Source organism: Juglans microcarpa x Juglans regia, chromosome 8D, assembly GCF_004785595.1.
Source record: "Juglans microcarpa x Juglans regia isolate MS1-56 chromosome 8D, Jm3101_v1.0, whole genome shotgun sequence".
NCBI classification, from domain to species: domain Eukaryota; kingdom Viridiplantae; phylum Streptophyta; class Magnoliopsida; order Fagales; family Juglandaceae; genus Juglans; species Juglans microcarpa x Juglans regia.
The window spans coordinates 313,867-458,045 of NC_054608.1; the positions used below are offsets into that span (position 1 = coordinate 313,867).

The 144,179-nt window shown below is 36.5% G+C and overlaps 13 protein-coding genes across 18 annotated transcripts in view; 8 read left to right on the forward strand and 5 right to left on the reverse strand.

Annotated features, from left to right (window-relative positions):
* Positions 1–848, forward strand: part of LOC121242758 (GEM-like protein 4) — a 1,968-nt gene extending 1,120 nt beyond the window's left edge. The window contains exons 3-4 of the mRNA XM_041140707.1: positions 1–227; positions 325–848. The exon at positions 1–227 is cut by the window's left edge and continues 48 nt beyond it. Of these exons, the coding sequence (XP_040996641.1) occupies positions 1–227; positions 325–498 (401 nt within the window). The 3' untranslated portion in view covers positions 499–848. The remainder of the gene's footprint in view (positions 228–324) is intronic.
* Positions 849–28,617: 27,769 nt separating this feature from the next.
* On the reverse strand, positions 28,618–31,681 carry LOC121241855 (piriformospora indica-insensitive protein 2). Of its 3 annotated transcripts, none has more exons than XM_041139710.1 (3): positions 30,952–31,681; positions 29,179–30,019; positions 28,618–29,106 (listed from the first exon to the last, which is right to left on the reverse strand). In XM_041139710.1, the coding sequence occupies exons 1-3, from the start codon at positions 31,162–31,164 to the stop codon at positions 28,796–28,798; spliced, it is 1,365 nt and encodes a 454-aa protein (XP_040995644.1). In that variant the 5' UTR covers positions 31,165–31,681; the 3' UTR covers positions 28,618–28,795. The 3 variants fall into 3 exon arrangements, with proteins under 3 accessions (XP_040995644.1, XP_040995645.1, XP_040995642.1); XM_041139711.1 differs by adding an exon at positions 30,618–30,756 and having other exon boundaries at positions 28,618–30,019; positions 30,952–31,073; XM_041139708.1 differs by having other exon boundaries at positions 28,618–30,019; positions 30,952–31,673.
* A 2,432-nt stretch (positions 31,682–34,113) lies between these two features.
* Positions 34,114–41,553, reverse strand: LOC121241854 (nuclear matrix constituent protein 1-like). 3 transcript variants are annotated; one of them, XM_041139706.1, is made up of 8 exons: positions 40,970–41,551; positions 40,450–40,659; positions 39,534–39,787; positions 39,098–39,368; positions 38,926–39,006; positions 36,110–38,187; positions 34,769–34,982; positions 34,114–34,628 (listed from the first exon to the last, which is right to left on the reverse strand). In XM_041139706.1, the coding sequence occupies exons 1-8, from the start codon at positions 41,246–41,248 to the stop codon at positions 34,422–34,424; spliced, it is 3,594 nt and encodes a 1,197-aa protein (XP_040995640.1). In that variant the 5' UTR covers positions 41,249–41,551; the 3' UTR covers positions 34,114–34,421. The 3 variants fall into 3 exon arrangements, with proteins under 3 accessions (XP_040995640.1, XP_040995639.1, XP_040995641.1); XM_041139705.1 differs by having other exon boundaries at positions 38,926–39,009; positions 40,970–41,550; XM_041139707.1 differs by lacking the exon at positions 34,114–34,628 and having other exon boundaries at positions 34,799–34,977; positions 38,926–39,009; positions 40,970–41,553.
* Positions 41,554–52,819: 11,266 nt separating this feature from the next.
* On the forward strand, positions 52,820–57,250 carry LOC121242871 (protein decapping 5-like). Its single transcript, XM_041140867.1, is given in 9 exon segments — positions 52,820–53,152; positions 53,857–53,957; positions 54,519–54,590; positions 54,674–54,925; positions 54,928–55,608; positions 55,975–56,040; positions 56,434–56,631; positions 56,754–56,867; positions 56,942–57,250. Coding segments are annotated over 9 exon segments (1,779 nt in total). The 5' UTR covers positions 52,820–53,004; the 3' UTR covers positions 57,089–57,250.
* A 340-nt stretch (positions 57,251–57,590) lies between these two features.
* Positions 57,591–59,938, reverse strand: LOC121242872 (clavaminate synthase-like protein At3g21360). The gene is made up of 3 exons (XM_041140868.1): positions 59,285–59,938; positions 58,335–58,588; positions 57,591–58,106 (listed from the first exon to the last, which is right to left on the reverse strand). The coding sequence occupies exons 1-3, from the start codon at positions 59,714–59,716 to the stop codon at positions 57,761–57,763; spliced, it is 1,032 nt and encodes a 343-aa protein (XP_040996802.1). The 5' UTR covers positions 59,717–59,938; the 3' UTR covers positions 57,591–57,760.
* Positions 59,939–61,738: 1,800 nt separating this feature from the next.
* On the forward strand, positions 61,739–63,385 carry LOC121242911 (probable transmembrane ascorbate ferrireductase 4). Its single transcript, XM_041140915.1, is given in 6 exon segments — positions 61,739–62,066; positions 62,206–62,257; positions 62,365–62,478; positions 62,481–62,560; positions 63,004–63,037; positions 63,040–63,385. Coding segments are annotated over 6 exon segments (720 nt in total). The 5' UTR covers positions 61,739–61,913; the 3' UTR covers positions 63,327–63,385.
* A 585-nt stretch (positions 63,386–63,970) lies between these two features.
* On the forward strand, positions 63,971–68,765 carry LOC121242910. The gene is made up of 11 exons (XM_041140914.1): positions 63,971–64,405; positions 64,508–64,594; positions 64,898–65,074; positions 65,337–65,425; positions 66,396–66,484; positions 66,597–66,700; positions 66,781–66,877; positions 66,950–67,025; positions 67,209–67,323; positions 67,812–68,343; positions 68,514–68,765. The coding sequence occupies exons 1-11, from the start codon at positions 64,156–64,158 to the stop codon at positions 68,605–68,607; spliced, it is 1,710 nt and encodes a 569-aa protein (XP_040996848.1). The 5' UTR covers positions 63,971–64,155; the 3' UTR covers positions 68,608–68,765.
* A 651-nt stretch (positions 68,766–69,416) lies between these two features.
* LOC121242870 (protein CHUP1, chloroplastic-like) lies at positions 69,417–76,200 on the forward strand. Its single transcript, XM_041140866.1, has 9 exons — positions 69,417–70,686; positions 70,984–71,075; positions 71,173–71,922; positions 72,596–73,978; positions 74,084–74,215; positions 74,545–74,726; positions 74,999–75,110; positions 75,443–75,586; positions 75,889–76,200. Exons 1-9 carry the CDS (start codon positions 70,578–70,580, stop codon positions 75,970–75,972), a joined length of 2,988 nt encoding a protein of 995 aa, XP_040996800.1. The 5' UTR covers positions 69,417–70,577; the 3' UTR covers positions 75,973–76,200.
* A 3,923-nt stretch (positions 76,201–80,123) lies between these two features.
* On the reverse strand, positions 80,124–80,498 carry LOC121243058 (CLAVATA3/ESR (CLE)-related protein 12). The gene has a single exon (XM_041141120.1). The coding sequence runs from the start codon at positions 80,496–80,498 to the stop codon at positions 80,124–80,126; it is 375 nt and encodes a 124-aa protein (XP_040997054.1).
* Positions 80,499–86,560: 6,062 nt separating this feature from the next.
* Positions 86,561–90,448, forward strand: LOC121243200 (coiled-coil domain-containing protein 130-like). The gene is made up of 7 exons (XM_041141279.1): positions 86,561–86,652; positions 88,086–88,148; positions 88,241–88,320; positions 88,708–88,816; positions 89,138–89,297; positions 89,539–89,702; positions 89,823–90,448. The coding sequence occupies exons 1-7, from the start codon at positions 86,650–86,652 to the stop codon at positions 90,156–90,158; spliced, it is 915 nt and encodes a 304-aa protein (XP_040997213.1). The 5' UTR covers positions 86,561–86,649; the 3' UTR covers positions 90,159–90,448.
* A 15,881-nt stretch (positions 90,449–106,329) lies between these two features.
* On the reverse strand, positions 106,330–108,747 carry LOC121242125 (transcription factor TCP12). The gene has a single exon (XM_041140031.1). It carries the CDS (start codon positions 108,343–108,345, stop codon positions 107,395–107,397), a length of 951 nt encoding a protein of 316 aa, XP_040995965.1. The 5' UTR covers positions 108,346–108,747; the 3' UTR covers positions 106,330–107,394.
* An 8,320-nt stretch (positions 108,748–117,067) lies between these two features.
* LOC121243418 (aspartyl protease family protein 2) lies at positions 117,068–119,567 on the forward strand. 2 transcript variants are annotated; one of them, XR_005936132.1, is made up of 3 exons: positions 117,068–118,872; positions 119,221–119,322; positions 119,398–119,567. XR_005936132.1 is itself a non-coding variant. In XM_041141537.1 (2 exons), exon 1 carries the CDS (start codon positions 117,503–117,505, stop codon positions 118,850–118,852), a length of 1,350 nt encoding a protein of 449 aa, XP_040997471.1. In that variant the 5' UTR covers positions 117,068–117,502; the 3' UTR covers positions 118,853–118,872; positions 119,398–119,564. The 2 variants fall into 2 exon arrangements, 1 of the variants encoding a protein (XP_040997471.1); XM_041141537.1 differs by lacking the exon at positions 119,221–119,322 and having other exon boundaries at positions 119,398–119,564.
* Positions 119,568–135,077: 15,510 nt separating this feature from the next.
* On the forward strand, positions 135,078–137,649 carry LOC121243677 (transcription factor bHLH30). Its single transcript, XM_041141793.1, has 2 exons — positions 135,078–136,120; positions 137,026–137,649. The coding sequence occupies exons 1-2, from the start codon at positions 135,548–135,550 to the stop codon at positions 137,500–137,502; spliced, it is 1,050 nt and encodes a 349-aa protein (XP_040997727.1). The 5' UTR covers positions 135,078–135,547; the 3' UTR covers positions 137,503–137,649.
* Positions 137,650–144,179: the final 6,530 nt, after the last annotated feature.

Sequence of the window (144,179 nt, forward strand, 5' to 3'; positions counted from 1 at the left end):
TGGGGGCTAGAATTCTTAAAGTAGGTGGTATGGATAGAGTCTTTAAGCGGTTCTTCAGCGTTAAAGAAGGAGAGAAAATGTTGAAGGCTTCCCAATGCTATTTATCAACCACTGCTGGTCCTATTGCTGGCCTCCTCTTTATCTCCACGGAAAAGGTTGCATTCTGCAGTGAGAGATCAATGAAAATCTCTTCTCCAGATGGAAAGATGATAAGAATCCATTACAAGGTAATTAAGTTGCAAAAAATTATTCATTCCTCTGCCTCTCGCTCCCTCGCTTTCCGCTTGCTAATATTGACAAGTAAAATCCATATATATGATGCAGGTCTTGATTCCACTGAGGAAGATAGAGAAAGTTGATCAAAGTGAGAATGTCAAGAAGCCTTCAGAAAAGTACATGGAAATAGTTACAGTAGACAATTTTGACTTTTGGTTTATGGGTTTCTTAAATTATAAGAAAGCTTTCAGGCATCTGCAGGAAGCAATTTCACAAGCTTAGAGGAATTACTAATCACTCGAGAAGCAGAAATGGTCATTCCCATCTGCTTCAGAGATATATATTTTATGTACAGTTAGGAAAACTTCAAATGAAATTTCGGGCATTGTTTTAAATTTTGTGGTGACAAAATGCTGATCTCTGACTCTTCACAACCATCGGCTTAACAATTAAGAGACAAAAATCAGATTCTGCTGTGGTCACTGTCAATTTTGTGAAATATTAATCCTTTTGTTTTTCATTAATCCATGATGACAATGAAGGCTGAATCCGTTTTTGCCCCTTGGTTCAAATACTGGTAATCAATCTAGGCTCAACCTATGACAAGTGAAAAGGGCTAATACATAAACCCTAGCTATGAAGATCAACCGGATAGTCCACCAATCGCAAGCACCAGAAGAGTGTATGGATTTTTCCTGCATTACCAATTGCTCAATTCTTCTCTGTAGTCCTGCAATTCAATGCCGGTTTGAAGGCCTAGCTTCAAACTGGCAAATTATGGCACCAGCAAATTAATTTAAAGATCAGGGTCAGGGACCTAAATCATCATTATGAAAATCAAATATCTTCACATATATATATATATATAAGATAAATCTCTTCATATTATGAAAATTAAATCTAAGATAATAATCAAATCAAATTATTTCTTACGCAATGAAGTAAAGCAAGAAAAGAAACCCAAAGCAAACCACTATAAATAAAACCAGTAGATTAATATACAAGAACAGTATAATACCTCTACAGTATCTCTCATACAGTAGCATATCATATTTCGCATGTTTCCTCCTAGGCCTGTGCATAAAGGTCTTTGGCCTGATCAGTCCGAAACATCCGATCCGTCCAACCCGAATAAAGACAGGTTCATCAAGTCAAAGTTTAGTATTGGGTTTAGACATAAGCAACCTGTCGAAACCATGAAATCGAAATACCTTTGTGAATCTCTTCTCCCCACTGCGAAACCCTAGCCACTGTCGCCCTCTGCAGCTTCTCTCCACTTTATTTCAATCTATTATTCTTCACGCTGAGCACCACCAACGCCTTGCCACGGGTAATCTCTCTCTCTCTCTCTAAGATCTAACTTGTCTCCATGTTTCATTTTGAGTCATTGTCTCTCTCGAACGTTTCATTCTATTGATTTTTGCTATATTTCTATTTGATAATATTTGCTATTTGGGAGAGTTGCTATTTTTCTTTGGGGCCAATTGCTATTAAGACTAAAGGATACAACTGAGCATATAATGCCCACGGTTCCACCTGATAAAGATACAGCAATTACATGAGGCCATTCTGTTATGCATTCTGTTATGCGCTATCAATTATTTCTTATTTGTTATTATTATTTCATTCCTTTTTGTAATCTATAAATAGCAGCACACTGCTAGTACAGATAATGTGATTCTCCAGTACAATTCAATTATTCCTTCTCTGATATCTGTGGCCTTCATCTTCTTCTTCATTGTTTTCTCCCGTATTTTTGCATTCTTTGCATTGCTGTTAATATAGTATCAGAGAGCCATGACAGACCTACCTCCATCCAACGATAAAAATATGTCCTCCAATCCTGAGACTAATCCACACCACCCAGCTAGTCCCTATTATATCCAACCCGGTGAAGGAGCTTCTTCTCCACTGGTTCCTGATCTCCTAACTACTGAAAATTATGTCACCTGGGCAAGGACCATGCGCCGAGCCTTGAATATCAAAAACAAATTAGGATTCATTGATGGCAAGATTCTCAAACCATCCACTGATTCCGATCCTCTCTATACTGCTTGGGAACGTTGCAATGATATGGTGATAGCTTGGATCCAACACTCTGTTGGTCTTGAACATCGAGCAAGCATTGCACATGCAAACACTACCGCAGCTGTTTGGAATGATCTCCGCGAGCGATTTTCGATTCAAAACGCTCCACGGATTTTTCAACTTACTAAATCGATCTCAACACTCACTCAAGATGATGAATCGATTAGTCAATATTATAATAAACTCAAAGGACTCTGGGATGAGTTAGAGATATATGAACCCATGCCTTCCTGTACATGTGGAGCTGTGAAGATTCTGCTGGATTACACTCACCGAAGCAAAGTTATGAAGTTCCTCAATGGACTACATGAATCATTTGATGCCATTCGCGCACAAATATTACTCCATGATCCTCTTCCAGCATTAAATCGAGTTTTATCTCTTATACAACAAGAAGAAAGGCGCCGACAACTTAATTCCTCTCCTTCACCGATTGCAATGGCAGCACGAGGACCTGATCAACGCAACCATTCCTCCTCGCGGAAAGATCAACTGTTTTGTACTCATTGCAACATCCAGGGACACTCATTGGAACGGTGCTTCAAAGCCAATCCTAATCTCCCTGTGTGCTCTCACTGTCGCATACCAGGACACACCAGAGAGAAATGCTACAAGCTAAATGGATTTCCTCCAGGTCACAAAAATAATTTCAAGTTTAAATCACATGCTAATCAATCTTCACTTGACCAGGAACAAATCGGCAATGGCTCACCTATTACTCAAGAGTAGTACACTCGACTCCTTGCCTTACTCCAATCTCCTCAACTCCCAGTTACTACATCAGCAGCAAATCACACTTGTTCAAATTCATCTACTTCCGTAATTTCTCCTGTTTCTGGTACTCCTTGTTACATTTCCACAAACACATCACACAACATCACAAAAATTACTCACTCGTGGATAATCGACACTGGAGCTACAGATCACATGATTTGTAGCCCCAGACTTTTTACTCATAATATCACCCTTATCTCACACATAATCAAGTTACCAAACGGCACCACAACACCTGCCACACACATTGGTGACATTCACTTTTCTGATCAACTCATTCTCAAACGTGTGCTTTATGTATCTGCTTTTTCCTTCAATTTACTCTCTGCCAAATCTTTATCCACTCATTCCAATTGTTGTCTCGTTTTTTCTTCTAACTCTTGCTACATTCAGGACCTTTCATCATGGAAGACGATTGGAATGGGGACAATGCATAATGGACTCTATCATCTTCAGAATACCAAACCAGATCCCACAGCTTTACAATCTTTTTTTTCTACTTTTTGTTCCAGCTATGTTAACACTACCCATGCTTCAAAATTTGATGAGTTCACACTATGACATTACAGACTTGGACATAGTTCCATGACAAAGCATGTATTGAATGATATTCAAAAATCAAATTCAAAGTCCACAGTTTCATCCAACATTCCTTGTGAAATTTGTCCACTCGCAAAGCAACGCCAACTACCTTTTTCTCAATTAGACACCACGGCTTCAAGCCCATTTGACTTAATTTCTGTTGATATTTGGGGTCCCAATTCGATCCAAGCCTACAATAATGTCAAATATTTTCTTACAATAGTGGACCAATTTACTAGATGCACATGGATATATTTACTCCAAAATAAATCTGAAGCTCGCACATCCATTCAAAGTTTCTTTTCCCTTGTGACTACCCAATTCAACACACAGATCAAAACTATAAGATTTGATAATGGTGCCGAGTTTAATATGCCTTCATTTTATGCTTCCAAAGGGACATTGCACCAACTCACTTGTGTTGCCACTCCCCAACAAAACGCCTTTGCTGAGCGTAAACATCAGCACATATTGAACATTGCAAGAGTCTTGAAATTTCAATCAGGTCTACCTATGAGATACTGGACTGAATTCATCAACACTGCCATCTACTTAATCAATCGTACCCCTTCTCCAAACCTTCAAGGAAAGTCTCCTTTTGAAATGCTCTATAACAAGAAACCCTCATATTCCCACCTCAAAACATTTGGATGCCTCTGCTTTGCTTCAACATTAACCCATGGTCGTTCCAAGTTCGATGCTCGGGCCAAAAAATGCTTGTTTATTGGCTATCCTTATGGGGTTAAGGGATATAAGCTCCTCGACACCGCCACAAACCAGATATTCCTTTCCCTCAATGTCATATTTCATGAAGATATATTTCCTTTGAAACAAACCAACATCGAACCCCAAGATTTACAAGTCTCACTTCCTCCTCCCTCACCTACAACACTTATTGACACCAACCATCAAATACCTCTTGTGCAACTTAGTTCTACACCTCACATCAACAGCCATCAAACACCTCCTATGCAATTCAGTTCTGCACCCCACATCGACACTCATCAAACACCTTCTCTACTCCTAGCTGATAATCAAAAATTTACACCAACTGAATTGCCCTTACGGCGATCCACCCGAACTCGAACTACCCTTACTTACCTCAAAGAATTCCATTGTAATGCATTGTCTCCATCCCTGTTGTCTTCTGGATTGAAAGCTACTGAATCAAGCAAAAGACTAGGTTCGAACATTCTATTTCCCCTCTCTTCTGTGTTGTCTTACGATTATTTATCACCATCATTCAAAGCATTTACAGCTTCCATTTCTATTCACACCGAACCGACATCACACATTCACGCTCTCAAAGATCTCATCTGGTGTAAGGCAATGGATCAAGAGCTCATTGGTCTAGAGCTCAATGAGACATGGTCCATCGTTGATTTACCCCCAGGCAAGAAGCCGATTGATTGCAGGTGGGTGCATCGATACAAATTCAAAGCTGACGGCTCAATCGAACATGCAAAAGCAAGATTAGTTGCGAAGGGCTTCACTCAACGTGAAGGAATTGATTTCCATGATACATTTTCACCGGTTGCCAAGATGGTATCCATCCACACTCTTCTTGCTGTGGCTGCCATAAAGGGATGGGACTTACAGCAATTGGACGTGAACAACGCATTCTTGTATGGAGAACTTAACGAAGAATTGTATATGCGACCTCCACCTGGCCTTGCTTTGCCACATGCAAACAAAGTATGCAAACTACATAAGAGTATCTATGGTCTACGACAGGCATCTCGTCAATGGAACACAAAGATTTTATCCACCCTTGCTGAATTTGGCTTCGTGCAGTCCAAGTCTGACTATAGTCTATTCATCAAACACACGGCCTCATCTTTTACAGCTTTGTTGATCTACGTTGACGACATCATTTTGATGAGTTCAGACCAAAAATCAGCTGATGAAGTCAAGCAATTCTTATCCACCAAATTCAAAATCAAAAATCTGGGTTCACTCAAATACTTTCTCGGCATGGAAATTGCTCGATCACGAGCTGGAATTAAAATTTGTCAGCGTAAATACATTCTGGATATCTTATCCGAAACTGGTATGCTTACTGCCAAGCCCTCACCCATACCAATGGAACCAAATATCAAGCTTCAAAAGGAGGAAGGCGAAATATTTCACGATCCCACTTTGTATAGGAAACTGGTTGGTAAGTTACTTTATCTTACTAATACACAACCAGACATCAGTTACAGCATGAATCTTCTAAGTCAGGTCATGGAAGCCCCACGGATACCTCACTATGATGCTCTCATTAAAGTCATTCGGTATCTCAAAAATGCACCAGGCCAAGGACTTTTTTTTTCCACCAATTCACCATTAAAACTCACAACTTACTTAGATGCTAATTGGGCCAATTGTCCTGATACTCGACGTTCAACCACTGGTTTTTGCGTATTCCTTGGTCAATCTCTCATTGCATGGAAATCAAAGAAGCAGAACACGATATCACGATCATCAGCTGAATCAGAGTATAGAGCCATGGCTACCGTTGTTTATGAGCTCACATGGCTTCGATACTTTCTCAATGACCTCTGCATTACGATTGCTGGTCCAGCCACTCTGTATTGCGATAACTTAGCCGCATTGCACATAGCTGCCAACCCCATGTTCCATGAGCGCACCAAGCACATCGAACTAGATTGTAATCTAGTTCGCGACAAAATTTCAGCTGGCCAAATAGTTACTACACACGTCCCTTCCTCTAATCAGTTAGCTGATCTTCTCACCAAACCAGTACACTCTCCAGCACTCACTAGACGTTTGTCCAAGATGGGAGTTTTGAACATCTACTCTCTATCTTGCGGGGGGCTATTAAGACTAAAGGATACAACTGAGCATATAATGCCCACGGTTCCACCTGATAAAGATACAACAATTACATGAGGCCATTCTGTTATGCATTCTGTTATGCGATATCAATTATTTCTTATTTGTTATTATTATTTCATTCCTTTTTGTAATCTATAAATAGCAGCACACTGCTAGTACAGATAATGTGATTCTCCAGTACAATCAGTTATTCCTTCTCTGATATCTGTGGCCTTCATCTTCTTCTTCATTGTTTTCTCCTGTATTTTTGCGTTCTCTGCATTGCTGTTAATAATTGCATGCACAAAAATGGGAAAAAATGGGCCAGTTGCTATTTTTCTCTAGGCGGCTGGGGATGAAATGTCACCTTTATGCATCTTGTTGGAGAAATTCTTACTTTTTTTGTAGACTTGTTTCTTATGTACTGTTGATATCATGATTTCACGATTTTGTATTTTTTTTAATAAATTTACAGCCCGTATATATATTCGGTACTTGATTAAACCCATTACCCATTGTTCGGTACTCCGTTATCGAATCTCCCAATGCTAGGCTAAGTATAAACCTATCGTCTCTGTATTAGTTCCTAGTAAATATGTATAATTCATAGTAAAACAGAGGAAATCGAGCTAACAAGGATTTGAAGAACTCACCTCTATAGCCTGCATGTAAAATCATCAACTACTTTTGGAATCGATCTAATTAAAGTAATTATCTCTAGCTGTAATTATGATAATTGGGTAATCACAATAAGAGGGACTTCAACATATGAAATGAGTATTAATAAAACGTCATAATTGAAAATTAATTAAATTGATTATTTACAACCCGCTTTACATTCTTGTTTGTTTTATGTCTTTTCATTTGTTTCTCTTTAGTATTTAGAAAAAATTGAATTTCTATTGTTCAAAATAGTATGGTATTCTTATTTTTTTCATACTTTTATTATATGTCAGTTCATACCATGGATTCCTTCAGAAGTGACACTTATTTGAATATTTGCTACTACCACCAAGATCTACACCGATGGCCGCTCCGCCGCGCCCACCTACTCATCTGGGCTTGGCACGTGCCACGACGGCCGAGTATAGGTCAAGCGCTTCAACACCATCCATTTTCGGGACTAGTTGATTCGATAGGTGAGTTATTACACAGTCCTTAGGGATTTCGACTTCCATGACCACCGTCCTGCTATCTTAATCGACCAACACTCTTTGTGGGTTCTAGGTTAGCGCGCAGTTGGGCATCGCTACAAATTTAAGAGATGATGAGATTACTACTCCTTTAGCTTCAAACATTAACTTGTCTAGTAGTAGTAACACCATCCTCCCTCCCAAAAGGAAGGCAAGTAAGGACCCCTTAGCGGTGTGGAAACATTTCACAAAAATAGATGGATATTCATTAAGTGACCCAATAGTGGGGTGTAATTACTGCCACAAGACTTACGCTTGTCACTCCAAAAAATATGATACATCGAGTATGCTGCATCATGTTGGTGTTTGTAGAAAAAAACCTAATAGAATTAGACCCATGGATCAACAAACTACACATAAGTTTGATCCAGAAGATGTACAAATGGCAATTGTATAGATAAAAATTTGTGATGAGGTTCCGTTTAGGGTAGTGGAAGCACAATGATTTAGGAAGGTATGTAAATCACTAGAACTAAGATTCCAAGTACTATCTCGAACCATTGCAACGAGAGATTGTATTAAACTATTTAAAAAAAAAAAAGAATGAGAAGTTGAGGAAAAGTATTTAAGACAGTTGGGCGGGTTAGTTTAACTACTAACACTTGGATGTCCAATCAGAACTTCAATTAGATGTGTCTTACTACACACTTTATTGACTGTGAATGAAAATTACACAAAAAAATTATAAATTTTTGTTTGATTCCTAATCACAAAAGGGACACTATTGGAAAGCATGTAGAGTCGTGTCTACAGGATTGGAGAATTGACAAGATTTTTATTGTTGCAGTTGACAATGCTTCCTCAAACGATATTGCCATCAATTACTTAAAAATGTTTGTGGGAGGTCATTTGTTAGAGGAGAAATATATTCACATAAGGTGTTGCGCCCATATTATGAACCTTATTGTGAATGATGGATTAAAAAATTGTGATGATTCAATCACAAGGGTGCGCAATGCGGTTAAGTATGTTAGATCATCTTTTGCAAGAATAGAAAATTTCAAAAAGTGTATAGAGAAGGAGAAAATCAACTGTTCAAAATTAGTGTGCCTTGATGTTCCCACCAGATGAAACTCCACTTATCTCATGCTAGAAGTTGCAGAAACATTTTAAAAGCCAATTTTGTGATTGGAGAATGATGATGGTTTTTTTTTTTTTTCTTGCTATTGTCATAGTGTGAGCTTGAGCCCCTAAGCTCTAGTGATTGGATGAGAGTTAAAATAATGGCTAAATTTTTGAAGATTTTTTATGATGCTATTTTAGACTTCCCGACTTTTTGTATGTCACATGTAATGCATATTTCTAAAAGTTTTATGGCATCTAATCGCATTTATCACAATAGAGTCAAAGTAACGATATAGTGTTGAGAGGTATGGCTACGGGCATGAAAAGTAAGTATGACAAATATTGGGGATCAATTAAAAAAACTAACTTGATGATATTCATTGTTGTTGTTCTTGATCCAAGGTGCAAATTTAGTCTTTTGCATTTTTGGTTCAAAAAAATATATAGTGGTAATTTAGTTGAAGAAATTATTGTAAAAGTGAAACAATTGATGATTGACATGTACGGGGAGTATAGTATTATGTATAGGAGTTCAAGTGGAGTTTCATACTCTGAGCCTCTTTCCTCAGCTGATCCTAGGATGATTGATTCTAATTCTCAGCAAAGTTTTTGGGTTGAGTATGAGCAAGAAATTATTAAATGTAATTTGAGGAATAAATCAGAGATTGATCAATACTTGGAATATGGTTGTGAGGCACGAGTTCCAAATTTTGATATTTTGGATTGGTGGAAGATCAATGAAGTAAAGTATCATATTTTGGCAAGAATTGCACGAGATGTGATGACCATTCATGTTTCTACTATTTCTTTTGAGTCAGCTTTCAGTGCAGGGGTCATGTACTTGACCCATTTCGTTGTTCATTATCTCAAAAAACAGTTGAGGTACTCAGTTTGTACTTAGAATTGGTTAAAAGATCCAATACCTATTGATCTTTGTGCCTCCTTGGACAATATTAAAAGTTTTGAAGCAGAATCGGGTAATGAACATATTTCTTATTTACATACTTATTAAACTTTTTCATAATATTTATTTTTATATCACTTAATAATCTTTTTTTTAGAGTTTGATTTTTATTTATTTTGATGATGAGTGACTCAAGGCTTATGGTCTATATATTCTATATTTGTTGTTAAATATTCCTATATGAGAATTGTTTGTTGACATTGAAAAGCCATGTGAGATTCCTTTGATGGGTCCTAATATTTCTAACAATCATGAATGAATTTCTTATGTTATAGAGGTTTATTATTCAATCATTTGAGACCCATTTGTGTTAAATTATGAAGTTTTGTGAGATTGAATCTGTCACTTTTTTGAGTTGTACTCCTTTATTTGTTCAGTCGATATTTATTGTACTCCTTTATGCAACAAAAAGAAAAAAGTAATTTCTGCACAAAGCCTTGCAAAGTGATAAAAAAGGGCAGTTAAAAAAATTAATAATAATAATAATAATAATAAAAAACACGATAACTTTTTATATTTTTCTGGGTATGGCTGCGGGCCAAGTCGGGTTAGGTCAAAAAGTTCTTGGGCGGGCCAATATGCAGGCCTATTAAAATTCCTCCTGCTACTCTACAATCGAGTAATTAATTATATATATAACAGATTATGGACCTACCTCTACAAACTCTACTTGCAATTAATATCAGTACTCTTATTTGTGTTCAACTTACTTATATAGTGATCATGATACCATGAGACATGAGTTTAAGCCATATATATATATATATATATATATATATATATATACACACATAACTCAGCAAGGTTAATGAACCTAAACTTTCAAGTTTCAACCTTAATTAATATATGTACCTCCAAAGGATTTAACAACGTCTATGAATATAAACAAAATAATAAAACAATACCTAAAAAAAAATGAAATTCATCAGATATGTGAGATGCCTCTGATCAGTCTGAGAATGAGAATATATAATCATGATATAAGGGTGCGTACTATATATCGAATTGGACTGGACATAAATCATACAATATATACACACGCGCGCGCGCGAGGGTTATGATCAGTAATCTTGAAATATGGATTAGCCCTTCCAAACAATGTAATTATAGATTTTTTTTAAAAAAATATACTAAACCCGCATTAAGTTTTAATTAAAAGAAACTTTGAACATCATATGAATCATGATGCATTTACTACAATCACTAAGAGATCCCACAAAAATAAACATACAAACATTGATATGATTTCATATAATACGTTAAATCTACTTTATAATAAAAATAATTTTTCAATATAACGTACGCACCACAACAAACTATGTCAATTTATGAGTTTAATTTTGTGAAAATCTCTTTATGGCTAAAGCATTTTTGATAAAGTTTAAGTAGTAAATTTATAATACCTGATCTAATAGTACTTTTTATTTTCAACATTAGTGGGTACAATGATTTAATGCTGGGAAGATATCGAGTATCTAAGACAAGGAATCATCTTGACTAATTGCTCTTCTATATGAGAGAATATATAATCATGATATAAGGGTGCGTACTATATATCGAATTGGACTGGACATAAATCATACAATATATACACACGCGCGCGCGTGCAAGGGTTATGATCAGTAATCTTGAAATATGGATTAGCCCTTCCAAACAGTGTAATTATAGATTTTTTAAAAAAAAATATACTAAACCCGCATTAAGTTTTAATTAAAAGAAACTTTGAACGTCATATGAATCATGATGCATTTACTACAATCACAAAGAGATCCCACAAAAATAAACATTCAAACCTTGATATGATTTCATATAATACGTTAAATCTACTTTACAATAAAAATAATTTTTCAATATAACGTACGCACCACAACAAACTATGTCAATTTATGAGTTTAATTTTGTGAAAATCTCTTTATGGCTAAAACATTTTTGATAAAGTTTAAGTAGTAAATTTATAATACCTGATCTAATAGTACTTTTTATTTTCAACATTAGTGGGTACAATGATTTAATGCTGGAAAGATATCAAGTATCTAAGACAAGGAATCATCTTGACTAATTGCTCTTCTATATGAGAGAACTTGACAAGTAGTATGAATTATATATATTGGCAAGATCATCATATATGAATACCAACTTGATTGGATAATATATAAAAATTATATGCACAGATCCGTATTAAATTGTGAAGTTCGATCACCATTTAATTTGACAAGTTTATAATAGAGGAAAATAATGGAATGGATGGGCCACATTATTTAATGCATTATTCCCGTGAACAATCATGAAATATGGTTTCACTCATCCTTGGCAGCACCAATAATATTTTGATTTTTTAGTGGGTAATCTTCATATGAATTATCACAAAAGCAACACTTCATAAAAAATATGTTTCCTCTATAAATAAGAGTTGAATTATCATGCGAAGCCTTTTTTAATGTTGGTGGATGGCTTAAGTTGTGTTCTGTTCGATGGAGCACGCAGGATTAATCCATGACTCTGACCTCTAGTACTGTTAGTGTCAAGTTTGGAGTACTCCAACTCTTATTCCATTCTGCCTTCTTGATGTTGAAGTTGGAGTCGGAATTACATTCAGAGTCACCAAAAAGAAAAAATTCTGTATAAAAAAAAAAATGCTACGTACACGGATCAAAACTTGAACAGAGAATATTAGAATAAAACAACAACAAAATAGAATGGAAAATAACTATTCCAAGCATATACAAAATCAATTCCAAAAGTCACACTAATTATAGAGAGAGACAAACACTACCTCGATAGAATATAGCTAGGAAGATGGTGAGACAAAGTTCCGAATTCTAACTCAATCCCGATTGGAGATGAAATGGAATTGAAGTTGGAATCTTTGCATGCTAAAAATTACAATGAGCTTCATTCTTCTTCCATAATCTTATAAATGATTAGCTAAATGAAGCTTCCAAATAATTAACACATTGAATTTATCGTTATTAATTCCATGCACGGTGGCCGATGGGTAAGAAGATATATATATATATATATATATATATATATATATATATATATATATATATATATAAAGTCAGTAGCTTATTTGTTCGGAAAAAGTAAATACAAGGTTAGAAAGATAAAAAATAAAGATTAAAAAAAATCTAAACTTCAACAAAGTATAAGTATTGGTCTGCATCCATATTGGATTATCTATTTACTTTATATAATAATAAATATTATTAATTTTTTATTTAAAAAAATTGAAACAAAAAGAAAGGAAAATGAGTATACTATCGGAATAAAAAAGACATAAAAAAGAGACATCAATTCATGTATGCCGCGGGGCTATTAAGAGTTTTTTGGTAAAACATGATATTTCATTAAATTTTACAAGGGAGCTACACATCAAATGGTCAAGGGTCTTAAGGACATTTTGGTAAAACATGATCCTTCATTAAATTCTACAATGGAGCTACATGTCAAATGGTCAAATGTTTTAATAACCTTTTGAGAAAACAGAATAAAAATTAATGAAAAAATAATAAAAATTACTATTCACAGTTAGGTAGTCACTTATAATAAAATAGATATTTTATATACAATAATTCTATAGACAACCGCCCTGCATCCCCGCTGCGGCATCGCATCCGATGTGGCAAAAATAAAAACAGCAACGTTTCATTTCACTGCAGTAGAAGGGTCTCCTCTGGTCTCCACCCTCTTTCGCCCCACATTTTCTCTTTCTATTTTCTCTATCTTCTTCTTCTCCATCCCCAAACCTCTCTTCTTCTTCGACACATTCATCACTCTATCTCACAAAAACAGCCACAAACACTGCCAAACCCACGATGGGTCTCTTCTCTTCATCCTATCCACAAAGCCACAGAGCCACACCCACGAATCCACTGGTTTCTCTTCGTCGTCACCCCCCCTTCGAAGCCCCTTTTTTCTTCTTTTCCACCCAGATCTAAAATCTCCTTCCCACAGAGCCCACCATCTTAGACTATCTTTCATGTCAATCTCGTTTGTTAATGCAAGAATTTTCCAATTCATCAATGGGTTCTCTATGTTTCTCCTAACCAAAACCTCCCAAGCTTCCGAAAGATTAGACCTTGAAGTTGCAGTTTCATCAATAAGCTCTTCTTCCCCATCTTTCTTTTCGAATTTTTGCAACCCCGGAATGAGTGATGCCAAGCTCGAAGTCCTATCTTCTTCTGAGAAAACAAAACCCAGATCCATAAACCCTCTTCCTTCTACCACTACTTATGACCTTTTTCTTGGATGATATTTCGAATCTGCGGGTATGATTTCCTCTGGTTCCGTAACTTCTTTTTCTGAAAGGATGGTTTGGAGCTTTGACGTGAGGAGGACCGAATCTAGAGACAGAGAGCCATCGTCAAAGCTTGCTTTGGAGCTCAATTGATCACTCATGGACCTTTTATGGAGTGGGGATGCGCAAAAGCTCTTGCTTTTTTTTTTTCCCTAAATTTGATTTTCTGGGATTGCCTGATGAAAACTGGATGAATCCTGTTGATTTGGTTGTTTCTCAAAAATCTCGACCCCGAACCAGCATAAATCAAAGAGCTTCATGACCTCCTCTGCGTCCATAGATGGTTGACGACTATGAAGCAAAGATGAAGATTTTTGTGGTTGGTTATGCCGTGTGCAGAATTTAGGCTCCACTTATAATAATACCAGATCCATTAAAAATTTTAAAACGAAATCTGAATAATGTCTGAAGAACGACGGTGACCAAAGATGCATGATGGTGACGAAAGACGCAATGCTCAAATCTCCTTCTCTGGTTTCGCTCTATTGCATCCAACTCAAAGCACAACTCTTTTCATTCTATTTCCCTCCTTTCAAATTTTTTTTTTATTTAAATTTTACCGAATGACATGGTATATTGGTGTCGTGGCGGGGATGCAAGCCGGTTGTCCCTAGGATTATTGTGTTATATATAGCAACCAATGCATACATGCTAGCTGTACGTGTTGAATTTCACTAGTAGTAGTACTCATGATGACTCTGATCACGCAATTAGTTTAAAGTCTGAATTATTCATGTGAAGGAGATCGATCAAGTGTAGATATATCGTCCGTGCATTTTCTGTACGTCCACATTTGAACGTGTTTCCGTTCTTGGCCTGGCCTGCGTACGTACGATCGAATATTTAAGGAGAAAAAAGCTGCGCACGATGAACTGGAAGCTGCTGGCTTCATGTGGTTAGTTAAAGAATACATGACATGCATGCATTAATCATGTATTATTCTTGTTCTTCTCTAAACAAGAGGCTGTTTTCACGTACGGCCTGTTTTCCCAGGGATGATGGCTTTTTGTTCGGTGCAGGCAATTGTCAATTAATCTCCAGCATTCAGACTCCTCCATATATTGATCGAGTTTTTCTTTCACCTGGCAGCCGGAAAGTTTGAAAGAATATTATTTCATTAGGTTTGCAAATAAACGTGGCCGGTGCGTGCATACGTCTAAAATGTGGAAAGGCAGACTGGTAAACAACAAAATTATGAACGTCATTATTGTCCACGAATTAAATTTTCATTTTCATGTACATAAAATTCGTCAGTAGTAGTACTATTGAAAAGACATATTCACTAATTGGTTTTTTTTATTTATTAATTTAGCTACCGTGATTATGTAAATATATATATTGATATTATAAGAAAATTACTTATTTATTGTTAGTTATTTTTTATAAAAATAAGTCTGTTTTTATTCTAAATAGTCATTTTTACTGCAAATTAATAATCTGTCTCAAATATCTTTTTTTTTTTGCATGACATTGAGAATATATATATTAATGTGAGCTCTAATTAAAACCATATATATAGAAGATCGATGGACCGATCAATTATATTGATCTGGACCTAAACATTAATATTATGATGGGATGCATATATATCAGTAGGTAAGAACATGCATGCAATGAGCTGGAGTACTAAGACTTCCACATGATCAGGAAAACCCAATGCAATTTGTGAAAAAACTCAGCAATGGATACAGGATCGATCGGAGCTGTCATGATCTGGATCACTAGATTTAGGGTCTAGCTAGGGAACAACTTAGCCTATAGCTAAGAGTTAATTTTCCAAAGATCATGATTGTGTACTACTTATGGCCAAGACTACCAATTACTTTACTTTTTACTTTTTCTTTTTTCTCAACTCTTGATCATTTGATTCAAAAATTTTACAAAATATCGTACAACATGTACGCAACCCCACGTGATCAGGTGATCAGGTGTCTAAGATCGAATTCCAAAGACATGAGATCATTTTCAATCCAGCATTCAGCAATACGAAATTTCTAATAATTTATATATATCACTTAATTTCTTGAAATAATTAATGAAGGATTACCAAAAAAAAAAAAAAGTAGGTACCGCGTACAGCTCTATATAATATCAATTATTTAATTTCACTTTCCAGAGTTGGAGTTCTTGGGATTTCGATTTCCCATCAAAACTGACAATTTCCCACATTAATTAATTCAAGATAATGTTAGTAGTACTTTGCCCAGAGAATTTATCTGATGGTGTTTTTGTGGTCCATATATAGCAAAACTAGAGATCATGATCATGAGAATATCATACGTACGTGTTTTCATTTTGTTATAGCCTTGCATTTTTTTTCCCAGGCCTTCTAATTTTAGCGTTATTAATGTACGTAGTTGGTTAGCTGTAGCTGTGTGTGAAAAAAATGCTATAATTCCAAACCTAAAACTTGTCGATATTCTCACAATTCAAGCTAATTCCTCTTTCAGTATAATTTAGCAGCTCAAAACATATCGGCCTAGTCATCAATATATATAGGAAAGTAACAGCTAGCTGAAAATAATAGGCACGAAATGTACACTTGCCCACTCAATAATATTAATTCTGGGACCTAGCGGAGATCACATCTAACTAGCAATTACCACGAAACGTACAGGCAAAGATGATCGATCAGGGCATGCATGCATGCATATATTAATATAGCACAAGAAGGTAAGAAATCCCGACATTAATTAATGTACGTAAGAAAAACCGGGATGGTATGAATATGTGTCTCTCTTTAATTGGTTAGCTAATCAAAATTTCAAACTATTTTTGTTGAGCCGTCGGTATATATATATATATATATATATATATATATATATATGTTTAATTCGACCCACCATGCATGCAGCAGATTTTACATACAATTAAGAAAGTCAACAAAACGATATTGCAGAATCTTTTTCTGCCATTTTGGCCGACCGACATTATGGTACTATTTTTGCTAACAATTTCATACATCAGTGCAGCATTAATACAGGATCATAACCATTACATGAGTGAGAAGAAAGAACCAATTGTTCAGAATCCACTCTAACATCTAAATTAGCTTTTTTTAGCAAGAGAATTGGAAATATCTCTTTTTACCAGCATAATTACACAAGTCTCAAAAGTAGATAGCAGATTTCTAGTATCATGATCTAATACCAATCCCATGTACATAATCCCATCTGGCTTCTTGTCTATTAAGGCCTACATGATGACATTATGGTACTACTGCATCAATCGTATGACCTCGTATTTTTATTATGTCCCTAATTAATTGACAGATTATGGTTGAATTTATATACACCTCATGTGCGTGGAAGGGGTGCATATTGTGGGTCCCGTTTGCAAGTCCCTGGTTGGATACATGACAACATGATGGCATTATTGAGACACGTACGTACGTATATATACGTGACTTGTTCCTTTAAACTACTACCATAGAATATTTTCTGCAAAACTGGCAGCGGCCTTCACTTGAATTTATTAATTAATATTAATAGCTAATTAATCCTCTTTCTTTATTACATTAGTATTTTATTAGGTAATTGGAAATCTAAGGCGTCTGAGCGAGATGGTCAAAGGTGACAAATATGCGTGCATGAAATATTTAAAAAAGAAAAATCGATTTGAATATTACAGAAGTTGAAAGTTGGGGGACATAACTTGCACAAGATAAGTAATTAATTTTAAGTAATAGGGTAGTAACCCATCACTACCCTTAATTTAATTTGGAGACTTTTGGACGCATGAATTTCATATACCACTGTGCATGCGTTTACAAAATTCACTTTTATTATATATTTTATGTACGTAGTCGTCAACCTTTATACAGTTACAATATTAATGATATATGTACTTGTTCATGACAAAATTAGAAAAATATAGATCAGTCGATCCATTTACAGTTGGCATCCTAGCTAGCTATTAAATGCCATTAATTAAACTGGGGAATTGCAACATACATGCAGGCTCCAAATTAAGGATCAAAGAGAGATGATCAGCCAAATGTAGACTATTACTCATATATGGCTCACCGTACGTAATGATCTATCTGGGAAATATTAAATATACCAGTCCGATTAATTTACTCTAACCTTAAAGCTAAGGCCGGAGAACAAACGGAAGCTGAAAAAAAAAAAAAAAAAAAAAAAACAGATTTGGTGCGGAACATATATATTTATGAATAAATTAAGCAAAGAAGACTCAAAATGAGAGGGCCAATCCTCCCCAAATTCAGGCAGGCATGCATGTTGAACAATTAACATTAATTGTACTATATATATATATGGGATTTCTTATACATGAGTATGAAACGAGATTTTGATGCCGGCCTGCTGCTTTAATTAATTAGCCATGATCTCCAAAGTCAAAAGGAAGGAGAGAGAGAGAGAGAGAGAGAGAGTACTCCTTGAGATTTGCTCAAGATCTCCCTCTTGTTGCACATTGAACCGTAAATATATATGCAAAGAGATATATATCACATTGACATTAAATCAATTTGATCAGTACCATATATAAACCTAATGATACATCTTAATGGTAGAAGTATTAATCAAACCCATGATATGAAATAATGAATCTAACTTGTTCACAAAAGAAGAAGTTTCTCTATATACAGTATAACTTAACATCAGAGTCGAAACATGACTCCTTGAAGATCGTATGATGATCTCTACCGATCTGCTTCACATCGATCGGATACAAAACTTCGCGTCCTAATTTTAAACAGCTCCAAGAAAACCCAAAAAATAAAAAGACAAAAATATAAAACTATAGAATGGTGGAACACTAAATAATTAAAGAAAGAAGAATAACATGTTTTGATTTTCTCAATTCTGCGTAGAGTCCACCACCGAGTTGTGCCTCTTAGAGGGCCCGGAAGGAGACAGAGGCGTCCCTTTGGGGAAGAAGCTGAATACCTGGCCGTGGTATTGAAAACCGGTCCTGTGCTTTTCCTTGAGAGGCCTCGTACTGTCCACCGTTATTGTTACGCCAGGTCTTGTTGCAGTGCAGGATCCATTAATAACAAGGAAAACAAGGATGAGACAAAGAGTATTGCGCCGAAGATTTGAAGATTTAGAAGAAGAAGAAGAAGAAGAAGCCATTGGAGAGTCTGCTTGGTGAGTTAGCTAGAGATCAGAGAGGTTTAAGGAAAGAGATCTTCAAAAGTAGTGAAACAATAGGGCGTGGTCTAGCTTACATATACATATATATATATATATATATATATATTGTGTGTATGTGTGTATTTATGCATGGGGGAAATAGGAGAAGTTCGGTGTTTGGCATTGTAAAAGAGGAGGAAGGTGCTGGGAATTAGGAGAGTAAAATGCACGCTAAAGTAACGCCAGCGACTATTGAATTATCGAATGTCAACGCTTTGAAAAATAGATGATCTTTCAGTTGTACAAGAATTTGGTGCCGGCTCTTAGACTTAACTTGCCCGAATTTTTCTCTCTTATTCCATTTTTCTTTGCTTTTGGTCAAGTTTGGAACGATATTCCCTGAAAATATTTACCTGCCGCGTATACTACTACTTGTGAAATATTGAAAATATGGTGGCACATGTTGACTGCATGCATGGAAAATTATTAATTATAATTACTACATATAATATAATATATATATATATATATGTGTGTGTGTGTGTGATCATATATGCCTCCATGCATATTGATGATCTGCAGGCAGCCAGGAATAATTAAACCTGTAAGTACTGGTGATTTGAACCCTAAATTATTTGCAGACAATAATAACAATAATGGCGTATATCTATATATGCGGCATAAATATCACGCACGGGTTAACCTCTTCAAGAAAAAAAGAAGAAGAAGAAAGATATCGTTGTAATGATCTTTTGCGTGCGAAGCTAGCTAGCTCCTCTAAGAAAACAAGCTTCACGTACGTAGGTCGTACGGGGGTCCATCGAATTAAACTAGCTAGCAGCTTAATTAATTGTTTAACATGATCATGATCAAAGATCAAAAGCATGATCTGGATTATTGGTACAGAAGCCCAGTAAGTTTACACGTACGTAGTGACATACATGATGATCTTTTCTTTTTTCTTTTTTTTTTTTTAAGAAAACAAGGTCGAGATGATAAGAAAAATATTAAGTTATATAGCACAAGTCTTCATGCTATGCGTGCCGTATTGATATATATATCTATTAACTCACAAAAGGTCTTCTTCAATGTGGCCTAAACTGTGTTGCCGGTACCATCACGCATACCAAACAACGTCTGTAAATCCATATGTCTAAATAATAATTTAGGGGAATGATAAAAATATATAATAGAAGAAAAAAAAAAAAAAGTAGGCGGTCTAGCCACCGTCTTCGTCCTAGTGATCACTTTGAACGAGGTTTGAACATGTGGCACTTGTCCAGTGGTTTGGTACGCCATTTATTACGACCCATTCCATGTCAAATGTCAACGTAATTGGCATGATCTCAACCGTTAGATTAAGATTAATCAACCAAGAAGGAGAAAAAAAAAAAACAAATAGATAATTGTTAGGAAATAAAAGATGATCATGAGCGAGAATGAAAGAGGCCAACGTCATTGGGAGCAGGTATACGCGCGTACGTAAGTGTAGGCGGAGACCCGGATCTTATGGAATTGGCCATTGGGTAATGGCCGGTGCATATAATTTGGTTTGAAAGAGTTTTGTTAAGCAGAAGAAAGTTTGCGTATTAATCTGTATGTAATGTTATTGTTTTTCTATTTTAAATTTAAATTAGTACTGTTTTTAATAAAATCTACTTTCTGACCAATTATATTAAATGAGTATACATATTAGTGCGCAGAATCGCTTACAATTAAATTTTTCAAGTTTGAAACGATGGGAAAGTTCTTATATATACATATAACGTGTTTATAGTAAGGCTGTGTTTAGACGTTGAACTGAATTCAGCTGAATTGAGTTCTTTATAAATAATAATGAGTTGAGTAGTAAAGAAAATTATGTGAGACCCATCTAAACTAAGTTTAAAGTGTGTTTGGATGTTAAGATGAGTTTAATATTTTTTATAAGAAATTGAAAAAAGTTGTGGGTCCTACGTATAAAGATGTTTTAAGTTAAAAAAATATTTTCAATTCCATGTGTAAGAAGGTTTTGATTTGTGATGAATTTAGTAATTTGAGAGTTGAATGTTTGGATGTTAGACTCAACTTAAAATTAAGCTGAACTCAGTTGAGTTCAGTAACCAAACAAAGCCTAAGAATCTAATTCATAACTCATCTCAACTCATCTCACTAATATTCATTACTATTCATTATTATTCATCAACTTTAACTCATAAATTTTATTACTATTCATAACTCATCTCACTATTATTTACAACTCATTTTAACTCATTTTTAAATTCAAACAAAGCTTAAATGCTGGCATGTTACCTCGTTTTTTCTCTTTTTTCTTTTATGAATATTAATTAATGTATTGTAGGGTTTACTTGCAACTTGGATCTCGGACCAGAGAATTAAGTTCATAGGGTAAGCTAAGCGTGGAGCACAAGTTTTGTTCGGTTCTGCAATACGTGACATCTATATATAAATGTAGCGTACCTACGACTTGGTCGTGTTCAAGCTTCAAAGTGCGCGCGTTCAGACTTGTTCTGTGGGGCTGCCTCTTGATCCTGTCATGTGACATGTCGCATGTGGCAATATAGATGCCTAGCTATATATGATCTAAGTAGTACTCTCCTGGAAGTCATATGTTTATAAGTGAGAACCAGCTAACAGATCGATTGACGTACGTTGTTGTCTTTTTTCTAATTTTTTTTTTCTTTTTAGTTACCAAGATCCATATAGTTAATCTTTAAAAGGGTAGGTTTTTTTTTTTTTTTTGGATAAAATAAATGATTTGGCCAAACAGATTTATATATGATCATGCATGGATAAGTAAATCAATTTGACTTCATGAGCAAGACCCAGCGCCCAAGTATTTGTTGTTGCGATTGGAAAGTTCGAATAGACAGCTTGGAGCATGCATGCATGCCATTAATGCTTGAGTGGCAGGAATAATCACCATTCATGAGAGGTAGGTTTCGTGGGTCCGTATAAATGTTTTTATTTCTTTTCACAAATCTTTTTAATTTATTTTACTTAATTATTATAATTTTTTTAAATTTTTACATAAAATAAAATAAATAATTTAATTTTTTTTAAATCTTAAAATAGAATAAGAATTCGTTTATTTTTAAAGATGTGATAAGATGAGATGAGTTGAAATTAAAATTAAAAAATTAATTAAAATATTTTTAAAATATATTCTTTAATATTATTTTTATTTTGATATTTAAAAAAAATTAAATTTTTTATTTTATTTTATGTAAAATTTTAAAAAAATTATAATAATAATATAGAAGATTTTCAAAATTTTAAATTTTAATTTTAAAAACAAACCAGACTTTAACGTAGTCAGTAGGAGAGGGAATTTGATTCGCATGCATATATATGACTGTTGAGCTAATAAATAAATAAATATTTGTTATAGATAGATAGATAGATTGATAGCTCGCTCTCTCTCTCTCTCTCGGATGGAATTGGATCTCACGGACGTAGTAGTCTCTGATCATTCCGTAGCCTGTACGTACGTTGGAATTTGGTGCCTTTCTATATCAACAAAACAGGAGATGAAAATTCAACGACTTCCTAACTAGTCGGTGGCAGGCATCTCCTTGATCTGTAGATCAAGAGTTCACATCGTCACCCGGAAAAGCAGATGGAGATAGATAAACATATATATAGCTAATTCATCCCAAAGTATTCTGTCTCAAAAAAGTTAATTACCATTTGAGTATAATTTTTAACATAAAAGTAATCAAACATTATCTGCAAATGGTTTTTAAGACTTTGATAATTACGTACACTCGAACAATTTTTTAATCCTTCGAATTCTTGCCGTTTTTAACATCATCTTGATCAATCTCTATCAACTGCGCGCATGCGCTTCGTATATGGAAAGAAAAGAAAAACTAGGGGCTTCTTCCCTTCTCAAGATCCCAAGAAGATCAACTTCATCACGTCATGGTACGATGGAGAAGATCATTTTTCTTTTCTGTTGTAAGAAGTTTGGAAACGTAGTTTTGTTGTGACCGCGACTACTAAGGCAACCTCTTCGTCCATGCAGCTTGGACAAGGAACTCCTACTAGACAGCTAGATCGAGGACGGACATATTTCCGATCAAACAATTGGAGATCAAGCTCAAGCTCAAGCTCAACCTTAACCTCAACCTGCTTTGCACGCAAATATATTGCCCAAGAATCCTACCATTGATCATGTAATGCTTCTTCAAGATAGCTAGCTAGATTGAAAATTAATACCAACATTAGACTAGCCAAATGTCAGTGAAGTCTAAAATATAGCTAAGTTCTACTTAAATAAGCTACATTGGATTAGATAAAGTCTTTTAGGTGAAACTTTGAATTACGGTAAATGGAAATTGAAGTCTAAACTTGGTTACACTACAAAAAATTTTAGTTTTAGGGACAAACTAAATTTTGTCCCTAAAAGTAATTATTGGAGACAAAATTTAAATTCCGTCTGAAAATATAGATGACTTTATAAAAACGTTCGAACGGCTAAATTTATGTTCGAACTAGATCTTTTGTGACGAATTAAGTCATCTGAAAAAGTCAAAACTGTTCGAATGACAAAAAATTTATTCGAACAGGGAATTAATATCTGTTCGAATGGTTTATAATCTGTTCAAATAATAATCTTGGTGGAGAAATAATTTATTTTGCTGAGAAAAGTTCAAAACCGTTCGAATCGCAATTGGTTTGTTCGAATAGGAAAGATTTGGTGGGAAAATCTAGCGGGAAGGTTTCAAGATTGTTCGAACTACACATATTTCGTTCGAACACAATATTTATGCATTCAAATGGATAGTTTGGTGGGAAATTAAATTCAAATTAGCGGAAATTTTTTTAAACCTGTTTGAACGGAACATAAAATATTTACGAATTCATAAATTAATTTTATGTAATTAATATAAAAATATTTTAGCAATTTCTTTTATGTTAAATAAGATTTGTAGTTAAATAAATATTTAAAGATAGTGTCATTTTTTATATTATCGTGAGCGGTAAGTAAAATGAAAAAAAAAAACATAATTAATAATAAACAAGCTAGCAAACACTAAAAATAAAAATCATACATAAATTGCATCCAAAAAATATAATGTATGACTATTTTAATATTTAAATTAATTATACAAAATATAAATAGTCATGATTGTCCATACAAAAAGCCACATTTAATGCAAATAAAAGGTATACACTACTGAGCCAGATCGTGTAGCACCGCCTCGACTCCAGCAAGGCGTGTCTCAATATCTGTCACTCGAGACATGAGCTTTGGATCAATCTCTACGAGGGCGACCCGGACTGCATCAGTGATCTCTAATATCTACGCGCGCATCTCTTCACTCACGATATCTGTAATCTCCTCACGAGTAGCAATGTGTGATGCACCTTGTGTAGATGCCTTACCCAATAAACCCTATGCATCTCCCTAAGTGTCGACTGCCTCTGTAGTGGGCGCACGAATACGAAATCTAGAGTTTCTCGTAGTATGAGACAAGGCCGTGGAGTTGATCGGTCCAATCGGCTCCCATACACGCTCAAACGCATCTGGCTTGACTCCCTTCACTAAAAAAAATCTTGTGAGCAGGACTCCAAACGGCAATATATTTGCCGTAATATAGGTGGCCTCTGATCGAATCCTAGCGAATATATATCTCGCTAGGTCGATAGGCACCCCATAAGCGACCTATAACATAAATCATGTCCGGTCCATGCTAATCTCAATCTTGTGTAGTCGCGGATCGATATTGTTGGCTATTATAATGTTCATGATCTTGAAAAAACTAGATAAGTCCACCTGTTTGATGCTCTTGCTCCCATCATAGGAAGGATCATCTAGACCCACAACCAACTGATGAACCTCATGATCAGCGAGACCATTGATCTCACTTACTACAACAGTATCCTCTTTCTCAGCAGTCTCCTTATCGCCTGCAGGTGTAGACTCCCTAGGCACCACTCTAGGATATGCAATGGGCAGTCGAGGGATACCCAGAAAATCGGCAACTGCATCAACTGAAAATCGTACTGAGACGCCCCTGACGGAGAATGTGTATGCGTCATCATCCTGGCTGGCACAATCAAGTCTCTATAGAATTCAGATACAATATTGATGTAGGAAACGATCTTGTCCGTCCCTTCGTCCTTCTGGTTGATAATCGGTGTCTAACCATGATCGAGAAAGATAGATGCAAGAGAATGTCTCTCCCACAAAAGATCCTTAAAATCATCTATCTTCACCTACCGCTTCAACAAAACAGTCCTCTCTCAGACTTCTTCGCTAGAGGATTGCCTTGATGCGGCCCACTTCTTTCTCTGAAAATGAATTACGCTAAAGTTAATCCATAAAATTAAGGATAATGATTACAAAATATCATAATTATAATTAGATCAAAGTAATTATATCTAACAATATAATACAGTCACAAAACAGAGGTAAATTATGTAAGTTTAAGTTTCTTTAATTTCATTGTCTAATAGTATTTTTGTTATTTATACTAACTTTAATTTTCTTTTGGGACAAGATGATATCTATTAAGGAAACTACTGTGGATCCATTTGATGAATCATATGTCAACGATACTCAAATCCTTTCTCAGCTTCTTAGATCACATTCTGGATATTTGAGGGGTTTAGGATGTTGCGTGAAGCCATCATCAACATCCTCCTCTAAAGTCAGATATTATGACTTTAGAAGCAATTAGAGGAAGCAACACTTGAGATAGAACGATTGAGGTAAAAAAAAAAGAGTTGCTGAGCCGATTAGATCAAACAACAGATTTTGAGGTGAGATTAGAAGAGAACATGCAGAAGAGACTGGAGTTGAATAACCAAAAAATATTTAAACAGTGGCAGTCAATGATGTCCCAAAACTCTATGCCACCACCACAATCTTAAAATTTATTTTTTCTTTAATTGTATTTCTATTATGATGTTCTACAATATTTGAACAATTGTGATATTTGAATTACAATTTGTGTAATATTAGTATGGTATTTTTAATTAAATTCTATTTTGTATGATTAATACCGTTCAAACGGTAAATAATCAGTTCGAACGATAAATTATCATTTATAAATCTATTTGAACAAAAAAAGACTCATTTGAACAAAAACAAACACATCCAAACGACAACTGAGAAATACAATCCGTTTGGCAGTTCGAACAATAAAATATTTGTTCAAACAAAATTAATATGCAAAACCACATTTGAACGGACAGAAGTTCCGAAAATAAAAAGTTTGTTCGAACGGATAGAATTTATGTTCGAATACAAGTCATTTAAAAAATTTATTAGTTCGAACGCATAAAATCTGCTCGAACACTCCGTCCATTCGAACATGATTAAATATGGTCATTAGTTCGAATCAAAATTTCTTGTAGTTCGAACTGATAGGATTCCATTCGAACGTATTTTTGAGACGAAAATGGTTCGTCTAAAAAAAAAAAAACCTGCTCAAAAGCTTTCAAATGATTCTACCCAATTTCTTCTTTAAAAATTATTTTTTGAGACAGACTTTTCGAGACAAAATAGACACACAATTTTTTCATCTCTAAAAATATTTTGAGATGAAAATTGGATTTTTTGAAACAAAATGATTCGTCTCAAAAAACCAAATCTCTTATAGTGAGCTAGTCACTATTGACAGATCAAACCCATATTTAATTTCCAAACTTTTGATTGTTTGCATTCTAATATTAACACTAATCATATATTAATTAATAATTTAATAATTTCTAAATTATTAATTAACATATTTAATTTTCAAACTTTTGATTGTTTGCATTCTAATATTAACACTAACCATATGTTAATTAATAATTTAATAATTTCTAAATTATTAATTAACATATGCTTAGTATAGTGGCAAAATATTAAAAAAATTATTATTAAAAAAAATAATATTATATTATTATTTTGGCTTAGTTTTACCTAGACCAATATGAGATTATACTTGAATGATTTTGGTTTTTAGCCAAAACATCTAGTTTCAGCCAAATTTTAGCTTTGGCTTTACCTAGCTCTTACAATTTGTCTCTTCAATTGCTAAATGTTTTTAGTTGTAATATCATGTATAACTAAGGCCTCGTTTGGATACAAAAATTGTTTAATTTTATCTCATCTTATTATTACAACTTCTCAAATTTCTACACAAAATATAATAAATAATTTAATTTTTTCAAATCTTAAAATATTAATATTAAAAAATAATATTTTAATAATATTTTATTTAAATTTTATCTAAAACTATCTCTTCTTATCTGACCATCCAAATGGAGCTTAAGTGAAATCTAGCTGGGGCCAGCCAAGTATCAATTAGAGCAGGTCCTGGATTGTGGTTTGGAAGTTAGTGGACAAGGGAGAAGAAAATAAATAATTAAAGTTGTATTTAGGTAGTTGAGTATTTAATATTTTATTATTATTATTTATTATTTATTATTATTTAATAATTTATTATTTTCTTTTTATAATTTTTTTATTATTATTCATAAATCTTTTAAAATCACCTTACTATTCAAATATAGTCCTTTTCAATCCGTTTCATGGCTTAGTGGATGACATTAGAGGCTTTTTTTTCCCAGTTTTTTTTTTTTTCTTTTGAATATATGTGTAATGCTTTTTTTTTTCGTTTTTTTTTTATTTTATTTTTGCACCTTTTTGTGTATTGAATGCAATGCCATGAGGTGAAATTTGAAAGCCTGAGACTTCAATTTTTGCTCACAAATTGCCGCTGCTGTTAGCTTGTTAAAATAATTTTTTATTTGGTCAACTTTTCCTGACATATCTGCAGAGCAAAAATAATATCCAATCCCATTGAAGTGCAAAATGTGCAAAATGAGAAGGCAGGGCCATTTAATACCCATAGAACAATTCAAGAAGCCAACCTCTAGAACATAGGTAGCTGAGATCAGCTGACAGAGCTTTTAATTTTGTCTACATTTTAGATGAGAGCTCTAACAAAGCTTTTAACGTATCAATGTCATACAGGAGGAGTACTACATGAGTACACTGCCACGCCCACCTCGAAAAATCAACAAAGCAAAACCAAACATCATTGAATCAAAAATCCCATGTCAAGTCTTTCCATTTCCCAACTTATGTAGGTTGACTTGTCTGTCAGAAACCAAATTGGAATAGGTGGCATTTGAGAAGCAGATAAAACTAGAGTTACAGTACTTTAATTGTGCTCCTAATCATGTTTATCGGAGAGGTTCTTGCATGGTGTATCTGGCATCGACAAAAAGTTCACCAAAGTCAGTGAGTCACTTGAACATGGCTCCAAAATTCCAAGGCAATTTTGAGAAGGCAAGGGACAAAGCATCTAATAAAATGCAAGCTAGGAAATTTGGAATTACTTGCACATGATGGATCTTGTATCCACCACGGTCCACCTCGTTGTTGTAAATGATACTTTGGACGACTTTTAAAGGTGGTTCCATGAATCTAGCTAGCGTTTGCGTTCGCTTGAGAATTCAAATTTAGGGTAAAAATGTTTTCGACAGCCACTTTACACGCTGAATACATCTTAAGAGTTAAAAAGTAGAACTTTACATAAATGGTTGCTACTGCAGGAGAAAGAAAAAAGAAAAAACGACAACTTCATGTTTGGAGACTGGCCAAGATAAGGGAAAAAAAGAAAGAAAGATAAATGCGGTTTCATCTGCAAGGTAATCTGCTGGACTCTGAGACTTCTCAAATCAAGACACACAGCTATAGGAAACATCTTAAGAACTGACATATCAACATCTCCAACAGAGAGACCCACCAAAACCCATCAATGACATAGCGTGGAAATCCCAAAGAGGCCACAAGATGGGAGTTCTGATTCAGATTCTCACCAGCCAACTTGGTTCTTGAATTGGGTTCAAGCACTGTGACCTCTTCTTGCTGGCATGGTTTTACCCCATATGGGACATGTCTGGCTGACTTCAAACCAACCTGGTAGCAAAGATTCGGGTTGCTCCATGCCCCAAACCGCCTTCCCATTTTCCCGTAAAACCCTTCAGAGAAATTAAGCTCTCCTGTAAGATTGTTCCCGTTTAGGTAGAGAGAAGAAACGCACGGTAGAATAACTAGCTTTGTAGGGAGCTTGCCTGTGAGGTTGTTGTCACTCAGACCCAGATATCTTAATCTTTTTAATTTTGATATGGACTGGGGTATCTCTCCTTTCAAGCCAGTGTTAGAAAGATCCAAAATGACCAGGTTGTGTAGGTCATGCCACTCAAGGCACGTAAGGACTCCTCCAACGGGGTTGTTAGACAAGACCAACTGTTCCAAGGAATACATCCCTTGAAGTGACTTAGTTAAGCCACCTGAGAACTTGTTGTTTCTAAGGTCCAATAGGGTCAGATTCTTTAAATTACTAATCTCACTCGGAAGCATCCTTTCCAGTTGATTGTTGCTCAAATCAAGCTTCAAAAGTGAGGTCAGCCTTCCAAGAGTCGATGGCAAAGGCCCAGATAGTGTATTCCTACTTAAATCAAGTATAAGTAATTGACTCAACCCCCCAAAACTCTCAGGGATGGGACCAGTAAACCAGTTCCCAGCAAGAACTAGACGCTTCAAGTTGATCAAGTTGCCAATATTTGTAGGTAATTTCCCAGTTAATCCACTTTCTAATAGCACTAATGACTGGAGCTTCTCAAGCATTCCAAAGCTAGTAGGAACTTGTCCAATGAGAACGGGGTTTGATCGGAACTCTAATGATTCTAAGCTGCCAGCAAGCTTCTCCCAGTCATTGGAGGGAATGGCTATGGGATGTCGGCGGGTAGAGACGAAGCAATTGAAGAATGATAGAGTTTTGAGGTGCTTAAGCTCAAAAAGCTTTGGTCGGAAGTCAATATTTGTGGCACAATCAAGAGAGTTGTCATGAATGGGTCCAATATTTAACGCAGTGACATACCAAAGCCCATCAAACAGATCACAAGAGACACCCTGTAGAATAAAATAAGAAAACTATTAAACTTGTCGAGCAAGAGGCAACATTCGCACAGTTATGTCCATTAGATGTCTGAAACATATGCTCCTGTGAAAATTGAAGTCCATCGCTTGGTACGAAATAGTGGCTAAATAGAGTGACTTTTATATTGATGAAATGTGGGTAATGCACTGTACTCACCATGTGCAAGGAAATAATCTACCAAACGAGGCGGCTCAAAAGACATGTAAATTTACTGCAAAAGAAGGGGTATCTAGAGCTTGAAGATTTTGTGAGGGCAATTTCTCTAAAACGTTGGTTTGAGGATGCAAGTAGAGACCTGTCGCGCAAAAAAGTGATGTCTCGAGATTAAAGATATTTGTGAGCGGAATTTCACCAAAATGTTAAGATATAGGATGTAATTAGAAAACTAGAAGGCTCTAGACTCATGTTTCATTTTCGGCTTTCTTCAGAATATTATAAATCAGTTTTCAGTAACTTCGTGAGCTAGGGATTAATAACCGGCCAACAACCGGCTTTCTTCTTTGCGAGTGTTCCTGTGAGATGATTTTCAGAATTTAAATAACATAATTCCTTATCTGCGAACCTACTTACCATTCATGATGATGATGGATGATCATCGTGATGATTAGAATCTTCTAATCATCCATCAATTACATTCTATTTTGACACGAGAATGGCGAATATCCTCCCGTACTAGTTACACTTCAATGTCAAAGAAACTCATCCATCTCTATGACATAAAAAGGATATGATTGGAGTGTTCAGAGTACTGCTGTATAGATTAATATTCAATGGCTTTTAACGATGACCATGAGTGAAAAACTGAAGTGCTTGTATCAACGTACAAGGAAAAGGTAGTCACATGCCAGTTATGCAAATCCACACTCCACAGACCACAGTAGAGATAGGTGAGGGCAAGCAGTACCTGTATAGGAGTCCACCCACAGGGATCTGGATACAGAGCTGAGCCATTCCACCAATTGCCCACAAAGCCCTGTACAGTAGAGTACAGAGCTTCCTTCTCTGTTTTTTCCATTGGAGCTACTACATCCTCGTCCGCTTCTCCACAGCACCAAGCAGCCAAACAAAATATGAATACAGTAAAAATGACATTACTGATGGTAGTAAAGCTTTTCATGGATATTCAGAATCTTCCTAACCCAAAAAGAAAATGGATCACAGGAACGTTGATGCAGAGAAAAAATGGCAACCCAGAGGGAAGAAGCTAGTGTTGAAATTTAGCAAACATTTAGCGGTCCTATTACATGGACCTTTCACCTTTTATCCATAAAAATCAAAGCTTGGTATTTTTGGAGTAAGTAAAAAAGAGTTCTTGATAGGAGAGAGAGGAAGAAATAGACCCAGAAGAACCATGTACACGACACACAAATCAAACAACACAGATGTGAATATCAAAATAAACAAGTATACCATTCCCTTCAGAAAGTCATCTATATTCCAGACAGTTATAAATGAGTGATATCCCACGAAATGTTGAATGAAGAAGGTAAACGAAGGAAACACAGAACAATAGTAAAAAACCTGAGGTCTCTCGTGTTTATGGAATTGCTACGGAAGTGCCGTCATATATAGCAGAGAGGACCAGGTATCTAAGCCCAGTTGTCGAAGCTCAATGCAATAATGTAATGACAACAGTTATAAAACGGAACAGTAGTAACTGAAGACTTCATGGCGAAAGCGAAAGGTAGGGTTGCTCTTTATATGGCTCTGCTTTTGCACCATTATCAGGTTATGTTATGAATGCCGTTTAATCAATATTCGTCGTTAAATTTGGCTTTATCGATTAGGTTCCTAGAGATAACGTAAAAGGATTTGGAGATGGAGATATTGATAATTGCAATTGTGAGTGTGTAAATATCGTGTAATTATTTTAAAAAGTAAATAAATACGGGATACATATAAAAAGCAAATTAATATTTTAATAATAAACTTTACTTTTTTTCAAAATGACTATAATACGTTAGCGCATTACACGACTATATATAGTTAAGGTTGTGGGAGTAGTTTTAACTTTTGGTAAGGGTTTAGAAGTTTTTTTTTTTTACAACTTTTTGTTGGGGGGAGAGAGAGGAGGGGACCATTACCCATGGAAGATAGAGATGCATGTTGGTGCATTCGATACAAAGTTGGATTTACTCTATCTTTTCCTTCTTCTTCACCCTCTTTGTGCTGTTGGATTTTTATGTGTTTTCTGAAACACAGAATAAAAGAGTTGAAGAGACGAGGACAGCGAGGCAAAGTGGCTCAGCTGCAGTTGAATGGGCTGGTAGTGACTGATTTTTCGTTTGTGTTCTTTTTTTATTGATGGAATGTGAGTGTAAAAGGACGAGCAGACTCGTAGAAGCCGAAAAGAAAAAGGGTTTTGGAAGCTCAAAGTCTGTTCTCTTCTCCGTCCTACTTAAAAAGGTACATCAAGAAACTCAAAAGACAAAAGACTTGGTAACTTATTTTCTCCTTTTGGTTGGATAGATCATATGAATCGCATATCCAATCTAAAGTTCAAAGGCTAGAGCCGAGAGGGTGTAGGTGGTGCGTGAATATATGGAATATAGGACCTCACAATTTTACTTCACTCCGAACCTGAGCTGCATTTTTCCAACTGTAGACTCCCTCTCTCAAAGAGAACCAAAGGCAGAGGCCAGAGTACAAAGGACTGAGGAGAGTTATGGCTTTAAAAAGAAGAAAAAACAATAACTTTAGAACCGTGGACCACACTGTCTTGGGTTGTAGGGGTATACAAAACGAATAAGTAGGCACCCTCCACACAATGCTTAAGTTTTTTTCGACAGGTCTACCCTATACTGACAAGTCATTTTCCTCCTTTGCCTTTACGAGGTATCTCCACTTCCAGAGAGACGGAGAGAACAGGGAAATAATTGAGTTTGCTATCTCTTTCATGCAGAACAATTACATCTCCTTCGTTTTTTTAGGAAGAGGAATACCAAGTACCTACAGGACAAGAACTTGGGGTTTACAAAAATCCCAAACCAAGTCCTAATCAAACTAAAACTATATTAACTATCAATACAATATTAAAATGTAAACTACAGTAACCAATGTATGAAAACAGTACAAGAAAATCTATTTTAAGAGCTACAAAACAAGACACTAAAATGTAAATTACTGAAGTAACCACTCTCTAAAAGTAAAGCACATGGAAATTAGTAGCAACTACAATTTATGTCTCAATTTTGGCAAACCAGTTAGATCCAATTTTAATTACATCTCCTTCATTTAATTATTACTAATTTATTATCCCTCATTTGTTTCTATTCTTTTCTTAAATCAATTACCCATCTATATAGTTGGAATTATTAACCCTTCATTTACCCAGTTGTAGAATTTAAGAAATGAATTCTGGAAATCTTTCTCCACTACTTCATTGGTTTAGGAGACAACTTGATGATGGAGTTGGTTTAGAAGGAATCAAGACTTGCGAGTCGACTAGAAAGAATGGCATTGGGACCAACGCCAAGTGATGAGCAAACTGACCAACTTGCTATTATGAGAGCCAGTGACCAACCAAAACTGACCAACTTGGCTAGCTTTAAATTCTACAGTTTTGTCTCATTTCTAAACCTTTTTGTGAAAGGAAATAAGTACATGAAGATGTCAGTCCAATGGTCCAACAGACCTCAACTAACTTGTCCCACTTATTTTGGTTGTTTTCACAACAAAGTTGCTTAAAGAGTTGTGTAAACTGAACTGGCAATTGGCATGTTTGTTCCTTCTACCACACATCACTGCTGTAATAAACTAGACCATGAAGAGAGCCCACCATCAATCGGCCATATCCGGTTTATATAAGGTAAGTGCATTTAAATGTTTCGAGATGGACATAATCATCTGTGTAGTGTGGAAGAAGCATCTGATTTGTGTCCTGAGAATTTTTAAAAGTGAGACCCTTTCTGGGAAGGAAACCAAACCCAAACCAAATAATAAAACAAGGGCTACCAAGCCAAGAGATTTTGGCCATCTTTAGGAGACATGGATGAAACGAGAGGTTGGCTCCATGCACACAACATATGTGCAAAATATTCTCTGGCTACCGATCCCAACACTTAAATATGTGAACTGACGCTTTTGCAAAGAATATGTTGAAATTACATCACCATGATGCTTTATGATATCAATAACATGCTGTAACTAGTAACATCATGCACCAGAAGTCCTAAACTGAAACCACCCCTCCACAATCGCCAAACTTTTTTCTTCCCTCAAAACTACGATAGGAGAAAAAAAAATGCTTACAAATCTCATCAACTAAAGCTAGAAGCCCTCAATTACATGGCTTTCAAATGGTTCATACTCTGGTAAAAGGGGAGAGCGAAGGAGGGGGAGCTCCTAGAGTGAACTGAAGAAAAAATCGCATCATCATGTTGTGAAGAAAGTCCATATCTTCTTTCCTATTGACACTTCACCAGGACGCTCCGACTCATCACCATAGTCATCTTCAGCCTCATGGATTGTGCTCCCACTCTCGTCTTCATTGCCAAATTCTGGTGTACCATTTATTTCCTCACTCAAATCAGCTAACTTTGCCACATCAGCATCATCATTAATAATTTCTGGTGTTTTGAACTGCATTATTACAACAAATAAAAGAAACAAACAAATTACTGAAAATATACTTCGGGAAATTGCAGTAACAGACATCTTAGAACATGTGCACACTGAGAAAAAGAAACATGCATGCGGAAAACAGGAAAGGCAAGTTTTACCCTAACAACTCTATCTTCGGAGATCTCCACACTTTTTACCGTCGTAATGTGCACTAATTGTGTGAGTTGGCCATTCTTGCCAGCAACACCCACTGATGGTGCATAAACAGCTTCAGGTATTGGTTCTATTTCCACCGCATCACCACCATCAGCTTCTTTCTCCTTTGTCATTGTCAGGTCAGCTGGGGGGTCTTGAGCTGGGAGTGAACCTGCACTGATCAATATTTAGACGATATTTTAGAACTACCAACATTTTTCTAGACAATTACAACTAAGTGAACACGATCAAAACATGCATTTATGTTTCAATTGATGAATTAAACTCTTTAACCCCAAATGGTAAGAGAAAAAAGCATATTTAATATTTCAATAATAGTACCTTCTATATAAAGATATTATGGTAACTTTCAAGTTTAGCCATTAACCTTCCTCGTCCTCTTTTCATGTTATTAACCTTTTCTAGAGTTTTCTCACGAAAAGCCCCCAAGGAAAATCACAAAAGGGATACTTCAGTAACCTTCAATTTCAAAAGTTCCAACATTACAAAAGGGGATTTGCTATTTAATTTTCTAAATTATAATACCAGAAACAATGCCTCTGACATTGATTCCTGTTTTTCCATTTGAGTCAAATCCCAAAAATTGATTCTGTTGCTCCAAAATTAGCAATTTAATGGATAAGGACATGCAACTCCCCAGCTTGAGAAACATGATTAGATGATTACTAAATGCATACATAAATGTTCACAAAGTCCTACACCCACTGATCTTAAAAAACAAAGTACAGGAGACACTATGAATTGACAGGAAATGACATGGAACTGGAAGAGGCAGAAAAGCTCTATTTTTTTTTATAAGAAACGAATTTCATTAAAAAGTGCAAAAGGTGCAATCTAGGTACACATGATGCATATGAGAGAAAAATTCTTGAGTGAGCACTTTTTTCCAAGTGATAATATGTAATTAAAATTTTACTCAAAATCTGAAAGCAGACAGCATTCGAATATTGAGGAAAACCAAGGACGTGCTTGTTGACATGTTGGGCATGGACTAGCCAAGACTATATTTCTAATTTTTGCTTTTTGCTTGTACCTTTTATTTTTAATAAAACAAAAAAGAAAAGGCACAAGCAAAAACTCATAAATACTCAATGGCAAAGAGCTTCAATCTATTTATTATTCTCTTGTCATATAAATACATTTTTGGCATATTCTCAACCCTTTGTCACAGCCATAAAATTGGTCACCCAGCGTCCCAGCCATAAATACATTTTTGACATGTTCTTCAAGGTTATCTGCATTGACCGGCGCAACTCACTGATGCAAGGAATTAAGAAACTTACATCTTATGACGCCTGAGATTGTATCGCTTCTCTACTGGAGTTTGCACGATTGAAACAGCAGTTTGCCGCCTCTTTCTGCGTCCACCAGCTGTGACACTTTCAGAATGCTCTTCACTATTCCCAACATCTTGCTCACTCTCTGTTATCCTCGAGGTTTGTGCATGTTGTCTCTTCCTTGCATTTTTACTAACTACAGTCTCAGTATGACTGGAATCACCCCTGCTTTCCTCATCGGTATGGTTCTGTCTTGTTTTCTCAGGGGTTTCCTTGAGAAAAACCTTTGCATCTTCAACAACTGCCTTCACAGAGCGTGTCCTATGCACTCCTGACTTGCGTTTTCCCCCAGGCTTCCGCCGAACAACCCTCGGTTCTGATTGCAGGGAATCGTCGGGAACTTTTTCTACCTTACTATCCATGTGGCTATGATCATCAGCAGATGGAGCAGACACATTATCCACCTCCCCAATGATGCTATCAGATTGGAGCCGCTGGACATCATAAGTGTTGGCAGCCATCCCAAGAGATGGCTGTGGCTCATCCTTGGAAATAGCATACCCTTTGGCTCCTTTGCCAAGCATAGCAGGCTCCCTTTTATTTTCTACATTTAGCAGAATAGGTGATGATGGGGATGACTCGGTCAAAACTGGAGCAGCAACATGCTCACTCTTTTTACCTGGGGATATTTTAAAAATCTTTGAGGTGCATTTTCGGATCCACGACAGGTGCCCCCCCGACTCTGAAAATCCAAGATCAGTAGCAGCTACATTGCCTTGAGAGCTCTTCAAAATTTCATCACCCAGCCTTGGCAGAGAAATAACCTCCCTATCTTCCATATCAGGTACTTGGAGGTCAGAGAAAACAAACTCCCTTGTGATTTCCCCACAAATTTTGCAACTCTTCAGCTTCTCAACAAATGCAAGGAATAGACTTCTTTCCTCAATAAACTGTTCCCGCTGCATCTTGAGCTTCCTGCTTAAATCACCAAGCTCATCGATATCTTTACGCATTTCAAGTTGGTTTACTTCCAGTTGCTTCTGGTTCATTTTAAGCTCTTCTGTTTCCTTCTGTATTCTATGCCTCTCAGATTTCACCTCTTCCCATTGCTTCTCAGCAACTTCATTCAAATGACTAATATTATTACGCTCTCTTTCTCTCTCCTCCTCAAATGCTGTTTCTCTTTCCCGCAGGCGCTTCTCCATTTCTTCACGCCTATTCTGAATATCATTCTCCAGATCCCTTCTCCGCAATTCAAACTCTTGAAGCCTTTGATTGTGCTCATTCTGAGCTTTCTCAGATAAAGCTAAATTTTCATGCCTCATTAAGGATGCAAATGATGCTTTCTCCTGTTGAAGAGCTTCCAACTTCCTCTTTATTTCATCCTGCACTACATGTCTCTCTTTTTCCAGCCTACCTTCTTCAGAGCGCTGTAATTTCTCCAATTTTTCCCTCTCTTCAGCAGTTTGCCTTAGCTCCCTACTAATTTCAGCTCTTTTCTCATCCAACAATTCCCACTCTTTCTCAAACTTCTCCCTTTCAAGTTTCAAATCTTCACCTTCCTTCAAAAGCAATTCCTGCTGAAGTCTGTAATTCTCTATTTCCTGCTTCAATTGTGACTGTAGACGGATGTGCTCTGACCTCTCCCTCTTACTTATCCTCAGTTTCTCACTCTCTTCATGGAGTTGTCGCTTCTGCTGAGTATTTTCATCCCTTATCTTCTCAATCTCATCTCTGAGACTTTGCAGACTCTCTTGATCAGCAAGAATTTGCTGCTTTTCCACCTCCAACCTTTTCTCATCAGCTTTAATGGCATTTTCCATATCTCTAAAAGATTTCATTTTCATTTCAATGTCCTTCTCTTTCTCATTCATTCTCTCCTCCCTCTTAACCATAAGCTGTTCTTGTTTTGTCAACTTTTCTTTCTCATGGTTGATTTTGGCCTTCTTCTGCTCAACCTCATCTAACTTGCTTCTATGTTCCTCATTAAGGGATTTCCTTTTCTCTTCTAGTTCCAGCTCAAACCACTGCAATTTTGTATCCAGATTTGCCCTTTGCTCATCAAGAAGCTTCTGAATTTCCACCTGAGATAAAAACCAGAACTATTAATTGATAGACAGCTGAATCACTCACACAACTAAAATCCATTCAAGCCCCTTAGAGAATAAATGATGCCACATATCATACATAGTAGGACCTCTATTTGATCTATAAGACCGAAAAATACACATATACATGCAAAGAAAATAAGGTTCTGTATCATTCACTATAGCTATCTCTGTCTACAATACCACAAGTTGAAGCACTTATTAACAAATCATGAGCAAATATACATTTCCTTCTTAAAAAATTATTGGATTTATAATCATCCCCATAACAACTCCAAGTGTCAAGAGAATAATGGGGGATCCTTTTTTCCTACAAAAAGGAACATTCAAGTCACCATACCTAATTGTAGATAAAATTATAGACTACCATGATAAGTATTCCAATCAATTTTATTATAATCCAATAAATATTCTATACACCCAAACCATAGCATCAATACACCACAATATGGTCCAACCCTCAAAGCCTTTTAAGCTATACAGATTCCATTATGTTATTACACAAATGGTCAGCTGAATGAGAGAGAGAGAGAGAGAGAGAGAGAGAGAGAGATCAGTGCAAAAGTAGTCATATTTACTAGAATTCAAAAGCGACAAAGCTAGTTAAACTACATACATAACTGTAGAGGATCAATGTCATTTTACATGGGAAAAAAATAAAACACAAGTAGTAATTAAACTTTTACTGAGCAGGGAAAAGGTGTCGGAACTTACTCTCTCTCTAGCTTTAAGCTTCTCTTCCAGCACAAGTAATTCCTTCTCCTTCTTCTCAAGGAAGCTTCTCAGAGAGTCGGCCTTCTGTGATTCAATTTAAAAAAAAAAAAAGGAATTATGTATAAAACCATCAACGAATTATTAAAGCAGCTTAGCCAAACAAGAGACCCACTTTCTCTTTTACAATTACGTCTTCCAGTCTTATATTGATATCATCCTCCTTCTCTTTTAATGTTGAGTTGCATAAATCGATCTTCTTTTGAGCCTCTTTGAGGTCCCTCTCTTTCTGTTTAAGAGTTGCATCAAGTTCATTTGCTGTCTGCTCTCTTTCATTAAAGGTTCTCCTACTCTTGAGTAGCCTCTCCTCCCTTTCCTGCAGTTTCCTCTCCCACTCTTGCAAGTCTTCCCTTTGCTTATAAAAAATTTCTTTATGCGCTTCTTGCCTAGGCACAATTAAGACATGTAAGTTTGATGCAAAACAAAAATTGCAGCAAATCCCATGTTCCATAAAAAAGTGTGCATGTGCACGTGTGCCTCTGTGTGACCAGGTATACTGTATATATATGATCAGCGACAATGACATCAAAGATGTTGAAAATAGATCATACTCAGCCGTTAAGGATAGACGCTCCCTCCGAAGAACACTTTCACGACCCTCCACATTTTGCAATCTCATCTCCAATTCTGAGCTCTTTCTGTTTACCACAGCAAGCTTGGCTTCAGCAACATGCAACTTTTCCTCTACCTCCAAAGATTTCTCTTCAGTTCCAACAAGCAAAGTGTCTACATTAGCCAACTTTGCCTCAGATTTAAGCTTGATTTGGTCACGCTCCTCTTGAGCCTCACGTATATCCTTTCCAAGCTGCACCCAAAAAACACAACCAATAGATCAATAGCCAAGACCCCAAGATACTAAAGTACAATCCATATTCAAATAAATAAGCCCAAAACAAATAGAATGAACAAACTGGGACGCATTCCTTGAATACTTATGATCTACAGAGAAGCATTCCATCTGCTATATCTGAATATAAACTTCTTTCAAGGATGGTACAAAATCCAGATATCACTAAATCTAGTGCAAACAAATTTGTTCGACCAGGAAGGCGTTGAAGAATGCAAGATGTCAATTCCATAGACTTTATAAAGATAAGAAGGATAAGTCAAGTCGGTCCGGTGGGGTTACTCCAGATCAGTTATTAAAAAGTTAAATTGACACTGGTATAGATTATTAGAAGAATTGTGCAGGGATCATTATAGGACTCTTTTGTTTTAATTTTTTTTAAGATGATAATCAAGCAAAAATAGCCAACAGTAGGATATGATAATATTTGCATATATCACGTAGAGCTTATTAAAAAAGCATTTATCACATATTAAAAAAAATGTTCCAAAAGGTATAGCATCGGTAACCAAAGACACCTGCTGCATGCATATCAAGATCATAAATAGCAGGCAATCATAAACAACCAAGATGAAGAGAGAACTTTGAAGATGTAGGAAAGATAAAAAGCAGTAGCATACATCTCTCACGCGCTGCTTCTCAGCAATCAATACTTTCTTCAAATTCTCTTCTCGCTTCTCAACTTCAGAGAAAGCAATTAAATGTGCCGACTGCTCCCGTTTGAGGATCTCCTGCGTTTCAGACAGAGCTTGCCCCAGTTCTTTATACTTCGTAGTCCAGTCCCTCTTCTCAATCAAGAGAAGCCCCATGTTGTGCTGGTAATCATAAAGCTGCCCAAAATGATATTTTAGCAGATGATATGAGACAATTCCTTGAATAGAAGGCTCGACATTGATGAAAGTTTCAAAGTATACTGCAAATAGAAAAACCAGAAAATCGCACAGCACAAAGAACAGAAATATAAGGCAATTGCTGCCCCAAAATTTCTTGATTGAGGCAATGAAATAAAAGTTATTTTCACTTCGAAATTAGAATGAAGGAGAAAACAAAAAGCCAATCAAGCGATCAATTTGTAAAACTTAGAAATGGGTAACCAAAATCGAGCATTGAAAGGAGATTCAATAACCTTCTCACACTAACCTCGTTCTGAAGCTTCGTGATCTTATCCAAAAGGGCCTCGCGGTCCTTCCTCTCCATCGCCGTCTCGTCCAACAACCCCGCCTCCCTAAACCGTTTCCAGTCCTCCATATCCCCAGTATCCAACCCAGCCGAGCCTTTGCCACTCAGCGAATGTTGGGGCGGCGGTGGCTGCTCTGGGACTTCAACAAACGCCACTGCCTTGCCTTTTCCAGCTGAAGTGCTCCTGGGCGCTACCGTAACCGCCGGCCACGCATTCCTCTGCGGCGTCGGCGTGAACATTTCGGAGGAATCTCAAAAATTCATAAACCAAGAAAGAAAAGAAAAAAGGGGGGGAACGCCAAACTAAAGATTCCTTAAAAACCCTAGAATCCCAGACTACGCTGTTCCATATGGCGAGGAAACAGGGATAATCGAGAAAAATAGCAGCAGTTTCTGGAGGATTTCATTGGAGTAAAAACAAAAGATTGGAATTGAGCAATCGGGGGAAATGAGTGAGTGAGGGGAGGGGAGGGGAGGGGAGGAAGGCTCGCGTTGTTTTGTTTGGTCGTCTTTGTGTCGTGGGTTGGTGTGATTGGCGTTAATAGAAGAAACTGTGTTAAGTTTAGGGGGAATTAGTGAGCATCTAATTCTACAAGTTATATTTGTTAATATTAATTATTCAAATTTCGTCGCATCATCATTATTTATTACTTACAAGAATTTGAGATTTATCATTTTTAATTTTCTTTAAATATTACATATACTAATATAATAATGGTTGAGTTATTGAATGACAAAATAAAGGTTAATATTTTCTTTTTCTTTTTCTTTTTTAAATCGACTAATTCTTATCCATAGATGCTATTGTTATCACCAAACTATTTTTCATATTGAACATATCTTATAAATAATAAATATTGATTTGGTAAGAATTTAAATTATTGGCTTTCTAACTTTGCCCTTTTTCTTCAAAGATGATATGTTCCTCCCTCTCCATCTCCATCTCCCTCTCTTTCATCACCTGTAACCCTAATCTACCATTGCCATCCTAAGAAGCCCCCTCTTCTCCTTGCCAATCAAGCTCTTTTGCTCCCTTCTTGCTCTCTCTGCAACTATTACATCCATTTCCATTCTCTCATGGAATCTCCTCTTTCCTCTAGCCATAATCTCTATGAACCTTAGATAATCAAAGAATCGGGTGCGCCCACTCCAAAGTGGTACCCCACCATTATTGGAATTTCAAATAGGTTAGAGCTCTCTTCTATCACCATCTGCAATATTGAGCTTCCCCTAAAACAAACCCAAATTAAACATGGGAAGCTAGCAGTTTTCTTCACCCCTCTGGAAATCCAACAATCCGAGGTGCCATTACAATATGCTTTGGTTGCAAAGTTTTCTAAAGGACGGCCCTAAACGGAATCTAAAGCCACATCATGAACAAATGGGACCTATTGCATCCTCCGATTGTTGGTTTGATTGGTCCACAACACGTCTTGATAAAGTTGCAAACTACTGATGACCTAGCTAAAGCCTAGACCAAGATACACTGAACAAACATCCTCCCTTGGTTGCTCGAGTCTATATTAAAATGGATCTCTCTGTCGCTAAGGAAAATGTCATATGGATAGGTATTGGTGATAAAGGTTTTTGGCAAAAAAATAAAATATGAGAGGCATCCTAGTTATTGTAGACACTGCAGTCTCCAAAGGAATGTTATTTCTTATTGTAGGAAAATGCTAGCTAATAATCTTCAATTGAATTCTGGTTACCCTAAACATCTCGCTCATATGATTGAGAAAAAATGGATTCATAAGAACCCTGAACAAACAACCCTTTTTATGAGTTCTGCAATCCCTTGCATCCCCAAGCAGTGGAAATGAGGCAAACCCTACTTTCGTGGTTGAGCCACCACATGCTCAATCTAGTGCTGAATTGAAAATTGGACCTAATAAGTCTCTGTTGGAAGTCCACAATGATGCTGAGACCACTAAGTATCAAGTGGTTGGACTTGAACTATCTCTACAGAACCTATGTTGGATAATATCCCTATATTTAATTATTTTTCTATGCTTACTAATGATTTGAATCTGGATTCATCCATAGCTCTACCAGAAGAAGGAAAATATTCATCCAAAGCCACTCAATTGACTCTAAAATTGTGGAGAGTTCTGTCAAAAATAAAGGCAAGATGGTAACACGTGTTACTAGTGTTATCCCTAACACAAAAACTCAAATAATAAGCTGATGAATGCTTTTATGGTATGGAATATCCATAGTGTTGCCAACAAAGATATTCTTTGTCACTTGAAGCATTTAGTACATTTTTATAAATTATTTTTATTTGCTCTCTTCGAACCTATAACCCCTTTTCTAGGGCTGCTAACATTGGTAATACATTGGATTTAACTCAAATTCTATCCAATGAAGATAATGGGGGGTATAGTGTGGATTTGTGCCAAAGATGATTTACATGTTTTTTCATTTTATCTTTAGAACAACATATTACTTTTTCTGTGACTTGTAATGATATTACTACTATTGTCTTCGTTATCTATGCTAAGTGTAATCCTTACCTTAAGAAATCTTTATGGGTCTTTTTGGCGTCTTTGAAACTCCCGAACCTACCATAGATTGTTGTAGGTGATTTCAACATTATCAAGTCAAATGAGGAAAAATTAGGGGGTCCTCCCCCTCTTCCTCTACTAAAATTGATTTTAATGATTTCATTGATAGTAATTATTTCTATAATCTTCCATTCTTAGGATCCAAATTCACTTGGGCCTGTCATCGGGAGGGTATTTACATTTGGGAAAGACTTGATCGTGCCCTAGTTAGCTATTCATGGCTCTCCCTTTTTCCCCAAGCTACTCTCACTCACCTTGAACCACTGCAACCACTGTCTTTTTTTTTTATCGAAAATAAAACTGCCCTCAAACTCGGTCCATCTTCTTTCAAGTTTCAAAGAATGTGGACCAAACATCTAAATTTTTATGATTCTATTTTATCTAACTGGAACCACTCTTGTCATCTATTTGGTGCCCATAAACTGGCTTTCAAATTGAAACATCTTAAAACAGTTTTGAAAATTAGAATTTTTCAGGTCTTGGAAATATTTTTCAAAACCTTACTTTGCTTAAGGACAATATTAAAGCATCTAAAAATATTTTGCGACATTCTAATCTTTATTATGATTTTAATGTCTTTCAAAAACTTGAAAAAGATTTTGATGACAAACTTCTCTAAGAAGAAAATTTCCTTAAACCAAAATCTAGAATTAACTAGTTGTTACAGGGCGACAAAAATACTAAGTTCTTCCATCAGGTGACTGTCCATAAAAGAAGAAAAGCTAGCATTGATTCTCCTAGTCTCCTTCATGGTACGTCTACTTCTAATCACAACATCATTTCATGTTGTTGTTGTGGATTGTTTTCAAGATCAATTAACAGCTGAACATGTTCATGAGGCTACCCTTTTATTGACACAAAATTCCAGTCTTGTGAGTCAAGATGATAATGCTTTTCTTCTTAAATCTCCCACACTCAATGAGATTAAAAATGCGGTCTGGAGACATCTTTTGGACTCTACTCCCTGTCCCGACAGTTTGTCTTTTTCCTTCTATATTTCTTATTGGTCTATTATACATATGATCTTCTTAAGGCTGTTACTAAGTTTTTCCAACATGATCTCTTACCCCCTCCTACAAGCACACTTTCATTGCTTTTAATTTCAAAAACTGATAGACCTACTACTTTATATAATTTCAGGCCAATTAGTCTTTGCCAAGTCTCTTATAAAATTATCTCCAAAATTCTGGCTACTCGCATCTCTACTATTATACCCAAATTTATCTCCAATCATTAGGGTGCGTTTGTTGAGGGGGGATTATCTCAAACAATATTGCCTTAGCATAGGAATTCACTCATAAATTGGCTAAGAATATCCACGGTAACAATGTCATGTATAAAATTGACATGGTCAAAGCTTTTGATAGAATTAACTAGGTCTATCTTTCTCGATTTTTGTTAGCTTTTGATTTTAATGCACTTGTAGTCTCTCTTCTCAAGGCTTGTTTCCTAGAATCCCATATGCCTTAATGGTATGCATGCCAGCTATTTCACTACTCACAGGAACCTTTTTCTCCTTTTCTTTTTATCATTAATGAAGAGCCGCTAAGTAAAGGTTTGCATAAGCTTATTATGGCTTGCGATACTACTCCCTAAGCATTCCCTTGTGGGTGCAACCTTATCAACCACATTCTTTTTGTCGATGATATTTTGGTCTTCACTAATGGTTAACAAAAAATATTCTTCAAGCCTTATGTCCTTCATTGCTCTTTATGAGAATATCTCGAGGTAAAAATCCAATCATTCCAAAAATATTTTCCTGGTGCATAAAAGTGTCCTCAGCATTAGAAAGAACATTATCGATACCATCACGGGTTCAACAAAGGTAAATTTCTTATAGTTTACGTTGTTGCCCCCCTCTTCGCTAGTAAGCTTTCCATTTCTGCTTTTGATTCCATCTTGAACAAAAGGCTGGGTGGAAAGGTCACTTTTTATCCATGAGAGGTAGGGGTTTAACCGGTTCGGTTTTGAACAAATTTTGGAACCGAACCGGTATACACCGGTTTTATAAATTTAAAAATCGATACATAATGGTTCATCATTGAAACCAAAGCTTTCGATTTTTCCAATTTCGGTTTGGTCAGATTTACTGTTTACACGTGTGACACTACTTAAGTTTAGTATTATGATTTTTTAACACTAAATTTAATTGTTAGAATTTAGTATTTATTATTAAGAATTACTAATTTATTAGTGTCTAATTATACTAGTATAGTATAAATACTATCTAACTTCTTAGTGATAATAATATACTTGAATAATAATATTAAAATAGTATAATTAGTGTCTAATTATATTAGTATAGTATGAGTAGTTATGTCTAACTTATATAAAATGTTATATTAATTTTATGTTATAAAATTAATTGATTTGGATAATAAGATTAAAATTTGATATTATATTAATTAGTAATTTAGCATATGGATCGACTACAAACAGGTTCGGTCTAGTTCAACTTGTTTTTCGATTTTTTTTACACCCCTAACAAGAGGCAAGCTTACTTCGATTAAATCTATTCTTAGCTCCATCATCCCTATCCATATCTCTGCGCTCAATCCTCCCAAAAAATTATTGATATCATTCACAAATCTTTTGCCATCTTTCTCTTGTGTGAGGTCGATGATGAGAACAAGAAACACTGGATATCCTGGTATAGTATTGCCCATCCCACCCATAAGGGAGGCTTGGGTACTAGAAATTTGCATGATGTCTTGCAAGCCCTTCACTATAAGCTAGATAGGCATTTTCTCACCTCTACTTCTCACTGGGCTACATTTCTCCACCAATAATATATAAGAAACATTTTTTCCCTTAACACTATAGCGATAGAAAAATTATCACTCTAGCTAGTCTTGGAAACTTCTTAGACGCTACCTCCCTATCATTCACCAGGAAAGTTAGTAGAATATTAGGGAGGGTGCCCTTAATTTCTAGTATGATAACTGGACCAAGAATAGTTCTTTAACTCAGAAGGACTTCTATATCACCAGTCACAATCTTCAAGTAAAAAAGGCTTGTAGTTGGAATATGTAAATGTTTTCTTCTTTATTTGACACCTATCTAGTTCAAGAGGTTATTCAACGCTGCATCATGCTCAACTAGGTCACGATGTTAGAATCTGGAAACACTCTTCTAATGGCAAGTTCTCTTCTAAGTTAGCTTGGAATTTTCTTAGGGATCATCTTCCTCACACCAACGCCATAAGTTTTGTTTGGAATCAAACCCTTCCCTATAAAGATTTTAGTTTTAGTTGGAAGTTTCGGCATAATGGTATACCTCTTGATGATAGAATCCAACATTGTGGTATCCCTATGGCCTCAAATGTTCTTCTCATCTTGAAGGATATTGTGAAACTGCAAATCATGTCTTCGTGGATTGCTTTCTTGTAAAGACCATTTGGCACTGTTTTGTTGTATCCCTATGGCATTATTTGCAGTTTCATAATAGTATCCCTCTTGTGGTATCCCTATGGCCTCAAAGTGTTATTATCATTTTGAAGGATATTGTGACACTGCAAATCATGCCTTCGATGATTTCTTTCTTGCAAAAACCATTTGGCACTATTTCGTTATAGCTCTTAATCATGCCTTATTAGACAATAGTTGATGGAAGGACATTGCAATCCACTAGTGATCCTCTTTTAAGGGTCTTGATCAATTCAATTTCCTTGCTCGTTTATTGTCTTTGCTCTTCATGTTGGAATTATGGCTAGCTCGCAATAAAACTAAATTTAAAAGCTCTCACATCTCAACCCTTACTATTATTGTTAAAATCAAGAAGTGGTTGAGAAAGCTCAATCCTCTTCTAAAACCATAAGCTCTAACTTTCAAGGACAACATTGAGGTTCTCAACTTTTTACACATCTCTCGATCAGCTCTCTGGACCAAACGCCCTATTTTAGTCAAATGGATTCCACTTCCTTTAGGCACTCTCAATATTTAACGATGCTTCAAAAGGTAACATTGAGAATGCTGGCTGTGGTGGTATTTTACGTTCCCATAATTGCTCTATCATAGTAGCTTTCTCTTGTTTTCTAGGTATCTGTACCAACACTTTTGTTGAATTTTTAGCTCTGAGATTTGGTTTCATTTTGCTATGAACTGAGTATTTCTAATCTGATTGTTGAGACCAATTCTCTTGTTATTGATAATTGGCTTAATAAAGACTCTTCCCCTGGAATTACTCTAATATTTGAGATCATATTTTACATTTCAAGATCCATTTTCCTTTTAGTATCAATCATGCCTATAGAGAAGGTAATGCGTTTGTTGATAGTCTAGCTAACTATGGTGCAATGAGACTCACGGTAAACTTTTCTTTCCTTCTTCAACTCCCTAAACATATGATTGTTTTGTTCTTTATGGATTGTGCAGGTCTCCCTAAACAAAAACTCGCCCATTGGTGAGCGAAGTGCTCCTCACAAAGAGCAATCAAAAGAGCTCGCCCCAAAATGTGCTCCTCTTAGGGGTGAGTATTCAAACACATTACTGAAGTAATCTTGTTATTGGAAGGCAAGAACTCTGCTCGTTGCTTCGTATCTAGGAAGGCAAGTGAAGTGCCAACACTTTTCGGTGTGAGCAAAAATACTCACCACCTCTATTCCTGATTGCGAGTATTGGGAGCTCTCACCTTGGGACGTGCAAAAATTGCTTCAACTCTAGGGGCGACCAAAGATTGTGATAATTGTCTAAAATCTAATTTATATCATTTCATATTGGGCATTATTGTATCACTTTTGAATGTAAATTCACTTATATGCATAATTATATATCACTCTCTTCACCACTGCATAGTATACAAGTTTTAGTAATAAAGTGGTGTGTGTCATGATATTTAAATGTAAATATTTTAAGAGACATTGATGCAGTTATTTTCTTTTGCAGAAATTCAATGAAAATATAATCAATGAATCCCAAGCAATTAAAGATAATCAAAGGCCAAGATGAAAGGAAAAAAATGACCTGGAGGTCCAAATTTCGGGTGAATAGGCCAGACACAGAAAATCTTCAATCGAGACAAATTTGGAAATACCTATAATTCAGAAGGAAACTGATAGCAGATAGGCAATTCGGTCATAATGTTCTAATATGATCTCCGATTGGTTCGATTTTTAGTGAGTTGAAAACCTCACTTCAAGATCGACAAATTCATGTCTAATGAAAATTTCCAAATTGGGAAGTTTAGGGGGTCAAACGGAGACTAGAAGTTAGGGCAACAAAAAAGGACCTAGGAGGCAACGTGATCCAGTTTTCGGCTTTGCCTTGTCTCCACCTTTGCTCTCTTGTGAAGGATGTTTTCTAGTGTTGGGTTTTGTGCTTTATTTTAGTTTTCTTATGAAAAATGTTTCTTCGAATTCCATGGCTCTTGTGATGAACCTCGTTGGCTAAATTTTTGTACTAAGGTTAGATGTGAAGTCTAATGATTTAGATATTGTTTCGGATCAACAATAGAGTTTATATTGTGAGTTTGATCGATTGAATGATTTTATTATTTGATTATCTATATATTTATCTTGATTCATTGTGATTTCTAAATATATTGGATGCTTGAAAAATCCCTGTGATATTCAAATGGATTTGTGAATGTTTAACTATCAATTGTTCATGCTTAATCTTTATTGATTAGTTTTCTTGGCCTTAATTGCTAAATATTCTAGTTAGACAGAATCATTATTCTAGTTTAACTAAGGTAAATTCATCGGAGACAATATTCTAAATTATTAGATAGATCTTTGAAACCTTAGTCGTTCTCCATATTAATTTATTTTATCATTTTAGTTGTATTTTGTTACTTTAAAAATTCTCATCTCAGTAATTTTTTCCTCTATTTGATTGCATGTTCCTTTTAATAATTTGTTTTCATTATTTAAGTTTATTTTCTTTATCATTGACTTACTCAAAAATGAGCAGCACAAAGGTTATTCCAAGTGCAGGAGGATGTCGCGTAATAATTAGGAATAAATTCCTAGATCGTCTCCTCAGAAAAAGTTACTTAAAATCAAACTCGTTTAAAATAGTAAAAATATTCACAAAGAGAAAATAAAAATAATGGTATGTGCAATAAATGGAAGAGTGCAACAAGAATGAAAATGGCACTAATCATGGACTAGATTCATATTTTTAGATTTTTGAGTGTCGAAATGAAATGTAAAAGACTAACAAATTAAAATTAACAATCAAAGAATCAACTAAACTGAACAATCTTAATTAATCTGAAAATTAAACAATAAAACTGAAATTATTTTAAGTCCTAATTAAACTTTAATCAATCTAATATGCAATGGAACTAAGAGATTAATAAAACTAATCTAAGAATTAAACTAGATTAGACAGTAATTGACAAAATAGGAATTGAGAATTGAAAAGCCCCAAAATCAAAATTCTAGAGTTCATCCTTATATTCAAATCACAAATTCTCAAAATCACTCCATAGCAATTGTAATCACTATTAAATGAAAGCTTAAAGAAACGAGAAAAATAAATAACACGAAATAAATAAACAGCAAATAAAATACCCAAAAGTCTAAGCCAAATATCTCAAATTAAATAAATTTTAAACTGAAATTAAATAAAAAGTAGGGAATAAAAAGAGCAAGTCAAATAAATAGAGATGGAGATGAGAAGCAGTGGAGGAGAAGGCTGGAGCGCAGCAGTTGGATCCTCGAGATTCTTCAAGCGGCGCTGCGTGCATTACTTCTTCGTCCGTATGAAAAAGAAAGAAAAAATATTTTCGTCTGTCGTGCGGCGTTCGTTCCCTCCAAGAAAAGAAACTTTCGTTCCTTTCGTAAAAACCAAAAGAACCCTCCTTCCCTTTGCGTGTTGCGTCCGAATCAATTAAAACCAAGAGTCCTTGATTTTTTTCTTTTCTTTTGTGCGGCACCGCGTGTCCTCTTTAGAGAAATCCCAAAAATTGCCAAAATTACATTTTATTCTTGCTTCCGTCCAAAATTTAAACACCAAAAAAAATGTTGGTGCCTTTTGATGCCATAACTTTTCTCAAGCTTTTCATTTCTTGACCTTTTGGTACCTTGATTTTTTTCAAGTTTTTCATTTCTTGACCAATAGAAACAATAGAAATTAGAAAAAAAAAATAGAATCTCAAAAATATATTGTGCATGTGAATGAACATTATCCAATTAAATCACAAGTTATAAAATTAAGTATAAATCATGCTATTAACCAATTTAAAACACAACTCAGATTTATTCATCTTAACCATTTTTCTATCTAAAACTAATAATAATGTAATGAAATAAATAAAATATATTAGTTCTAAATATATAAAATATGCAATAATTCAGTTCAATCAATCATATAAGTCAATCTTTATAGATTCGACCCTGTTATGTACTACAACACCTGTATAATTGCAGGTAAAACTGCTATGAATTTTTGGTTCACTACTTTGAGTCAAAGTTTAGGCATAACAGATTTATCGAACCTAACTTAGTAAACGTATGTGAAACTAGCAAAGCAAAAATGCTCACACCCCGGGGCAAGCAACATATGCCCCTCTCAGGGGCGAGCGTTAAAAAAAATAAATCAAGTGTTGTTTGCCAAAGTGCTCATCTCGGGTCGCCCAAAAGTAAAAAAGTGCTCATTGTCTAGGGCAAGCAACGATATCTCGCACTTGTGGGTGAGTACTTTAGTTGCATTACATGCTCGAGAATTGTGCTCGATGGCTGTGAAAACTCGCATAGGTTGTAATAGTTCGATTAAATCTAATGCTTACGTGGGAGCTTGGCTCCTGAGCATGTACAGCGTACCAAATCATTAGCAATATCTTACCGAGTCCATAGCAAAAACTTTCACCATAAATCTCAATCTCAAAACCATGAGTCGAGGACACAAATACCCACCAAAAGTCTGCATGTCAAAAACATCAAGCCAACGATAGAAATACATACAAAAAAAGATCCATCTCAGACCCACGGGTCTCTGGTGCAAAAGTGAAGATATTTTTTGTTAAATTTTCTATATTTCCATTTCTGTCTTGGCTGCAGGTTGCGCCGTGGTTAGATTCGATCACATCCACACTGTCGTCCATCTATGTCGTAGCTCGCGCTATGATCGATGAACAAACATGGTTTTGTAATTTCTTTATAGAAGAAGAAGTTTGAAGCATAAGGAGAAGGAAAAAAAAACTGAAAAATGAAGAACAAGAATATGGTAGATGGAGAGTGGGGAGTGTGTGTAAAGATGAAGATCAAGTAGGTTTTATAGATTTCTGGTTGTCATTGGCTGGTTTAATTTGGATCAGGGATGTTTCTGTATAAATTGATTTGTTATAGGAATATTTTAGTTATTTCGGATATGTAACAAAATCACTTTAGCCTAACCTAGGTTTCTTGTAAGGGCACATTAGTTAGATTAGCATCTGTAGCAATTTTAGTCTAACATGACATCTGTAGAGGGATATTTTAAGGACTCGTTTGTTTTTAGAGATGAGATGAGATGAGTTGAGATTAAAATTAAAAGGTTAAATAAAATATTGTTAGAATATATTTTTTAATATTATTTTTATTTTGAGATTTGAAAAAGTTGAATTATTTATTTTATTTTGTGTTAGAATTTGAAAAAGTTGTAATAATGAGATGAAATGTTTTCAAAATTTTCAAAGTTTTGGATTTTAGTCTTGAAAGCAAACCAGGCCTATGGTCCATTTGGGAACACAACTGTTCCCATGTATTTTCAGTTATTTTCAAACTATTTCATTATTATTCACAAACTATTTAATTACTATTAACAAATGTTCTAAGATATTTTTAAGATCCAAATAAGCTTTTATGATTTGTTTAGATGTTAAGAGTATCTCAAATCATCTGTGAATAGAAATAAAATAGTTGTGAGTAATAGTAAATAGTTTATGAACGATAGTAAATTGTTTTGTGAATAGTAGTGAAGTAGTATGAGAATATCTGATAATAATTATATTCTCAAACAAATCCCAAGTCTAATAAATTTATTATTCCTAGGCTCAAAACTCACTCTAATTATAGAATAAATTATATATTTTTATGAGAAATGATTTATATAAGTTTTAAACAGATAAGTCTTATACAAACATTTGTAAAAAAATAGATCTTATTTAAAAAAGTGTAAAAATTATTGTTTATCAGTAGGATTCACTTTTTTTTTTTTATAAATGATTTATATCAGTTTTATCTATTTAAATCTTGTAACTATCATTAGTATATTTTTATATGGTCAAATTAAGGTTAATCAGCAAAACTCGGGAATACCCTTCGGAAGGCCGAAGTTGTGCATAAGTTTGGAGAAAACCCGATAAACACAAACGGGGCCGCACGACACTTGACTTTACCCCAAAACGGCAAAACCTGAACCCTACTCTCTGTATCGCGCTCTCGCTCTCTCGGTTTACAGTGATAATAATTACAGAAGTATTGCAGTTTATGATTGGAATTGGCAGATTATGGCTTCCGAAAGTGCTTCCAGAACGAGTCCAACGGCCGATTCCTACATTGGGAGCTTGATAAGCTTGACTTCCAAGAGCGAGATTAGATATGAGGGCGTGCTCTACAACATCAATACTCATGAGTCCAGCATTGGACTCCGAAATGGTAAGTTTTCTTTTCTAATTCTCTCTCAAATGGTAAGTTTTATCCGAATACATATATATTTCATACGGTAATATTTTGTTCTAGTTTCAGTTCTATTGCCAAGTTTAGCTTATAATGTATAGTTATTTCATATGATTATGTTTGCATCTGAGTTTTGAGTGAGTATTAGAAGGAGGATGGCACAAGTTTGTTTTAAAGTAACCTTCTAGGTGATGTGGTTTGAGTGGGGATATGCGGACGAAGATTTTTTCGGTGTGGATTATGCGTATAGCATTGGAAGATTAATCTGGCTACAAAGATGTTTTTGCTGAGGCTTATAACGGTATGTGGTGATGTCGGGCTTGAGTTGGTTAATCGTGTGACCAGGAAGTCAGGATGTTTGGGGTATTCATTTAGGACACAATCTCAACTTTTATAAATCTACAACTTCAAGACGAGATAGTCTTTGTATCCCTGTCAAAGTCTCAGTTGATCTTGGGGATTGGAGCACTTCATGAAATAATGCCTCTATGAAAGGGGGGGGGGGGGGGATTCCGGGCTTTGTACATATATTTGATATCCAATCCATATTATGTATCCATCAAACAGCAATTGTTATTTTGTCATGTGCGTTTCTTGTTTGTATCTCTGATGTATATATTAGATGTATTCAAGTTATGTTCAGATGGATTTTCAATACTCATTTATCTCTCTCCATGTGACAGTACGATCATTTGGAACAGAAGGAAGGAAAAAAGATGGTCCGCAAGTCCCTCCAGGTGACAAAATTTATGAATACATACTATTCCGTGGGAGTGACATCAAGGTATCCTATGGCCAACACTCTTTGGCTGCTCTTCATGTTGTTTATAATATTTACTTTGACTATTTGGGCTTAATAATATTAAGTTTTTTATTTTGCTTTTGGAGGGAAGTCAATACATTGTTTTTAGTGGTTTCCTGTGTCAAATCTGCCCTTTTATGTTTGATTTTATGAGATGACTACAACAAGGATGCAATGACATAGGCTTTGACATTCCCTTTAAAACAGAGCTGTTTTGTAATTCTCAAAACTGATCACAGTGCAGAATATGAGATGACAGGCAATAAGTGGCCTGATCTATAATTCTTTTATCTGATATAATTTATGGTTTTTAGCCTTTCTTTTGAATGTTTGCATGGCGCGGGTGGAGATTTTCTCTTCATTAAAAAGGAAAAGAAAAGAGAGAAACGAAAAAGGAAAATAATTTAACAGATGTTATCTCAAGACTCAACTTTTTGCACTTCATATTTCCTGTTGGTTAATATTTCTTTTGTTTTCTTGGTTAATATTTCTAGTGAGCAGAACTAGAAAGATCCTAAACATTCTTTAAGCTTCCTTCTGCAGGATTTACAGGTTAAATCTTCTCCACCTGTTCAGCCTACACCACCTATAAACAATGATCCAGCTATTATTCAGGTGTTTGGTGTGAAGACTTTTTTATCACATTATGAATTAAATTGGGCTAAATCATTCTGAATTTTTTCTAATTTCTTATGCAGTCTCACTATCCTCACCCAGCTTCTACTTCTACAAGCTTACCTCTTGCTGTTAGTGGGTCTTTGTCAGATCTTAGTTCACATACTGCACAGTTGGGACTCCATGGATCAAGTTTCCAAGGTGGCCTTCCTTTGTATCAACCTGGAGGTAATATAGCTCCCTGGGGAGCTACACCATCTCCTTCTAGTGCAAATGGTGGTGGGATTGCTATGCCAATGTACTGGCAAGGATACTATGGCCCCCAAGTGGGCTTCCTCATTTGCATCAGCATTCTTTGCTTCATCCACCACCCGGACTGTCAATGCCTTCTTCACTGCAGCCGCCGATGCAATATCCTAATATTAATACCTCTTTACCCACTGGAGCTTCAAACTTACCTGACCAACCATCTCCTTTGCCTCCTCCTATTTTTAATTCTGTGAATTTAAGCTCTAGTTCCTTAGCACCACTAACTCTGCCTCCTGTCCCTTCAGTCACACTAACTTCTGAAACATTAGGAAACTCAGTGCTTAACAAGGCACCACCTAGTTTTGGCCTTCCTGCAATTGCATTAGGTTCTAGTTTGCCATCTCTGGCTCCTTTAACTATGTCTAGTCCAGATATAAATGCTATTGTGCCACCAATCAACAAGTCTCCTGCAATTCCTAGTCCAATCTTGTCGTATCAAGCCTCTTCTAAATCTACATCGTCTATTGCTGGAACATCCAACTCTATTCACACGGAAACACCAGCACCCTCATTGGTAACTCCGGGTCAGCTGTTGCAGTCTGTACCTACCACAGTTTCTTCTTCTCAAACTTCCCAAATAGCGCTAAAGGATGTAGATGTGGTTCAAATATCATCATCACCTTCATTATCAGAACCAATATTGCCAGTTTCAGCTGAAGCTCAGCCGCCAATACTTCCATTACCAGTACCTTCACAAGTTGCTCAAAAGGTGATCTTGTTACATCCATCTTTGTGTGTGAGTTCAATTATGCAGGTCAGTTTATACTGTTTTTTGTGAGCTTTTATACTGACCCTGTCTGCCCTTGGTTCATATGCAAACTGCAAAGGCACTGTATTTTTGCAGCTTTTGGTTGCTTACTCTACTATTTTATCCTTATGTGGAATTTACTGCTGGATTCCAAAGGTTGATTTGTAGGATATTCATGAAGTGCTGCGCCTGCTAAAGCAATTTAGTTTATCTTTTTTCTCCTTTGAATTAAATTGAACGCCTTTCTATACTACCCAATCATGTTGTCTATATATCCATATGTTGTGAGGATTCTGACACACACACACTCTCTCTCTCTCATGCCAGCCAAATGGAACTCCTTTTCAACATCGTCATGGTTACCGGGGACGTGATAGAGGAAGAGGAATGGGGGTAATTTGTTGTTTACACTTATGTTTTGAAATTAAGTTGTGTTACTTCATATTAAAAAAAAATTAAGTTGGGTTACTGGATGTGGATCAAGCTTCAATCTGAGAACTCCATTAAAGACTTTAAGTATCAACGTAGTTATATTGTGAGTTTCACTTTTCAAGTCTCTAGATCAAATTAAGGTATTTTTTAGGAGTGAGAGCTGCATTTTGTGTTTATGAAATTTCAAATCTAATAAGAGATTTACACAATGTCGAGGTACTGCTGATGACATCCCCTCTCCCCCCCAAAGTAAATCTTGATTTACGTAATGTCATCATGATTTGTAATTGATTAGTTTCTCTCATTGAAATTGAATGTGGTTTTGGCATGAAAATTTGAATACATGCTGTGCAGAGTTCACGTCCAGCAAAAAAATTCTCTGAAGATTTTGATTTCATAGCTATGAATGAGAAATTTAAGAAGGATGAAGTGTGGGGTCATCTTGGCAAGAGTAGTAAATCTCATTCAATGGACAAAGAAGGGGATGAAAAATTTGGCGATGAAGATGATACTCAAGACGATGATGGTGAATTACCAAAATTTGGGGTCAAGGTGATATTTGCTGTTTTGTGTATCATTATGGCTAGATCAAGTTCTGTTTTTTTTTTGGGGGGGATTTTTTTTTTTTTTTTTTTTTTTTACTTCATTTATAATAAACAATTTCTTTATGTCAGCAGCCTGTCTATAATAAGGATGATTTCTTTGATTCCCTCTCCTGCAATGCACTTGGTCATGAATCACAGAATGGAAGGACTAAATTCTCTGAGCAAATGAAGATAGACACAGAGGTAACATTTGTTTTGATTTGTCACTCCCATGTCTTGAGAATTATGTCCAATAATTTTTGCCTGTTGGTGTGCAGACTTTTGGTGACTTTGCAAGGTATCAGGGTGGTCGAGGAGGTCGTGGACATGGGCGCGGTGGTCGTTTCCGTGGTGGTTTCCATGGAAGGGGGTATAGTCATGTTGGGAGGGGCTGGGGGCGGGGCGTTTCCAGTCGTGGCCCATAGGGGCACTTAAAAGACTTTTGAAATGTTGTAGTGGGTAAATGTAAAGCCAATCTGCTCACGACAGCAAACCAGTACTTGAGGGCTGTGCTTGTTATGGTTGTGTTTCTTTCACATTTGACTGTCCTGAAAATAAAGAGTAGGATATTGCATTTTGATTTTAAATTTTGTCTGAATCTGTTTCCCTCATTTAACAGAAATTTTATTTGGAGTTAACGAAAGAACCGTTAGTTTTCAGTGGACAAAATTTTCAGCCATCTAAGGGTAGGATAGCAAACAGTTGCTTTATTGTTATTGTTATTATTATTGTACAATTAGTGCCTGTTTATGTATGGTTTGTTAAAAAATAAAAATAAAATAAGAGAGAGAAAAGTAGTGCATATTTATGCTGAGTTAACGAAAGAAAATTTGAGCCCGAAAGCTCACATTATATGCTGGAAGAGAGAGAGAGAGAGAGAGAGAGAGAGAGAGAGTTCGGTGGTAGAAGATAAAAGATAAAACCAGAGACTCCCAAGTATTATTATTTTGATATTGTTTTGAGGGCTTACACTCAACAAACAAGAAGATAGCAATAGAACAAAGATCGGATAATGAGTTGTCTAATCTTGAAAACTAAAATTAGAGGCTGTAACGAAGCAGTAGCCATTATTGATAGGGTCTCAAAGTCACTTGAACCTACTTGCATGTGGTAACCAAGACTCTTCTGGGAGGAAGAGAAGGCCTTCTTCCATGAAGCAAAGCCATGTTATCAAAGAAGAGAACATCACCCTTCTCCCATTTGAATTGGATGCTCTCTTCTTCAATGATTTCTCCGCATCTCTTTACCACATTATCCGGTATCTCTGTTCCGTCTGCCATCATGGCTGAGCTGTGCTCCTTCCCATGCATCCCCACTAACGTGTTGAACCACATCCTCCTTCCTTTTCTTCCATCAAACACCCTTGTCAGACTTCGCGGCCCCAATATTGTCTTCGCCGCACCATTTGGTAACCACTCCATGTCCATCCCTAGAGCATTAGCCCTGTTAAAAAAGAAGAAGGTGAATTCAGTTTAAGATTTCAATTTCCACTACTCTAACATCAATAATGATATAATGCAAATTAACTATGTATTTATCTAAAAAATTGAGTATAGTCATGAAAAAAGGCCTTAAGAGCATGAGCAAGCTGTGATATATATTACACAACACAAGCATGCATGCATCTTAGTGTCATGCATAGCCTCCTTCTGCGGTGCAGATAATATATACCTTCTCTCAGCTTCTACGCGATCCGATGTCCCAAAAGCATCCTCCCAGCCTCTGCCTCTCATGGAGGATGTATCGCTCCTGCTAAGGGCTGTGAATGTGTATTTTAACCCTTTCTCCTCCATTTCCTGCAGAGCTTCTGGGAACTCCTCTAGCATCCTTTCCGTTACACGGAAGCTTGGAACAAAGGGCGTCTCTCCACCTTCAGGGGGTGGTATATCACAGAAAAGAGCTAATTTCTTCGGAGATTCATTGATCTGGTCAGTTGGACATAATAAATTTTGGTCAGGTCTTAAAACAGTACTTCGCATACAGTTATATATTTAAATCTTCCATTCTTTACATAATAGAAGTTATATGAAATGAAAGGTTAAATGACATTATAGTTGAACTTTTATCTGTTCTGTGAATATGTTACTCTAGTAACCTGCTTCATCCCTTGAGACATAATCACTTCTAAGTTCGAATTGACTTGTTAGCTAATGTGTATGACATATATTATAAGAAGTGCTCTGGTTTGCCGGCCAGAGGGTGGTTGATCCTGCTGGGGTACTATTGCTGGACCCAGTCTATGCTTGACCACAAATAACAATCGTCTCTTATGAACTCACTTGATGGTGACTTGATATTCTTCATGGCAGGTCAGCCATGATATGATCAACTGTGTTCTTTTGAAGTGATTTCATATGGAGATGATCTTATAAACGGAAACTACTGTACTTGGTGGCAAAGAAAGGGATGAAGAAAAAAAGAAGAAAAACTTGGAATTATGACAGGCAAGAATTACAAATTATTAATCTTTTTCTTCTCATGCGTACCAGCTAGAAATTACCCTTAAACTGGGAATTAAGAAGGGATTTGATTCAATAAAGACTATTTAGCCAAAGAAATATGTCAGTACTTTTAACCAAAATTCTAGTTCTTATATATACTATGATATACGTGTGTCTTACCAAAACCATCTCATGGTGGTAGTATATGAACTCGGAGAGAGGTCCCTCGTTGGCCGTCCATACACGTTTATAAACATGTGTCCTTGGGGCGGGTCCAACATAACGAATGTCTTCCCAGCCGAAGGCTTCTATGATCTCATTGAAATCCTCGGCGTTGGTAAGATTGTAGCCTCGGAGGAGGATAGCACTGTTCTTGATGAGCATCTGCTCAAACCACTCCTTGTTTTCTTTGAGATCAGAGAGAAGGGAATCCAAGCCTGTCTTGTTGGGTTCTGGCGCTTGTAGCAGTAGTGGCATGGTTTCGCCATCCACCACCTTTTGCCCTTCACATTTTCCGACCTTGAAGGCTTTGCAAGAGAATTCCATGACTCTCTCTCTCTCTCTGAGTTTTGTGCTGTTTATGGGGCTGTTTACTTCAATGGGGTTATGCATAAATGAGTGTCTGTGTGTGCGTATATATATAGAGAATCAGAGATGGTAGCGGATGGTAGTTAGGGAGTTATTTACGATGATGGTTGTAATCAAAATACGGTCTGCTTCAATACTAGTTGATGTTGCCAAGAAAATGATACTGTTTTATGTCGTTTTATGGACTGATTTGCAAAAACACTTTAGTTTATATGTTGACATGGAGTGGCCTGTTATTGTTGTCCTGAGGATCAAAACTCCAATTAATTACATGTTTAACTCTCAATTATTCTCTTAACTTTGGCTTTGAGTTATAATTTTGGAGTAGGTCAAAAAACAGGCTTTGGGCTTGACATATGGCGAGACAAGAACAAAGCTCAGATTACTACAGATACCTAATCTAACATTAAAAGGCAAAAGCTGATCAAGCTCCAGACAAACACGCAATCAACTCCTTAGGCACCTTGCATATGTTTGATCGTGGAAATAAACGAAGTTAATTATACATTAATCCAAGCATAGAACAAGGCGCACGAGAAACCACCTAAAGCCCATGGTTATGAATTAGCAGCTGGCATGGCATTTACTCAAAACATTGTATTACCGTGCCACCCCGTAACTTTATTAATAAGAATCATAAATGAACTTCACTTCACATACTCTGCGTAGCGGATATAGCCATTGCCAGAAATATGACGAGTCATTTTGCAACAAAGATTGAGATTTCCACCCACCAACGATGAAGCTTCAATGGATTAATACGTATTTTAAAAGTGTATTTTTGGCCAATATATCCAGCGGCATCATCATCTTGTTTACAAAAGAAGAGAAATCAGAGTCCCAATTTCACCGAGGGTAAAATTAGTCGGGGACGGCTCAAATTCAATGGGACAGACATAATGGTATTGGTACAAAGGAAAGAGAATAAAACGGGTATAATAGGTCCAGTAGGCGTTACACTAAACTCAAACTATTTTACTACTATTTACAAATCATCTCATCTCATCTCACAATCCAAACAAAATCTAAAGATCATCTCTGTTTGTATTGCGGAATATATTTTGTGTTTTTTTCCCCTTGTTATCATAGAGTCACTCACTTCTATTTATATTGTGGAATAAAAAATATATTTACAATCGTGAAATGTGTAAACATTACGTAATCTATTTGAAAAGAATGAATAAATACGAAACTCACATGAAAAAAAAAATTAATTTTTTAATAAGATTCCGTTTATTTTTAAAACTATTGCGCGATGCTGACAAATTTTATGACTGTATGTAACACTATACTTGTAAAATATATGTCGTGCATAGTTATATTGCTAAAACTTCTCCAATTTAATTAGATCGAAAATCAATAATTATAAGAAGGATATTGGAGATGGGATAAAATTGTCCCCAGTTGTTACTTGTTACACATAAAGAACCGATTAGCATTTGATACAATCTTTACCAAAATTAGAAACTGCGTTGGAACCAAATCGTCGGGTATCTGTACTCGATCTACACCGGAGCAGCTTGAAAAGTTGGTTAGATTGCTTTACTAGTTCTTTGTGTCTGTCCCAGTGACTAGTGAGTGCTTTGCCAAGAACTTTGAGGTACAGTCATAGGAAAATATTTTAGTTATAAAAGAATGGTATAAAAATAAATTTATAATTAATTAATATAATTTAATATGATACGATTATAATATGATAATTTAATATGATACGATTAATTTAATATGATATGATTATAATATGATAATTTAATATGATACAATTATAATATGATACGATTACAAAATTAATTTTATTATAAAATAAATTTAATGAATTTTAAAAAATTAAAAAATTAAAAAATTTATTTTTATATAATCTATATATATTTTTATATATAGCAGTTATCTCAATCATAATGATGTAGACGTGCAGTGTCAAAAAGAGTTTCGTGCGTTTTCATCGTGATGCCCATTATCCTTCCAACAGTTCATTTGATTAAACCATGCCCACATTAGTACTTTACTGTCGCTTGTCGGGTAAGTGACATCTAAATCCAGTACGTACATAATCCAGAGAAAAATCCCAACTCTTCTAAATAAAGGATTCCAAAAGCGTTTGCTTTACTCAATGGTCTACTGACAACTGTGGTAGATCTAGAGCTTTTCTGTCGGTGGCTTCTTGCTACCGCCTCACTGAGTTGGGAGTGTGCCTGTGAGAGAACAAGACTGCTGCACAAACATGGCGGTAGACTCTCCTTCTCTAGTCCGTCTCCTCTTCTTTGCTAGAGTCTCAGGGCTTGCAGTAGCCACGCTGGTCCTCTTTTGGGCTCTTGCTTTCAATTCCAGCTTCCTGATCCCTCACTCATCCTCCCAAGAATACCTCATCTATACAGTATGTTATACTCTCTCTCTAGACTCTCGAACACTCTCTGCATGTCTTTTACACAAAGCACAAATGGCTTTTCTCTTTTTGTTTTCGTTTTTGAAGAGCTAAAAGGATTGATTTTTTCTTTTCTTTTCTTTTAAAACAGGCTCTTCATCCTATATTTATGGTGATTGGGTTTATTCTAATCAGTGGAGAAGGTAGTGCAAGAACCCGGAAATTAAAACAATAGTAAATATAAATGATCATGAGAACATTTACATAATGGGGTCTGTTTGCTTTATTTTTTTTTTTGCAATGTTTCCAGCAATTCTGGTGCATAGATGGTTGCCTGGTTCGAGGAACTTCAAGAAATCTGTGCATTTGTGCCTTCAAGGAGTGGCTTTGGCTTCTGGGTTATTTGGGATTTGGACAAGGTTTCAGGGGAAGATGGGATTGTGGCTAATTTCTACAGTCTGCATTCCTGGATGGGTTTGATTTGTGTCTCCCTATTTGGAGCTCAGGTTTGTTCTTCCATTCCCTTAGCTGTACTATTTTCGTTCTTTTCTTAAGTGGTTCAGAATGATATTTTGTTCATCCCAATTTCTGTTTTCCCATCTCATGTTTCTTACATCTGAATAAGATGATGCCTGTTTAAAATCTTTTAGAATTCTAGATCAAGGTTTGGGAGAAAGATGCTGCAATAAATGGTGAGTAATTAGCTTTCCCTTTTTTAATCAATCTTATCACGGGAAACCTCACTGTTCATTCTAGTATTTTTTTAAGATTCTTACTGTCCGTACTTTCATTTCTTTTGATTACTGCAACGTTTTCTTTACTAGTATGAAGACAACTCTGTCAGTGTCAGTTATATGATCAAAGGAAAGATGCTTTTGGATGTTTTAATAATTAAGGAGGCCTATAATTTCTCAAATTACATCTTATCTGTATAATAATTTGTGTGCAGTGGTTGATTGGCTTCCTGAGCTTTTGGCACCGAGGGAGGCGCGCACAGCAAGGCTAAAGGTCCTACCTTGGCACGTTTTTGTGGGGCTGTACACTTATGGTTTGGCCGTGGTCACAGCAGAAACTGGGCTGCTAGAGAAGTTGACATTCTTGCAGACCAGGAGAAACCTATCCAGACACTGTCCAGAATCCATCATTGTCAATAGCCTAGGACTCGGATTGGCCCTGCTTTGTGGCATTGTAATATTGGCTTCCGTTTCACCAAAGCATCAAACTCTTCAAACTAAATTCATGTACTCAGATGCCAAGTGCTTGTCGTCATAAAGAAATGGAAATTGTTTTTCACTCAGCATAATAATACTCTCTTTCATTGTGGATGTAAATTTGGGAGTTTGCCACACCTGATTAATAATGTCTCTGGCATGTGAGTAGAGGGACAATGACCTCGATTTTCACCAGCTTCTTAGGAAGAAAACAAGGTAACCAACACTAGTTTGAGCAGAGTATGCAAAAAATGCATATTCTAATTAACCTCCAGTGACTCATAGTCAGAGGCTGGCTCCTTCGTGCACTGAGAGGTCTAATAAGTAATGTTACATATAATCATAGAATGTATAAGTGCTGTTCAGTCTCTTTGAAAAAGAGTAAGATCTATTATTTAAAAAAAAAAAAAATTTATGTAAATTTTATATTTATTTATTTTTTTTAAAATAATTACGTGACACTTACATTTGTAACTATCATTTCTCATTTTTTTAACATATTCATCGATATTTTGTTACGTTGTTATGCATCACTATTGTGCTTTTCCTACTTATAAAAAATAAATCATTATTGTGGCCTTCCTAAACGAGTTTTGGGCCTTGGCAACGGAGCGGATCATCCGTTTCGGAAGCTATTTAACAAGGCGATTATTTTGTGCGTTAACATACTGAATTCGTCGCAATAGAAACTCTTTTCTATAGTCATAAATTATATTATAATTAAGCACCGAGCTTTCTCCAACCCATACCCCTCTGCAATGGTAGGTGCCAACACAGCTCAGCCTCAGTAGATACCACTGTCATGTCCGATCTCACCTCTGAGCACCACAATCCCTAATCCTAACCCTATATCTCTCCTTCTAATCGAAAATAACCCAACAGAATCTCAAATGTGCTTCTCTTCTTCTTCCTCCCTTCTCTGCTTTCCTACTCACAATCCCTCTCTCTTTCTAAGACATCGTGCTGCCGCCTCATTTCTCGGCAACCCCAGGCCCACAATCATCGAACCTACCCGGCGCCTCCATGCCTCCCTCGCCGAGAGCAACGCCGAACTCTCCTGGTCCTCTCCGGATCAGATTGCGAACCACAAGTACGGCGGTTGGGCCATCGTTGAATATCCGGTTCATAAGAAGAAGACAGGTTAAATTCCACTCATTTTCTTCCTATATCTAAATATCTTTAGGTTAATTTCCTTAAAAAGTTATGTGCGTGTTCTTTGATTGAGCTATTTAAAATATGCAGGCTTGCCCCCGTTTTTGATTGGTGGAATTGGGACCTCACTGGTTGTTCTACTCGCCACCATTGCTCACTTTTCAATGTCAAGAAGAGGTTTTTGACTGGCATCTTTTTATAAGTTCTAGTTAATTTTGCAATCTTTGCAACCATTGTTTTCTTTCAGTATTATTGCTATTACACCTCTTCAGATTATGGGGTTTTGCAAATTTTAGTGCTCTTATATATATTTTTTTGTTATATATTGATACACTGAGGTTAAGGCTTTTAATTGGATCTGAGATGAGCATTTGGTGAATTGGGTGTTGAGCATAGTTGGATTACTGTTTTGTAGTGGATATGAGATTGTGCTTTGGTGAATCGGGAGTTGAGCACGGTGGGATTTTTTGTTTTTTGAAGGTTGTAGGTTTCAGTTCGGTAGTCCATTATGTGCTTTGCATGGGATATTAAATCCAAGTGGAACCAAAAGGGATCGAAGTGAACTTACGAGCAGTGCTGTATCAGATGAGACCACTGCGGTGTCTGATGCCAGCCTAGAAGACATACCGCATTCTACTGGCGAAACTGCTTCTTCAGGTAAATTCAGATCAAAGTTTCATAACACTTTTCAGAAGCATTACTGTCTTAGTGATTCAAAGAATTTATTTGTATGTTTTTTTTACTGTTTGGGCAACCAATAGTGGTGGCCTTTTTTCTTACAATAATATTGCTTTGCAGTCTTCCGATTATTCATGGAAGTAGTATATGTCCTTTTGATCAAATGCATATCTTTTGGGAAGCATACTAACGTAGTCTCTTTGTTTATGTTCCAATGTTCCAATTCTGAACTTGCACTCAGGAACTATGGAAAAGCTTGAACGTATTATAATCCCAGCTGCTGTGGATTCTACCCAACAGGAAGCTCTGTCAGTTTTGAAGAAACTGAAGGTTTGCTTCTTGAAGCATGGCTGTATTTGAATTGTTATACTTTTGCTACCCACGGTTAAGTAGTTTACATGCATTAATGTGGCCAAAATGGCATATGTATTTATAGAAAAAAAAAAATAAAAGTGGCATAGGCCATTTAAGACTTGTGAAGCCAAAATGTTTACTATTTTCTAGAGGTATTGAAGAACAAAGATGAGAGAACCTAAAAACACGCAAATGCAAAAGCTCTCATTCAGAGTGAAGCCTGGTGGTCAAAGGGAGGGCTTGGGATGAGCTATGAATCTAGATATCCTGGGTTCAATTCTACCCTAGTAGTTCTCCTAGATTACCGGATACATGGTTTTGGTGAGTGGAGTGATGTATCCTTCAAATCCTATCTTGGTGAGGTTTCATGTCATAAAAAATATAATGATTATATTTGTTACTTCTCATCAGCTCAGACTTTTGTGGTGAGTGGTAGTTTGTCATGGTATCAAAGCGTATGATCCTTGTTTGAATACTCAATACATTGCCTTCCGTTAAGGGTATGTTTTAAATCTCCATTGAGGGGAAGCCTGGACCCATGTGAGGAGGATGGACTTTTGTTTTTGATTGTCATAAATGAGGAGGATAGACTTTTCTTTTTTATCGGTCATAAGTGAGGAGGATAAACTACTGGATTACTAATTTGATTTGTGCTTTCACGTCGGCCTGAGATTAGTACTAATTTGATAAACACCTAATGCGTTATCATTGGATGAATAAGAGACCAATTCTCCTAGAGCAGAACAGGACTTCCGATCTATATTTGCTTTGCTAAAACCTTGATTGCGAATCGCTTCTCAGTATCTATAGTTACTTGTTTGTTAGACCTTCAAATTTCTGTACATATGACATTTTCTGTAGCATTTAGCAATAAGATTTTATAACAATGTGGATGAAGCTTTGGGTCCAGTTCTGAGCTTAGATATCTGAAAATTAAGGTATACAGATAATTGAAGATGATGTAAAGGCAGATGAACTGTGCACTAGGAGGGAATATGCGAGATGGCTACTTCGAGTAAACTCGTTATTGGAAAGGTAATGACTGATCAATGCTTGTAAATTTAAAGATGTTTGGCACATAAAAATATAAAGCACTGTAAATGCTCTTGCAGATTTGGCTTAAGAATTTTTTGTGTGAATTTAATAGGAATCCCAAGCACAGGGTCATTCCCGAAATTTCACTTTCAGGGTCCACAGATACTGCATTTGATGATATAAATGTGGAAGACCCAGATTTTGCGTCCATTCAAGGTACGAAATAGAGGGGGTAGACACAGAGGACTTGTATTTGTTAATTGGCTAGTACTGAATTCACTCAACTTGTCACTCAGCCTTAGCAGAGTCTGGTGTCACTCCCAGCAAGCTATCACCAAAGAACTCCAGTGATGATGGTTCAGGATGTCGAGAAACTTATTTTTATCCTGAGAGGTACAATAGTAAAACTTCTTATAATATTTTTAAATTTCCTTTTCACTTGATGAAACATGAATGGTGTAGCAGGTTTATCTCTCGACAGGATCTCATTGACTGGAAAGCCCAGTTAGAGTATGAATTCATGCCAGGAATAATTGAGCAGGTAAAGAATGTTTCTATTATGATCTTCAATATATATTACCAATCAAATGATCTTCAATAGATATTGCTTTTGGTTTTATCTTTTGAACATGCATCATAGAGGGTTTTTTACTTATAAAAAAAACCATAGTGAAACTTCATTAGTCTGTCATTGCTTTTAAAACCTGACTTATTTACAGTCCAGATATCAAGAGCAAAATTGGGTTTTTTGGATATGAGGGAGATCAGTTCAGATGCATCTGCAGAACTTTTTATGGACATGTTGGCTGGGGACAGGAGCATGCTCAGAAAAGTGTTTGGTATTCCCTCCCACTTTTCCTCGAATCTCCTTTTGTTTTCTGTATGGTCTAACATTAGGGCTTTTCAAGCTGATTGACACCCGTAAAATGTCTTCCATTAATTACATTAGCAAATGTGTGCGTACAGGCAAACTACATAAAACTCAATTATTCTCAGTTTGTAAATTTGAGGATAATTTTCGAATGACCACATTCACAATTATACCGCAGACTAGTATTTCCATGCATTGCCTAAGCTTTGATTTACATAATTTAAACTGGCCGAAGTAAACCCAGAGAAATGGTAAAACAATTTGGAAGTATAAACACTTACCACACAGAAAATGTAAAAGTCCGCTTAAGGTTTGTTCACAATTTGATTGGGATTCAGGCTTAGCTAAGTCGGATTTAATCAGGGCTTTCACAAATCTCCTTTTATAGGTAGGGAGTTGTTGAGTATATGGTTAACATCAAAGATGAGAAAACCCTGTCAAATTTTCTATTTGCAGGACAGAGCAGGCGGTTTCAACCAAACAAACCTTCAACAAAAGCACAAGCTGCAGTGGCACTGACAACTGGAAGGATGACAGAAGCAATTTATAATGAATTAGCAAGACTAGAAGCTGAGAGTTCTGCAAGGCAAGCCGAGATGGAAGATATTAGGTCTGAGCTGCTTGACAGAGGGGATATACAGAGGTTTTGGGAACAGAAGCTGATTGAGGCGAAAACTCAGGGTTTTCAGGTGGAGAAGGTTTATTTTGCTAATGCTAGTAAGTTGGAGCAGGAGAAGATTGATCAAGAGAAACTTTTTTCCAAGTTTTTGAAGGAGAAGGCAGCTATGGACTGTCAGAGGCAACTGGTTCTCAGTCTAAAGGAAGAGGTTGCTGAGATGTCAGAAAAGCTTGCATCTGAGAGGGCTCTATATATCACGGAGCAGCACGATTTACATAATATGCTCAGTGATTTACAGATCACGCAGGAAAGACTGCTTGATACAAAATCTATACTCGAAGCTGAGAAAGAAGCTCTCCGGATTCTTAGGTAATGAAGCAGCAGGGTTTTGTTGTTGTTGTTGTTGTCATCGTCGTTTTATCAAAGCAGCATAATAATATTATACTACTCAAGATCGCCTTACACTAAGAGTAGAGTAAAATTGTATCATAACATGGTGTGGCCATCTGTTCTCTCATTAATGAAATCATTCAATGCAGATCTTGGGTAGAGGACGAAGCAAGGAAAAGCCAAGCTCGTGCTAAGGTTCTTGAGGAGGTTGGTCGAAGATGGAAATGGGACAACCAAGCTTGATCTTCCTGGTCCCTTGAGTGTAGAGATCTGTATTTGTTTGTAAAAATAATTAGCAGAGTTCTTTGCGGGATTCGTGATTCTTTTGCTTTGTTAACTAGATTTTTATAAAACTTTAACAATGTCTGATGTGATTAGCATGGGGCATTTTTGTTTTCTTCCATTGTTGGTAGCATACCAGCCATCACTTTGGCCTTTTTTGTTTTGGATCATTCGTGCTCTCAAGGAAATTGGTTTCCATTTTCTATGATGTTGGATTTTCCGTTAGTTGTCTCGTTGTTTTGATGATTAGGCAATGTATTGTCATAATTTTACGCCCCATGTAACCCTCGTGATTGCAAGACCGTATTACCCTAGACCCCCACCTAGAGTGAGCTTGTATGTTTGTTAATAACGATCACATTAAGTTGGGTTCTAAATTTGATAGTTAACCTTCTTTAGTTGGGGATCCTGTTTATTATATATCTCGAACTTCTGGCTTCCTTTTAGTTGCTCGGCCAAAATAAAAGGTACGATTTTTTTATTTATTTATGAAAAATCGCTATTATATTTTTAAGTTTGCCTATTGTTTTTATTCCTATTTGCATTCTCAAACCCAGCTGTACCTTAATATGATTCCGACGTAGCGAAGATGAAGCAGGAACTTTGAGAGCGCCCAAAGTCACTTGGGTTTTGGATTATACTTTGGCTGCTATTGGGACACTGGAGTCTTCAAAATTTATGACTCAGAAAGTGTTGGCGTATGATAATACGCTCGTCCGTCCTACCTGATAAACGCAAGACCACAAGGGAACAACTTTTAGAGAAAAGAGAAAAGCCGAAAGTAACGTAACGAGCCACTTGCTAAAGTTTGGAGCACCATTTTGTTTCTTCTACTCCTTGCTACAAAGCTCCAGCCCACTAAACAAGCTGCTGAGAGCTTTGCATCCAGCATTTTTAACGTCATTCATCAAAGACACCAACATCTACTTTCCCATCTTTCATGTCCATTAAGCTAGCAGGCACGTCCTTGTTGGCTGTTGCAGAAGCCTCGAGGTGGACCCATTAATCTGAAGCCCTTACCAACACCCACTAATCAGACAAACACAACCCTAGGATCCAAGAATGAATGCCCACTTCGATAAAAACACGATTATGCTTGAAAGGTATATATGATTTTGATCCGCGGGAAATGCATTAATGCCCGTATTCTGTAAAGGGGTTCAAACTTGTGTCCTTATAAACACTCATGTTATCTTACTCCTCCAAGCAAAACCTATTTGGGTCCAGTTCGATCAGATGATTATGATCAGTAGATAAAATTGTTATCTACCTAAGCCTGATTTTATAAAGTTGGAATTTTTATTGGACTAGCACTTGCAAATTCGCGAAGAACGACGCACAGAACTATTTTCTAATCCGGCGGCCGTATATTGATACTGCAACTGCAAGCACACACTGGGCGGCACCTGTTTTTCTTCAAATTTACAGTTGCTATCCTTTTCCAGTTATGTTATTTGCCTGGTTTTAACTGTCCCTAATCCTCTGGGAAACTGTGGAAACATCTTAGACCCAAGATTCTGACTTGTGAGTCCTTATGGAGAAAGGTTGACCACTAGGTAGTGGTGGTTGCTGTAGCTCTAGCATGACAATGCTGGAATTCTACTTATCGGGAACTTCGCTTCGTGCATATGAGAAAGGTTGCTCCGTGTATGGTCCTTCCATAAACCTAACGATGATGAAGCTGGTGTGGGGATTTCCATAGTTGGATATGACTGAATTTTTGTATAAATGCGAGTTTCTAACTAGGTTAGTTTAGTATTCTGCCTGTCTTGTTACCTCTATTGGCCATTGCGGAATTTGGATGTCCTTGTCGCATACAAAGTGGCCTGATGGGTTGATGATGGGGTTTGGGAAATGGGCAGTGGGGTTTTTTTGAATTGTGTCTGTATCGATGAGTTGAGTGTAAAGATTTTTCTGTCAACAATACCTTCATGATAGCCAGAGTAGGCCTCCTGGTTGCTGCTTCGATTGCGGCCTTTGCAGTTAGGCAGCTCAATGACAAAACCGCTAGATCGTCGACCTCAGCAGTCAAGCGTTCAGGTAATCATTTCTACGATCACACACACATTCACACGCACGCGCGCGCACACACATATATCGGCATGCGTTGTGTGTGGGAATATCAATTATCTAATTGTTTGTTGCCAATACTAATTAATTGTCTCATGAAGGAAGTTGTTTCCTTTCTTCAAACCATATTTCGTTGTCTGAGAAATCTATCCATCACGCTCGTGATGATGGATATCTTATGGAGGGACCACGTTTTTGTCTTCTATTCACTTGTAAGCTTCGTTCTCTTTAAAACTTAAGTTATTTTCTGGTGACACTGGAACTCAGAAAGTGGTGAAGCATGTTTTGAACAACATCAGCACGAGGGGAGAGACGAAGTCCAGGATAGATCTTCTACTGATAGACTCGAAGAGAAGGACGTATGTGCATAACCAAACTTCAAATAGATTTTATTTCCTTTGGTGGCCAAGCAAATCTGACTTTGCGTGGTGGGCATTTTGTAACTTTGTACTGCAGTGGAAGGAAGAGGAGGAAGAAGAGGGTAAATTGATTAGCAGTGTATTTAACAGAACTCATGGCAATCCACTTGATATTTATGATGAAGAGATTTTGCCTGAATTTGAAGAGCTTTTATCTGGGGATATGGAATGTCCATTTCCTGGTAACAACATTGATGATGCCAAGAAAGGCAAAGTATATGAAATTGAAATGGAAAATAATCCAAGCGAATTGGAACGGTTACGGAAGCTAGTTAAGGAATTAGAGGAGAGGGAAGTAAAGCTTGAGGGTGAATTGCTCGGATACTATGGATTGAAGGAGCAGGAATCAGATATTCTTGAGTTACAAAGGCAACTCAAGATCAAGACAGTAGAAATTGGCACGCTCAATATCACTATCAGTTCTTTGCAAGCTGAGAGGAAAAAGCTTCAAGAAGAGACTGCACAGAGAGCTTCAGCAAAGAAGGAGCTGGATGTGGCAAGGAACAAGATCAAGGAACTGCAAAGGCAGATTCAGCTTGAAGCTAACCAGATGAAAGGTCAGCTGTTGTTGCTTAAGCAACAAGTTTCTGGTTTGCAGGCAAAAGAGGAAGAAGCTGTCAAGAAAGATTCTGAAATTGAAAAGAAGCTGAAAGCTGTGAAGGAATTAGAGGTCGAAGTTGTGGAGCTTAAGCGGAAAAACATAGAACTTCAACATGAAAAACAGGAGTTGACTGTAAAACTTGATGCTGCAGAGGCCAAAATAGCAGCTCTCTCCAATATGACGGAGGTCAGAGTTATGATGCTCCCTTGGATGCTTTGTTATGTACACATCTACTTTTCTTTCTTTGTTTCTTTTGTGTGTGGGGGAAGGGCTGAGTTGCTGAAACTTCTGAAATTTAATTTGCTCTTTACTCCTGCTTTTCTGATACCTCTACTACAAAAACGCTTACTTGGGTTCTTCTATGAATCAAGTTAATAGATACAAAAATACACTGCAAATGGGATATGAAGTAATTAGGATATTACCTGTCGCTTAAGGAGATGAACATTCCTCATCTGCAGTGCCTTAAAGTTCAAACGTTGACTTGACATCCATTGCTAATACTAAAATCTATCGTGTAACTTGCAAACAAGATAACAGTGATATACTACAATAAACAAATGCGGATTGTTGTTAGGTGAACTCAGAGAATCATATTATAGCTACTTGGTTTTTAACTCGGAAACATAATATTGCATCATCTATGAATAATTGTTGTACTTTGTGCCAACTTTTTTTTTTCATGGCTAACTTCTTGTTCATCACAATGAGGAGTCGAATTAGAAGAAGTCCTGATGGAAAACTTAAGAATTCCTTGATATAGGATACTTGTAATAATGAATCGAGCACACTTTCTAATCTGTGCCGGTACTTGTGACTGGTTTAATTCATTCTATTTATGCATTACCTCACACTGCAGAGTGAAAGGGTTGCCAAGACAAGAGAGGTCAATAATCTAAGGCATGCAAATGAGGACCTGTTAAAGCAACTGGAAGGACTTCAGATGAACAGATTTGGTGAAGTTGAAGAGCTAGTGTACCTTCGTTGGGTCAATGCATGCTTGAGATATGAGCTCTGGAACTATCAGGCACCAGCAGGAAAAATATCAGCTCGTGATCTCAACAAGAGTCTGAGCCCCAAATCTCGAGAGAAGGCTAAACAGATGATGTTAGAGTATTCAGGATCAGAACTTGGACAAGGGGACACAGATCTAGAAAGCAACTTTTCCCATCCATCCTCTCCCGGAAGTGAGGACTTTGGAAATTCTTCTATCGATAGTTCCAATAATGGATATAGCAGTCTCAGTAAGAAACCTAGCTTAATCCAAAAGTTGAAGAAATGGGGCAAAAGCAAAGATGATTCGAATGCTCTTTCACTGTCAGCCAGATCTCTCTCAGGAGGTTCCCCAAGCTGGGAAAGCATGAGTCAGAGACCAAGGGGTCCATTGGAATCCCCAATGCTAAGTAATGCAGGTGATGACATGGCTATCACAACCTTTGGCAAGATGGAGCAGGAACCTACCGAGTCTCCTGAAACTCCAACTCTCCCAAATATTAGAACACGGCCTTCATCAAATGACTCACTGAATACTGTTGCAACTTCATTCCACTTGATTTCTAAATCAGTTGAAGGAGTTCTAGATGAGAAATATCCTCCATATAAAGACAGGCATAAGTTGGTCCTAGAGAGGGAGAAGCAAATTAAAGAAAGGGCTGAGCAAGCAAGAGCAGATAAATTTGTTGACAAGTCAAATTTGAATCTACATGAGCCCACGACCAAGGTTAAAGGAGAGAGCACTATAACTTTGCCGCCAAAACTTGCTAAAATAAAGGAGAAGGTGGTTGTAGCTGGTGATTCAAGCGACCAATCCAATGATGGTAAGATTGATTCTCGAACAGTAAGCAAGACGAAACTTGCTGACATAGAGAAGAGGCCTCCTAGGATGCCTCAGGCACCTCCCAAGCCATTTGGAGGTTCTTCTGCCAGCACAAATCCAAATCCTCGAGGCGAACTACCAACTGCAGTGCCTCTACCAACACCTCCACCTGGTGTCCCACCTCTGCCGCCACCACCACCTCGTGGACCACCTAAGCCACCTCCTTCACCTGGAAATCTACCAAGAGGGGGAGGGACTTGTGATAAGGTTCACCGGGTTCCTGGACGAGTTGAATTTTATCAGACACTGATGAAACAAGAGGCAAAGAAGGACACACCATCATTATTTTCTTCAACATCTAATACATCAGATGCCAGGAGCAACATGATTAGGGAGATCGAGAACAGATCATCATTCCTCTTAGCTGTGGGTTAAATTTCTCTTTATTTTCATTTTCTTCTTATCTTTAGCATTAAGTGTAGGCGGTTTTCACACATTATAATAAATTCAAAATGCATGCACTGGATCCAGGTGAAAGCTGATGTGAAAAATCAAGGTGATTTTGTCATTTCATTGGCAACTGATGTCCAAGCAGCTTCCTTTACCAACATGGATGATCTTGTGGCTTTTGTAAACTGGCTTGACGAAGAACTCTCTTTCTTGGTATGCATTAAAGTTTCCATTGCCTAGTATTTCCCTTTCTGTCAGAGATACCTGAGATTCTAGGCTAGAAAGGGACCATTACAATTCCGATAAAAATACAAAGTATGCCATAGCTAAATCATAACATCGAGCCTTTTGAACACTGGTTTCCAACATCAGCTCTCCTCTACTTCTGAAAGAAATGCCCAATAAGCAAGCCCCATACTTTCTCAATATCCACAACTGTGGGAGCATGTGCTCCAACTCACCCTGTGAACAATCCACACACATTTCTATAGCTGTTGGAGACCTGTTTATAATTAATTGTTTCCTTGCCTCTCTATGGTAAGGTTGACGAACGGGCAGTCCTCAAGCACTTCGATTGGCCTGAGGGGAAAGCCGATGCATTAAGAGAGGCAGCTTTTGAATACCAGGACCTGATGAAACTAGAGAAGCAAGTCTCCCCTTTTGTTGATGATCCCAAGCTTTCATGTGATGATGCTCTGAAGAAGATGTATTCATTGCTAGAGAAGTAAGAATGTTCATTCTCACTTATTTGCTTTTAGGACTGGGATGGCTACATAGTTTAGATACCCTTTTGAAAAGTCATTTGAAATTGCCATCGATCTTCTATGCGGAGAATTTGTCATACTTTCATCTTTTAATTAAGAGTTGTACTTTGGCCCAAAATATTTTATTGAAGCAATAGACTATTGGCAGATAATTTTTTTTTTGTTTTAAACCCTGACTTCCTAATTCCCATTTTCATGTATGTTCTTATCTGCTCTCTTAATATTTTGACAGAATGGAAAATAGTGTATATGCTCTTTTATGTACAAGGGACATGGCTATTTCACGATACAGGGAGTTTGGAATTCCGGTTGATTGGTTGTTAGATTCCGGAGTTGTTGGCAAGGTAGGGCATAGAATGAAGGAAAAAACTCTTTCCTGTTGATTGTGGGGTTTTCTTTTTCATAATCTTTATACAAGAAGTTATTTTCATTATTGAACTACCAATGTCTCGATAGGAATATATTATCATTAATAGGAAATATTTTCCACCCTACATTAATTTGTCATGACAAATGAAAAAACCATTGATGCAAAAAGTTATTTGTATCTGTTATATCTATTGTAGATAAAATATATTCTTCCTACCCTTGGAAATGCAGAAAAATGTGTGCAGTCGTGTTTTTCCTTGCATGTGTTACACTACAGATTGGTGTCATAATATTTTCCCCACTTCAGATAAAGCTGTCATCTGTTCAATTGGCAAGGAAGTACATGAAACGTGTAGTATCAGAACTTGATGCATTGAACGAACCTGAGAATGAGCCAAACAGAGAGTTTTTGGTTCTACAAGGCGTGCATTTCGCTTTCTGTGTTCATCAGGTATGTTATATTCTCTATATGGTAATGCTGATTGTACACTTGGCCGATAAAGATCTAGAGAACTGGATCATCTAAATTATTTGATCAGGTAGCCAAAATTGGAAATGTTGCAATGCATGGGTTGATTGAATCTCTACAGTGTTCAATGTTGCAGGACGTTTCCAAATAAATAGCATATCTTTTTTTTTTCTTAATTTTTTTACCCTGTCGTCTTTAATCTAATTTCATATAAAATAACAATATGAAAATTGGCAACTCCTTGGAAATATGAGATTGTAACATTGACTTGAAACTGTTTTCAGTTTGCGGGAGGTTTCGATGCAGAAAGCATGGAGGCTTTTGAAGAACTCAGAAGCCGTATCCATACAAGTAGGAGAAAGCATTAAGCAGGAAACATGAGTATTTTTCTCTTTCCATTTGAATTCTCTCCTTTTATTTTCTTTTTCCATGTGCTAAAAATGTTATATATATTGGACATTGTACAACAACATTAACCAGTTCAATTGAAGACACAAAAAAGAACCATCTTATAACTTCGATCTATATGCTTACCAAAGGGCATCAAAGGAGCAATAAAACAATGCCATCACAATTGTGCTTGGTTTCTAAGTTAACCCATCCGAATTGATGGAAACTGTCAAGTTGTTATTCATTCTTTGCCAAAAAAGAGTTGAAAATTTGAGAGTTGTGTAGTTACGTACTATTCATATTATTATTTAATATGGTTCATCAATATATAGTGCCACGAATCCTTTGTTTAGATGAATACTCATATTTGTGATTTGTGAAATTTACGTAGGAGTTCTCTTAATGTTTTCTCCAAATGCATCTTGGAGATAGTTTATTGTCAAAATTTCATAATCATGCATGCCCAATACAGCTTGACAAGGGATTGTTGTCCTCGGTGGGGGAAACTATTCTTGTAATGCACCATCAAACGCCTGCTCCAAAAACATTGGTAATTGGAGAGTGGATGATGTGGCTTTATAGGCATACTTTTCATTTAATAACATATAATGAGATAGCAGCAGATGATATAGTTTAATAAGAACAAAGTTTTGTGCTTTGGAAAATTATGTTGTAATTACAATAAGTTTAAATAAAACTAGTAATATTATTTTTTATACGTTTAATTGATCTATGATATATTATATGATAATAAAAACACATATGAGAAGTAATAATGTTGCTTTGGAGCACTAATTATTATTTAATAATAGATAATGAGATCGTTGATGATGTAACTCAGTTAAAGCTTGCGTTCTAGGTCTAACTGTTTCCCTTACCTGACTGAAAATCTTCCCATGGTCTGGACACTTTACCCAAAGTCTCTTCTAGCTAGTTGCCCACCTTCCCCTTTGAACCTTTTAAATAAATATTGGCTAGAGTAAAGATGCTTGTATATCTTCCAAGATTAACCGAAAGTGAAGTACTTGTGCACATATTCAATTCATCAAAGTACTCTGTGTGTGTGTGTGTGTGTATATCACTTTTTCATTATAAGGTGGCCCATCCTTCTATCCATCCATTCCCAGATAGTTAACTAATACCTTTAATTATTCTCTCTGATCAAAATCGTTTGATGATGTTTACTATACGTTTAGTTTGACAGCACTAGCTAGGTTGATGTTGCCCTTTGATGATGCGTATCCTTCATGTGTTGCTTTCAAAAGATGTCAGCACGCAGCGAAATTTTATAATTATTGGCGAAAAATAATCGAGTCGGCAAATCCCTTCTTGGTATGGCTGTGAAAATATACAGTAGTACTATTTGCTAGTTTAATTTCTTAGCTCATAATAAACTTATAAAGGGGAACATGGAGTAGTTGGGAGGCTTAGATCCAAGAGATAGTTGCAACTATATATATGCAGTGCATCCATCCATTGCACTAATTAAGTTGGTGCATCACATTGTGTAGTTGGAATAGAGTAATTAATACCAGAAGAGGATGCCTGTTAGGGGCGCGAGAATTACGTGTGCCGGCCTCCCCCCTAGCTCATGATATCTCTCACACATTTCATTTTCACTACAATTGAGCAGGTTTTTGTCTCTCTATCTAATCAAAGGGCCGGATCCATCATCGTCAAGCTCCAAAACGCATTGTCATGATTTGATCATAACTTTTTCATTCTTCTTGATTAATTTAAATATTTTGTGCATGCTGTACATGTAATTTGTAGATTAATGTCTCTGAAAGAAGGTGATGAGTTTTTACAAATTAGATACGTGGTGCACTTAATAAACTCAATCCTCAAATGAGGCTGGATTCCAACTTGGTTTATTTGATGCTGGTGGGGTTTGATGTGACGGACGGATTGATTTGCATGACGCGCCTGAATAGAGTCATTAATTTCAATAGTATAATATGATAACTTAATAAAGAGCTCTATCTATATATATATATATATATATATATATATATATATATATAAGCTGGGGGGAAAAAAAAATTAATGATGGAGTTTATAAAAAGATAAGATTTTGCCCCCCACTTATTATTTTCCTCGACGGGGAAAAAGGGCTTGCTTGCTGGTTGGTTGAAGTGCGTATACTTGAACTATGGACGGTACTATCTCTTTATAATTATAAACTAGTTTCACATACACCTCATCATGTAAACACTTGGAAGACAATGATGTTTCAGTGCAGCAGGGTCATGAAATTCAACACCCTAACCCTATCCCCCGGCCCCCACAAAATGTAGTACCCGCTCCCGGATGATCCATCATAAACAATCTCATTGGGATCTTTTTTACTTCCAAATTAAACACACAGAATTATAGCTATGTGTGTCGGCCTAGAAAGATCATCATCAGGGAGTACTCCTTTTTCTTCCTAGCATTAAAAAGACTAATGCGCCCCATTTTCTAGTACGTACTGCATGAGATGGGGAACATGATCTTCTTGATCACGGCCATCCTGCGCGCGCATCATGTGGTGCAAAGTTATAACTCACTGATCATTTGAGGCCGCTTCCAAATTAAATGTTGCTTATTAGGCTTTCCTTGATTTCTCCCTAGCTAGCTAGCTTCCTCGGCCATACCGATTTAATTTTATACGAAAGCATGAAAAGAAAATTGAATGTCCAGATTTTCAAGCGCAAGATCGATCGAGCTAGCTAGATCAGATCACGAAAAGGTTGTACGTACGTACGTTTGACATCAAAACATGATACGTGTTGACCATGCAGCTAGAGGGGAAAAACAAACATTAACAACTTTGACGTAAGTACGTACTTCATTAAATTTCTGTGGATTAGTTAACATGAATATTGCTAGCTTCCTCAGATTATATATAGATCAGATCATGCATGCATAGTAGTACTGTTGACAGACGACACATGAGATATATAATTCCCTCACCCATGCGCGCATGCATCTCGATGATGGGCATATATAATGGCAAATTGTCATCAATTAACCAGCTCATGTTTTATCACAAATTAAGGCGCACTTCACACACACACACACACACTATATATATATATATATATATATATATATATATATATATATATATATATATATATAATCGATCGATCCAGAGCTCTGAATTATGCTTTATGTACGGACATGGCCCATGTTCACAAGTACATTGGGGTACTACTATTACAATTAATGAGATGAATTCGATCGTTAAAAAAATCAAAATAAATACATTAATTAGTTGTAAGCTAGACATGTAATGAAATCGTCACTGATCATGTGATCATCTTCTTTATCATCATCATGTACGTACGTAGACTTAATTCCTCTAATTAACTAGCATGCATATATATATATATATATATAGCATGAGTACTGGCTTTTGCATGCTAGATAGATATATATAAATTTATAATTCATATATATGTGGGCGTCGGTGCATGCAACCAAATTTAAAACAGGACTCATGATCTCACGTGCCCTTCACGTGTTATGAATGAACACTGGCAGCTTTTTATTAATCTTCATGAATTAATTAAGAAAGCAAAAAGCTTTTTACAGTACTAGTACTAATCAATTGCCTGATGATCATTAATAAATATCTTGATAATTATGCTGCAGCTGAAAATATGCTGCAGCTACTCATGTTTCTTTGAAACCAATCAAAAATAATCATCATCAATTACTACATTGCTGCTCAATTTAATTAAGCATGATCATCATCCTAATTATTAACTTAATTAGAAACCTACCTAGAAACATATGTGTATATATATATTTATATATATGTATGTATCTTCTATATATCTTCTCCTTTTCTATAATGATGACATGATGAAATTACATGTACAAAGCTCAAACTTATTTCTCTGTTATCATATTGTATATACACGTACGTACGATGAATATTATATATCCACACACACACACACACATATATATATATATAAACTGAATTTCTTTTTTTCTCCTGATCATAAAGAAAGAAGAAAAGCAAAAGGATTTAATTAAAATCTTCATACAAGTAATGAATTAAAGCTGCTTCCAGTATATATCCATTTGATTTCTTTTCTGATCTCATAGGTGGCGGTCACTACCTGAGAAATCATGATCAATGGTGCAATGGGTTCGGACCGGTGGGGACATGACGCTTTTCAACCCCATAACGCGGATCAATCTCGCTCTCACCAGCCGGCTCCTGCTGCGCCTTAGCTGAACGTTTCCGGTGGTGCCCATGCTGCTGATCATCATGTCGTCGTTGATGTTGTTTTACGAACGGCGTGAAGTCAAATTTGCTGGCTAGAACTTTTCTGCTGCTGATCAAAGGGTGAGGAGAGAGCGATGATGACGAATGGCTCATATTGGTGGCGATGTGTTTGTCGTTGATGATCTTGGAGTACTTTAAGCGGTAGAATTCATGAAACAGGAAGAAGAAGAGAGAGAACCGGAGAAGAATGAGAATTAATTGAGGGAGTTTCAAGGCCATGGTGGAGGAGGAGAAGAAGGAAGATCAGGGTATATAAGGAGAGGAAGCATGGAGCGGCTATCTAGCAATGAATTAATGAGGAAATTAAACTCAAATAAGGGGAGATGAGTTTGCAGTAGTAGATGGAATATTTTCGTTGTTTGACAGCTTGAATATTAATGTAATGAAGTACTGATATAAGATATGAAGGACGGTTGAAATCTGTGTGTTTTTGCCTTCCATGTGAAACAATTGAGAGAACCTTTTTATGCTTATTTATTGAGAGAGACAGAGAGAGATGTAGACCCTTTTCCAATGAAAGTTCCTTAGAAATAAAGGAAGAAAAAAAAAAAAGGGAGAATAATTAATATCGATTGTCAAACCTTGAATTATGTATGATTGTGCTTATTATTAGCATCTTGAATTTTTTTCTCTGTCTCTCTACAGGTGCTGCAACATATGATGCATGATTGGGTACGTACAAGGAATTGCAACAAATTTAATGTACGGTACGTACGTACTGGGGAAGATGCAATCGTTATATATATATATATATATATATATATATATATATATATTTATATAAGTGAGGGCTGGCCCACAAGGCTCGAGTAGTTTTAGGGCCCGAGGACAAAGGGTGGGCCGGACCAAGTCAGTCCGAGAGGAGAAGCAGTCGGGCAATATGCTCTTGCTAAAGGATGGAATGCAGAATTGTCTGATGACACTATTGGCCGACAAGCCCAACACGCGAGGTCAATGACAATCTTTGTCCTTGAATCCCAACATCTAGACAGGCCCAAGGAGTGGACGCATCTAATCGGGGTCACGCCGCATTTAATGAAGGGCGGAAACCAGCACGCCACGATAGGGAGCCACGCCGCATTTAATGAAGCCTGAGGCTAAGCACGCCATAACGTGCCCCCTGGGTTGTCAGTGATCACCACAATCAAGTCTGGCAAATCTTTTGCACAACAAGGAGTTAATAGGGACACACAGCCTGAGTATTGAGTGATACATCCACAATCCCTTTCCCAAAGATTGGTCCCAACCAGTTATATATACCCCCTCCCTCAACGAGGAGAGGGGTTTAGACTTTTTGATACTTTGATTTCATAGTTTCATAAGGAGATCGCATACTAACTTTGGTATCATAGATATCCCTCACCATCCTGAATCTCTCATTTATTCATAGTTCCAAGTGGATGAACTGGGTCACCTTGGAGTTGCTCAGGCTGCAAAACACGACATCAACAGTGGTGTCGTCTGTGAGATCCTTTTTCCTATAGTAACGTGTCCTTTGCATGCCGACAACCACACGTTCCCAAGCATCACGACAAGAAGAAGAACAATTCGAAGCGATGGAAGCAAGGGCCAATGAGAGGAGTGAAACCATACAGAAACTTATATAAAAGGTAATGGCTCTCCACTAGGAGAATGCCACTCTATGGAGAACCGAAGTGGGATTGGAGGGAGATGAGCCTAGCTAGAAAGCTAAATTGCAGTGAATCTTGGAGGAACAACTCCGAAGAAGAGAGGTGTATAATGCACCTCGAGCTCCGGGAGCTCAGGGATAAATATGCCGAAATGGCCAAATGGATAGGCACGTCGTCCTCAGTGGAACAACTGCTCACTAGCACAGACCTGCTGTATAGCACCGAAGTCATGGCGGTTCCTCTCCCCCCGATATTCAAAGTTCTGCAAGTGGATGCATACGACGGGTCCATGGACCCTCTAGAGCACTTGAAAACATTCAAGACCCACATGACCCTGCATGGATTCCCAGGAGAAGTCACCTGCAGAGCATTCCTGCTCACATTGAAGGGGGCGACGAGGGCTTGGTTCGGATACTTACCACCCGATACAATCAACAGCTTCGCCGAGCTGGTCTGTCTCTCCCTAACGCAGTTCATGGCGAGCCGGAAGAGGAGACGCCTGACCGCCTACCTCATGATAGTGAAGCAGCGGGACGATGAGAGCTTGAAATTATAGCTTTCTCGGTTTAATCGGGAGTGTATGACCACAGACGACCAGGATGAGAAGATCACCCTGGCAGCCCTGTTGGGGGGATCTGGCCCCAGAATCCATTCATGACCAAGATAGCCTGGAGAACCCTCACAACACTAAGGGAGTTTATGAACCGAGCCGATGGCTTCATTAATGCTAAAGACACCCTTAAGGCCTTGATGGCTCCCCGGAGGACCGAGCTAGAGCAAGCGTACAAGAAGGCCGCTGGACAAAAGGGCGGGTCAAAACTGCGAGGGGGCAAAAAAGGAGCACAAGAGGCCAAAAGAAGGGGTAAAGCGTCGGCTCAGGCGCACGACGGGCCCCATGCACACATGAGCTTGGCCATAGAAGACAAATGAGCCCCAAGTCGGCGGAAGGAGCCACATAGGGGCCAGGAGAGCCGTAAGTACTGCGCCTACCACTTGACAGACCAGCACAGTACTGAGAACTACTATACCTTGAAGCAAAGGAAGGAGGCGTTGGAGGGCCTACTAGCCCAGCAACGGCTGACGGCTGACAGACAGGAACGCCGTGAGGACGGTCATCCGAGGGCCTAGTAGAGTGAGAGCCCAAGGAGATGAAGGCCTGGGAGAGAGGCCCGAAAAAGCCAGCGAAGCCGGAGCCCAATGAGGGAAAACAGTCCAGTGGGTGAGATCCTCATGATCATAGGAGGATACGCTGAAGAAGGTTCCACCTCATCGGCTAGGAGGGACCACGCTCGAAGGGCCCAATACAAGGAGGTGTTCACAACAGCAACTGGCACCAGGAAGCATGTTGGGGGAATAACGATAACCTTTAGTGAGAAGGATGAGGAAGACCTCCTCCACCCCCATGACGATGCGTTGGTGGTTACCGTACAGATCACCAACTTCACTACCCGAAGAGTCCTCATCAACAATAGCAGTTCAGTGAATATCCTATTCTGGGAAGCTTTTATCAGGATGGGGATCCACCTGGACAGACTGCGCCCGGCCCCGACACCGCTCAAGGGCTTCAAGGGCAAACATCGTCTAGCCTATAGGGGCTATCATGCTTTCTATCCTAGACGAGAAGGCCCCCAGGACTTCAGCCATGATGGTCGACCTTCTAGTAGTAAAATCTCCATCCTCGTACAATGCAATACTAGGCTGCCCGACCTTGAACAACCTGAGAGCGATAACCTCACCTATCACCTCAAGATGAAGTTTCCCATGGACTTAAGGGTGGGAGAGGTCCGCGATGAGCGGGTGCTAGCCCAGGAATGCTACACCCGAGAGCTAAGACATGAAGTTAAAGAAGTCAAGATGATTGGGGAAGCGGGGGAGGCACCCGACCCACCTTCACCTTCGACCTCTGGGACCTCTAGAACCGCCGATGCAGGGATGCTTTACTTCTCCCTAAACGCACAGAGGTCATCATGGGAGACCGACGACTCCCAACTCCTCCCGGCAAAGTACAAAGGTTTAGCGCTGGAAGAACTTTTTGGGACCATGGTAACGACTGAAGATGGCGGAGGAAGTGAAGACGAAAGGCACAAAAAGTTCAAGGAACTCCATGTCGGGTGCGTAAAAGGCACGGGCCAATGCACGGCACAGAAGGTGGGGAGATGCCCCCACCAAATCCAACCGTCGGGAAGTCCGAGGTGCCCTCAGGCGCTAATGATCGCAAGTACGTGCCTGACGAAGACGCAGTAAGGACGTTTTGAATTCTCACCACACGTGTGTGCTCGAAATTTGTGGGGTATTTTGAGGGGAGTAATCCCTAGGGCCGAGACAAGACAAATAGGCTTGGCCCACAAGGCCCGAGCAGTTCTAGGGCTCGAAAACAAGGGGTGGGCTGGACCAGATCGGCCTAGGAGGTCTGAGAGGAGAAACAATCAGGCAACACGTGCTGGCCAAAAGATGGAAGGCAGAATTGTTTAACGACACTACTGGCCTACAGCCACAGCGTGCGAGGTCAAGGACAATCTCTGTCCCTGAACCTTGGCATTTGGACAGGCCTAAGGAGTGGACGCATCTGACCAGGACCACGTCACATTTAATGAAGGGCGAAAACGGGCATACCACGATAGGTAGTCACGTTGCATTTAATGAAGCCTGAGGCTAGGCACGCCACGACGTGCCCCTTGGGTTGTTGGTGGTCGCCATGATCAAGTCTAGCAAATCTGTTGCACAACAAGGAGCTGGTAGGGACACACGGCCTAAGTACAAAGCGATACATCCACAATTCCTTTCCCAAGGATTGCCCCCAACCAGGATATATACCCCCTCCCTCAACAAGGGAAGGGGTTCAGACTTTTTGATACTTTGATTTTATAGTCCTTATAAGGAGATCGGATACTAACTTTGGTCTCGGAGGTGTCCCCCACCATCTCGAAACTCTCATTTCTTCATAGTTCCAGGTGGACGAACTGGGCTGCTGTGGAGTTGCTCAAGCTGTGAAACATGACATCAACAACCAACTATTACTATATATTTGTAAAACTATTTTGTTCATTTAAGGAGAAAAATAACATGAGCAAAACTGACACTCAAATCAATCTTGCATCGTCGTATAATCGATGCTAATTACTAGTAAGGCATTTGCAACTCCTATATTTTGATATCAATTAGAATGATCTCAATTAAACTAAAATGACACTAAAAGCTTAAAACAACTAATGGAAAACTTGGGAATCAGATATAATTAATATTACATTTTAAGCCTAATGGTTTGTTTGGGAACACAACTGCTCTCATATATTCTCAAACTACTTCATTATCATTCACAAATAGTTCACTACTATTAACTACTATTTCACTACTATTCCCAAATAATCTAAGATACTCTTAACATCCAAACAGTGCCTAAGACTCATGTTTCCAGCTCGAATATCTCCATTTTGGGGTCTTCCTATGTTCATGTTACTATTGTTAGGTCTAAAAAGCTTTTATTGGTCAAGTGGATTCCACTCTGTCTTGGTTTGTCGAATTTGAATATTGATGGAGTATCTAAAGACAATCCTAGGCCTATAGGTTGTGGGAGAGTTTTACATTATCATAAATTGTTATCTTACTTTATAGGTTTGGATACTAAAACTTTTGCAGAATTATCTACGTGAAGCTGGATCTTGTTTTAAGCTATCATTTTAGTGTTATTGCGGGGTGTAAATCAGTTCAGTCCGGGAGGGGTCCATCATTTTCCTGGATCGGATCGAACCAATCACCCCTAGTGAACGGGACCGGACCGTTAGCTATCGGTCCATATCGCTTTTGACTAGTTTCCAATGGGGGCCCAATCATATAAAAAAAACCCATCATTCTTGAAGTATACAAAAAAGCTACAATGTGTACTTTCGGCCAATTAGTATAAAAAAGTCCGCAATGTTTATAATTTTGAATAACACAACTATTTAACTTTATTTACACATTTTTTACTTAAAAATAGTCTAAAAAAAGTTGTTCAAATTATCAAAATTGATAATTATATATTAGTTAATTGATGTTAGTTAATTAATAATTATATATTTTATATTGTTCATAATATAAAATTACATAATTCACTTATATAACTACTATATAAATTAATATATATATAATTTATAAAATATATATTTGTAGTTTGGTTGGTCCGACAGAGGTAAAAGCTCCACCACGGGACCGAACCAAAACTCATTCGGTCTCACAAATAGAGGACCGAAACTGACCAAACAAATTTTCGGTCTAGTCGATTTTTCTGGTTTGTAGCAAAAATTTTACACCCCTAAGTGTTATTGTGCTTATCATGTGGAATTTGGCTCTCTTACTATTTATTGACTTAATAATAATTTTCTACCCCTTGGTTTTATTCTTTAACCTCATTACTTCTTTTTATATAAAGTATTTTTTCGTTATAGTGAATGCTTATCAATAAAATTAGGATAGCAAAATATAACTAACGTTTTGCCCAGCTAAAAATGCTTAAAGTGAAACTTGCTAAGGTAGTGAAGGGTCCACATCACAGTCCACATAAAGATTTCGGTTGATCTTGCTTGATTCGGCCCAATAATCATTTACACCCCCCCCCCCCAAACCCAGCCCAATCGTACTCTTGGCCCAATCATTTGACAGAGAAATACGACGCCGGTCATCCTATAAAATCAGGAAAAAGGAATCCAAATCTCTCAGAAAACTGATCATTCGAAGAAGAAGAAGAAACAACAGCTCCGAAGATGGTACGCAAATTTCGTCTCTCTACTTTCTTACATTTAATATTTCTAGGTTGTTTCGTTTGATTCTTATCGATTTTGTTGCAGTAGCTGTTGTTTCTTATTAAATTCCTCTTCAAGATGACAATACATGTTAGGGTTTTTTATTTATTTCAAAGACTCCTAGGTTTTGGATTTAGATGCGTTTCGTTTGGGGTTTTCTTCATTTATTTGTTTGGAATTTTGATTATTTCTTTAATTTAATATAAATTAACGGTTTGATTTGTTTTCATGAGTAAAAAAGGGATTAGCCGATCTGATACGGATTAATTAGAGCTCGAATGATTGGGAAAAAGTCATAATCAATAAGTCCCTTACTTTTGTTCTATAACTTGAATTTTTTAACTTTCTATTGGAGATGATCGGGTAAATTACACGAGATGTATGCTTGAGAGCACACTTGCGGTTACGGTATTATTTGTACGCTGAATGTTCTGGATCCTCTGATTTCACAGCCATGTGATTGGAATTGATTAGATGATTTTGGCTGTGGTAGCATCAGAGTTCATTTTTGAACGATAGCTGAGAATTATCTTCCGAAGATGCAACATGCTTGAAAACATTGAGTTTGGAGTGTCATTCTTCTTCTTCTTCTACCAACCAAAGAAATCTTTTCTGAATGGTTTAAATTATCTTGTCATTGTTGGTCTAGCCCTTTTTTTTATAGATAAGAAAAAAATAGATTAAGACAAGTAAATAGATAAGAAATTTTTCTATAGCCAATTTTTATCGATAAAAAAATTTATAAGAAAATTTTATTAAGACGAGTAAATAGGCATGGCCCAAGTATACAGGAATATTCTATAGCCCTTCGAGACTCATCTTATGAAATGGGAAGCAATTTAGATATAGTAGGATTTTTCTTTAGGTGTGTGATGGTTTTAGAGAAATTTACAATTAGCTGACTTTACTTTTGCGAGATCCATCGTAAAATGTTAGAAGTGTTTACAGCCATTACCTCTGAATAGATGATAGAATTTGTTATTTGAAATTGTTTTCTACATTTCCATATAGAACATTATGCGGCACTTACATGATAGTTTTCCACTCTGTATAATGTGGAGTGGTATGGTGCTTCTCTCTCTCTCTCTCTCTAACTTGTTAATTTACACAAAGCAATAGATATTGAGCTCACGATCTCATCCTCCATCCCATTTTTATGGGAGCAGGAATGCTGCTCAAATTTTATTTCCCAAGAAACTTTACTCCCATTGTCAATTTTGCTTTTGAACAAAGTGCTGGGATATCATAATTCCTGCATGACTTTGAATCGTAATATTCTAGTCATTCCTTGGACTGCAAATGATTCTTTTGTGTTTCCTGAGTATTTTTAAAACTTTTCTCAAGCATCTTATCAATTCGTTGAATGTGCTAAACTTGCTTTGCTTGGATTTCTGCAGTCTTCACTTGCAGCTGCTAGAGCTGACAATTTTTACTATCCTCCAGAATGGACCCCAAGCCAGGTATACTTTAATAGTGGTTGCTCTATATCATTATTAGATAGCTTTTGATGATGCATGAGTTATTTAAATTGTCACAAATGTTCTTCTTTCAGGGTTCTTTGAACAAGTTTCATGGTCAACATGCGTTGAGAGAGAGGGCAAGGAAAATAGACCAAGGCATATTGATTATAAGGTGATGCATTTTCTCAAGTTTCCAATGGCATGCCTGTCTCAAAAGCTTAAATTTGTAAAGATATGTATATGGTTTACTGACTTGTAAACTTTGTCTGATAATGGAAAAGGGTAAACCCCGACGGCTTAGAATCTGCTTGCCACCATCTTCTCTTTGAAGGTCTTTCTGTAGGCTTAAGCCTCTGTTTGAAACAGGTGTTTGACAACAAGAGTTTTGCCTCCCACCCTATTCTCTTTGCAGGCCTTTCTAGGCTTAAGATTTTCTGTATCAGACTCGGGCTCTTTTTCCTTGATCTCTGTCTTTTTCATCTCTTTATCAAGTTTTATCTTTTGTTTTTCTTCTCTCTTTATTTTGCCAACTCTCAATTGTTTTTTCCCTTGCTTCCAGGTTCGAGATGCCCTTTAATATATGGTGTGGTGGATGCAATTCTATGATTGCTAAGGGTGTTAGGTTCAATGCAGAGAAAAAGCAAGTGGGAAATTATTATTCGACAAAGGTATCTTTTGCAATTGATCATGGGTACTTCTCTCTGATACAGGAATGCAAGGACTGTGAACAGATTAAGGATTATGTTCAATCATGGATTTTATTTTGAAGATGAAAGCAAACAAATAGACACATGATTACTTTTCATCATATTCTGCTGATATGCATCTTGTCCAATTTAATCTATCTTAACAAGCAAGTTTATTTTTTATTGTGAATTAGTGTTCAATATCTTCTGGTCACAGTGTAAGCTCATGAGAAAGCTAATTTTTTGGTGTTTCCGCCCAGAATATTTTCAATTGACACTGAATATCCTTTTTGAGTCTTTCAGATATGGAGCTTTACAATGAAGTCTGCATGCTGTAAGCATGAGATTGTTATTCAGACAGATCCAAAAAATTGCGAGTATGTGATCATCAGTGGGGCCCAACGGAAGACCGAGGACTTTGACATTGAGGATGCAGAGACCTTTGAACTTCCTGCAGATGAAGGTTGGCTTGGAATCTTTTTCTCCCAGTTATTTTGTTTATATAAATCGTTCGAAGTAAATTGCATTTTTATGGAACCCATTGTTATGCACTTCCGATTCCTGGGTAGACCATAAATGGTTTTTAAAATCTTGATGTAAAGACAAGGGCTTAATTAGTTATCATGTCATATTTATGCCCCTATTTAGGATGCTGTTTGTAATGTTTATTGAGAAAAATTCTAACACGGTTCTCCTTTTCCCAGAAAGGGGTAAACTGGCAGATCCATTTTATCGTCTTGAACACCAGGAAGAAGATTTACAGAAGAAGAAAGAAGCTGAGCCGGTGCTGGTGCGTCTCCAGCGAGTATCTGATGCCAGGCATTCAGATGACTATGCCCTCAACAAGGCTCTGCGGGCGCAACTAAGAGTATACTACTGAGCTCATAACGGCTCTTCATTTTCATGTTTCCTCTACCCACTTATCAAATAATCTTTTTGTTTCTTCTACCTGTAAATGAAGTTGTTCCTCGCTTTCTGATTTTCGCAGAATCAAAAGAAAAGAGTTGCTGAAGAAGAGGCTGTTTCAAGGAAAAGGGGCCTTGGCATACGACTGCTTCCAGCGTCTGAAGAAGATGCTGCCAGTGCAGCCCATGTGAAGTTTTCTTTCAAGTTTGACAAAAACACAAAGGATAAGCGAGCATTGATCAAAGCTGCTCCAATCTTTCCCAGGTCATCTGGGTCTTCCATGTCCACTAAGAGACAGATGGAATTAGAATCCAAGCGAAGGAAAATCAATGCAGCTGCGGCATCTGACTTGCTGGCTGGCGTATATAAGCCTTCATCATGGTCACGGGGTGCTGTTACTTCAGGGAGGCGCAGGTGAAGTTCAATAATAGCAAAGACAATTATCGTTGACAATTTACTAGAATAATGGGACCTTTTTTTAGTGAGCTTTAGAACCATCTGGTGTTGATTTTGCTTTCAGCATATATTCCTGTTCATGGTGGAAATGGAGCGTGTACATATATTAGTTAGATCTACTGCTTGGTTATAATCTTTCACACTTGGTGTTTCATTGTGTTGTATTTACGAGCTCTTACAACTCAGAATGTTGCTTTTTGATCTTTTGTAATGTGAAAAAGAATGAAAACAACAGAAGGTTTGGCGGTGATAGTATTTGAGACATTGTTTCTACTTGAATACGCTGCTTCCATTTTCACTGCCTCTTGTTGTTTCCCGCAAAAGGCAAGCATATAATCATATGATGTGTTCATCCCACAAATTTATTGGGAAACAGCATCTGGATGAGACATTATAGGAATGAATCAAATGGGTATATATATATAAGGTCATACAGGTTCAAACACTCGGGAAAGATAACTTTATGCCCCTCCAGTCTTGCAGTAGCCTACGTATGATTACTATGTTTTTTTGTGACTTTTCTTATAAACCTGTGATTTATTGTCGTTGGGATGTCTGGCAGACCCATGCAATGGGCGCCGTTTGGATGGTAAAAGTGTTTTATCTCATCTCATCATTATAATTTTTTCAAATTTTTATACAAAATATTATAAACAATTCAATTTTTTAAAATTTCAAAATAATAATAATATTAAAAAATAATATTTAAATAATATTTTATTTAATTTTTAATTTTAATCTAAAACTATTTTATCTCATTTTACTATCCAAATTGCACCTAACTCGAAGTCGAAGCGATTTGAAAGAAACTCTGTTATGAAGAGGAAATGCAAACAGATAGAAGGAAAAACCTTTTTTATATTTCCAGAATATATTGCTCTGTGTACAGACTTGAGTATTTATAGTATTTAAAAACCTAACAACTTCTCTAAGGAATATAATCGAGTACATGCTGTGCATTACAAATAGCAGAGTATATTTACAGAGTTGGTTACAAGCTGTCGGCCATAATACAGTGTATAATCATGTAGTGTTGTGGCAGCACAGCAGCCATACCTAGAGGGTAGGCACCAGCCTATTCTAGGTGATTCCAGAAGCTATTCGTTGAGGAGTGTCCAGCGGAGCAGTTGACGTGGTTGTTCTTCTGGAGGCAGCAGCTGTGCTGGAGTTCTTGGATGCTGAAGTGGATGGCTCAATACGCCCCCGCAAGTCTAAAGGTGTGTCAACTACTGTGAGACTTGTTCGCAGTAAGTGAAAACGAGATGAAACAATTGGTTTTGTAAAAATGTCAGCAATTTGATCTTTGGAGTGGAGGAAGGCAACTTGAAGTATTTTTGCAGCGACTCTATCACGTACAAAGTGGAAGTCGATTTCCATGTGCTTAGTACGGGAGTGAATAACAGGGTTGATGGAGAGATAAGTGACACCAAGGTTGTCACACCAAAGAGTTGGGGGTTTGGGAAGGAAAATGCAAAGTTCTTTTAAAAGAGATTGAACCCAAAGTAATTCAGCAGTGGCATTGGCTAGAGCTTTATACTCAGCCTCGGTGCTTGAGCGAGCAACAGTTCGTTGCTTTCGAGAACTCCAGGAGACTAAGTTTGGACCAAGAAAAATACAAAAACCACCGGTAGAGCGGCGGTCATCAAGGCAACCAGCCCAATCCGCATCAGAGAAGGTTTGTAGCTGAAGTGAGTTGGATTTTTGAAATAGAAGACCAAAATTCAGAGTGTGTTTGAGGTATCGAAGTAGTCTCTTAACTGCTTGCCAATGGGGCATTTTTGGATTATGCATGAACTGTGCAATTTTGTTTATGGCAAAAGCAAGGTCTGGTCGAGTTAAGGACAAGTATTATAGAATGCCTACAATACTTCTGTACAAGGTTGGGTCAGTGAAGGTGGGCGTATCTGAAGTGGAAAGAAGAGATGAGGCAGTCATGGGAGAAGTTATACCATTGGTAGACAACATGTTTGTGCGAGCTAAGAGATCACGGATGTATTTCCGTTGGGACAGGTGAATGCCATTGGATAAATAATATACTTCCAATCCAAGAAAGTAGGACAATTTTCCTAGGTCTTTTGTTGAAAAAACAGAGGCAAGAAATTTGATCAGTAGTTCAATTTGTGTATCATGAGAACTGGTGACAATAATGTCATCTACATATACAAGCACATCAATGAGAACAGACTGGTAAGAGTAGACGAAAAGAGGGGTCAGATTTGGATGGGATGAAACCATATTCACAGAGTTTGGAGCTCAGTTGTGCAAACCATGCACGAGGTGCTTGCTTAAGGCCATAGATGGCCTTTTGCTAGCGACAGACATAGTGTGGGTGGTCGGGGTGAACAAAACCAACAGGTTGGGACATGTAGACAGTTTCGGTCAATTCACCATGGAGAAAGGCATTAGAAATATCTAGTTGTCTAAGAGGCCAACCATGGGAAACAACAAGGGAAATCACTAACCGAATGGTGGTGGGTTTAACGACGGGGCTGAAAGTCTCAGAATAGTCGATTCCCTCTTGTTGATGAAAGCCATTGGCGACGAGTCTCGCCTTGCGACTTTCAACGGTGCCATCTGAATGATGCTTAGTCCGAAAAATCCACCTGCAACCAACAATGTTAGAAGAAGGGGAATGGGGAACCAATATCCAAGTTCAGTTTTGAATGAGAGCTTGGAATTCGGTGGTCATGGCGTTTCGCCATTCAGAGAACTGAGATGCCATGGTAAAAGAGCTTGGTTCCTCTGGAATTTCAAGAGATGAAGTTAGGGCTTGTTGTGGTGGGGGATATGGAATTTGGCCATCTCGAAAAAGTTTGGGATGGGAGGAGTTTGTTTTGGATCGGGTTATAATGGGTGATCGAGGTGGTGGTATAGGTTGATTATTGTTTGAGGATGAGGGAGGCTGGCTGGTTGAAGGAGTAGGGATGAGAAGGTGAGGGTTTTCTATGAGCGTGGGATGAGATGTTGACGAGGGGGAGGAGGGTGAAGAAGACGATGTGTTTGGCGTAGAAGTTGGGCTTGAGGAGATTTGTTGGGATATGATAGGAGACGATGGGTTCGGGGGTAAGGTTAATGGGCCTGTTATTGTGTTGGTGATAGATGGGCTGATATGTAAAATTGAAAGTAGAGTATAGTTGGGTTGGGAAAATGTAGTAGGTGTTTTCTTGAGTTTTTCATACGGGAAGGAAGTTTCATTGAATATGACATCACGCGAGATGTATTGTCTGTCAGATTCAACGTGAAGGCATTTGTACCCTTTGTGAATGGGGCTATAACCAAGAAAAAGACAAGATAAGGAACGAAGATTGATTTTGTGATTATTGTAGGGACTAAGATTGGGCCAGCATTCAGAGCCAAAAATCTTGAGAAAAGAATAATCAGGTTCTCTTTTGTAGAGAAGTAGATGGGGAGATTTGTTTTTGAGAGATAGAGAAGGGAGAAAATTAATGAGATGGGCCGCGGTTTGGAAGGCATCTACCCAAAATTTATATGGAAGAGAGGCCGTTGCTAAAAAGGTAAGGCCCGTTTCAACTATGTGACGGTGTTTGCGTTCAACCACACCATTTTGTTGGTGAGTGTGAGGACATGAGAGACGATGGGATATCCCTTGAGATTGGAGCACACGGGTCAGGGGTCGAAACTCTCCTCCCCAATCACTTTGAATATTTTTTATTTTAGTGCTGAAGAGGCGCTCAATGTATTTTTGAAAAATGGTGAAAACAGATGTGGCATCACCATTTGAAGCTAAGAGATAGAACCAAGTAAAGCGGCTAAAATCATCCACAAAGGAAATGTAATATCGAAAACCGTCCCTTGATATATGAGGGGATGGACCCCAAACATCCACAAAAATTAAATGCAAAGGTCTCAAGGACCGTGTATTTGAGGAATGAAAAGATAGTTGTTTACACTTGGCTAGAGGACAATTTGAACAAAAAAACTTGTGTTGAGACGGAACAAAAGGCAAGCATTTTGTGCGCAATATGCGAGAGACAAGCTGAAGATTGGGATGTCCTAGCCGATAGTGCCATTGTGCAAGAGTAGTGCGTTCTCCAATAAAAGCAGCAGGAGCAGGTAATGAGGAAGCTGGAGGAAACATGTATAGACCATTATGGGTTGGGCCCTAGAGAAGTAACTTTCCCGTCTGTTTGTCCTTCACAAGAAAATTAGATTTATGAAACTCAAAGAAAACATAGTTGTCATGACAGAATTTTTGTCCAGAGATTAAATTTTTGGTGATTTGAGGAACACAAAGTAATTTCTGAAGTGAGAAAACAGAGTTTGAGGAAGAGATTTTAGAGTCACCAATATGTGAGATCCGGAGAGCAGCACCGTTTCCAACTTGAATTTGTTCAAACCCAAGATATGGTTCACTTGAAATGTTGAGGTTGTGAAGGTCCGAGGTTATGTGATTTGTTGCGGCTGAGTCAGGATACTAGTGTCTGTCAGAGAGCTGTGGTGAGCTAGTGTAGTTTGCCGAAAGAGATCGAGGTGGCTCAAACTGATATGCCTGGTCAAATCTATGGTAGCATTGAAGTGCTACGTGGCCCATTTTATTGCAGACCTGGCATGTGGGTTTGTTGGTTTGTGAAGTAGAGAGGGGAGAAGATGTAATGGTGCGACCTCCACGGTTACGGCCACCCCGATAATTGTTTCGACCATTACCACGATAAGTGCTGCGGCTTCCACGATATGCATTTTGAGAAGAGAAGGAGGTGTTAAGATTTGCAGATAGTGTTGGGAGGAGGCCATGTTGTATGGAGGTAAGTGATACTCGGCTTTCAAAAGTGAGAAGTAGATTGAATAGCTTAGAGGAGCTTATAGGAGTGGCACGAGTTGTCACTGAAGTGACGAAAGTATCAAAATCAGAGGTGAGGCCATTGAGCAGATATGAGACTACCTCAGAGTCTCGAAGTGGTTCATCGGTAGCAGTCATTTTGTCTAAGAGGAGCCGAACTTTTCTGTAATAGTCGGTTACTAATAGAGAGCCTTTTCTCAGATTAGTGAGTTGATGACGAATTTGGAAGATTTTGGCTTGAGATTGTGAAGTGAACATGGTGTCGAGGGTGAGCTAGAGTTCACGGGATGTCCGAGAGGTAATAGGTTGAGCCAAGATTGGTTCTGTGAGAGATGAAAGGAAGGCACTGAGAAGCATTTGATCAGTGCGACGCCATTGAAGGTAAGCTGGATTTGGTTGAGGAAGTGAAGATCCAGTTGGAGACGGTGATACTGCAGGAAGAATATGTGGGGGAGGAGGTGTGGAACCATCGATGAAGTGATATAGTTCTTGGCCATGGAGATAAGGAATGATTTGGGCACGCCACATTAGGTAGTTATCAGAAGTTAGTTTTACGAAAACTATGTGGGAGAAGTTGCTGGGGAGTTGGAAGGTAAAAGGATGAAGAAGATCTTTATCAGAGGAGGAGCTATCGGAAGCCATGGAAGGAGAGGAAGAAGAAAAAGAAAATGAAAGGAAAGAGGACCAGGTAAAAAAAAAAGACGTTAGTCGCAATTGGCTCTCTGATACCATGTTATGAAGAGGAAATGCAAACTGAAAGAAGGAAAAACCTTTTTTATATTTCCAGAATATATTGCTCTGTGTACAGACTTGAGTATTTATAGTATTTAAAAACCTAACAACTTCTCTAAGGAATATAATCGAGTACATGCTGTGCATTACAAATAGCATAGTATATTTATAGAGTTAGTTACAAGCTGTCGGCCATAATATAGTGTATAATCATGTAGTGCTATGGTAGTATAGCAGCCATACCCAGAGCGTAGGCACCAGCCTATTCTAGGTGATTCCAGAAGATATTCGTTGAGGAGTGTCCAGCGGAGTAGTTGACGTGGTTGTTCTTCTGGAGGCAGCAACTGTGCTGGAGTTCTTGGATGCCGAAGTGGATGGCTCAATAAACTCTGAAAGGGAAACTCTATGGTAGCACTGCAGCACAATTTTGGATTGCAATTTATCGATCCCTCAAAAGTTTTAAACGCTTTCCAACGTACTCTTATCTTTGAAAATATTGTTATTTCTAGTCATCTCTGTTTCCGGGTTGGGTTGGTAAAATCTCATTAACCAAGAGAGGATCCAATAAAAAAAAGTTACAGGGCAAGACCACAGCATAGCATAACAGATACTACACAATCAAATTAAGCAGCAGACTGCAGTGGTGTGTATATATATATATAGCTCAAAGCAAAGAATTCACAAGTATATAATATAATGATTAGATGAAGATGTAAGAAAGTTTACTCCATTCCAACACTCCCAAATACACAGTAGTACCAAATAAGGTCGCTAGTCAAAACAGAATTCAGTACTCACAATGACAATTGTATATCACAATTTGAGAGGAAATGCAAAAGCAAAGCAGCTAGCAGTAGTCCTCGCAACAACAATAGCCAAGCATGCATCTTTAATTAGGTGGAGATCATCATCGAACATCCTTTATAGAAATTAAGACTAGGTCCCTTGAATGTCAATTTGCGATATATACCAACTGAAAAAATCGCTGTTCTTCTCAATCTATCATTAAGAACATCCACCATTAATTATCTTTACAATTTTCAAAACTTTTCAAATGTTAAAGTTTACACAAGTAATAATTTTGCTGGACAATTTACTGACGGGCTACCTCCAGGTATCTTCAAAGCGGACCACTTGTACATGCCCCCCTTAAACCCCGTTTCCGCCATTGTAATTACTAATTGCTGATCTTCAAAATGAGAACAAAAAATAAATAAAAAGCAGAAAAGAAAGCAGCCAGATATTATAATCACATTAAATGTACTCTTAGATCTTCTTGTGCTCTGTTTGGATTCCCCCTCACTTTTAAGCAGCATGGATAGCTCCTCCGTACAACCTATAAAGCCTGTAAACACCTAACACTGCAATAAGATCACGCAATTGAGCCAAAACAAGAAAATCAAATCCAAATAACTAACTTTTTTTATCTATTGAAGAGCCCCTTTCACAGATATATATGTTCACTGCCAGTACAAGAGTCGTCATTTGGGGTGCTCTTGCCTCTCAGTTGTCAACGTTAACATCTCTCTCTCTCTCTGCAAAGGCTCGGGTTTTAAGTTTTTGAACGTAACACAGGTATCTCTTTTCCGGGCTTTTAGCTCCATCATACATACTGTCCCCTGAATGGTCTTCTTCACTAAGTGTTTTTGGTATTTGGTTCTGTGGGGTTTCTAGTTCTGGCTGCACCTTCGTACTTCCATATTCCGGTTCGGGACGAAAGAATCGGCGATTCCACCCCAAGGATCATAACGGCAACCAATCTAGGTCAGTAGCTATAGCCTAATCATCCTACTTTCTTAATTTTAAGCTGATCATCTCTTTAATTCGTCTCTTTGTAATTCGTAGAACTTAGTGGTTATGATGATTTTCATGCCTTTTTCTTCTGAATTTTTTTCCCTTTTATTCTTGTTTGTTGTTTCTTCTATTTCTTTTATCCTTATAATGCCTGCATGCGTATACTTCTGAAAATAAATGAAAGTGATACCTAGAAATGCATGTTTTTTAAACACTTCCATCGAACGGTCGACCTTATCGGACCAAAACATTTACTACTCTCACGGGGACCCATACCTCCTCTTATCATCATGTATGTGTCCTATGGTAGAGTCACTAGTATCTATGTACCAGAAGAAATTAGGCCTTGATTGAGTACTGCGATTTGAATATATCTCCCTTCTTATCTGCTCTCTCTGGCCAAACTTCTGCTGCATTGTACCTTCAGTCAGCATCAAATATTAGTCATGGCCACTGGCCTACTAGCTAGTTCTCGGAGGCCAGACGTTCAACTTCATTCATGGGATTCCATTTCTTTATTATAATTATTTTTTCAATCTTTTGTTTTATTTTAGCAGAATACGGTATATATAGGTTAGATTGCCTAGGCTGTGTCTTGTACGAGGCAAACATGTTTAACTCTCATAAACAACTTTAAAGACTAAAGTTTATTAGAAAAAAGCTTGTATCAGTAGATCAAGTTTTTGCAGCCTCGAATTCTTACTAAGCCTGGAAAATTTCTTTTTAATTTACTAAGCCTATTTTATGGAAAGTTGGACCCACGTCGACCACGGGACTTTTTTTCTGTTTTTCTTTTCTTTTTACCTCCAATCTTTTCAATCAAGCAGCATCATGTATCTCCTCTGGTTGTTCGTCTGCAAAAAGTGAACGATAATAAAAGGTTCTGTGGCTTCTGCATTATTCATTGTTACCGATACCATCAGTACTTAAACGGGCAACTAAAGTTCTTGCTTTTTGATTAGCAACTAGACTGCAGGTGTCGTGTCTGTCGCTGGGTGCATCATTTCCTTACTTTTAACGTCAATCTGATGAAACTACAGTTGCTTTCATTAATACACTGGCCCTTTGCTATTATATGTAATATTAAATTTATATATATATATATATATATATTGTAATTTAGCTCGACTTAAAAGCAGTAAAAGGTGTTCAAATTACTCTATATCATGTCTATGTTATATATATAAATAGGTAAACACGATGGATCTGCATGCTAAAGTAGCGTAGATATGAGAGATGGGCTCGTATTGAAGTTGCAACGTTTGATTTATAATGTACATTTGATGTAGGTCGAGTCAGAGATCGAATTATTCCCACATGATGAATACATATATTGTTGTACGGGGTAAATGGCTGGCCAATATTGAAACAGGCTCTTCACCAAAGAACTTGCTAGGTACAATCACCATCTATATATTAGTATCTCCTTAATTAATTGTTTCTGTCTTTGCTTCTTCCTTGTCCATTAATTTGAATTTCTAACGAATCATCTTCCATCTCTCAACTCTCAAATGGAGCAAAAATGCATATACTTGCACAAAAACAAACTATCTTCTTCAAATACTAGCAACATACAGACTAGCATCACCAGCATCCATCTATTTATAAATCTATTAATCATTAATCCATATATATATATATATATATATATATAGCAGATAACCTTCTACGTACGTCAATAAACATAAAAAAGTATCGATATTTAGAATTTCTTTATGTAACTGTACGTACGTATGAAGATCTAGTGATATACTTGTAAGTTAATGTAGATCAATTGAGGACCCAAACTCCACCCTGATACCGTGAAACCCCTGTCACTTCCCAGCAAATTATAGACCTTTCAGCCCGATTGGAGAGGGTACAGATAATTTTAGATAAAAATTAAAAGTTGAATAAAATATTATTTTAATATTAATTTTTAATATTACTAATATTTTGAAATTTAAAAAAATTAAATAATGAGATGAAACCGGGACCCAGTCAAAACCACGAGCGATGACAAAATTAAGCATCATGCTCTTGCCTCTCAGTCACTGCCATAAAGCACCGCATGCAGATATCTATGATCTCCGTGAATATATTGGTGCTCAAAGCCAGCCAGCCAGCCCGCCCGCCCCTCCCACCACAAACATGCACGCACTCCATGCAGCACAAAGCACCACACACAGAGTTAAGCCACGCACGAATCAGCGCAACTCGAATTGCGTACCTCCGCCATAAGGATTTGAGCTCCTGATCTGCCACAAACCACGCCACGCGTCCTGTCACCATAACAAAACCACAAAACAAAGGAAATTAGGAAACTCGAACAAATTATTAACCCGCAAACGAAAGAAAGCTTGCCACCGAACAATACAATATATATAGGGAAAATGCTAAACGTCCCGCTCCCAACGGAAATACTAAGCGTTCCGCTCCCAGCTCCCGCTGGGAGCTACAACTTGCATTAGTGTATTTTTTTATGTGTTTTGTTTAGGTTTTTTTTTATATATAGTTTTTTTTGATAATTTTAAATATTTAAAAAAAATAAAAAAATTCATAATATTATTAAAAAATATTTTCTCAATCATGAAGTTAGTTTTTTATATTACTCCGTAATTAAGAAAGTATTTTTTAATATTTTTTTTTTTACTTTTTGATTAAAAAAATATTTTTTAATAATATTCTAAATTTATTTTATTTTTTAAAAATATATAAAAGTCTTAAAAAATCTATATAATAAATAATTTAAAAAAAAAACACTTGAAAGAACAATGCTAGACCCCAAGGAGCTCCCAGCGGGGGCTGTAGCACCATCCATATATATAGTCTCCGTTTAAGCAGCTTCTGAAATGTGCCCATGCATCTGCGCCGCCTAGTCTAATCACGTATATATAATAGTCTGCTCAATTCCGTTATCGTAAATATCTATATTAGTTCATACGTATGTAGTCTAATCGCATATATATATATATATATAGTTGTGGGAGCTGGTTAAATATATATATATATATATATATTTAATGTCGAATCGCGTATGTGTGTATATATATATATTGAGTGGGTCAATTAATAATTTGTTTTTAATAGGCTTCTAATTGATTTTTCGGTTTATATATATACCGAAAAACCAATTAGAAGCCTATTAAAAACAAATTATTAATTGACCCACTCAATGCTCATGAAACATATAAGATTAAACCGATTAGATGATATAGATTTTATTCTTTATTTTATTTTTTATTTCAGCTAAATTAAGAGATCAGTTCTTCTATTCATCATCCATTCATCACATATTTGCTAAGAAAAAAAATAAAATGATAAAAACTAAAAACAGGCTTGTAGTATAAAGATGATTAATAAAATTTTTCAATCTCCATTAATGTTTAATAACTTTAATTAGAATGAATGAGCTGATCCAAATATAAGACTAATTAGTTTGAGTCAGCTCATTTATTCTAATTAATTTTTCAATCTCCATTAATGCAATTCCCAATCAATTAGGTTTGAATGAGTTGGTACTTGATCATATTATCGACCTACACTACTTGATCTAGCCATGATATGCACCAAAACTCAATAAAAAGTTTGAATCTCAAAGTTGAAAAAGTTGAGATGAGATGATTTTAAATGAGTTGAATAAAATATTATTTTTTAATATTATTTTTTAATATTATTATTCTTTTCAAATTAAAAAAATTAAATTATTTATTACATTTTAAATAAAAATTTAAAAAAATTATAATAATTATATAAAAAAATAAAATAAGTTGAGATCACTTCTCAACTCAAAACTACCTATATAAATGGGTGCATGCTTTTGGTTACCTCGATCGATCAAACCTACCACTTACCCGTAATTTGTGTGGGTGGCACTACGTAAAGTAACTTATGATTATTGGCTTAAAAAAATGTATATACCCCCACCCTCATGTCTCAGTCTTACATGAAAATCCGCACCGAATTAAATAGGTAGGATCGATCGATGGACAAGACATATCGAGTTAGGCGAGGCAGGTATACGTAATCCTTCAATCATTTATTTCTAGTAGTTTTGTATACGTAGAGGAAATTCACACACGCTTCAGCTTCAGTAGTGCACTGGGATGCGATTTAGCTGCGGCTTACGTAAAGAGTGCATGGAATAATTAGGTACTGAGCTCGTTTATGTACCTCTGTTTTACCCCTTTTCTGGGTAAAACTTGGTGCCACTACCGTATATATATAAGATTAATATATACATAATTGTTTACATTTCCAGTTGAAAGTCACAATTTCTTTTTCTGGACAGACCCGGCCTTAATTAGTATACTTATTGATCAATATTAACTGTTTATACTAATTTATATCACAAAGTGCATGGTTGATGCTTGTCCCATGCATAAAGAGATCAATACATGCAGTCCTCTTCTATTAGAACCTGTCTCCTGTTTGACGGGCACATATATATAAATATATATATATATATATATATATATATATGTTACTTTTATCTCATCAAATAGACCGTGGAGTAAGTTGTAATATTAATGTTGCGAGCTTTAGGATCTTATAAATTTAACCCTTAAAACTTTAGACTGCTATTTAAGGGGAGTATATATGCTAGTTTTGTGTCCTTCAACAGGATCAGATTTATAAGTTGATTTGTGCACTAAGGCATATAACGGAACTCTAGTAGGGTTTGGTACCTGTATATATCTTTAATTTTCTCATGAATTGATACAGAAACAAACAGTATCTTGAAAAAGTGATTTGATGTAGGATTTCTCACTATAAGAAAATTGTTTATTTTTGATCAGTTAATTCCAGCGAAATAACTATTTACAGTTAAAATGAGTCTGTTTTGATCACAAATAGTCTGTAGTGATCTTCCAGGGTAACTAGTTATATTTTTAATATATAAAACGAACATGACATTGTTTAGCTTAATCGATTGTAGACGAAGATCATCCTGCAAGCATATAAACTTCCACAATGTTTTAATCATGAGATTTAGGACTTTTATGTGTGAATCTGAGTCCTTGGGTATATAGTACCAACTCGTTCGAGTTGCTGTTACAGTTTAAACTTCAAACTTAGTACTGGTATCGACTTAAGTACTAGTACTAGTGCTGGACATCGCTCCCCAAATCGATAGGTGGAGGGGGCTGGTAAAGTAGCACTAATACCAACAGTTATCAATAAGTTACAGACAATTGATTTTGTCGGTTCGGTGAGATTGCCTTTTTAAGCTGGGTGTCAATCAATGTTGTGAAGACTGAAGACTACTCTCATCATACGTACCAGTATGTAATTAAGGGATGATGAAGGTTTTTTTCTTTTTTTTTTTTTTTTTTTCTAATCAAGCAACTTATAGATATATAAAACAATTATAGGATACAAGAGATAACAAGGTGGGAGGCCCCAACATTCATCCCAAACTACAACACAGGAAAAAGAAAAAAAAAAGGATATGCATGGGGTTAAGGACTTGACCCCCACCCATTTTCCATAAGGGGAAGCCGTCTGAAGTGGTTTTGATATAATTCGATAAACAGACTATAATATAGGCCGGATCTATGTTGCATGTCGCTAGTCTAGAGTAACTGAAGAAGACTTTTACTATCTTTTCCCCACGATCCTTGGTTAGGATTAGCAATAACAAAGAAAGATAGTAAGTTGGAAAAGCGTCAAATCGCAAATAGAAGACCGCCAGAAACTGTGGTGGCACATGAGGACCACACGCCATAATAAGAGATTAAACGTTGGTCAGATTTAAGAGATCTGAGATCGTTGACCCCAAAAATGTTGTGCATGATGGGAGCAAACTCGTCGTGGCATGGCATCGTGTGAGATCCATGCACGATTTGGGAAGCACATGCGGACCACGCGCCACTCTTTTCGACGTTTTTCTTCTGCCATCCAAAGGATTGGCAGCAGTCGAGTCTTGTGGTGCAACATGTGGCAGTCTTGGGTGGCTGGAAAGCAATACTAGATCGACACTTCTATGTGCTATGGTCGGAAGATCTAGAAAAAACTAAAAAAAAAAACACAATAGAACATTATCTAGACTATACAATCTTACCTTTGAACATTATCTATACATTATCTAAACACACACACAAAAAAAAAAAAAAAATCTTACCTTCTTTGTCCACCCACCCTTAGGACAAAGAAATAAGATTTTTACCTCTCTGGAGAGTGTTTTCGCTGAAGAGATCAGAAAACAAGTCGGCGTTGGTTATCATTAAGGTATATATATACAGAGGCGACATTGTGCAACTTTTTGATGCATGCATGGTGGTTATATACATATATATGTACAGGATGACAGAAAGTAGTTAGCGAGGGAAAGGTCAGACAGGTTTGGATAATTAATGAATGTCATGACAAATTAATTAAGGTAGATCAAAGGCTAGTTAGTTCCCATCCACATTGGTAGCTTTTTATTCCAAGGACGAGGGGAGAGAAAGGCGGAGGGTATCTAATTAGAAAGGGAGGTGTAGAGCAGCAGCTAACATTTAAAATTGTAAACCCTTAAATTAAACAGGGCCGGTGTGTATATAGTACTGCAAGTTTATTTCACCGATTAGGTCAGCATATATGGGTTAGTTTTTCTGACATTAATACCGCCAAGCTAATTAAGGGAAGTGGCCCGTGGAGCAGTTTCATGTGCTGACGATCAGGAATTGACAGTACTTCTAGGACGTAGGTGCGTACATCTATATTTAACACGCTTGGTATATACCATATCTTGCCCTTGATTAATGTGACAATAACTCGTTAATTTGTAAAGCTCTCGATCTGTGCTATTCTTCTTCTGCAGGTATGATCTATATTAGATAGCTACTTTACTAGGTCATTGCCTTATTTTGTTTGCTAGCTAAAAGATTATAAACGTAGCTAACCATAGACATGAAACCATGCGCGCATGTTCATCTACACTGCTTTTTCTTTGCTAACTGCGCGCTGATCCTAGGTTAAAGCCAGCAAACATGGCATGAAAATCCAGGATCGATAATTAAATAACGGATCGGAGTTCTCATTAGAATAGAATTTATTGCCCTGTAGATGCACCTGCAGACATCATTCAGCATCCAATGGAACGAGACCCTGGTAAGTAGAAATCATTAATCAATGCATGAAAAACTTTTAAACGTGCACACACACACACACATATACCCAAAAAAATTACTAGTACACTGCTCGTGAAAACTATATTCTGCATCACTAGGAGTACTTTTGGAAACCTGATCGAGGGTTCCACATGAAGCTTTTTGATATCTTTTTCACTGCAATTTCAACATATATGGCTGTGATCTTCATTCAAACTATTGCTAGATTTTCATTGGTACAAGCATGCTTGATTTACATTATGTAGTCTTTCCTTGCTGGCCTAATGCGATCGATAGCAATATTCTACGCTTACCTAGGTAAGAATTGCATGGTTGTTTGCATGATATTTGTGTTCTAATAGAGAAAAAGAAAATGATCACCTGAAGCTTTTCCACTGCAGATAATTAAACACAAAACAATACCTTTAGATAACGATTTTTTTCTTAATTCTTTTTGGATTAAAGTTAACATGAAGTACTACTACAGAATCAATTTGCCTAAATTAATAAGCTAAGCATTGGTTCTTATGTGATGTAATAGTATGAACAGAAGAGCATTTTGATCAGACCTATACTCAAATTAGGGGTTAAGTGACAACAAATTTTGTAATGTAGATCAGTTTGTGTTGCAAAATGAGTAATAGTATGATTAGGGATAAATTAAGTATAATTCTTAATTCCTAAGGAGATGAGAACCAAGTGACTGATTTTAGGTATTATTTGGGACTTACATTATCTCGTGTGTGTTTGGTCATATTTGACCTATATATGGCCCACAGCTAGTAGTTTTAGACTCTTTGTAATTATTTTCTTTTGAATTTGTTTTTTCATGCTGATAGAGTACTAATTCTGCCATTTGATTAATTTATTTCCTCTGTATATCTCTATTTACATATATATATATATATATATATATATAGTACTACATTATTTCATTATGATTGCAATATGAATTTATTGCACTAATGGAATTTGTGAGTTCACAATAATTCGAGTAAATATTTCTTTACCTGGAAGTACTACTTAATTCTGAAAGCATGCAGCTATCGGTGAATATGGTCTGGTCCCCGTGTGGAAGATCATACAATATGGTATCAACCATATCTGAGCTGCATATCCCTCTTTAAGCTGTGAGGCAGTAATACATATGATACCCTAAGATGCTTTCAAATAAAGATATAATATAACTGCCATATCCATGACCTATTTAGAATACAAGCTAACAGAAAGGAAAAGAACATGGAGCTGTTGCAGTACTACTCATGATTCTATAATTAACCTGCTTAACCAGAGAATTATATGCATGCATGCATATATATGTGTGTATGAGTAGTGCTACATATACTTATAACTTTTACTTACACTTTTACTTACAAGGCTCATTTTGTCAGTTTTAATTTTAAATTCAAATTTTAAATTTCAAATTTTATAATTTTCAGTACATCAATAACTGATATGTAGAGAGGTAAGTTTTTTGTAAATTTTTCTTAAGTACAAATAGCATTTTTCTATATATATATATATATATATATATATATATATATATCTTCGGCAAAACAATATTGATCATCAGAATTAAATAGCTAGCTAGCTACTGGATCGAGATCCACTTGCTAGTACGTACCTTGTCTATGTTTATTTTTCTTTTTCTTTTTTTTGTTACTTTTTTCTTTCAATTTGATTTTACTCTTCATCCTGCAGATATGTTGTTTGTTTAGTACTTGATGATCATTTTCCAACACTAGTTCATGAAGTGTAACCCAGCATCGCTAGCTAGATTAATATCCTAATTAATTTGCACAAAATTGACTACTATTAGTTGGGAATATATAATAATGAAAAGAAATTATGTCCTCAAAATTATTCTATACCGAATCGACTCAGATTTGTAGTGAATAGCAGTACTCATCACACCATGATATAATATGATAATGATTCAACATTGATACAAATATCGACGCAATCCAGTACGTACATTAATGATGTGTCGACATACGAAACGTCAAAGCTCCAAAATCTAGCAAATTAATTTGAAGGTACTGAGAAATTCAACTTCGATGATCACTACCTAGTTTTAGTACCCGGTCAAGCAATCAATTAATTAGAACAATGAGCATGGAGTTGAAGACGTACAGCTAACCACACCTTTCATTGTCCCCGCGCTCATGTACTGAAAAACAAAAACAAAAAAAACAAAACAAAAAAGGAGCACCTGATCAAGATAAACAACAACGCTTGCCACCCATTTCAGGATTTCCAGAAAACCAGTCACTAGAAAATGAGATTACAATAATTATCTGCGGTGGACGGCCAAAAGGTTTGTACTAGGGTTTTGTGGTTGAGAATTCAAGGAGGTGATGGAATTGAACAACGGTTATGCTCTTGGGTTTTTTGGGGTGCGTAGTTATCATGAGAATTTTGAATGAAGCATGATCTGTTCTTAATTGGGAATTGTAGGTGGAGATCAAAGTCGATCGTAAGTATGCTTCAGTTCTTGAGGTTTTAAGGTACCCATGGGAATTGCACCCCGGGGATTCTCAATTGGACATTACCTGTGGACGGCTTCATGCTTCTCTGCATATTAGCATTATTGTTGTTGATCCAATTTACAGGAAATCCGGGAAAATCTTCCGTGGGATTCCCCACACTTGAGGCTGCAACATTGCGTGAATGATTCAAAATCAAAGATGATCTTGGCGCACCAACAACGCCCAAAAATCTCTCATTAATGCTCACAGAATAATTGATTTGATGTTCTAGTAAGTGATTGATATGTTCTTCAACTTGATCAGCCACCATCTCTAGAGAAGATTTCCTTTCTTGGCCACGGAAAGATGATTCCTCACCAGCTTCTTGAAGGGGATAGAAGAACATAACTGTCCCAAATTGTTAGGGTTTTCGCCTTCAGACATTTGTTTCGATACCTCAAGCCCCCTGATCATCATTTTGTTCCTTGTTCTCTCCCTCGCTCTAGCTCTTGCCTTGTCCCGGGAATCCCTTGCAACAATAGGTGATTTTCTGTTTGTTTTCTCTCTGGCCATGCGATTGAAAGATTCAACATCTGCACCAAAACCCCCTTGGTCTCCATCATCACCCGCAATCTCCACGTTTTCTGAAATCTCTTCGTTATCGGATGTAACCGACACACTCTTAGTACCGTCGCTGCAACTTTGCTTCACTTGTGAGATGCTCTCTGTGAGTTCCTTGATTGCAGTCTTTGACTTAGTAAATAGCCACTCAATGGTTTTGCTCGCTTTATCAAAGCCTAACATGTCTTGAAGATCAAAGAACTTACGCGCAATCTGAAGGGACAACCTCATTCTGCGATCTCTCGGGCCTTGAGCTGTACAGATCTTGCTGTGCCTGTCCTTCTTCCCAGTTCTCTTCCTGGGAACTGTCTGTTTTGCACCACCTCTACTTTTCTTGTTCGGAAGTGGTTTTTTCGAAGGCATCTGCTCAGCCACAGTGTTTCCACTCGCCTCCTTTTTGTCATTTGTTGCCTTGTCTGAAGCCGCAACACTATTTTCGGTCTCGGCTTGAGATGTGCTACCAAAAAAGAGCTTCTGTTGTGAAAGAAAATGACTCAAAAATAGTTCGTCATCCTCAAGAAAAGGTGCCGACAGGTGTGTATAAGACGAGGGATGCTCTTCCTGTCCCGAGCTTGTCTTTTCATCATTTGCAAAGGGCTTCTCCAGGATGGATTGGCAGGAACTGTATGTAAAAGGGTTGTGATCGCTGCTACAAGGAAACATGGCCTCTAGCACAGTCCAAGCTTTTGGAAATTGATTTGTAATTGAGAATTAGTTCTTGAAAAAATGAAAAATAAAAAAGTTATGGGGAGGAACAAGGAGAGACGAAAGCGGTCAATTTCCCTGCCTAGCTATGTTCTGAGATCCTATGGTGGAGCTATAAATGGGGTTATGTATATATATTTAAGTAGCTGGTGAAAATTAAGAGTCCTGGACTGGTTTCTTTATAACCTAGGGAGATAGTGGGTAAGGATGTTGAAGATTGAAGATGACGGTTTTGGGATGATTAAGATGAAAGAAGGCCAAGAGAGAAATTAAGTCGGAGACAGGATTTTACTGTTGACAAAAGCTTTCCCTTCACCATGAGCTTTCATTGCAAAAAGTGAAGTGTGGTACTGAGGCATGGAGAGGGAGAGAGAGAGTGGAACTGTGGTTGTAAACGCATACGAAAGATATATAGGTCATGGGGTACTACGCAATGGAGCAGTGAAAGTGCGGAGATAGTTACTGATTGAGCACGACTCAGTATAAAGACACTTCACGTGGGTGCAGGTGGGGAGCTTGATAGCAACCTTTCAGAGAGAAGAAGGTAGAGCTCAGGATCATCAGAGCTACATTATATGAAGCTTAATGGCCACCTCTAGGAACCCTAGAAAGAGAGTGAGAGTGAGAATGAGAAAAGGACAATTATATGATGAATGGAACAGTCATCTGTACATAATTTGAACTACTTTTCCGCCTCGATCGGAAGACTATACGCTTCTATGACTGGACGACCAAATTTTTTTTTTTTTAATCTGACTGCATTTCTCTGAACAACTGCATTGATAACTCTATTTTCTTCTTCTTTTTTCCTTCTTGTCCTTTTTCTCATCCTCTAATCCCTGCCTAATCTCCTAAACATTTTTCCAAAAGAAGTTACTTTAAAGTCACAAACTAGTAGTGAGATTCTCTCTTTCCCATAACCTGCCACTGTGCAAACTCTCTCTCTCTCTCTCTCAGTACTACTACTCTCCGGTCACCATCTATCTCACGTGTACACATAAAAGAAAGAAAGAAAGCCAAGAAAAAACTTGCACACATGCATATATGAACCTTCTTAATTTGAACCTTTGCCTAGGAATAAATCTCATAGCTCGAATCAAAGCCTTTCGTGGAAATGGTATTACATGTGGTGTTCTACTTATGCATACCGGCCGTATCCCTGAAGCGTACTGGAAAAAGTCCCCTTTCTTTTACACTCAATCACTTACCATACGTAACGTACACATTCACGAGACCTACTACAAGCCCTAACTGGTGTTCTTGCCTTCCACATATCAGTTCAAGGTCCCATGGCAAATGGCATATATAATGGCCCACACAAGTGATCTTTTTGCAGCTGGTCACTTTACATTCACCTATTTTTTCTTCTTTCTTTTACAATCATCCATGCATTGTTTAAAATCAATCGGACAAGATCAGTTATATAAGCTAGGGGTGGCGAATACAAGACAAAAATCCCATAACAATCAATGCAGTACCGCATCGTGCATGCATTTATATAAGACAGTGAATAGATGTTTAGGCTTTAGTCCCAAAGTTTCTGGGTAAGAAAGAACAGATTTTTTTTTGCTACAGTATACCAACACTCTGGTCTTGAAGGTCTAGAGAGTTAGCACATGTTATCTAAAATCATATCCAATAACACAATCATATATACTCCAGAGACTTGATAAAAATGTTAACTTATTTGTTCACGAACACAATTATCAATATTCCTCTACATGGACACCAAAGAAATACCTCAATAAAATAAATTGAACTCTCCACAAAAATTCAGGAATATCCATAACTAAAAATACCACAATACCATCAAATAATATATCTATTTATAAATAGGACTCTCCAATAATTATTTGTACTATTTGGTACTTATTTCTCTACGATTATCAAACCTTACTAACATTTTCTACTATTGATCGACTTCCAGCTAAAGTATCAAAATTATTTGAAAAATATTGTGAATATAAGAGGTGAGTTATCAACAACTCAGTAAGCAAAGAGCATATACTAGTATGTAAATATGAGTATTTACAGAGTTCAGAATGCATAACAAAATATAATTATTTTCAAAATGCAGAATTAGAATATGAAATCAAAAATAACAGAGCGAAAGTTCAGAAATATTCTTATTTTAAATTCTTTTGGAACAACATAACTGAAACATCACATCATAACAGAATTCCAAATTTAACTCTCATGGTAGGGTTATGCAATTGACAGCTAACCGATCAAAAACAGAATGTGAATCTTTCCCTTATTATTCTCGGGGCTCCGAGTGTGCACACAAGAAAGACCATATAGAAAATCACTGTGCTTCCAAAGTGGGTGCACTAGAAACAGTTTTACATCCGTGTTAAGATTAGAATGAAATAAAAACAAAATGTCATGCTAAAAGTTTTAGAAATCACATTATATCATATCAGAGTACAGAACATTTTCAAAACAGAACAGAATCAAATCACAAAAATAGAGTTTATACACAAATTTTAATATTCACTCTCTTTTGCAAAATTAAGAAACAAAATGATAAAATAGCTCATGTTTATACTAGTCAGGCTAGAAAATACTTTATTCTTATACAAAATTTCATAAGTAATGCCTAACAAATAACTGAAATTGTTTCAAATTTATTTTCGTAACAAAATATGCATATTTTTCAAAATTGATCTCAGTTCATTTCTTTGATACAAAGTCTAGTAAATGAATCCGGCTTACCTGTACTTCTTAACTTTTCTAAATTTTTCTAAACAGTGCCGAACAAATATCAATCGTCACCTATAAAATAGTCATGTAACTTAAGTAAATTTCTAATTGAACATATACTTCATGATTGACCTTGAAATACTTAAATAACCTAATTTTTATTTCTCAAAACCTAAAATTCTCATAACCCTAAAATATAATTACTTCCCAAATTTCAATAATATCTGTTTAATTTCTCTAACTAATTAATTCTAAAATATTTATGTCAAATAAAATTTTGTTCTATAAAAAGTAAGACTAGGCCCACCTAAAAATATTATACTAATTTTCTGCAACCCAACTAAGGCCCATGGTAAATAACACGCCCAACGTAAAAAAAATACAAATTCAAACTTTGGCTTGTAACTCAAAGGTCATAGGTGTACTTTCATCAGAGATTTTATGTTGAGCTTTACGGGGTCATTAGTGTACTTTCATCAAAACCTCTCTTATTTTGAAAACCAAAACATAACTAGCAAAGGTTGGTATGGTTGAGGCGTACCGAGAGGGAACGTGCAAAATACTCACCAAGAGAGGAAGAGCCACAACGAAGCTGGGTGAGGTGGACGGCAATGATCAAGACGGTGGGGCATTGAGAGAGAGAGAGAGAGAGAGAGTGTGTGATGAGTAAGAGAACGGAGACGGAGAGAGAGAGAGAGAGCTAAGCGAGAGATAGAGAGAGAGGACCCGTGAGGGAGAAACGTCACTTACGTGGAGAGGGAGTGATATTTTAATCGTGTATTATGGGAGGTGCTGCCATGCTTGGAGATGTTGAATACTATGGTGGTGGAGAGTGGTTCACGACTAGGCAACTTGCGAAGTGAAGAGTCGTGCTCTATTTTCTTGAGTGCAAAACAGGGGCTTTGCGTGATGAAGAGGAAGTGCAATTTCCATGGTAGCAACTTGTGCGTGTGGGTGGTTACGGTTTATGGAAAGGGACCAAGGTGGTTGTCCACTTTCACGTGGGGATGGGCAGTGGGGAGGGGCTGGCTAGTCTCTTTCATCGTGCAGGGGGCTACGCTGGCATGGCCTGGGCAGCTTCTATCCTGCGAGAGAGGTCTCGACACATTGTTCGAGGCTATTGTGTTGTGAGGTGGAGGCTGAGTGTGGGCTGGTGGCTTGGTGTCGTGTGTTTGGGTGGCTCTCGATTATGGACATGGAAGGCGGTAAAAGTTTGCTGCCATGACTATGAGTGAGAGCCATTGATATGTTGTCCTGCTTGTTTCCTAGACAAGTGGGGATGTGTATGCTGAGTGTTGTGGTGGTCGCGTCGTGCTTGATGGAAATTTATGTAGAAGGTGCGGCGTGATTTGAGAAAATTGACAACATATCTAGGGCTTGAAAATCCATTGTCCAATAATATCTTCGGGCCATTACAAAGGCTAAATTCTAATTATTTAGGCCCACTTGGTCCATAATTTATTTTAACCAAATTATCAAATTTCAATAAAATTCATACTCTACCAACATAAAGTTTTAGATCCATAACTTGTTTTAAAATTATTCGAACACTCAATTAAGTTTTTCAAGGCTGGGCGTCGGTGTTACAAATTAAGTGGGTAGAAGAGTTGAATTTTAGATCAACAATCGATAAGTGTCGGACACTCTAATCGATGATTTTAAAATTTGCCACTAATTTCTCTCTATATGTGTGTGTGTGTCCATGCCGGATGATCTCTCCGAGTCCACACTTGGGAAAAGAATCATGAGATTGCTACAAGAAGCTGTAAAGGCAAAGATGATCAATTAAGCATCGGGAAAAAAGCATTTTGATAAATTAATTAAGCTTTTCATTGATCTTCCAAATGTACGTACGTACCAGCTCGATCCACTTGAGAGCAACGTATCAAGACTAGTTATAAGATTTAGGGCCATAATTAGGATGTAAGTAAATCTGTAGATGAGTATATGCATGGCTGAGTCCTACAGACTGATGGCGCGTGTGGATTTGATTGAGTCTGAACATGCATCAACCTTGTAACAGTAGTACTACTGATATATATATATATATATATATATATATATATATATATATATATATCTTGGAGGTATGAGAAAGTAGCAGTTCAAGCTGGACTCTGAACTTCTAAATATTATATGAAATGTACGTACGTGTTGATCACCTAAGTCCTAGATCAATATATATATATATATATAATTCATACCCACTTAATTTGTGAACATATCACATTAAGTTCAACGAAGTGCAGAGAGGCAAAACGGGCCGCCTCCTCCCTTTCATAGTGAGAAAGACCAAAGCAACCTCATATATATGATCATGTATTAATGGTACTTATAATATATTAATTGTCTTCTTAAAACAATCAATCATCATCATACTTTTTCTAAATATATATATATATATATATATATATATATATTTAATACAGATAGCTGCAGAGCAGCACCAACGAAATCATCAATATTTAATTACTATACAACTCCTTAATTAATTTCCTAGCTAGACCAAAACAAATTAAGAGACTAGGGTTATAATTAACAATATTGCTACAGGTACCCGGTGTTGTGTACCATTTGCAGAACTGGTTGACGTGGCTGGTATTATCTGTATTAAAAAAAATGAAAACAGAGGAAGAAGCAAATCAAACCCAATCCTCAGCACCAAAATCGTCTCAGTTGCTATAGATCTCTGGTGCCAAAATCCAAAATTGGCCTCACTTGCAAAGCAAACCAAAGAAAAAAGCTGTAGCATCGGGTACCTGTAGCGTCACTTGCAAAATCAGCGTCACTTGCAAAGCAAACTAAAATTGGCTTTGTCGGAAAATCCAAAAAAAAAAGACGAGTTAGAAGATGTGAACAAGTAGATGAGCCGAATCTGTCTTCGTGGTCGTCTATGGGGAACCTTGATCCCGAAATCGTCTCAATTTCTTGGGTATAATAAGAATGAGAGTGCTGTGAAAAAAGTGAGAAGATAAAGATGAGAGGAAAATGAGAAAAAGATGTACAGTAATAGATGCAGAGAAGAAGTGAGACGAAAAAAATAGATCTACACGAAGAATCTGATCTTCGTGTTCTCTATGAAAAATGAAAGCTTACTGCCAAAATTGTGCTCCTTCAATCTTTTGTTTCGTATTCGTGTTTAAATCAAAGCGTCATGATTTTAGATATAAACGAAATGCTCCGTTTCGTACACGTAGATGGTCGTGCACGCCAGGTTCCCCAACCCCGGGTGCAAGAAGCTTTATTATAGAAATGGCATGCATGCATGGCCTACTCACTTACGGTTGTACATGATGCACGTGCAGCAATTAATCGTCACATGGTGTGTATTATATATATATATATATATATATATATATATATATATATAAATAAATTATTTATCGCTGTCAGAATATTGTGTCTTTGCAGTTTGTGTGTGAAAGTGGGGAGATATTATTCAGACTGGAATAATCAGTTCGACCAGTCAAATATACGGTTGACTAGTACGGCATAGAAACACTATTAATTACTATGGATGGGCACGGGGCAGGGCCAATTAGCTACGGTCATGATCTCACCCTCTCCTACTAATTTCTTTCGGTAGGTATAATAAAATGAATATTTATTTACTTATCAATAAAAATGATTATTTATAATGGAAATAAATTTATGAGTTATTTTGTATAAAAAATAATCATTTTATAAAAAATAACTAATAATAAATAAGTAATTTTCTACAGAGATATATATTCATTTTAAGAATTGCAATATTATATGATCGTATCTTTAATTATCATTCTTTTGAGTTGCAATTTCATTCAAAATTAATGAGTACATAAACAGTATTTTTAACAACATGCATGATATTGTATGAGCCGTGATGCACCCACTCACAACGTCATTTAAAAAACACTTCCTTAATTATCAAGTAAAAAAGATACATCAAGACCCATTCTCGAGATAGATTTTTGGTGAGTGTAGATTTATTCATATTGAATATCAAAATAGAAGTATCATGTTAATCATTCGAGTAATACTATATACAAGATTCAAATAAACAAATCATATATAAGTCTTTAATAAAAAATTAGATTACACTAATAAAGAATAATTTATTTATATTTTTTTTAGATAGAGTACATTTTTTTAATTACAAGGGTTTGTACGGAATACTTTGTCTATTTAAAATTTGTACAATTTATTTCACTATTCATATTCCAATAGTAACAAGTAATTTCTAACGTTACCGTCATTTGAGATGGCATCAAATAATTATAAAATTGTACGATAATGAATGTACAAGAAGATGAACGTACGATAATTAAAAAGATATCATTTTCTAAACTTTTTTATACATAATTTACTTCCAACTCTTTTTCCTTTTTTTTTTTTTTTTTTTTTGTTTTTTCTAAAATACTACATTTTCTTCTTCATTATTTTTTTAATAATCGTTTTTCGGTCCTGGCCCCAGTCACGCCTAAAGCCCCCCACTTACCTCGTGGACCTTCGCCATGTTACTTTACAGTTGGCCCAAATCTGCAAGAACCAGGTTGGTAAAGTACAAATCACTCACGCCCGCCTGGCCGGGTAACTTAACTTTTACGTAAGAGATAGTTACAATTGTATAGTATATAAATATTATATAATTATTTTAAAAAAAATAAAAATTATTATTATTATTATTTTTTTTCATATAAGTCCTATATTTTTTTACTTTTTTAAAGAGATTATACGGCGCTTATACTCTCTACGACTACAAATATCATTCCTCTTTATACAATATAAAATCTGATCAGTAATGTAAGATCTATCATCTAATAAATTTATTACCAGTATTAGTTTTTAACACAAAATATATTATTTATGTGGAATTATGCCATCGGCATAACTCCATCTACCTATAATGGATTAACATTCTCGTCTCAAGTACAAGAGAAATTGACACATTAAATATTTATATGATAATATTTAGTATTATTTTAAAACTATATGCGAATGACAATAAATATTGTAAGATGGATAATTATAAATATATTTATAATTATATAATTCAAAAGTACAACCACGTAGTACTTTCATCCTAATATGGGAGACTATATATGTCGTAAAAAATAAGTGCTTGTATAAGCAATCAGCTTACCTGTTGTGACACGATAAAATACCACATCATATTGATGCTTATACTTTCTGAGTACTTAATACTTTTCTTTATATGACTCACGACTTCACTTCACATCACATGTATTTTCATTCTCTATTTAAAAGTCTCGTAATGGCAAATGAATCGAAAAAAATCATTTTTCCACTTCCACCCAATCATGTCTTTTTTTTCTAATCCAGCATACTTAATATTGATAGAGAAGAATTGCAACAATATAGTAGCTCTTTGCTATTGTCAATATTCAAAATACATCTAGATAGATTATCTACGGGTAGGCAACTAAATGCTAAATTGATTATTGTACATTATGTTATTGAGTGCGCATATCGATTTTGAAGTCAATAAATTTTGTTAGTACTCTAATCTTTTCGATTTTGTAATATTTGGCCAATCTGCACTTGTACTTTAAAATATAACATCTAAATTGACTTGAACTGTAAATTAATTATAAGAAATGATATTTATAGTTATAAAGTATGTAAATATTACATATTCATTTTAAATAAAATGAGTAAATATGAAACTCATATAAAAGAATTAATATTTTTAATAATAAATCTTATTTTTTTTTTAAAAATAATTCACAACACTTATATAATTTATAATTATATCTAACATTATATTATATATATTGAATTGAAAGAAATTACATATATCATATCATTAAGCCTAGATAGAAAGTAAATTTAAGAAATATCTACCGGCAAGTCATAAATGGAGGCACTGTATGCATACAAACAATCATAAAAGTTGTAATGTCGATGCCATTGGCAGTTCGAACAATTAATATATGTGACAGATCAGGAATCATTGGTTGAGAGAGGGCGTCCGAATCATTGGATACTGAAATCTAATGGTAGCAATAGCATTGAACTCTCTCTCTCTCTCCCTCTCCCTCTCCCTCTCCCTCTCCCTCTCCGACCAAACACAGAGCACGCCAAACAATGCAATTATGCTCCACTAGAGTCTGGTCCCACCACGTACGTACAAGTGAACAAAAACATATTCGAAGCATCCAAAAAAAGCAACTGTAGTAACTCACTACCCCTCTTCCACTGCACAACACGCTCACTCCATGGCAATGGCAATATACTGATACGGCCATACTTACACACAAACTGATCTCCTAGGACTCCATTTCTCCAAACTCAATACAAGTTACAACCACATCCGTCTTCTCTACGACTCCCCATCTCTGCACCCTTATAGCCCTCGGCCCCTCTTCTCGGCCTCTCTCTTCCACACACGTACACGGGGACGCACGCAACAATGCCGCCCCTTTCCCTACTCTCCCTCCACCTCCTCCTCCTCTTCTTCAGCTTCATAAACTTTTGTCACTCCAGAAACACCACTACTGCTGAATACTTGAAGCTACCGTTGCTTCGCAAGAACCCATTGCCATCCCCAACCGAGCTTCTCTCCTCCGACGCGCACCGCCTCTCGCTCCTCCACCATCGGGGAACCCTCAAGTCCCCAGTAGTCTCCGGTGCCCCCTCAGGCTCCGGCCAGTATTTCGTCTCCCTACGCCTTGGTACCCCGCCCCAAACCATCCTCCTCGTCGCAGACACCGGCAGCGATCTCATCTGGGTCAAGTGCTCTGCCTGCAGTTCCAACTGTTCATCTGCTGCTACCACCTCTGCTTTCATCGCCCGCCACTCCTCCACATTCTCCCCTCACCACTGCTTCGACTCGCAATGTCGACTCGTTCCCCACCCGTCTAACTCCCACTGTAAGAAGCGCCCCCTCCACACCCCTTGCCGCTACGAGTACACCTACTCCGACGGCTCCGTTACAACCGGCTTCTTCTCTAAAGAAACAGCCACATTGCGCACCAGTTTCGGGAGAGAGGCCAGACTGAAGAGCCTCGCCTTCGGGTGCGGGTTCCGGTTATCGGGTCCGAGTGTTACTGGCGCCAGCTTCAATGGAGCTCAAGGGGTCATGGGTCTGGGCAAAGGACCCATTTCTTTCTCCTCCCAACTGGGCCACCGATTTGGTAACAAGTTCTCGTACTGTCTCCTGGACTACACCATATCACCTCCTCCGACGAGCTTTTTGACCATCGGAAACATCGTTCCTCGGACCTCTGAAATGAGCTTTACTCCCTTGCAGACGAACCCTCTATCTCCCTCCTTTTACTACATTGGGGTCCAGAGCATCTCTGTGAACGGTGCCAAGTTAAACATCAACCCCTCCGTATGGTCCATTGACGAGCTGGGTAACGGTGGCACGGTCATAGACTCCGGTACCACACTGACCTTCCTGGCTGAACCGGCTTACCGTCAAGTTATAGCTGCTGTGAAACGGCGGGTTAGGAGGCTACCGAGTCCTGCTATCATGCCCACACTTGGATTCGATCTCTGCGTGAACGTGTCGGGCGTGCCGAGACCGAGTCTGCCTAAAATGAGTTTCAAACTGGTAGGGAACTCGGTGTTGTCGCCGCCTCCAAGGAACTACTTCATAGAAGCGGTGGACCGAGTCATGTGTCTGGCGATTCAACCCGTTAGTTCGGAAACCGGATTCTCGGTGATAGGGAATCTGATGCAACAGGGGTTTTTGTTCGAGTTTGACAGAGACAGATCGCGGCTCGGTTTTTCACGTCATGGCTGCGCCTTACGGTGACTGAGCCGATCGAGGACTCGGTAATTTAAAATCCCCGAGCTGCTTTCGTTTTCATTTTTTAAAACCTCATTAAGTTTTATTACAAGAAATCAGCAGAAGCAATTATTTTTCGATGACTGTGTGAATTTTGTCTCCAAGATATGGACGTCCTTTTTATTTTCTCAAGACTGCTAAGGAACAGGAAAGTGAGAGGCTGGTAAAGAGTTTTATGATCTCTTGTGATTACCTCTGTCATGTCTGCTGCTGCTGCTGCTGAGGCCTTGCTCCGATTTATGTCTCTGTTTTTTTTGTTTTCCTTCATGAGTTCATTGGAAACTGTATTACGAACATATATACCATGTTTAAGAAAACATAGCCTATACTTTCAGGGGGACAGAAAGCAAATTATGCAGGACTGCATGGGATGAACTCCCCCCCATAAATGGAACTAATCAAGCCGTTCTGTAGAATTAAAAGAGATCACTTAAATCGTAAGCTATATCTCCTTCAAGTAGAGTAACATCTAAATTTAGACTACTGTTTTAATGTGGCAAAATACCCTACAGATCAGTCTCCGGCCCCTTACATGATTGGCAGACTTATCGGGTCGAAGCTGCTTCCAGCTGGTACCGGTACCTCCTCAAAGACATCTCTAACATTTATTTGCATTTATATGTTTGCTTTGATCATTCCAACCATAAATGCAGAACGCAAGTGTACCCATCCTTTCTTTTACTTTCTTTCTTTGCTTTGTAGGATTAGGACCTACTTTTTTCGATTTAAACTTAGATTATGATATTCTAATGTGTTATTGCAGCAGTGTAAAGGGTATAACGAAATCGAATTTTAAAAATAGAATAAATATAGATAGAAGTCACTATTGAGAGCATCTATTTTGCATATATGATGTGACATCATTTAAATCACACTTAAGTGAGTATTAGAAATAATCAATTAAAAATACAATAAATACAAAGTGTATACTGTTACGATGACCTTTTTTTAACATCATTTTTAAAAATTATTATAAAAAAAGAAGAGGGGGAATACAGCCACAAAATTCGCTGGAGTGAGACATGACTAGCTGACCTTATTTGGTTAACAGCCTTTCAAAAGTGACGGATATGCAAACAAGCTGGCCGTATGCATAGAGTTATCATATTTTTGGGCACCACGATGATGATAATGATGAAATTCCATTTTTCGATTCACGTGATGTACATACTGCACAGTGCATGGCCGTTGGATCGGATTCGTGCGCCTCATAATTACGCGCGAGATCAGAAAATATTCCTTTCCTCTCTTGGAGATCAGCAATAATGTGACATGATTTAATAGAAGTTTCAAAATTTGTCAGTCACTTCCTTAATGATAATGTTTTTATTAAGGAGATATAAAAACTGGCCTCGGTTTGTAACCATACAAAATAGAAAATTACAAACTGGCCAAGGGAATTCAATATTAAACCAGTTAATTAATTAATCAAGAGAATTTGATTCAACAATGAACTGATCATAAGTGCTTAACTGATAGAACGTATAAGTAAGATCAATTTTAGATTATTTGTACCAAAGCCCAAAAAATAAGAATAATGGAGCAATTAGAATGGCCTAGGTTGCCTTAATTTGAGAGTCTCCAAAGAAGGGGATACCATTTCACCAAAGTGGGTTTCTTTGCATGAATGGGGACCGAGAAATGTGAAAACTCAAGGGTGGAAATGCTTGAGTTGAGCAAAAGATAACGAGGCTTAAGAAAGGTATTGTGATTCCTAAGTATGTATATATATATATATATATATATATATATATATATTCTATAGTTTTCATGGGTTTACTTTTCTACTATACTTTTCATGGTTTAAGTAAACCCACTATAAATTTAGTTGAATAGTTCGGAAGAGGTACTAATATGATAAAGCCTTTTTTTAAACAATAGGATAAAACTCAATAATGGACCAGGCCAATTTTTAAAATTAAAAAAATGTGTGAGTTTTCTTAATAAGTTTAATAAACCTTTTACTTTTTAAACCAACAAAAACTATGTAAATGGTCGATTGGAAACTATTTCAATGAACAAGAGATGTTTAAAGTGAGGTAATTACTTTTTTTTAAAAAAAAGATAAAAATAGGTCCAAATTAACAATTATCTACCTTTCGGCATGCAGAGGACTTGTCGATTTTAGACTATATTTAAATATTGAGATGAGTTGAGTTATGAATAGTAATATTTTATGAGTCTCACTAAAATAAATATTTTTTTTTTTAAATTGAGTTGAGTTTAACTTTTTAAATTAAAATGTATGATTTAATTAGACTGAGATAGATTTAATTTTTTTATAAAAAATTAAAAAAAAAATAAATATTATTAATAATTAATTTAAAATAAATTCAGTTGAATTTATCTTCCAAACATAGTTATTTGTTAATGCATACGCCCGTAGAGAAGGGTTTACACATTTTTGTTTTGTTTTTTTTTAAAAGAAAAAATTAACATGTACATTTGGTGATATCTAAAATAGTCATATCAAGAGCCTTTTGATGGAAGATGAAGTGACCGACAACGACTATTTTGACCGGTCCCCATGCATTTCTTTTTGGTCATTCAAAATCAATTATGATGTTGTTGTTGTTGTTGTTGGGTTCATGGTTAGCTTAGTGCAGTACTAGCTAGGTCATGACTCATGATCATGTTGGGGGTGGTTCTATGTTAATATTGTATACGATGCTCTCCTGCAGTCAATATAAATTAAGTTTCTAGATGCCCTTTTTAAGGATTATATACTTATACCTCATTTTATAACAAACTTGCAACATGAAGGTAAACATGAACCGTACCCATATTTAATGCAAAATAAATGAAGTGGGGCGATGCATTAATCATGATCCGAATTACAGTACTGTTCTTCGATCGTTTTGGTTTCTTGACCTATTTGGTACAAGATAATTAAAACAGTACATGCATGAATCTCTTGCTACTGTCCTACAAACTTAAATCATATATAAGAGAATTATGTAGCGCACGACGTTCATATATCGGGACCCTCATATAAATATAAGTGTTTTGACTGTTACTACATGAGATCGCTCTGCTTATAACAGAACTCATATCATAATAATCATCCAATAATAACTCTTATTTTGCTCACTAAATCCGTCAAGAATAATATATATCACACGATATTGGATTGGATAATTAGATGATATTATATGATATGATATGAGATAATTTTAAATGAGTTGAATAAAAATATTATTATTATTATTATTATTTAAAAATTTAAAAAGGTTAAATTATTTATTATATTTTATATAAAATTTTTAAAAAATTAATAATAAAATAAGATAAGATAGAATGAAAATCCAAACACGGTGTTATTGTGAAGGGTCATACTTCAGCCCCCGCTGGGCTTAGCATGTAATTTTTTATGTTTATTTTTTATATAGATTTTTTATATAGAGTTTTTTTACACTTAAATATTTTTAAAAAATAAAAAAATTTAAAATATCATTAAAAAATATTTTCTTAATCAGAAAGTAAAAAAAAAATCATTAAGAAAATATTTTTTAATAATATTGTAATTTTTATTTTATTTTTTTAAAATATTAAAAATATTTATATAAAAAAAAAATTAAAAAAATACATAAAAAAACACTTGAGTCCAACGGAGCCCCCAGCGGGGCATCTAGCATTTTCCTATTGTCAATCTCAAAAATTGACTGGATCAGTTACCGTAGTCTTGGGTGCAGTCCCAATTGCAGCTTTAACAGCCTATGTTGCATGTGTGGCACACAGAGAAGGCCTTAATAATTAGCAGCCTGACATGCATGGCAGAGAGAGAGAGAGAGAGAGAGATCAGAGTTACTGCGTTTCAAGATGAATGGAGGTCTAATCAGTAAAAACAGACATAAAGAGCGACATGTGTGCGGGGGAGGGGGAGAGGGAGAGGGAGAGGGAGAGGGCCATGTGATGGGCATTAGTGATCGAAGACCTACCTCTCTATCGCTACCAAGGCAAAATTTATTTATTTAAGATTTGTAACTGACATTACTCTCCTCCCTAAAAATTCTCTTTTTCAACTATTTATTTCTAGAAGAGAAGGATGGATGTATATAGCTAGCGTTTGCCAACACTATCAAATATCATGCAAATTAATGAATGGTCTCTTTTATGGATCATAATACTTAATGCACACATGATGATGATCGAGGTTTAGCATTCTGAAATAATCCCGTACGTCTGTATTTATAGCTAGATATATTGTTTGTGCCACAATATTCCATCATCAAATATGCATGCTTGCATGCATGAGATACAGGCCAGAGAGATATGCACGCAGAAAGTCTTGGTCTTTGCAGCTTGGTAACAATGTCAACGAAACAAAACTTTCTTGAAATATGAGATGAGTTGAGATAAAAGTTAAAAGTTATATAAAATATTGTTATAATATATATTTTTTAATATTATTTTTGTTTTGAAATTTAAAAAAGTTAAATTACTTATTTTATTTTATATGAGAATTTAAAAAAATTATAATGATTAAATGTGATGAGATTAAATGAATTGTGAAAATAAATAAAGCCTTAGAAGCTACACAATCCAACATGTCAGACGTATGGAGAATGAAGCTGCTCATCGATTAGCTAGACATGCTTGGCATGTAGATGACATCTCCATTTGGTGGGAATCTTGCCCTGAGGTACTTATACAACAGATTGTATGGATGGACAAGCGTTTGCAATACTTTGTTATTCGATGAAACTTGATTAACTATATAAAAAAAAAAATATCGAAATGATTATAGTTTCTCATTTCTACTAAGCACCTAAAGAGTAATTAGCTTTCAGCAACATTTATCACAATGTCACATTGGACTCGATCTTTTTATCCATGCAGCATGTATATGATGCTCGATCGCACTCAAAAGGTACGCTAGCCTTGAGTGACATAATAAAACCAACCAACATTAATGCCAAAGCTTATATATAGACCCACTGTATATTGACATGGTTTTAGCTCATGATGAAAACGCGCGCAGGTTACGCATTAACCCAAGTCACCGTCTCTCACAACATTATGTTTATCCCTTGGAAAAGTCGCTCTGGGATTCATGAATTTCTTTGAAAACTAGTCAATGCCCAAAAGGCCTGATCTACATATAGAAAGAGAGAGTTCAGAATTGTGGACGTACAGCGACTGTATGGGCACAAGATATCCTTTGAGGGGGCAGTACTGGCTGGCCCAAGATAGAGTCGTGGGTGGTGGAGCTGGCTCAAACTAATCAGCCCATCAGAGAGCTAGCCCATGCATGCATGGATTCACGCAAGAGATCAACAGATCACTATCGATTGAGTACGTACTAATTCGTTATTATAGCCCAACACTTTTTGGTAATTAAGGCCCTTCCGGGTTTCGGCACCTCTCATTAACGTACAGACCTTGCTTGCTTGCCTGCCATGCATGATCGAGCCAAGAGAATGGAAATTAAGAAAAAAGGGTCTTATTAATTCATGTGTATAAATACGCAAAACGGTACCTGTCCTGTAATTCAAGGTTAGCTCCGGTGCATAGGGGCTGGCTGGCTGTCCATGACACGACCATGATCACTCTGTACGCGTCTGCCTTCATCTACTGGATTTATATCTCTAATATTACATGAGTTGGATTCTTGGAATGTTGTATGGGCCTAATTTGGATCTATCGATCCCACCTCATTGTGATAGTACGTCGACGTATATATGTATTGCTTTCAATTATTTGACTACTTAAAGAAAAAACCATATATATATATATATATATATATCATAATTGTAAGAAGGCACTAATTACATGGAAATGATCACGGACAGGGCATGATCTAATTTTGATCAGAACTAGGGGACGTATGTATGTATAAGAAAGCTAATTCGCAAATGTAAGGATCAGATCATCAAGAATTGCGGTTAATAATTTGAGTTTGTCGATCAATATATAATTGGAAAATGATTTACTCACGACATTTTATACAACACATTGTACAACAATGTGTTAAATGAGAAGTATTTTTATAAAACATCTTATAAAAGTAACATAATTTTACAAAAATATCTATCATTTAATATATTGTTGTACAATGTGTTGTATAAAATGTCGTGGGTATATCATTACTCGATAACAAACAGAATAGACTTACACATGTTCAATAAAACTCATCCCAGGCATAAAAAAAAACTTAGTAAAAAAATAACTAACCTATACAATAATCTAAACAAATAAAACACTAAAGTAAAAAACCAGAATAAATAAAGCTAAACATGCCTATTTCTTGAAGCAAAATAAAACTATGAACTATCATTAAAACCGAATACTAGCTTACTCTATTAGCTAGCTAGGTTGACCAATATCGTAACAAGATATTATTTATTAATTTGCAGCTCTCAGCGAAATGTGAAGAATGAGCTATGTAGATTAATTTAGTGGGATTGCGACTTCTTAGTCAAGATCAGTACTAATTATAAATTAATTGGTTGGAAAGAAATAATGAAGGGTATTGTTTTTGGATAAGTTCAATTAATCAGGATATAATGTCATGAGCTCGAGATTTTATTTGCTTAATTCAATAAGCTAGCTGTAATTAATTTATCTTACAATTTATTCATGTGGGAATTAATGAATTAATTAGATTATTAATTAATGGAGATGATAATGAAATGATATCTCATTATTTGATGACAAAGCTAGCAGCTTGCAGCTCTATATATAATTTGAAAGCTAACTTTCTCTCGTAAAGTCTTTCCTTCCTTCAAATAAGATGATCTAATTCATTGATCCCCAACAAGAATCACTGTACTTCTCTTTTTTGTCTGGTGTATGCGACCTTGTCTCATTTAGACGTTGCTTTATATATGCATGCTTTTAAACAGTATGATCATGATTAGAACAACCACACTTTACTCTTTACTAGTAGTATATATCATCATGCATGTATGCTTAATTTGCAGTTATGTATATATATATATGGAAAATAGGCCTGTGCAGAAAATTTAATGGACCCGGTCTGTCCGATAGATCCGATCTAACTCACCCGATAAACCCGATCTAACAAAAAAAAAATTATTTCTTTACTTGTTCATTTATTTGTTTCTCTGGATCCATTTGTGTAATGCATCGGCATTATGATTTGCCTTCCTAATGATAAAAAAATATCTGTGTGCCCGTGGAATCGGGATTTCCTTTTTCTATATAGTAATGTGCATGAGAATGTCTTGACTGTTTGGAAATATGGCTGGAGATGCTGGTGATGAACCCAAGTGTTGTGTTTCGTTTTCTGCAAAAAAAAAAACAAAAAAAGAACGGATCCAAATGGTCGGTTGGGTCAGTTCACTTTCACCAACCATCTCCTGCGGACCGGGTTGGGTCGGGCCCAAAAGTTGCTTGGGCGGGTCATGTTGCAAGCGTGTGTGTGTATATATATATAAATTAATTAATGTGCATTTGACATGAATTAGCTAGCTAGGCCGGTTAATTAATAAGTGGCCGGCCGGGGTATTGGCGTATCATATATAGTTCATGATTAGCATTCAATTAGGATTTGGATTATAATTACTTTCCAATAAGAGATGGAGTAACTCACATTAATGATGCGCACATGTGATCAATTGCAAGCAAGCCTATAGCTGCAAGAGGCCTTCCGGCGAAGCAAGCATGAATCATTTTGCACCCAACAGCAAGCGCTAGCTAGCTGCATGCAGCTCACTACTCCTCCTCCTCCTCTAAGCCCCCGGCCCCTTTTTGCGCACTTGCATGCACTTCCTCATCATGTGTCTTAAATTAATGGCAATAATAATTACATATTATAATATTTATAATATATAAAATTAAGGCTTAGAGTAGTACGTACGTACCTTTAGGTTTGATCATGATCAGCGCGCTTATCACATGATTTAAGAGACAAAATTAATTAGGAGGAATTAACTTTCGGCCCGGCCGGGACAAATGAATTATATTTAGATCGATCGAGCTTTTGTTTTTTGTTTTTTGTTTTTTTTTTTTTTTTTTGTACTTATTGAAAGAGACGTCGATCGACTTAAGGAGGTGGGGCGAGAATATGATTATTATCAACAGAAACGCACTGTCCCACTTTGGGGACACATCGTTTGGAAACTTTGGATTGGTATGTTTTTTTGACTCTACAAATTAAGCCTTTCTTTTTTAATTTTCTTTCCCTTTTCTTTTTAAGTACTCTTGGACAAAGAAAAATAACTTTGTTCATCCTAAAATTGATTAATGGAACGGCGGCTGGAAATGCGAAATTCATGATCTGTCAACATATATATATATATATATATATATATATATATATATCTATATCTATATTGCTCCACTAGTAGTAGTAGTAGTAGTAGTAGTAGTAGTAGTAGTACTGCTGCTTTTGATGATCTGCGAAGATATATAGATAATCTGATCGTCCTGTGGAATTTGGGTGAAAGCTGAGTTTGAATTCGACCCCGGCCACTCAGAGATTTCCAGATGCAAAAGCTAACCAAGAGATCATGATTTCTAACCCTCCATTAAACCAGTTGACATATTGGACTATGGATTCTATTTTACTTACAAATTAAATACGTACAAGCTGGCCATTTGTCTATATGCTATGAATCTGAGATATTAAGACTGCATGGTCAGAATTGGCTTTCTCTTCAGAAGATCAAGCCAAATATTAATTAGGCCTGCTTGCTAGCTAGCTAGGATCCTCCAAATCTTATATATATATATAATATGGTGCTACTTGCAAATTAATATCTCAGTATTAATGGATCGAATAGTGATGATATTATATGTAGATTAATGTTATATACAGTCGAAGTATGCAAGCACTGTGCACTCGTTTTGAAAAATAGTGGAGTCTAATATTGTTAAAAATTATTATTATTTTCATTGGATCCCGTATTTATTTATTTTTTTAAAATGATTGCGTTGCGCTTGCACACTCACGATTGTAAGTATCATTTATCTTATACGGAGCCTTCAATAGAAAAACATGTTCATATATAAAAGCAAATTAACGTTCAGTCAATTTTTGTTAAATATTCGTGCATAACCTTCAGTTTTGGTATATTCCTGCACAAATTGATCATGCATGTATATATATGCCAGGGAAAAAAAAAAAAAAAAGGTCCTCTACAGTCGGCCTATTGATCATGCATCCATAACTATATGATAACTTTTATAAGCCTCTTCAATAAAATCTTATTATTTTGAATTCAATTAATCTATCAAAATCAGACATGATTGAAATAAATAATAATAATATTTTATTAAAGAGTTTTGTAAAAGTTGTAAATTAAATAGTTGTCTATATATATACTTTTTTAACTCAAAATACTCTAGCCTGAGGAAGACATACATGTGTATTTATAATTTATAGGCTGATCAAAAATAAAAATTCAGCTTTACACCGACTCCTACAAATATATATATATATATATATATATATATATAATGGCCCTCGGGCCCAGAGATTACTTGATCCGCAATTGCTGCACTTGCACTCTCGCCTTTCACTTCCGTTATCGATCCAGAACTTGCAAATTGGGAAAATGCAAATAATTATTAAGACAATTATTATAGTAATGAGAATTGTTATATATACAAAGAGAATACATAAATATAAATTTATAAATTGATGTAGTTTCATGTGATCCGTTAAATCTACTTTACAATAAAAATAATTTTACAATTTAACGTACTATATCAAGCCACATAGATTAAGTTTTATGTAATCTCTTTATACCTAAAGGATTTCTCCATAGTAATTACTAATGAAGACAATCTTGCGTGGCCGAGAAAAGAAAAATCTTTCGTGGAACACATGCTCTATTATTTTAAACCACGGGTGTACGAATCCTATAAAACTTTTGGGTTTCTTTCTTTTTCTTGGTAAGATCACTTGAATCTAAAGCCAACATATTAACAGTCACAGTACGTACATTACCCCAATCCAAATAAGAGAAAAAACATTAAAGTTAAATTAATGCTGTCGATATATGATCTTCTTAATTATAAATTGGGAAAGTTGATATCGATCGGTGACCATGTTTGAAACATGCTAATTAATTCTATGCATATATACCCAATAGTTTTGATTCGTAATTGGGGGAGGATGCATGCATGCTGATGGACTCAAAAAGATTAATGTTGATGCAGATACAACCAAAAAATTACTTAGTGGGAATAATAAATGATTAATATAATGTTAATGACTTGTTTAATCTTGTAATTATAGAACATATATAGCCGATGCATGACGTAGTACTACAACCCGACAATTAAAGTGAAAGCTAGCTAGCTAGATTATTGATGGATTCCTAAAAAGTTACTTATAAACCCCCCCGGCCAGCCCTTGTGGATCGATTAATAATGTTGTACGTAGTCATGAGAGCCCTTGATCAGTTCAGTACGTACCACTGCATGCGCGCATATATATAAAAACCTGCAGACATAAAATTCTTTAGTTAGAAGCAAACTAAGATTACTATATATATATATATATATATATATATATATATATATATACATACACGATCGAAGATTAAATTGCGCGCATAGGAAGGCTGCATCAGGCGGGCTCGATCGGGAATTGATACGTACCGCGCGTACTACGCCTTCATGAAGGTAGCTAGCTAGTGCATGCAGCATGCGTTTGAGTTTGTAAATATTGATCTTTGTTTCTACTAATTTTTCGCGAAAAGAAAAAATGATCATGTCCCTAGCTGCTGCATATATGCATTAAAACCGATTTCATATATAATATTATACGGCCGGGGACTCATGACATATAAGGTGTACTGTTAATACCACGTTTATTTGGTTGGTATTAATTAAGGCCTTTTTTTCCCTTAACTTGAACCTGATAAATGACATTGGAGAAACCTTAATTAATAGTCCACAAAGGCCGCCTTATAAAAACATATATGACAGCTTGTAGATTGATATATTTCTACAACAATATATATGGACCGTTGAAAAAGGGAATTATATATATATTTAAATAGTTTAATATGTACTTTAGGACTTAGCAAAGGGGATTTAATTGACATGATATATATAGTTTATATATTGACATATTGTGATCAGAACCTAAGCTAGATCGAGAACACAATATGCATGTATGGAGGCCGAATGCTAGCTGCAGAAAATAGAACATATATATATGTAGGCAAAGAACTGAAAGTGGAACATGATCATGATCTAATTAGCTCTTGCATGCGAATTAATGAGATAGATTATTCATTATTATATATAGATGTAATTAAGCTCAAGTTTAATATTTTCGGTATAATTTCGACCAAAATTAATACTCCTTTTTTTTCCTTGGACCAAAATAACTGATCATGGAACAGCTTGGATCGGTAGCTAATTTTATTTTCATACTAGCTAGCTAGCTAGTTGGGATGATAAGTACTACTGCGTACGGAGGTATTAATCTTGGTTGAACAGTAGATCATGAATAATATATATGATCTAATTCATGATGATCATGAGTAAGACAAAAGGCAAGAAATACTCCTAGCTACCTACTTTTCACTTATAAGCTGGAAATGTTGGCTGATGGATGAGTTTGCTTGAAAACTAGCTAGCTTATATTGATAATGGCCTCATGCCTGGCAGGCATATATATATGCGAGCTGTACGCGGCCAGCTTCTGTCCGAGCAGCTACTTGTCAAAATATTAGAGAGATCAGAGATCATGCATGCACTTTGTAACATTTTTGCTTGAGGCCTGCTGTTGTAATTATTGACGTTGGTTTAGTTGTTTTCAACTAAAAGAGCACTCGATACCTTAAGGACTCCGTTTCTGTGGTGAGAATTTTAGTGTACTCGAAAGGAAAGCATTCAGCCTTCTAATTAAAGTAATGTACTGATCGATATCATGTGGCTTTATGACTCGGGATTTATATTGTTGGATTGGTCGGCAAAGAAACATGCAATTAAGTCGCCAATAGAAAAAGATGACGACCTAAACATGCAATATCTCCACCATTGATTTTGTTACACGTACGTACCTTGCTCATCATGTTCTTGATCTCGACGCAAAAGATCGAATTAATACCTTGCTGTTATTCTAAAACGAATCAAAAACAATTAAATTCCTATATATATATATATATAATGAGATGATCAGATCATCGCAGAAAGTACCGAAGAAATAGTACTATATACCATAAACCCATCCATGGGCGGAAGACCTAACGTACGCGCGTGATCCCTAGCTGCATTTCAATCGGCTGGAGAGAAAATATTAAAAGAACCGGAAGCGCAGAACATTTATACTAGCTAGCTTTGGGATTTAAATTTCGTTCTTCAGATCATATATATTACTGCATGGCCGTATACACACACACATAAGTACATTATTTTTTAAGAGAGGCCAGTTTGGGTATGTATGTAAGAGCTGTTTATTTAAACTCTATATCCCACACACTTATATTCTGATGAGTTTAGAATAACTCATGAATACTTATCACTTAATTGATGAGTCACAATGAGATAAGATTAACTCTATATCTAATTATCACAGTGGGACACAAAGTTTCTATATTTCTTGGTAACCAGAAGTCTATAATTAAATAGTACTGAGGGGTGAAGAGTTTTCACCTATAATATCATTGTGCCTCTAGCCATCGGGAGACACTAGAAGGTTAAGTTGTTTGGGTAATCATTCTCGTATATAGTTAGTCAAATTCTTCATCGAACTGTGATAGAGAAATGTATGTCTTTTAATTGTTATTATTTTATTGTGGATAATAGAAAATTAAAGATCCAATTAATAATGTTCATGTTAAAATATTTAATAATATATATACACATATAGAATTTGGAGAGTTTTAGGTTTAATTAATGATCATGTTGTAAGAATAAATATTTTATGTACATACAAATAAAGATACATTACTAGATGAGTATGTGTGGAATGAAACTAATTAATTAGTACGTAACCTGCATTGTGGAATTAAGAATTGATCAATTAATAGTACTACCACCGATCATTAAAAACTAAAAGCTTAAAAAATGGTAGCTAGGTAGGGCAAGATGAGGAAGGCTGGGAGGCAGGAGCCGTATAAGGAAGTAATTAAATTTGGTATAAGGGAAGAAGAAACGTCATGACAGGGTGGGAATGATGTCATCAAAAGCCCCACCCAAATATATGGCTTCTTGTAGGTAATGGTAGTGGGAGTGCAGCTAGCTATCATCAAATGTTTGAATAGGGTACTCTATATATATATACAAAAACCAACACGCAATTATTATACATAAAGCCCAAAAATTAAAATGAAAAAGCTGATAGACCGACCGTATATACATACATACAGTATGAATGTATATGTAAAAGAACATGGGGACCAAAAAAGCAACCATGCGTGTGACCACAAAAGAGTCCACCTTTAAAAAAAAAAAAAAAAAAAAGAAAAAAAGAAAACGAAACAATACTGATCTTCTACTGAGTGTTCTCTAAGTTTCCATATATGCATGCCTGGCCTGGCCTAGATCATGAGCATGCAAAAGATATATGTTGAAGAAAAGGAAATACAAATTAAATGAATTAAACGGCCAAAGTACATATAACATGATGATTATTATAAGAGCTAGATGTTAATTAAAGAAAAAATAGTATATGACAGCAGATAGATAGAAAAAATTAATAGTGCCAATATATAGTGACTGACTACCTTATAAGGACGTTAAAGAAGACCTCCGTACAAAAAGCATAAGGAAGGTGGTGCACCGGAGGAGACATCCATCAGAATCCATGACCTTAATTGCGGGTACGTACTTGGCATCTGATGCATATATATATATATATATATATATATATATATATATATGTATGTGTATACAACACATTAATATGTTCTTTTAAAAAGTTAATTATTTTTCATTTGAAAACATCTAATTTACAGTAAGAATTTATAAAACACGCGAATCAATTCAGAATTTCCAAATCATGTATATATGATATTATATAAAAATGAATATATGATTGAGGAATTAAATATATATATGATATCTAATTAGCATCAATGTTATAAATACTAGGAATCTAATTATATTAATGGTCTGGATTAATATGTATCAGGAATTAATCATATGACGTAAAAATACATCAAAATTAATATGACTTCATTCTTTAAAGTCTTTAAAAAATACTCTTTAAAAAAACGTTTTTGGTACTTTAGGACTTAAGATCTTATAAGGTGAAAAATGTTATTTTAGTCTAGGGTTTATGGTAGATATTTCTATTAATGTGAAGATGTTGTACGTAATAGTAATTTCTGTAATTATTAATTAAATAAATTTAAATATAATTATCATGAAATTGAAGTACAAACATATAATATATAAACAATATCACCTTGATCTACCACTACTGATTTTAAATAATTAAACAAACTAATTTAACGAGCTAGGATTGATCATCATCATCTATAATTAGTATATTATATAAAGCTTATTTTTATCTCAATCTTATAAACCCTCCAAAATGGGTAATAGAGATCGAGGAACTAATTAATTCCAAAATTAATAATGAAAAGTTTGATCAGAGGACAAAACGTACAAAAAAAAAAGAAAAAAAGAAAAGGAAGAAGATCAAGAAGAAAGATAGATTTCCCTCGATCAACCTTTAATTGTCGTCTATGATCTAGACATTAATTTACTAAGTTGAAAAGGGAAACAAAAAGTAAGTAGGGTTAATGATTTTTGTTTTTCTTTTGATAACCATGCTAGCTAGCTAGCTGCTTATATAATATATAACTGTGTAATTAACCAGACCTTGCCGCGCGACCAAGGGCTTGCTAAAGCCTTTTTTTTCTTGTGTTTTGTTTTTTTACGGTAAACATGACAAGAGAACTAAAAGGAATTAGATTAAAACCTCTTTAGGCCAAAGCAGGAAGCTAGAGGATAAAAGCAGGGAATTATAGAGCTTATATATGTGACGAAACCGGCTATATAGGCCGACAATGATCGGAGGAGCTTTGAGGTCCGTGCTCCATCTCAAAAGTAATTGGATATCTCTATTATTCCATGGGTGTCGTGGCCTTCTCTTTTTAGTTTCGATGGAGAAATTCCGTCAACAAGCATTACATATAGTTTTCTACTATTCTTTCCGACCATAAGTTAGCTGCTCGGATTTGATTGGACGAAGAGTAATTGAAACATCGAAGGTGCGTGGTTATCGACTCCGATGATATTAGAGCATGTCAAAGGAAAACAAGAAAAGACAAAAATAGAAAGAAAGAGGGAGAAAATAAATAAAATAGACGAACGAGGATCGAGTGAGCTTGCGATTTCTAAATTTTCTTTTAGCTTGTACAACATCATGATTATTAGTTCATGAAACTGAACTTTCAGACTAGAACTCATTTCACTATATATTATACGCATACATGAGAGAATATATATATATATATATATATATATATATATAAAGAAGAGGATGTGAGTGCTCTAATATTCTAATTACTCATATAATTAAACGGGTATAAATTAATCTTTAAAAAAAAGGGCAAAGTTGCCCATGTAATATTAAACCATGGCAAGATGCTCTACCCTTATCGATCATACCTTCGAAAGGACATAAATTCCAAAAGGACCGGTAAGAGCCATGAATACATATGCAACTGAAACCAAGAAACTGGAGGAGACCCTAGAGAGAGAGAGAGAGAGAGAGAGAGAGAGAAGAAGGGGGTGGAGTGTGTTCCAAGACACAATGATTACATGGTCTTGGGGAAGCAGAAAGGGTGGCGTGGAGATAGCGAAGAGGATGGAAGAACGTGGGGGCTTGACCGAGGTAGGAGAGGAAAGGCCTAAAAGATGATACATAGAAATAAATTAAAACCCAAAAGAAAGAAAAGGGTTAGCTAAGCCTTTTATCATGATGATACTCTCAGCCTTTTTGGTCTTTGGTCGGTCGACAATCTGTGTGTTGTGTGTTCACTCTGTTTGTGCTTGTGTTTCCCATCGCCCCCATCTCTCTCTCTCTCTCTCTCTCTCTCTCTCTCTCCCCAACTGCGCTCAGAGAGTGTAATCATACACTTTGAACCAATTGCAAAGCAACAAACATATGTTATTTTAATTTATGTACAGAGTAGAATACTTTCTGGTTATACCCCACCCTGAAAGCTACAGGAATAGATAGAGAATGCCGTATGAAGAAAGGAAAGGAGACTAGCAGTACTCGACAGGCTCTATATATTTAGAGTGGTGGGAGGGTGCAGAAGAGCCAAGAAAAAACAAAGGAAGCAAAAAGATACCAACAAAGCAAAGGAAAAAGCTTTGTTGAGGCAAAGGATAAAAAGGGTCATCACCCCCACAAAGGAAGTGGCAGGAAAAACCTACCAAGGTGAAAGAGATATAAGAGTGGGATTGAGAGAAGTCTATCCCTTGGCCTTTTCTCCTACTACTTCACGAGAGATACAGAGGACAGAGCAAGACTAAGATCATCCATCACATATCAAGGAAGGTCTGTCCTATTTTGTTTTCTAGCATTTCTTCCTTATACCCTTTCACTCTAATCTTTACAGGAAGTGTAAAACAACTTCCTTACCTTTCTCTTTGAATTCTCCTTTTCATATTCAAATTGGGAAGCAAGTGATGATCAATACGTAACCAGCCGTAAGCTCTATATATATTTGTAATTACTTGTTCTATATTATATACGAGAGAGAGAGAGAGAGAGAGATGTGCGGCAAGAAGGAAGAAGATCAAGGAGAGTGTTCTCAAACTGTCCATAACATGAACATACAAAGCTTCCAAGAACAGTTGTTTCTTCAACAGCAGCAACAGATGCAGCAACATCAACAACAGAACAGTGACATATATGGAGGTGGAAGAGGATTGATTTTCCCGGAAGTTTCACCAATCTTGCAGCCATGGTCTCTCCCTCCGGTCCATGCCTTCGACCCGGCCCACTTTGCCACAAATCCGGTCCGAGACCACGACCCATTTCTTGCCCCTCCTCAGCCATCATCGTTTGCGGGTTTGTTCAACAGGAGACCTTCCTTACAGTTTGCCTACGATGGTCCATCATCAGACCATCTCCGAATCATATCTGACACTCTAGGGCCCGTGGTTCAACCCGGTTCGGCTCCTTTTGGTCTTCAAGCCGAGTTGGGAAAGATGACTGCCCAAGAAATCATGGATGCCAAGGCTCTTGCAGCTTCGAAGAGTCACAGTGAGGCTGAGAGGAGGAGAAGAGAGAGGATCAACAACCATCTTGCTAAGCTGCGCAGCTTATTACCCAGCACGACCAAAGTAAGTAAAAACAATCATTATAGATTCATAAACTCAATGGGGAAAAAAATATACAAATGTATCTACACGCGTACATGTATTTTATAATATTAATGGTATCATATACTTTTATACTTTTCTTGTACACCTTTTGTCACGTATCATAGCTACTTAATGAGCTTTTTCAATCAGAGATCTATGTGTAGATCTTCCTAAGATTCTAGTTATGATCAGGTTGGTCTGTAATGTGCTTTCAAAACCTAGCTACCATTAGATATGAGGTGTAGTCACATTTTCTTTTTACACTTAGCTTTTCTTCTTCTTTTCTCTCTTTTTTTTCCTTCTTCTTCTTTTTTTTTGGTTAAGATCCCTCTTTATTGATGTTTTTCTTTTGGCTTATTCTTTCCGAGTCTTGTGGTAGTTCCGAGGAGGGGAAAAACGAAAAAAAAGAATGAGCGTTAATGTCGCTCAGCTGATATGATAAAGAGGAACCACGGAGCAGTTGAAAAGCTTCCCATAACATTTTTTTGCCGGATATCAGTCAGACCAAGTTAGAGAAGGAAAAAGAATAAAGCCAGACAAACTAGCATACTTGTCAGTAACACTATGCACCCATGCCTTACCTTCTAAAACCCCACCATTAAAATCCCACTTTCCATTACGAATGATCAAAGCAGGAAAAACTTCAAAGCCCACCTTTTCTTTTCATACACTCAAACAACATTCATATGCATACATACGTACATATATATGTATAGATATCTCTGTGTGTATACATTAGATGAATATATAATATATCTCTTTTAATTTCTCTTCCCTTTTGAGTTCGATCGACATTCTATATATATATAATGACAATATATATCACTAACTTTGATTGTATACGACGTTTTGTAATCTTATTTGGCTTATTGCTTCTGATACAGACGGACAAAGCTTCGTTGTTAGCTGAAGTAATACAGCACGTGAAAGAGCTTAAGCGTCAGACTTCTTTGATAGCAGAAACGAGTCCGGTACCCACTGAAGTGGACGAGCTAACCGTTGATGCATCAGACGAGGACGGTAAGTTTGTTATCAAAGCCTCACTTTGCTGCGAGGACAGGTCTGATCTCTTACCTGATCTCATCAAGACCTTGAAAGCTTTACGTTTAAAAACTTTAAAAGCTGAGATTACAACACTTGGGGGACGTGTAAAGAATGTGCTGTTCATTACTGGGGAAGAGGATTCTAGTAGCAGCGGCGAGCAAAACCAGCAACAACAACAACAACAGCAATATTGTGTAAGTTCAATTCAAGAAGCTCTTAAGGCAGTGATGGAGAAGACTACAGGAGACGAGTCTTCTTCAGGGACTGTTAAGAGGCAAAGGACTAATATCAATATCCTTGAACATAGGTCGCTTTGATTTTACAAAGACCGTACACTTCTAGGGATCACTTTCGTCTTCTTCTTTTGCTTTCTTGTGGGAGTGGTTTTTTGGTGTGTTTATTATATATATATGTACTATTTCCACCATGAACAAATCAGTAATGATAGTCGTATGTTTTGTGTACTTGCATCACTTCAAAAAAGGGAAATGTGTGTCTGCGTCTGGGCGTGTCTGTGCGTGAGAGAGAGACAGAGAGGCTTTGTTGGTTAATGCTTGATCAGTTTTCCATTTTTTTGTGTTTTAGTAATTTGGCTGTTTAGAAGACTGCACACACAGAGGCATACATTCAGAGAGAGAGAGAGAGAGAGAGACACACACACACAGACTGATCAGAAGACGGACGTGGTTTGGTTTGTTAGGAATGGAAATAACTGTGAAGGATCTTTTTCGTAGGGAGAGAAACCTTATATTAAATCCTAACATAGAAAATGTGTCATGGGCTCTCTGATCCGGTTTCAACTCAAAACATGCAGTCTGGTTGTTTTGTTTTGTTTTGTTTGTAGTGTCTCACTCTCTCTCTCTCTCTTCAGAGTACTGGTGGGAGTATAATCATTTATTAGAATAGTGACGATATAGTTCTCGTCATGTGCTTCATCCCCACATGGCTACCACCCCCACCTCCTCTCCCTCCATCCGTATAACGATCTCTGAGGCCACCCAAGCTCTGGTTTTCAGTAAAGAATAAGGGGGAAAAAAGAGAGAGAAGGGAAAAAGAAAACTAATGAGGCATGCACGCTGTCACTAGAGCTGGGTGATGGATTGATTTTTAGAATTTATATACAGACAAGAGACAATATTTTATGTGGTCACTTTTTGTCCTTTCATGTCTTCTTTCTCCTATTTTCCTTTTCCTTTTCGAAGCGTTTTGTTTATTATATATATATATATGGAATATATATTAAAGACTTGTCATTGGTTTCTCCGTATCTAAATTCAAAATCACATATTTTAGAAATTATCTTTATCATTTGAAGAAAATTTTCACATTAAATTATCTATCTTAAGTTAAAAATAAATATATATATTTTATTATTATTATTATTATTAATTCTTTTCCTAAAATTAATTCTTTTATATATATTTTATAATTAGCACCCACTACATACATTTGGCATTAATAATACAAATATAATAATAATAAAATATAATTTTCTTTATATATTAGATTAAAAATATAATAAAATGATAAAAAAATATAATATATTATAGATCAGGAATTCTATGTATCAGCCATTATTCACTTTCACACCATATACCTATAGTTTTTTTTTTTCATATATAAGGTGTATAGGTGTTTTTGATAAGGTATGAGGGTGTGATAGTAAATAGTGGTTGATACATATAATTTTTCTATATTATAATAATAAAATGAAGGTGAATGTGAAGGTTCTGTTGTGTTATTGAGAGAGAGAGAAGAGGAAAGAGTTGTGAGAGAGAGAGTGGAAGGCGAGAAAAAATTAATAAAATAGCATTTGATGAGTGAATAGTACATTTCCAAATGAGATGTATTGATATTGTTCATAGCTATGGAAATATTTTCATATGCACAATCTAATGTAGTCAATTTAATGATCTAATTATGCAAATATGTGTTTGCATTGCATATAGATAAATCAATGCGCATGCTCTAATCCATTAGTTCTTGGAAATTAAATATGTGCACAAGTTTCATACCAAATCAGTATGTTCTCATAATTGTACAAGTCTCATATATATTTCATCAGCACTGATCTATATAAATATATATATATATATATATATATATATGTAGCTCCATGCATATTGTAATGATTTCCAGAGCTAGCTGTTCAAAACTAAATAGATATTTTAAAAGTTTCTTAAGTGAAAGTGCACAGCATGCATCTAATATTCTTACTTGAGGACTAGGTAATGATAGTAATAATTAGAGCTATAATATATATATATACACTACAATAGAATGTGTATTTTGTGACAGAGAAAATTGTCACAAAAAAATGGCAAACCGTCACTAAAAATTTTTGGTGACGGTTTGAAACCGTCACCATGACCGTCACCTAAAGTGCGTCACAGAAAACATTTGGTGACGGTTTACTGTACAACCGTCACAAAAAATATTTTTAGTGACGGTTGGAAGTGTTCCGTTCGGTACAACGTTCGAACGTTCATTTTTTGGTGACGGTTATGAACTGTCACAGAAAATAACGTTCGGACGTAAAATCAAACGTTCGGACGTTATACAAGACCGATTGGCGTTCGAATGAGAGAAGTTGACGTTCGTTGGAGATCGTGTTCGAACGTATAAAATGTACGTTCGAATGTTAATGCGTCCGAACGTTAATTACATTAAACGTTCGAATATTTGTTCGAACGAAAACGTTAATGTTCAAACGTAGCGCGTTTAATGTTCGGACGTATACTCGAATGTAAACGAAGGAGCGTCCGAATGCAAGTTTTCTGTTCGAACGTTAGTCGCTTTACCGTTCGAACGGTTTGTTCGTTTAAGCGTGAGTACGTTCGAACGTATAGTTTAACGTTCGTACGATTCAATTGTATTTACGTTCGAACGTTTGTTACAGTGTGAACCAACGTTCGAACGATTTTTATTTACATTTGAACGTACAGATCAGAAATACTAATTTCATAAAATTTAAAAACATAATACCAATATTATCATATTACATACCCAATTAAGAAGTAACAATGTCTTATAAAAGTACAAAATTAGATATTAAAACTAGTCAGAAATATTGATAAAAGTTATTTCTTCTTTTTCCCTCGCCCACGGGGATTTTGTTGCAACGACATAACACGTTCCATTTGCACCATCATCTCCCGTTGCACTTGCTCTTGCACTTCATTGCGTATTCTTTCCTCCTGGTCTCTCTGTTGGTCCTGCAAACGCGTCTCTAAATGAGACTGTCGTTCTAAGAGAGACTCTAACTCTTGTTGTCTGGACCTCATATACTCATTCTCACGCCGTGCAGCTTCTAAATCTGCCGTAAGATTATTAATTTGTGAAGCCGATGAGGTTGAGGAGGATGAACATTTATGCTTGATAGATCGTCCCAAACCTCTTGCCATACTAGACTGCGGCCCGAGCACTTGCGTGAATATGTCTATGTCACTAGGAGATGATTCCTCAGAAGCGGACTGCATCTCCAACATTTTGCTCTGCAATTTAAAAGGTAATGATCGTAAATAATTAGTAACGTATTAAAAGAAATAGAAATAAGAAATAAACTATTAAAATATTATATATCTATTTATTTAACAAAATTAACACTGCTTACATAATTATCTGCAGCGACAGGATCCATCCACTCACTATGCTCATTAGTGTGAGCAGCAGCATAGACATGAATGAGGGAAAAGTTTTCAGGATCATCACGTTTCTAAAAAAGCGAGAATATTAGCAATTTTAAAAAGATAATATTAGTACTTATCAGAAATAATATCAGGAAAATAAATGAATTCTATAATTTTTTAATTACCATTTTTTCAGCAAGACGATGGAATGACCTTGAACCGGCACGATGGTGGACAGTCATAACGGATCTATTCTGTGCATTTGTAGAACTCAAGTGCTACAAAATATATTAAAAATGTTAATTGTAATATGTATACATATAATATATAAAACGAATATGAATGTAAATAATTAAAAGAGATAAATGTAAAATACCTGATAATCTGGAGATGCGAAAAGATCACAACACTTTCTCCAATCATCTAACTTCATCTGCTGAAAAGGAGACTGCGCAGCCTCTTCCAACGTTTCAAACTTCTTGAAGTGGTCATGACATCGTCCTTTGTGACGTCGAAATAGTGTAGCCATCAACTCATTCACGGTTCTCAAATCCTCGCTACGGCCAAAGTCGAGGTCCAATTCATCCTAATAAGGGAATCAGGAAAAAAATATAATATATTAATCTAGGTTAAAAAAATGTACTGAAAAATAAACTCACCAGCACACGACTTCGAATGTGCTCCTTAATCTTATTCGGAACATCTCGCCATGAGCGCACATAAAATGGAGCATAAGCTCGAACTAATGTGCCAATATAGGAGGAAAGCGCTGCTGCACTATCATCCACTCCTCCAGTGGAATTATCAGGAATTGTGACCTTCAGTTTACCATGCCTTCTATTTTTTTCAAGAGAGATTCCACGTGTATAGCCACGACCGCGACGTGCAGATGCATTAACTACATGATAATAGATATACTATAATTATAATTATATAGTTATTGAGAAAAAAGTATTAACTATATATATAATTATCAACGACAATATTTCCTTACTGGTAGGTGTCGACCGGCTGTTGTTCTCTTCTGTGTTAGCTTGATCTTCAGGAACGGATTCCTCGAGTGGGAAGTCCTCAATGGGTCCAGGACTTGGACTTGCCGGAGGCACATTTCTTCGTTGTCGTTTTGGCGGCATTCTTGAAAATAATTAATTATATCAAAGAAAATTAATTAGAAGAAATTATGAAAATTCAAGATATTTTATACTCACCTATATGAATAAAATATTTAGTACTTTTATTCTTCAGATGAATTTTCCATGCTTGTTTCAGAATCTCCATCAATAACATCTTCATCATCATCATGCACCTCTTCTTCATCATCTCTATCCACCTCCTGCCCGGATTCTGATTCGTCTTCATCTTCTGACTCGTCTTCTTCTTCTTCCTCCTCACTGACTTGAATTGAATGATCATTTAATACAGACGGGTCGAGATGTACGGGTGGGACATCATCTCTACACAAGGGGAGCAACTCGAGTGCACCGAGGTCAACAAACAAGTTAATACCCTCTCCATCTTCCTGGTATGCCTCAACAATCAGAGTGTCATCTTCATCTCCACTATACTCGTAATCTGCACCCGTTCCTGCTTCATATATATTTCGAGGAACAAATTTTTGTACGACTCGCCAAGTTATCTCCCCACTATCTTCATCAGCACTTTTCATTGGATCAATCAAGTAATAGACTTGGGTAGCTTGACAAGCCAATACGAATGGATCATCTTCGTACCATTTAGATGCAGTATTGACACTCGTAAAGTGATTATCCCTATGTATCGAAACCCGACCACCGCCTAGATCCCACCAATCACATTTAAACACATATGTTACGGACCCACCCAGATATTTCAATCCGATAATATCACATATGACACCATAATAGTCAATATCATCTGTTCCATGACTCCCCTCGACCAACACACCACAATTTTGAGTCTTTCTATTACGTTCACGGTCCAAAGTATGGAATCTATAACCTCGGACCGTGCATGCAGTATATCGAAGTGCTCTATTTGAGGGACCACGGGCCAATGCATACAATTCAGAAGAAATTGATCCGGGATCACGAGCACGTTGTTCCAAAATCTATAAATTGAAATAGATTATATTGATTATTTCATTATCCAGAGTTAAAAATTTCACAATATAACATATATATAATTTTAGTTCATACACGTTCTTCAAACCATCCGGAAAATTCTTCCTCGTGTCTTGCCTCTATATTTTCTACGCCTTCCGTCCTAAGTTTGTCCATGTGGTCACTGTTATAACATGTTGCAAAAGAAGTATATTTTGAGCACAACAATTCTAATTAATTTAAAGAAAACTATAATTATTCAAAGAAATGAAATGACATACCTAAGATAATCATCAATCTCTCGGCAGTTATTTAGCACATACCACCGAACTTTACCCAACTCTCCATCAATTAAATCGTAACCTGTTTGTGCACCCAAGGGTCGTACATTCTGGGAAAACACTGATAGCTCACGAGGAGGCGGAGTAGCAAGATCAGCATTTCGCTCTTGACGATTAAATCGTGTCTCAACACCACGAAGATATAGAGAGCAAAATGTTAACCATTCATCGTGTATATAGGCCTCTGCTATTGAACCCTCAGCTTTGGCTTTATTCCCAACAGTGCGCTTCAATCGACCCAAATATCTTTCAACTGGATACATCCAACGGAACTGCACCGGTCCACCCAGAAGTACCTCTCGCGGTAAATGTATTGCTAAATGGACCATGACATCAAAAAATGATGGTGGAAAGATCTGCTCAAATTTACATAGTATAGTAGCAATGTCTTCTTCCAATTTCGACAACACATCTCGATTTACTACCCGAGCGCACAAATCCTTGAAAAACATACATAGTTCAGATATGGCCACACGTACATTAGATGTAAGCTTCCCACGAATTCCCACAGGTAATAACTTCTGCAAAAATACGTGACAATCATGACTTTTCAATCCATTGATTTTCCAATCATCAGGACTCACGCATCTACCAATATTTGAAGCATAACCATCTGGCAACTTCACACCTTGCAACCATTTGCAGAAATCCATCCTCTCCTCCCTCGTCATCGTAAAACATGCATGTGGCATGACCACCCTGTTGCCTTCCACCCGTAAATGCAGATTATGTTTAATTCTCATTCTCTCAAGATCTTTCCTCGTCTTGATCGTGTCTTTCGTCTTTTTGTTAATACTCATCAATGTACCCAGTATATTATCACAAATATTCTTCTCTATATGCATTACATCCAAACTATGTCGCAACTTGCATGACGACCAATACGGCAAGTCAAAAAAAATACTACGCTTTGTCCAATTCAATTCTGGTATGGCTCGTTTTCTCT

Bases quoted from the DNA above. Each gene is read 5' to 3' on its own strand.
- LOC121241855 (XM_041139708.1), bottom strand. From the start codon at position 31,164: ATGAAAAGCTTTACTACCATCAGTAATGTCATTTTTACTGTATTCATA. The intron at 30,020-30,951 runs GTACTGCTTGCC...TTTATTCTACAG, and splicing joins GTGGGTGGACTCCTATACAG to GGTGTCTCTTGTGATCTGTT.
- LOC121242872 (XM_041140868.1), bottom strand. From the start codon at position 59,716: ATGCATAACCCCATTGAAGTAAACAGCCCCATAAACAGCACAAAACTC. The intron at 58,589-59,284 runs GTAAGACACACG...CCAACTGACCAG, and splicing joins ACCACCATGAGATGGTTTTG to ATCAATGAATCTCCGAAGAA. The intron at 58,107-58,334 runs GTATATATTATC...CTTTTTTAACAG, and splicing joins CGCGTAGAAGCTGAGAGAAG to GGCTAATGCTCTAGGGATGG.
- LOC121243058 (XM_041141120.1), bottom strand. From the start codon at position 80,498: ATGGCCTTGAAACTCCCTCAATTAATTCTCATTCTTCTCCGGTTCTCT.
- LOC121243418 (XM_041141537.1), top strand. From the start codon at position 117,503: ATGCCGCCCCTTTCCCTACTCTCCCTCCACCTCCTCCTCCTCTTCTTC.
- LOC121242125 (XM_041140031.1), bottom strand. From the start codon at position 108,345: ATGTTTCCTTGTAGCAGCGATCACAACCCTTTTACATACAGTTCCTGC.
- LOC121243677 (XM_041141793.1), top strand. From the start codon at position 135,548: ATGTGCGGCAAGAAGGAAGAAGATCAAGGAGAGTGTTCTCAAACTGTC. The intron at 136,121-137,025 runs GTAAGTAAAAAC...CTTCTGATACAG, and splicing joins TATTACCCAGCACGACCAAA to ACGGACAAAGCTTCGTTGTT.
- LOC121243200 (XM_041141279.1), top strand. The intron at 88,321-88,707 runs GTGATGCATTTT...CCTTGCTTCCAG, and splicing joins CAAGGCATATTGATTATAAG to GTTCGAGATGCCCTTTAATA. The intron at 89,703-89,822 runs GTATACTACTGA...TGATTTTCGCAG, and splicing joins CTCTGCGGGCGCAACTAAGA to AATCAAAAGAAAAGAGTTGC.
- LOC121242910 (XM_041140914.1), top strand. From the start codon at position 64,156: ATGTGCTTCTCTTCTTCTTCCTCCCTTCTCTGCTTTCCTACTCACAAT. The intron at 65,075-65,336 runs GTAAATTCAGAT...ACTTGCACTCAG, and splicing joins TGGCGAAACTGCTTCTTCAG to GAACTATGGAAAAGCTTGAA. The intron at 66,878-66,949 runs GTACAATAGTAA...ATGGTGTAGCAG, and splicing joins ACTTATTTTTATCCTGAGAG to GTTTATCTCTCGACAGGATC.
- LOC121241854 (XM_041139705.1), bottom strand. From the start codon at position 41,248: ATGTTCACGCCGACGCCGCAGAGGAATGCGTGGCCGGCGGTTACGGTA. The intron at 40,660-40,969 runs GTTAGTGTGAGA...CATTTTGGGCAG, and splicing joins TCACGAAGCTTCAGAACGAG to CTTTATGATTACCAGCACAA. The intron at 34,629-34,768 runs GTAAAACTTGCC...GTAATAATGCAG, and splicing joins CCGAAGATAGAGTTGTTAGG to TTCAAAACACCAGAAATTAT.
- LOC121242870 (XM_041140866.1), top strand. From the start codon at position 70,578: ATGATAGCCAGAGTAGGCCTCCTGGTTGCTGCTTCGATTGCGGCCTTT. The intron at 73,979-74,083 runs GTGGGTTAAATT...CACTGGATCCAG, and splicing joins GATCATCATTCCTCTTAGCT to GTGAAAGCTGATGTGAAAAA. The intron at 74,216-74,544 runs GTATGCATTAAA...CTCTATGGTAAG, and splicing joins ACGAAGAACTCTCTTTCTTG to GTTGACGAACGGGCAGTCCT.